The sequence below is a fragment of the Trachypithecus francoisi genome, unplaced genomic scaffold (genome assembly GCF_009764315.1).
Source record: "Trachypithecus francoisi isolate TF-2019V2 unplaced genomic scaffold, Tfra_2.0 Lachesis_group4, whole genome shotgun sequence".
Classification (NCBI taxonomy): domain Eukaryota; kingdom Metazoa; phylum Chordata; class Mammalia; order Primates; family Cercopithecidae; genus Trachypithecus; species Trachypithecus francoisi.
Genome location: NW_022681469.1, coordinates 108,145,093 through 108,285,831, shown reverse-complemented (window position 1 = coordinate 108,285,831; position 140,739 = coordinate 108,145,093). Strand labels below are relative to the sequence as shown.

Genomic DNA, 140,739 nt, shown 5'->3' with positions numbered 1-140,739 from the left:
TAACATGGTGAAACCCCGTGTCTACTACAAATACAAAAAATTAGCCGGGTGTGGTGGCGGGCGCCTGTAGTCCCAGCTACTTGGGAGGCTGAGGCAGGAGAATGGCCTGAACCTGGGAGGCAGAGCTTGCAGTGAGCCGAGATCACACCACTGCACTCCAGCCTGGGCGACAGAGCAAGACTCCGTCTCAAAAAAAAAAAAAAATTGTCATCCCTTATTGTACGGATGCAGAAACTGCGGCAGAGGCATTAAGTGACCTGCCCAAAGTTACACCGCTGACAGGACGATGAGGAGGAGTCAAACCTGGTACTAGGCATGGGAAGACTGCTTCTTTTTCGCTCTTTTAAACACCGTTAGGACGAGATGGGCGTGTGGCTCATGCCTATAGTCCCAGCACTTTGGGTAGCTGAGGCAGGCGGACTGCTTGAGGCCAGGAGTTTGAGACCAGCCTGGGCAACATAGTGAGATGTTATCTACAAATAAACAAATTAACTGGGTGTGGTGGCACGTACCTTCAGTCTCAAGTACTTGGGAATGTACTTAATGCCCCTAAACTGTATACTAAACTGCATATTAAAATGGCTAGGCCATGCGGCGTGGTTCACACTTGTAATCCTGGCTCTTCGGGAGGCTGAGGTGGGAGGATTCTCTTGAGGCTGGGAGATCCCGATTGCAGAGGAGCTGTGATTATGCCACTGCACTCTAACCTGGGCGACAGAGCTAGACCCTGTGTCTGAAAACAAACAACTATATGATGAAATATATATAAAACTTACCTTTTTAGTATTTTATTTTTTCGAGACACGGTCTCACTATGTTGCCCCGACTGGTCTTGAACTCCTAGGCTCAAGCGATCCTCTTGCCTTGGCCTCCCAAAGTACTGGGAAGACAGGCGTGAGCCACCGCGCAGGGTGTAGCCATTTTAATATGAAGTTTAGTATACAGCTCAGTGGCATCAAGTACATTCACCATGTTGTGCAACCATCACCACCGTCATCTCCAAAACGTTCTCATCCTCCCAAACTGAAGGTCCGTTCCCGATAAACACTCCCCACTCTCCTCCCCAGCCTCTGGGTACCACTTGTTTTATTTATTTATTTACTTATTTATTTATTTTTGGCAGACATGACGGTTGGCGGGGGTGGGGGTGCTATGTTGGCAAGGCTGGTCTCGAACTCCTAAGCTCAAGCGATCCCCCCGCCTCAGCCTCCCAAAGTTTTGGGATAACAAGCGTGATCCACTGGGTTATTTTCTAGGATGATTCTGACATCCCCCAACCAGTGGTTGTCCTCCACTTCGGCAAAAAACATGAGAGAAGACACAAGCACCCAATACCCGTCCCGTGAACAGCAGCCCAGCGCGAACCGCTCCGGAATGAGGCTCGCGCCCCACGCGGCGAGGACCCGCCCCCGCCCGCACGTGACCCGCGCTCTCCCGCGCGGAGGGCGGTGGCCTCGCGTGGACCGAAACACTGTGAACGCCCGGATGGGGGGAAACAGGCGGTGACGGCCGCTAGGGAAGGACTGGGGGTAAGCGATTAAAGCAACTCGCATACATTTTTGTATCGCGCTAGGCAGTCGTCCTTCTAGTCGTGTGGGCCGCCTCTGGCTCGCCCCGAATTCCTTTTCTGTTTTTTGGAGTCGTCTGTCCTTTTGCCCCGTCAGTAGGCGAGTCCAAGTGTCAGACACCGACAGGGGGGACTTTAGTAACGTAAGCTAAACGGTTTGCCTAGCGAAAGGCTGAGACGCCCTGAGCAATCGCCTGTCGAGCCTCCACTCTTCCATGATAGTAACTGTTGAGCTAGAGGACATTTTCATCACATTCTGGATACTAAAATCATTTCTGGTCCCCGCCTTAGGCGTCACAAATAGTTCAGTCCCGCCCCGCAGCGTCCGACGGGAGAGGAAAGGGGGAGGCAGCCATGTTGGACGGAACCATCCGCTGCTACACGTGGGGTGGCCAATGCGCCCATGAATTTATTGATGGACAGAAACAACCTTGTTGAATGGAATTAAGCACTTTCTTGTCACAAGAATGTCCGTTTGGTGATTTGCGGACGCGGCTTGCGGATGCGAGTCCTCTCAGGGTCGTCGTGAGGCTCCAGGGCCTGGGTACACCCCCCGCCCCGCGGCCTTGGTACGGCCTCCCCGTCGCACGCACATGGCTGAGCTGTAGCCGGCGCGGCGCGCGGTGCGGCCTGGGAGAGTCGGAAGCGCGGCGGCCGCGGACCCCTGCGAGTAGGTAGTGTCGGGCCCATGCAGGACGCGGAGAACGTGGTGGTGCCCGAGGCGGCCGAGGAGCGCGCCGAGCCCGGCCAGCAGCAGCCGGCCGCCGAGCCGCCGCCAGACGAGGGACTGCTGCGGCCCGCGGGGCCCGGCGCTCCGGAGGCGGCGGGGACAGAGGCCTCTAGTGAGGAGGTGGGGGTCGCGGAGGCCGGGCCGGAGCCGGAGGTGAGGACCGAGCCGGCGGCCGAGGTAGAGGCGGCCTCCGGCCCGTCCGAGTCGCTCTCGCCGCCGGCAGCGGAGGAGCCGCCTGGGTCGCACGCTGAGCCCCCTGTCCCGGCACAGGGCGAGGCCCCAGGAGAGCAGGCTCGGGACGAGCGCGCCGACAGCCGGGCCCAGGCGGCGTCCGAGGACGCGGGAGGAAACGAGGGCAGCGCGGCCGAGGCCGAGCCCCGGGCGCTGGAGAACGGCGACGCGGACGAGCCCTCCTTCAGCGACCCCGAGGACTTCGTGGACGACGTGAGCGAGGAAGGTGAGGGCGCCCGGGGCTGGGCTGGCGAGCGGCGGGGGAGCGTGGCTGAGGTTCCGGAGGTGGGAGATGTCCTCGGGCTGTGCCACTGGTTCGTGCAGAAGTTCCAGCGAGGGTGTCCGTGTACTCCTGGGAAGCCACCGAGGGAGGGGTTCCCGAGTGCCCTAGAGGCGTTCTGAGACCCTAGCGCCTCCCCTTTTCTTTCCTAAAAAGGGGGACAGGATGGAGCTAACTTCAGGAGCCGGGGATTTGCATGACAACCAGAAATCTGAGAGAGTGGGAGAGGGCACACGGGGTACTCTGTTTTGGCTGGGTGTGCTGTGAGTGTAGCAGCTGGGGTTACGGCAAAAACCGAAGACCCGGTGTCAAGTTTGCGGGTCTGCATGTCCAAGCTAACCAGTCACCTCCCAAGGTCTGGATCGGAGAACAAGTTGTCGCAGAGCCGGTGATTTTGTCCTCCTGCCCCGCACAATTGTCCATCTCCAGAGACATTCCTAGTGGTACAGGCAGACCCTGTCAAATTCCAGTTAGTTCTCCTTTATCCCCTCTGCTAAACCTGTAAGGCGAGTTATTTTTCCAGGTTTTAATATTGTTGATAACAGCCTGCTTTGCCTTCATCTCAACCTTGATTGGGTTTACAGGCATATTTCGGCTTCCTGCCTCAGAGAGCTCTTTTCCTAAAGTGACTTCTGATGAGAGCTGGTCTCATTTGTTTTTCTTTTGTTTTTAGCCCTCTTAAGCCTTTAAGTTGAGAAACAGATCAGCCTCTGCGGATTGGCTAAGTTAATACTGGAGTGAGAAAAATAAAAATACCCTTGCTGACGTAGCCAGATATACACCAAGACAATTTAGGGAATAACGTGGAGTTGCCAACTTATAATTGAAACGTTTTTTTAAAAGGCTATCAGAAATACAAAAATCAGCCAGGTGTGGTGGTGCACACCTGTAGTCTCCAGTACTTGGGAGGCTGAGGCACGAGAACAGCCTGAACCCAGGAGTGGAGGTTGCAGTCAGCCAAGATCCCACCACTGCACTCCAGCCTGGGTGACAGAGTGAGACCCTGTCTCAAAAAGTGAAAAATTAAAAAATAAAAAGGCTGTCAGTTACTGTGGCCATTATTATATTATACGTTTTTTTTTTCATAGAAGACATTTTAGCGTGAAAAGCAGGAAGAACACCACAAACTAATGAAGACTTTGGGAACATCTAGTCTGCACCCCTCAGTCCTGAGGAAACGTGTCCCTGAAGGTGGAGTAGGCTGCTGAGAATTCGCAGTGGGTCCGCTCTGCGTGGCTCACCAGACTCTCCTGCTCAGAACAGTGTTCTTTCTAACACTTACATTGTTGTTATAGTTTAAAATCAAAACTTTTGGTTTAATGATTATTTTGAGCCCTTGGATATTCTGCTATTTTTTAAAAAGTATTATTTGAGCCCATCGAATTCACAGATTTCTAATATGTAAGTTATTTCTGGAATTGGGAAGAGTTAGAGGATGCTAATATGACCACAAGGTTGGCCAGACTGGGTGATGACTATGGGTCCTCAGGGGGCCCACGTGGCCCTGAAGGTGCAGTGTTGGCCAGAGTGACAGGTGAGGCATCTGGTCCTGAGGACTAAGGCTCAGCAAGCAGGCTTTGTCATGGCCCGCCTGGTTGTGGTAACGCAGGTGGGTTGTGTGCATTATGAGAAGAGCTGCCCTTCAGGGTCAGTGTGCAAGATAGTATATGAGTGTGTCAGTTCTTTCCAGAAGGGCCGAGTCTTCCAAGGAGCAGACCAAAGGTGGCCCGGAGTCCCTGTCTTGCCTTCTTATTTTTTTGGTGCAGATTAGCATCTCAAACTGTAATCATCCTTTCAGTTTAATGTTTCAGCTGATCAGGATTTTAACTCTAAATGTCTTTTTTGCATTATTAGCTATTCTTTCTGTTTGCTATTTAGTGTTGAGAATTGTTCTCTTCTTTTTTTCCTGGAGACAGGTTGGGAATCTGTGAGCCACGTGTCACCGATGCTTGGGCCGAGAGTGATCAAGGCGATGTGTCTTCATGGTGTAGTTACTTCATTTGTTTCCTTCCTAGGTGTGGGCTGGTTCCCCTAGACTAGACGCTTTGAGCTTGTGGGAAGGAGTACGCAGTGTGTGTAAAAGCTAAGCTTTTTATGGCAAGCCTTATAAATTCAGATCAGGCTTGTCAGGCCATTTAATTGTATGGTAAGTGCTTTAGAAGTTACCCCGGGATTTGACTAGTTTCCATAGCAGGGTGTCCGGCACTGCAGTGACTGGCAACTGCCTTTTTCCCTTTTTTTTGAGACGGAGTCTCGTTCTGTCACCCAAGCTGGAGTGCACTGGCCAGATCTCAGCTCACTGCAAGCTCCGCCTCCCGGGTTCACGCCAGTCTCCTGCCTCAGCCTCCCGAGTAGCTGGGACTACAGGCGCCTGCCACCTCGCCCGGCTAGTTTTTTGTATTTTTTAGTAGAGACGGGGTTTCACCGTGTTAGCCAGGATGGTCTCGATCTCCTGACCTTGTGATCCGCCCGCCTCAGCCTCCCAAAGTGCTGGGATTACAGGCTTGAGCCACCACGCCTGGCCCTTTTTTTTTTTTTTTTAAATCTCTTGTTCCTCTCAATTTTAGCATCTTTGAAAATAAAATGGAGATTATTTTTTAAGGTAGCATTTTCAATATTTCCTTTTTTTTTTTTTTCTTGAGATGGAGTCTCACACTCTGTTGCCCAGGCTGGAGTACAGTGGCTCACCGCAGCCTCTGCCTCCCCAGTTCAAGCGATTTTCCTGCGTCAACCTCCCGAGTTGCTGGGATTATAGGCACCCATCACCACTCCTGGCTAATTTTGTATTTTTAGTAGGGATAGGGTTTCACCATGTTGGCCAGGCTGGTCTCGAACTCCTGGCCTCAAGTGTTTTGCCTTCCTCAGCTTCCCAAAGTGCTGGGATTAGAGGCGTGAGCCACCATGCCTGGTTAATTTTCAATATTTCTGAAAGTGGTTTTTTTTTGGTGGGTGTTTTTTTTTTTGAGACGGAGTCTTGCTCTGTCGCCCAGGCTGGAGTGAGCCACCATGCTCGGACAACTTTTGAGAATAAATAAAGCGAAGAATATTTTCTGACATCTGCACATTTAGTATGTTGAAATTATTATTATGTTTCGAGATGGAATCTCACTCTGTCGCCCAGGCTGGAGTGCAGTGGCGCAATCTTGGCTCACTGCAACCTCCATCTCCCGGGTTCAAGCAATTCTCCTGTCTCAGCCTCTCAAGTAGCTGGAATTACAGGCGCCCACCACCATGCTTGGATCTTTTTTTTTGTTTTTTTTTTTGAGACGGAGTCTCACTCTGTCGCCCAGGCTGGAGTGCAGTGGCCGGATCTCAGCTCTGCAAGCTCCGCCTCCCGGGTTTTCGCCATTCTTCTGCCTCAGCCTCCCGAGTAGCTGGGACTACAGGCGCACGCCACCGCGCCTAGCTAGTTTTTTTGTATTTTTTTAGTAGAGACGGGATTTCACTGTGTTAGCCAAGACGGTCTTGATCTCCTGACCTTGTGATCTGCCTGTCTCGGCCTCCCAAAGTGCTGGATTACAGGCTTGAGCCACCGCGCCCGGCCTTTTTTTTGTATTTTGATTAGGGACAGGGTTTCACCATGTTGGCCAGGCTGGTCTTGAACTCCTGGCCTCAGGTAATCTGCCTGCCTTGGCCTCCCAAAATGCTGGAATTACAGGTGTGAGCCACTAAGCTTGGCCCTGTCCTAAATTCTGACTGTGATGCTTTCCAAACGCCCTGCAAGGCATTTCATCACATTGAGGACAGCTTCACGTACCACTAAGAAAAAAATACTGTTACTTAAATTCTGTGGGCATGGCAGCTCCCACCTGTAGTCCTTCCTACTTGGGAGGCTGAGGCAGGAGGTTTGCTAGAGCCCAGAAGTTCGAGGCTAGCCCGGGGAGCATAACAACACCTGTCTCCTAAAAAAAAAAAAAAAAAAAAGCTGTTTCAGGAACTTGTATATTCTCCAGTCTCCTAGTTTAAGTGCAGGTCTCTGCCCTGATAGTGTTTTTCTAAAAGGCTGTTTGTGATATAATAAGAAATGTGTATTTGGGCTCTGCCCTGGTTCTTGGCACACAACGTCTAAACGCTTGGAATCTCCAAAGTGATAAGTGTCTTTTTGTTTTTTTTTTTGAGGCGGAGTCTCGCTCTGTCGCCCATACTGGAGTGCGGTGGCGCAATCTCGGCTCACTGCAAGCTCCGCCTCCCGGGTTCACGCCGTTCTTCTGCCTCAGCCTCCCGAGTAGCTGGGACTACAGGCGCCCGCCACCTCGCCCGGCTAGTTTTTTGTATTTTTAGTAGAGACGGGATTTCACCATGTTAGCCAGGATGGTCTCGATCTCCTGACCTCGTGATCCGCCCGTCTCGGCCTCCCAAAGTGCTGGGATTACAGGCTTGAGCCACTGCGCCCGGCCTCCTGTTAGTGTCTTTTTGTAGACAGGTAAGATGATTGATGGCTGGGGCTCCTTGCCAGGAAACCAACCATGTGATTAGAGGGCGAGAACTTTTAGGTCTCCCCCTGCCCTCCAGAAGGAAGAGGGCTGAAAGTTGAGTTGATCACCAGTGCTCAGTGATGTCATTAATGTACACCTATGTAATGAGATCTTCCTAGAAACCAAAAAGGACCAGGTTCCGGGGGCTCCACGTAGCGGGACAGGTGGAGGCTCCTGCAGGGTGGCGGCCTGGAGAGCACAGGGAGGCTCTGCGCTTCTCCTCCATCTGCCTCTTCGTCTGTATGCTCTGTAATGTCCGTTATAATAAGCTGGCAAGCTTAGCTTCCTGAATTCTGTAAGCTGCTGTAGCAAATTAATGGAACCCAAGAAGCGGGGGGTAGTGGGAGCTCTGCTTTGTAGTCTGTTGGTCAGAACTGGAGGTGACAGCCCACTACTTGCGATTGCCGTCTGAAATAGCCGCCAGTCTTTGGGACTGAGCCTCCAGCCTGTGGGATCTGGTGCTGATTCACGGTAGATAGTGTCTGAATTGGATTAAGTTGAGGACACCCAGATGGCAGCCCCTGGAAAACTGCTTGATGTGGGCCCCACATCTGGTGTCAGAAGTGTTGTGTTGAGTGTTGTGTGAGTAGGAAAAACACTTTGTTATTTCCTTGTCTCCTGCAGTTCAGCTGTTTATCCTTGGAGCTTTTTAACATAAGGAATATTGGGCAAGGAGTTGTTCTGGACAAAGGTGCCGGTGATGGGCTGTTTGCAGTGGAGAGAGGTGGGGAAGCTCACCCCAGGCGTGCTTCCTCTTTGTTTTTTTTTTCTTGATTCACTTGTGAATGGCCATCCAGTTCACGGCCTGAAAACATGAAAATCACTGGGAACAGGAGGTGGGAGAAGAGTTTACTACTTTCATCCCAATTCACTCGAAAGAGGTTCCTCCTTGAATAATTTCTAGTAATTTGTATTCACAACACAAATGTGCTGTAAATAGATTGAGCATTTAAATATTTACTTGTTTGCTGAAATCTTCTGTAAAAAGTCAGTTTTCACTGACATTGGGATGGGATTCTGCCTGGACGTTGCTAGAAACGTTTCAAAACCTAGGGAGCTCTGGAAGCTGTAATAATGGATATTCTTTAGATTGTCGTCTTCATTTGCATTTTGCATTGTTAAAAGCTTTTTGTTGTTATTCTCTTGTAGTCTTTGGTTATTGCCAGAACTTAATTGACCTATCTTGACTACATTTCCATCAAAGGGAGAGGGGAGCGTTCCAGTCCCCGCCGCGCTTGTGTTTAAAATCTGAACCAAGCCAGGGTTGGGATTTCTTTTGCTCATAGTGAAAGCATTTAGACGATTCATTGCCTCTTCTTGGAGACTTGTTTAGTGTGCTTAGTTAATGTATTAATATTTTTCTTGGTAAAAATGATCATTTGAAAAATCTCTCTCTGGTTCAGAATTACTGGGAGATGTCCTCAAAGACCGGCCCCAGGAAGCGGACGGAATCGATTCGGTGATTGTAGTGGACAATGTCCCTCAGGTGGGACCTGACCGACTTGAGAAGCTCAAAAATGTCATCCACAAGATCTTTTCCAAGTTTGGGAAAATCACAAATGATTTTTATCCTGAAGAGGATGGGAAGACTAAAGGGTGAGTGTTCTCCTGTTGGAGAAGTCTCATCTGTGTCTGGCACGTCGTGATGAGGGAGTGTTGCAGGAGCTCCCTGCAAACACAGCTCCTGCCTCACCCAGGCATGTAGGCCGTTCACTTCTTCAGGCCGCCCTCAACTGGAAGCTCTCCAGAGCAGTGAATGAGAAGATGATAAAGTTTAAGTTAAGGTTTTAAAGTTTTTTAAAATTACCTAGAATAGACCAGCATCGTGGCTTACGCCTTAACTCCCAACACTCTTAAAGCCTGAGGCCAGGAGTTGGAGGCTGCAGTGAGCTATGATAACGTAGCTGCACTCCAGCCTGGGTGACAGAACAAGACATCTGCCTCTAAAATAAATAAGTGAAGTAAAAACTAACTAGAATAGTTTTAGTTTCTAGAAAAATTATCAAATGCAGGTAATGCTGCTGCATTTTCTGTGTTGGGCAGTCAGTTGAGGGATGGCCTCTTGACCCTCAGTTACTCATGTTACAGTGAAACATTCTCTGAGGTCCTTTCTAGTCTTGCCTGTGATACACAATATTAGACCTTTTTTTGTTTTTTTTTTTTTGAGACAGAGTCTCACTTTATCGCCCAGGCTGGAGTGCAGGGGCCAGATCTCCGCTCACTGCAAGCTCCACCTTCCGCGTTTACGCCATTCTCCTGCCTCAGCCTCCGAGTAGCTGGGACTACAGGTGGCCACCACCACGCCCGGCTAGTTTTTTTTTTTTTTTTTTTTTTAGTAGATGTGGGGTTTCACCGTATTAACCAGGATGGTCTCGATCTCCTGACCTCGTGATCCGCCCGTCTCGGCCTCCCAAAGTGCTGGGATATAGGTTTGAGCCACCGCGCCCGGCCTTTTTTTTTTTTTTTTTTTTTTCTTTTGAGACAGAGTCTTACTCTGTCACCCAGGCTGGAGTGCAGTGGCGTGATCTCGGCTCACTGCAAGCTCCGCCTCCCGAGTTCATGCCATTCTGCCTCAGCCTCCCAAGTAGGTGGGAGTACAGGTGCCCACCACCACGCCTGGCTGATTTTTTTTGTATTTTTAGTAGAGACGAGATTTCACCGTGTTAGCCAGGATGGTCTTGATCTCCTGACCTCGTGACCCACCTGCCTCAGCCTCCCAAAGTGCTAGGATTACAGGCGTGAGCCTCCGTGCCCGGCCTAGACTTTTTAATTTTTTTATTTTTATTTATTTATTTTTTTGAGACAGAGTCTCACTCTGTCGCCCAGGCTGGAGTGCAGTGGCCGGATCTCAGCTCACTGCAAGCTCTGCCTCCCAGGTTCACGCCGTTCTCCTGGTTCAGCCTCCCGGGTAGCTGGGACTACAGGCGTCCGCCACCTCACCAGGCTAGTTTTTTATATTTTTTAGTAGAGACGGGTTTCACCGTGTTCGCCAGGATGGTCTCGATCTCCTGACCTCGTGATCCACCCGTCTTGGCCTCCCAAAGTGCTGGGATTACAGGCTTGAGCCACCGCGCCCGGCCTTTTTGTTTTTTTTTTTTCCCTGAGACAGAGTCTCACTGTGTTGCCCAGGCTGGAGGGCAGTGGCGTGATCTTGGCTCACTGCAACCTCCACTTCCCAGGTTTAAGCAGTTCTCCTGCCCCAGCCTCCAAGTAGCTGGGATTACAGGCGTGCACCACCATGCTTGGCTAATTTTTGTATTTTTAATAGAGAAGGGTTTTGCCATGTTGGCCAGGCTGGTCTCCAATTCCTGACCTCAAGTGATCTGTCCGCTTTCGCTTCCCAAAGTGCTGGGATTGCAAGTGTGAGCCATTGCACCTGGCCAAGATTTTTTTTAAAACAGCTCTGGAGATAATTGATATACAATAAATCTGCATCGTTTTGAAGTATATAATTTAATAAATTTTGATGTGTACATGAAACCATCGCCACAGTAAAAATAATGGACTTTTTGATTAACTTTTCTGTAATTTATGATAACAAAACTGGAGACTTTGGATCTTCTGGTTAGGGTTTCCCTCACTTAGGAACTCCCTGGCTGTGGATCTGTCCCCCGTGTGACTGCCTTAGGTTCGAGGCAGGAAGAGCAGCACAGATACTCCTGGCACGGAGGGCTTGTCCATTGAGAGGAGTGGGGCAGGCAGCGCGTACCTGCCTAGCCTTACAGTGCGCGCGGGTGCCAACGGCCCTCTCTCGCTCAGGTATATTTTCCTGGAGTACGCGTCCCCGGCCCACGCCGTGGATGCTGTGAAGAACGCCGACGGCTACAAGCTTGACAAGCAGCACACGTTCCGGGTCAACCTCTTCACAGATTTTGACAAGTGAGTTCAGACTTGGCCACAAGGAAGTAGACGTTGACGTGCGAGTGAGCAGCTGTGTGTGCGTGGCTTGGTGCTTCTCAGTGGGTGCTGGTGCCTGTCAGGTTGTTCATGTCCTTTCTGGTCAGGCTGCCGCAGGGCCATTTCATAGCCCTGCCCCATGCTTCTGGCCTGCAGCACCCCTCTCCGTTATGCCAGTCACAGCCCTTGGCGTGGGCAGGCCAGAGCACAGAAGGGCCATGCTGGACCCCCACGGGTGCTCTTTCTAGTCATCAGGACGTGGGGCTCAGCAGTCTCCTTTCTCCTCCAGGTATATGACCATCAGTGACGAGTGGGATATTCCAGAGAAACAGCCTTTCAAAGACCTGGTGAGTGGCCTGAAACCTGCATCTCAGCGGTTTAAAGAAATGCTGCTGTGTGTGGTGGCTCACACCTGTAATCTCAGCACTTAGGGAGGCTGAGGTGGGAGGATGGCTTAAGCCCAGGAATTCAAGACCAGCCTGGACAACAAAGTGAGACCCCCCCTCTACAAAAAGTAAATAAATAACGTAAATTAGCTGGGCCTGGCATTCACCTGTTTTCCTAACACTTGGGAGGCTCAGGTGGGAGGATCACGTGAGCTGGGAGGTTGAGGCTGCCGTGAGCTATGATTGCGCCCCTGGACTCCAGCCTGAGCAACAGAGCGAGACCCTGTCTCAAAAAAAAGAGAAGAAATGTTGGATGGTGTCTTGACTTGAGGTTAGAGTGTGACTTGGGAGTTAAGGTATGGACTGAATTTGTCATATCTTTAAGAGCAATAGTTGTGAATGAGTGTTTAATTTAAATTAATGAAATGTTATATTCCTTGTCTTTTTTTTTGTTTTTTAAGGGGAACTTACGTTACTGGCTTGAAGAGGCAGAATGCAGAGATCAGTACAGCGTGATTTTTGAGAGTGGAGACCGCACTTCCATATTCTGGAATGACGTAAAAGACCCCGTCTCAATTGAAGAAAGAGCGGTGTGTATTTGCTGCTGCCGCTAGGGGCGGGGACTCACCTCTCCCGTATTTTCTTAACAAAGTGGAACTTTGTTTCTATCAGAAAACTGGGAGAGCAGGTGATGTTATGTTTTCTTTGAGATTACTTTCTGAAAACAACTTTTATTCCTCTTCCAGCTTTAAAGTAAATCCTGAGAAGTGAACAGGCTTTGTGTATTTCAGTTAAGAGTTTGTAGAATAGGCCAGGCGAGGTGGCTCACGCCTGTAATCCCAGCACTTGGGAGGCTGAGGCGGGCGGATCACGAGGTCAGGAGATCGAGACCATCCTGGCTAACACGGTGAAACCCCGTCTCTACTAAAAATACAAAAAATTAGCCGGGTGTGATGGCGGGCGCCTGCAGTCCCAGCTGCTCTGGAGGTTGAGGCAGGAGAGTGGCGTGAACCTGGGAGGCGGAGCTTGCAGTGAGCCGAGATCGCGCCACTGTGCTCCAGCCTGGGAGACAGCGAGACTCCATCTCAGAAAAAAGAAAGAAAGAGTTTGCAGAATAGATTCATTGTAGGAGGAGTGTTTGTGTTTGCCATTTTGTTGTATTAATGTTGGCACTGCCTTTTTCTGCAGAGATGGACAGAGACATATGTGCGTTGGTCTCCTAAGGGCACCTATCTGGCTACCTTTCATCAAAGAGGCATTGCTCTATGGGGGGGAGAGAAATTCAAGCAAATTCAGAGATTCAGCCACCAAGGGGTTCAGCTCATTGACTTCTCACCTTGTGAAAGGTAAGCTGCTAGAAAAAAGGTGATCTAGCTAATCCGGCTGTTGGAGTCTTTGCTTTTCACCCCATGCCAGCCTTCTACAGGTGGTCTTTCATTTTGCAGCATTTCAAACTTAGTAGAAAAATACAGGAGTAAGGAGAACGCTAGTATGCTTTTTACTGAGATCTCACATTCGGTTGCATTTACGTCGTCATCTCCTATACAGATATTTTTTCCTGAGCCATTTGGGAGTAATTGGAAGTAACATGTCCCTTCAGCCCCGAATGTGTATTCCTAGAAATAGGATTTTGTTACCACGACCACAGTGCGGGTGCTGACTTCAGGGATTTAACATTTATTGAATACTTTAATGTATTGCCATATTCTGATTTTATTACTTGATCTAATAATGTTCTGTATAATATTTATTTTCCTGCAGTTCAGGATCTAGTCTAAGGTCACATGTTTTACAGATAAATTTTCCTGCCTCTGTCACCCAGGCTTGGCGCCACCCAGTGGCCCCATTGCAGGCTCATTGCAACCCCAGCCTCCCAGGGTCAGGCGGTCCTCCCCCCTCAGCCTCCTGAGTAGCTGGGACTACAGGCACACATCATGACATATGGCTAATTTTGTTTATTTTTTTGTAGAGATGGGGTGTCTCACTTTGTTGCACAGGGTGGTCTTGAACCCCTGGGGCCAAGTGATCCTCCTGCCTTGACCTCCCAGAGTGCTGGGATTATAGGTGTGAGCCACTGCACCTGGCTGAGCCGTGGTTTTTGATCTAGCTAATCCGGCTGTTGGAGCTCTGCTAGGGAAAGGGGCAGTTGTGGAAGGCAGTGTGAGGACGAGCTGGGACCACTCTGTTTTCGCCCTCACGGGTTGTGTCTGCCTTCCCCTCTGGTGTTGTAAGGGACCGTCTGTTACACACTTTGTGTGAACTGAGTGAGCAGGTGCAGTAGCTCCAGACAAACCAGCAGTCAGGTAAATCATGGCTGAGAGGAGCCCCCAGCCTCTGAAGTTTCCCATCAGACCTGTGCTGGCTTTCAAACTGGATGGGACTTTTTTTTTTTTTTTTTTTGAGACTGAGTTTCACTCGTTGCCCAGACTGGAGTGTAATGGCACAGTATCGGTTCACTGCAACCTCCACCTCCCGGGTTCAAGCTATTCTCCTGTCTCAGCCGCCTGAGCAGCTGGGATTACAAGTGCCTGCCACCATGCCTGGCTAATTTTTGTATTTTTAGTAGAGACAGGGTTTCACCATGTTGGCCATGGTTGGCCAAGCTTGTCTTGAACTCCTGAGCTTGGGTGATCTGCCTGCCTCTGCCCCCCAAAGTGCTGGGATTACAGGTGTGAGCCACTGCGCCCAGCCGTATTTTTTTACCTTGTTAGTCTTAATGAAACGTGAGTAAAGATAGAATTCCACACTGCACCTCCCTCTAGATCACTCAGCAGCCTTTTGTGTGGGGCTGTGAGATCTTTCTGTGCTGATCTTGGAGAAACCAGAGTGTCTGCAGTGTATTGACACCAGAATGAAGAAGCGCTGCTGCATCCCTCTTCTGCTTGGAACTCTTGGGGCCGGGCAGTGTGGGGTTAGGGGAGAGAGTTGATTCCACGAGTTCTGACCGCGTGTTCTGGCCGCACAGACAGACTGTGATCCTCTCGTGAGAGGAGGATAGCATACAGTGGGGCCCCTCTCTTCTAGGTACCTGGTGACCTTTAGCCCCCTGATGGACACGCAGGATGACCCTCAGGCCATAATCATCTGGGACATCCTTACGGGGCACAAGAAGAGAGGTTTTCACTGTGAGAGCTCAGCCCATTGGCCTATTTTTAAGTAAGTAGACCATTGTAATGAGCTCTGTAGCCTTTGTTTTTTCATTGGAATACCTTGGCACTTCTGTTTCTTCTTCTTAGGTGGAGCCACGATGGCAAATTCTTTGCCAGAATGACCCTGGATACGCTTAGCATCTATGAAACTCCTGTAAGTGGTCCCGGTGATGGAAAACGCCGCGTCCCATCCTTGCTTGTACCTGGGGTGTGGTGCTTTTCCGTATTTGTGCTAGAAGAGGAGGAGGAGGTTTCACAGATGCGTAGGAAAGTCTTGTCTCCCGTGCCTTTTTAACTAACCTTGCTTTGGGCAGAGCTCTTCAGTTACTCCTGCCCCCTTGGTGCAGCCGTGGGAGGTCCTGGATGGGCATTAATGCAGTGGGCTTCAGAACTGCAGTTCTCAGTGGCGGGTGGGTGGGTGGGTTCATTGTCATCCTCTGTGTGTGCTGCCCTTTAGGTAAACTCACATCAGACTCTGGTTTCATTTTGTAAAAAGTTAAGTGTGTTTCTGAGACACTGACATGATTTGACTCAACTTCAGCCTTCCTTTTTTTTGGGCAGTCTATGGGTCTTTTGGACAAGAAGAGTTTGAAGATCTCTGGGATAAAGTGAGTATTCTTATCAATTTGGTTTCTTCGTGTGTTCAGGCTGCTTAACACAATACCATAGGCAGGGTGGCTTACGACAGCAGCAGAGATTTCTTTCTCCCAGTTTTGGAGCTTGGGAACCCGAGGTCAGGGTGCCTGCAGACCGTCTGGTGAGGGCCCACCACCATCCTCATGCCCCTCAGTCCAGCCTTCCCTGAAGAAGGCCTCTGGGGCCTCTTCCGTAAAAGCTGTCATCTCATTCCCGAGGGCTTCACCCTCAGGACCTGCCACCCTCAAAAGGCCCCACCCCATGCCATCACCCAGGGGGTTAGAATTTCACCCTGTGAATTCGGAGGACACAGACATGGTCCATTGCAGTTGGTTTCCTTTATTTGCTGTCTCTCCTTTAGCACTCAGCTTTTTTTTGTTGTTAAAGAGACAGTCTTGCTCCGTCACCTAGGCTGGAGTGCAGTGGTATGATCTCCACTCACTGCAGCCTCCACCTCCTGGGTTCAGGTGATTCTTCTGCCTCAGCCTCCCGAGTAGCTGGGACTGCAGGTGTCCACCACCATGCCTAGCTAATTTTTGTATTTTTCGTAGAGACAGTTTCACTGTGTTGGGGTTTCACTGTGTTGGCCAAGCTGGTCTTGGAACTCCTGACCTCAAGTGATCCGCCCGCCTCAGCCTCCCAAAGTGCTAGGATTACAGGCATGAGCCACCACACCCGGCCATTTGTAAATCTTTTTTGAGATGCAGTCTTGCTTTGTTGCCCAGGCTGGAGTATAGTGGTGCGATCTCGGCCGACTGCAAGCTTCGCCTCCTAGGTTCAAACGATTCTGGTGCTTCAGCCTCCCGAGTAGCTGGAATTAACAGGCGCACCACCACCACACCTGACTAATTTTTTGTGTGTTTTAGAAGAGACGGGGTTTCACCATGTTGGCCAGGCTGGTCTCGAACTCCTGACCTCAAGTGATCCGCCTACCTGCCTCAGCCTCCCAAAGTGCAGGGATTACAGGTATGAGCCACCGCGGCCAGCCTAAGGTGAGTTTGTTCTGGATGCCAGGATGGAGGCTTGGGTCGATGGGCAAGGCTGCTCAATGCTGGGCCCACCACCCTCGAGGCACCACTTCAGTGACCCCTTTCCTGTGCCCAGAAATGAATCTTCAAGGCCAGAGCCTTGAGTCGGCTTCCTTCCATTTACCTCGTCTTTGACCTAGAAACGGGGGGAGTTTCCAGCCTTAAGGAAGAGAGGGGACTCTGCTTAGGCGAAAGGTTTTCCTGTTGCTCTTCTGTCTGAGGCAGAGTTTGGGGAGCCTTCAGCTCATTTTCACCATCACAGAATGGGCACATTTTTGTTTATCGGAAAACTTGGTACTGGTCAGTATTACAGCAGTGAACTACCAGCAATCCAAGGACACTGACGTTTCTTCTTTCATTTTTACATTCTTGGGCAAAATTATGGCTTATAAAATGAAAAGACTAGGACGCTGGTTCTCAGTAAATGCAAAATAGCACGTAGTGTGTATAGAGCTGTTTTTCATGTAGGTGAGCTCAGAAACCGTTCTTACAGCAGCGGTTCTAAGGAACCTTAGACCTTCTGTAGAGAGGTTGATACAGTGGAGGGAGTTGCCCTTTTTCTTGTTCATTCATTATACTTGATTTGCCGTTTTCCCCATTTGCACCTTAATTAATCTTCAGATGACATAATAGCCAGATCCACCAGCCTACAACTTACTTGCGTCAAAGCAGCAGTGTGCAGTGTCTTAAGAGTGGGCTGACAGAGCGCAGCTGGAGTCCCTATGAGTCTGTGCGTGATGGTGGGGTTGCTAATACTCTGTCTGCATTCATTCCCTGTCACAGTGAGCGCGGTAGTGCCCCAGGGTCCTGACGAGGACCTGTGAAGCTGCGCGGCGGGAGTGCTCAGCGTCAGTTACGACAGCATTGAGCTTCTCTATAGCAAATGAGTTGTTTTATTTTCTTCTGCTTTTCAGTTTCATCACTTGGCCTTTGCTTTAGCGTTTTATTTTCCTGTTGTGCAGAGACTTTTCTTGGTCTCCTGGTGGTAACATAATCGCTTTCTGGGTGCCTGAAGACAAAGATATTCCAGCCAGGGTAACCCTGATGCAGCTCCCTACCAGGCAAGAGATCCGCGTGAGGAACCTGTTCAACGTGGTGGATTGCAAGCTCCACTGGCAGAAGAACGGAGACTACTTGTGTGTGAAAGTAGATAGGACTCCAAAAGGCACCCAGGTATGTAGATTCCCTCGGGAACTGGCGATTCCTTATCCTGAGCTCTGAAGTGGCCACCGTATTGTTTGGAGGTTGTTAATGGATTTTGTTTTGTTTTGTTTGAGACGGAGTCTCGCTGTCACCAGGCTGTAGTGCAGTGGCGCGATTTCGGCTCACTGCAGCCTCCACCTCCTGGGCTCAAGCAATTCTCTTGCCTCAGCCTCCCAAGTAGCTAGGACTACAGGCGTCCGCCACCAGGCCCAGCTAATTTTTGTATTTTTAGTAGAGACAGGGTTTCCTCATATTGGCCAGGCTGGTCTTGAACTCCTGACCTCAGGTCCACCCACTTCGGCCACCCAGAGGGCTGGGATTACAGGCGTGAGCCATTGTGCCCAGCTGAGAATACTATTGTCTTTCTAAGCACAGAAAGTAGTATACTCAGATTTTTTTTTTTTTTTTTGGTGGTTGATCATTTAATATTTATTTTATCAAAAATATTGCCTGAGTTGGCCAAGTGTAGTGGCCCATGCCTGTAATCGCAGTATTTTGGGAGGCCGAGGTGGGCAGATCACGAGGTCAAGAGATTGAGACCATTCTGGCACACATGGTGCAACCCCGTCTCTACTAAAAGTGCAATAATTAGCTGGGCATGGTGGCGCGCGTCTGTAGTCCCAGCTACTCGGGAGGCTGAGGCAGGAGAATTGCTTGAACCCAGGGGCCAGAGGTCGCAGTGAGCTGAGAGATTGCTCCACTGCACTCCAGCCTGGCGACAGAGCCAGACTGTCTCAAAAAAAAAAAAAATTCCTGAGTTTTCCCTCTAATGTAAGTATTCCTCTTTCTTTTTTTTTTTTTTTTTTTTTTTCTTTGAGACGGAGTCTTGCTCTTTTGTCCGGGCTGGAGTGCAGTGGCCGGATCTCAGCTCACTGCAAGCTCCGCCTCCCGGGTTTTACGCCATTCTCCTGCCTCAGCCTCCCGAGTAGCTGGGACTACAGGCGCCCGCCACCTCACCCAGCTAGTTTTTCGTATTTTTTAGTAGAGACGGGGTTTCACTGTGTTAGCCAGGATGATTTCGATCTCCTGACCTCGTGATCCGCGCGTCTCGGCCTCCCAAAGTGCTGGGATTACAGGCTTGAGCCACCACACCCGGCCTCCTCTTTCTTTTGTGTTAAAAAAGTTTTAGTTGATATGTAATTCACATGCCGTAAAACACCCCTTTAGAGTGGCGAACTGGTTCAGTGGCTTTTCGTGTGTTCAGAGTTGTGCAGCCACCACTGCTCATTTCAGAAGGTTTTCATCGGCTGGGTGTGGTGGCTCCCCAGGGTGGTAGGGAAGATAGCTTGAGGCTAGGAGTTTCAGACCAGCGTGGGCAACACAGGGAGACCCCATCTCTACAAATAATTTTTTTTTTTTTTTTGAGACGGAGTCTAGCTCTCTTGCCCAGGCTGGAGTGCAGTGGCCGGATCTCAGCTCACTGCAAGCTCCGCCTCCCGGTTTCACGCCATTCTCCTGCCTCAGCCTCCCGAGTAGCTGGGACTACAGGCGCCCGCCACCTCGCCTGGCTAGTTTTTTGTATTTTTTAGTAGAGACGGGGTTTCACCGTGTTAGCCAGGATGGTCTCGATCTCCTGACCTCGTGATCCACACGTCTCGGCCTCCCAAAGTGCTGGGATTACAGGCTTGAGCCACCGCACCTGGCCTTAAATAATTTTTAAAAGATAAAAGATAAGAAATGTTTTCATCACCTTACAAAGAAACACCATGCCTATTAGCAGCTTCTCTGCCCAGCTCCTGGCATCACGAATGTCAGCGATTTCCCTATTCTGGACACACAGCTGGAATTGGATAGTATGCCGCCTTCTGTGTCTGATCTCCTTCACGTAGCTCAGTGTTCCCATGGCTGGTCCACGGTGCTGAGTCTGAACAGTAATCTCTTGTCTGGTGGACCACGTTTCTTGGCCTCCTTCCTTTGTTGATGGACATCAGGACAGTTTCCCCTTAGACTCCTGGAGTAGGGCAGGACTTCTTGAAGGTTATGGCTACAGGACACCCCACTGTCTGAAATGGTCTAACCAGCCCTATTGGTGCGCCTTTATGGCCCTCGGGATCCTGGTCCGCAGGCTGCAGTGAGGACCCTGGGACTGTTTGTGCTGAGTGTGGCGAGCAGGGCAGCTCCTGGAGGTGGGATCTGGGTCAGAGTTACTTCGTGCATGTCCAGTGGCTGCCGGTAGACGTGGTGCGGGCAGTTACCCTCCTACTGAACCGTCTTCCATCCTGAGGGCTGTTTCTTTCATCACTGCAGATGCTCGTGTGTGTGAACCAAGCGTGCACACTGAATCTTTCGTTGTGAAGTTGACTTTTGATTTAAACCTTTGTCTCATATTTTCACTGTCCAGAATGTCACCCTTTCCCCCTTTTTTTTAAACAGGGTGTTGTCACAAATTTTGAAATTTTCCGAATGAGGGAGAAACAGGTACCTGTGGATGTGGTCGAAATGAAAGGCAAGTTGTATTTTAGTCACTTTGAGGTGAATGGGACCTCTGTGCGGTTTTACTCTTGGCTTTTAACACTTCCATGCGAGGGATTGTCTGAGCAGTGGAGTCAGGACTGTGAGCCCGCACCATGAGTAGCCATTTCCAGGTCACAGAATGTGTTTAGAGCCTGGCCAATGTAGTGAGACCCTCTCTGTACAAAAAAAATTAAAAAATTAGCCAGGCGTGGTGCACAGCGGTAGTCCCAGCTGTTCCAGACACTGAAGTGGGAGGATCACTTGAGCCCAGGAGCAGGGGTTGCAGTGATCTGAGATTGCGCCCCTGCACTCCAGCCTGGGTGACAGAGCAAGACCCTGTCTAAAAAAAAGAACAAAGAGATTGAGCCTGTGTTCTGGTTTGGCTTTTTGTTTTGCCATGAAAAAGAGGAGGAAGGAAGGACAAAAATAGAGAGGTGAGAAAACGTGAAACCTGGCCACCTTTCCAGGTAGGAGAGTGGAAGTGAGGATCCCACTGTAGGTGCCACACTGGGTGCGAGGGAAGTGGCATCCACAGCTGCCCACGTCAGGCTCCTGCGGTCCCGTGTGGGCGTCCTGCCGTGGGGGTCCCGGTGTCCCGCTCAGGGAGAGAGCAGTTTCACGTAGGTCACTCCACACGAGTGGAAGCAGCTGTCTCTGAAACTCCAGGAATGTGTACCTTCCCTGCTGTTGCTTGCTCTCTGGTTCTTTTAATGAACTTTTAAACATTGGGGGATATTTCTCTGTGGTCGAGTAGTGAACATTTTAACTGATCAAGAGCATTGTGTTCTGAGTTGACCAAAAAGGGAGTGGTCTATTTTGTCGGTTTTAGAAACCATCATAGCCTTTGCCTGGGAACCAAATGGAAGTAAGTTTGCCGTGTTGCACGGAGAGGCTCCGCGGATATCTGTGTCTTTCTACCACGTCAAAAACAACGGGAAAATTGAACTCATCAGTAAGTAGCCTGGTCCCTTTCCTCTTCTAAACAGGTCAACATGGATGATGACTCAGTTTCTGCCCAGCAGTGAGCATTTGACTGGCCTAGGACCACTGTTGGGCAGGCTGGGACTCACCTGTGAGTGGGGCGTTGTGGGCTTGGCTGATGAAGTGAGCGATGGCCTGGAGGTGCTGCCTCCTTGTGGGGTGCTTCTCTGAGCCCCGTTGGGCCCTCACGTTTAAGCAAGTATTTCCAAGGCTTCCATTCTCTGCCATTGTCTGGAGTGAAGCTTTTTCCCTTCTGGCTATAGCTATTGTCCCTGTGCTCAGGGTCATTTCCTGTGGCCATGCTCCTGCCAGTCCCCAGTCTGAGTCGGGCACCTCTGACTAGGGTGTGCAGAGCTGTTGCACATGGCTGTGCCCTGCCCCCGTGCACCTGGTTCCAGGGGCGCCACACTGCACCCACCTGGGGCTCGCTCCTCACAGTGGTGCGGGGACGCTCTCCCGTCTCATGGTAGCTGCAGCCTGTGCCCTCAGCTCCTCACTTCATCGTGGGGTCTCTGCTCAGCATAGAGCCCAGTGCCCGTGGGGATTGAATGAGCCATTGCTTGTTGCTTCACAGGCATGGTGTGTGTTTGTGTGGCAGCTGGGAGGTGGTGATGGGCTGTGTTCCTCACCCACAGGACTCTGGCTGCCAGGTGCCCTCCTGCAGAGCCATGGGTTTGGCCCTGTACTTGGAAGGAGTTGGAATCTCCTGGCCACACCTTTCGCAGGATGATTCTGTGAGGAGTTTAGTTTTCACTTTGCTAGAGGTTGGCAGGGTGCGTGGAGCCCTCAGTTGGCAGTGGATCACAATTGGCTGTTTCATTAATTCCGGTTGATACAAACATACGGGCAGTTGCAGACTGTCCAGAGACTTGTGTAAGTCTTCTAGGTCATGAAACATAGACAAGCAGAGGCACCTTGTACCTTCCAAACAGGTAGTGTGGCATGCCTGTCCTGAAGTTTGGCATGGACTCTGTGGCCACCATGTGGGCTCCGTCCCATTCCCGTGGCTGTTGGGGTTTTCGTTTGTACAAGTCTGAGACCCCTGCCCCTGCTGGGGTGCACTGCCCTGCCCCGTCTCCTCCCCTTCTCCCCACATCAGCCTGCCCCACACCTCTTTTTTTGGATGTACCGCAGGCTGAGGAGAGAGAGGCCACAGGTTGTTAGCTCTGTCTGAGACGCAGGGAGCATATGCTCTGAGGGGGACTTGAGCCCAGCCCCAGCTGGCCTTCTCACCGCTCCAGCGGCTCTGCCTGGGATCCCTCCTGGAAGTAAGAGTTGGTACCTGGAAAGGTGATGACTAGTCAGTTTCAACAAGCATAGCTTATCCAAAGACGCCTTGTCGCTAGGAGAGTGGCTTTGGTCTTTCAGGGTCACTTATCTCTGACGTCTTCTCCCTGCTGGGGACCCTGCAGCAGCGAACATTTGCCATAAAGGGAATTCTTTGTCCAGCTACCTCAGGAAATAAGAGTCTTGTTTTGAAGTACCCCTGTTGTATCTTCTCTTTTTTTCCCGTTTAAAGTATGGATCATGACTCAGGGTACTTAGCGACGGACTTTGTAAAATTGTTTTCCGAGGTGGTTCAGCATTACTAGCTCTGCTCTCGGGGGCAGCTTGAGCTACAGCCAAGTCCTCCAACCTTGGCTGCCCCAGCACCGTGGAAGCCCTCGCAGCTTGTGATAGGCGCTCTCTTTCCTTTCAGAGATGTTCGACAAGCAGCAAGCAAACACCATCTTCTGGAGCCCCCAAGGGCAGTTCGTGGTGTTGGCGGGCCTGAGGAGGTAGGTGTATGTGCTCTGAGCCTGTCTGCCTTGTGAGCAGCACTCTGCCTGCTGTGGTAGAGACCCCTCAGGCGCCTGCACCCAGCTTCTTGGTAGAGGGAGTATTGTGCACTGAAAGGGTTACCCCGGTGTCAGTGGATGGGACTTTATTGAACCTTTGTGGACCCATGGCACTCCAGGACTTGGGCCAAGCCAGGACAGATTGAAATAAGGGCTCGTGCGGGGCGCGGTGGTTCACGCCTGTAATCCCAGCACTTTGGGAGGCTGAGGCAGGTGGATCACGAGGGCAGGAGATCGAGACCATCCTGGCTAACACGGTGAAACCCCATCTCTACTAAAAATACAAAAAATTAGCCAGGCTTGGTGGCGAGTGCCTGTGGTCCCAGTTACTTGAGTGGCTGAGGTGGGAGAATGGCGTGAACCCGGGAGGCAGAGCTTGCAGTGAGCTGAGATCGCGCCACTGCACTCCAGCCTGGGTGACAGAGCGAGACTCCGTCTCAAAAAAAAGAAGAAATAAGCACTCGCAGATACTTTCGTGAAGTGACCAGGCAGACCCGTCTGCGGGTTGTAGTTCTTTGTGGTTAAACAAGTGCCTTCCAGCAATCCAGTTACCACCCCCAGGGATTCAGTCCCATGTCTTCTAGCAGGAAGGGTATTCGTTACACAGCTGTGAGGCTGCCTTACCTCTGTGGTTTGTGTCATGTGCTGGTCTCAGCTGTGTTCCAGCAGTGTGTCAAAATCGTGGAGAAGCTTCCAGCTTAAAGAGTACCCTTTTGTTGCTGCTCTCCCTTGTTTCATTGTCCACGCTTGCTACTGTATTTTTGACGGCTTACTTAAGCCCCAGATAACATTTCCAGTAAAAATAATAGTGATGGCAGACGTGTGTACTACTCACCACACGCTCTGCATCTGTGACTTGGTACGTCTCACAGTGGCCACCGGAGGCTGTTGCCATGCTTGTTTCCATGTTAACGCCAAGGCTGGCTCCCTGGGGACCCCATGCCGCAGCACCTCTCAGGAGTGGGATGCCAGGAGGTATGCGTCTCCGTGAAGCCTGACGGTCCTGTCTGTCTCTGCAGTATGAATGGTGCCTTAGCGTTTGTGGACACTTCGGACTGCACAGTCATGAACATCGCAGAGCACTACATGGCTTCCGACGTCGAGTGGGATCCCACCGGACGCTACGTCGTCACCTCTGTGTCCTGGTGGAGCCATAAGGTGCAGGCCCGTGGGGCATAGCGTTGGCTTTGGATAGAAGCAGGGATTGCCGGCTGGCTGCTGACTCTGGTGCTGTCCTGGGACCTCGGGGAAGGGGCACCAAGCCTCTGTGTTTAACAGAAGCCTTGGCTGGTGTTTGTGGCAGGAGGAGGAGGTTCTGGGTTGTAGAAGAGGTGGCGCTGAGTGCAGGAGCAGCTCCTGCTCATGGTTGCAGGGCGGGTGGGGGTCTTACCCTGGGCCTGGGGACCCTTGAAAGGGAGTGAGAATGTGTCATACACAAGTGTTTTTCTGTAGAGCGGAGTCATTTCCTTTGAAGTCTGAACAAAGTTCCGTAACCGCAGACAATAAGATCTCTTTAGGGTCATTGGTTGAGTCCAGCTGCGGCGTTGCCCACAACTCTTATTCCAAAACTGCTGGTTAAGTTTGTCGAGGACTTGCAGTATTTAATGACTTGTAAAACATTGATGGAGGTATTGACAGTTGAACCAGTCCATGCAAATAGAGCCTGTGAGACCAAACTCGGGTAATTTTGTTTAATGAGATACAGAACTTTTAGGAGTATCAACTTCCCAAATATGACTACAAGTGTCTAGAGTTAGAAATCTTCACTTTGGAATCAGGATATGTTGATGGCAGCCTGTGTTCAGATACGTTGAGATGTCACTTCGGTGGGGCCCACCTCGACGCTTGAAATCACCTTAGGCCAGGCACAGTGGCCCACACCGGTCGTCCCAGCACTTTAGGAGGCAGAGGCAGAAGAATCACTTGAGCCCAGGAGTTTTGAGACGAGCCTGAGCAACAGCGAAACCCTAGCCCCATTTAAAAAAAAAAGAGAGACCTTTTAAGTTGTTGACCACTCCCCTTGAGGTATAAACAGTTAGCTCCCAAAATGCCGGGCCGCAACAAGATGTCTATGCCAAGAGCCAGTGAATGCATCCTCCTTCATGAGAGAGGCCTGCTGTGAAGATAGCGGAACCTGGCGGCGCGTAGTGATGCAGTTAGCCTGCATCCAGCACAGTTCACACCCAGCACAGTGCTCAGCACAGCTCCCACCCAGCACGGGGCTGTGTGGGCAGTGCATAGTGATGCAGTTAGCTTACATCCGGTCCCGCGTTCAGCACACCTTACATCTGGCATGGGATGCAGCGGCGCTCGGTGATGCAGTTAGCTTACATCCAGCATGGGGTTCGTGTTGCCAGCAAGAATGCTCAAGCCTGTGCTGTGATGAGCGCTGCTGCAACTGCTCTGTGCCCTGCACTCTGGGTCGATTGCTTCATTGAGGTGTCCTTCACTGACTGCCCACCTCCCCTGCTGTCAGCTCTGCACAGGCAGAGCTTTGTTTCCTTCACACGTGTCCCCGATACCCAGGACCTTGTGCAGCAAGTGACACAGTCACAGTTGTGGCTCTGCTGATCCCTCTGTGTTCTGGTGTGTCCCTGCCCTCGCCTAGGTGGACAACGCGTACTGGCTGTGGACTTTCCAGGGCCGCCTCCTGCAGAAGAACAACAAGGACCGCTTCTGCCAGCTGCTGTGGCGGCCCCGGCCTCCCACACTCCTGAGCCAGGAGCAGATCAAGGTCAGCATTCCCCCATCCCCACTGCAGGGCACTGGAGGCGATTGTGGCGTTGAAAAGTAGTCAGTTTTTTCTGTTATTGTTAGGGTGGTGAGTGGGGGATAGAAACATGACATTTGCAAGGATGCCTTGAAGAGATGCAGGAGCAGTGAGAAGTGAATGGGATAGAACAGCTCTAGGAGAGTAGCCTGAGGAGCAGTGAGAACTGAATGGGATAGAACAGCTCTAGGAGAGTAGCCTGAGGAGCAGTGAGAGCTGAAGGGAACAGAACAGCTCTAGGAGAGTAGCCTGAGGCCTTCATCTTGTTTAGGGGAGTTTTGCATGAACCCGAAGGGTAGATAAAAAGATACCAGGGCCATTAAAAAGTCCTGGTGGGAATAGAACCAGCTGGTCTGGGGTTTACATAATTGTGGTAAAATAGGCGGATGGTCTTAGGTCAGAGCGAAGAGGAGGGTTAAATCCCAGGAAGAAAGTCTCAACGGGAAAGACGGATGAAGGAGCGGGCGCAAGCACCCCTGGGAAGCTGTTCTATAAATGACCCTGGGTGTCACGTCATGTCGGCAACTCTGAAGAGTGCGTTTGTGCTCTTGCTTTGAATGTTAAATCCTGAGTGGTGGGTCTTTTGTTTCAGCAAATTAAAAAGGATCTGAAGAAATACTCGAAGATCTTTGAACAGAAGGATCGTTTGAGCCAGTCCAAAGCCTCAAAGGTGAGCCTTGTTCCCCAAAGGGAGGGCTGTGCTGGGACATCTGCCGTCACGGCAAAGCGGGCCCACATCAGGGCTGCAGGCGGCGCTGTGTGTGTGCTCAGAGTTGCTTCTGCCCGGAAGACACTGATTCTGTTTCTCCCCTAGGAGGGATGCAGTGGGGAACTGGGGCTGGCGCGGGGGCCTGGAGTTGCGACCTCACTGCTGCCTTGTGGGCGGGTGACAGTGTTGGGGGAAGAGTGAAAACGAATGGAGCGGCCATTCCTGCTTGAGCACCTCCAAATGCTGTCATCCTGGCACTGTCCACCTGGGTGTGGGCTCTTCGCGATGGGGAGGCACGTGTCTTACCAGTTCTGTGGCTTTCCCCAACCTCACGCATAGGAATTGGTGGAGAGAAGGCGCACCATGATGGAAGACTTCCGGAAGTACCGAAAAATGGCCCAGGAGCTCTATATGGAGCAGAAAAACGAGCGCCTGGAGTTGCGAGGAGGTAACGTAGAGATCCCTCAGTCACCAGGAGCTGGCCCTTCTGCCACCCACAGGCCCCGGTGCACGCGGACTCCCGGGCTCTTCCCACTGGCCTCGGTGGTGCCACCCGGCTTGTGCCCCCGTGGGTGACCTGCGCCCTTTGTCCCCTCAGGTGTGGACACTGACGAGCTGGACAGCAACGTGGACGACTGGGAAGAGGAGACCATCGAGTTCTTCGTCACGGAGGAAATCATCCCTCTCGGGAACCAGGAGTGACCTGGGAGCGCTGTGGTGAGCGTCTGCAGGGGGCGCGGCGGGGTCCCCGTTGGCTGCTCGCAGCTGCTTCTGTTACCCATCACGGAGAAAGCACCTTCTTTAAGGCAGAGGTGAAGCCCCAGCATCGTGTGCCCAGGGTTAGCTGACCCTCGTGTGAAATGTGGAGTCGGTGCCGACGTGGCCTCGACTGCTCCCTCTGACGGCATCGCAGATGATGCCTTTCAGGCCATGCTGGGTGAGGGAGAAGCCGTGGCCAGGTGCTGGGAAGTGCTAGGAAGGGGAGGGTGGCCATGCCTGGCCATTTCCTGAGGCTTGTGCTAGTGATGGCCGCGGTGTGTCCACCAGAAAGAAACGCTGGCGTGTGCAGCTGCAACTCTGGTTCTGGCAGTTCTGAGAGGAGCCTTCCAAGTCGGGGGCTGGGGAGCAGAGTGCGGGAGCTCCTGAGTCCTGGGGGCCTCTGCGCCTCACAGCACGGGCATGTGTGGGACAGAAGGCCCGTGGGATGCCTGAGGGTGGCCTGGTTGCTGTCCTCAGGGTGGGACCATGAGCGAGTAGGGGTGGCATATGGGCTCGGCTCTCTGTGGCCAGGGCAACTCCTGTTGTGGGACTTAACGTCAGCCCCAAGGCGATGTTCAGGGGGTCCCTCAGCATTTTGAGGTGCTGTTTAGGGCCGCCATGCTTGCCTGTCCAGGGGACAGACTGCACCCGCTGCTCCCGCACTGAGCTGGAGGACAGAGCATGAGCCGCAGGACAGAGCATGAGCCGCGGTTCCTCTGTTGCAGTGCAGCCATGTGTGGTGTGTGGAGCTGAGGCCGTCCTGCAGGAAGCCCGCGTGACTCCCGCCGCCTCCCCGTGCTCTCTGGCTCTGGACTGTGATCGCGCCTGGATTCTGCCATTGCGACACATTTTTGTGCCTTTCAGCCCCTGGTGTCTGCAGTGGGGTGTTTAAGGCACCCGCTTCCACTTCTTTCTTTTTTTTTTCTTCCGGAGACAGAGTCTCACTCTGTCGCCCAGGCTGGAGTGCAGTGGCCGGATCTCAGCTCACTGCAAGCTCTGCCTCCCAGGTTCACGCCATTCTCCTGCCTCAGCCTCCCGAGTAGCTGGGACTACAGCTGCCCGCCACCTCGCCCGGCTAATCTTTTGTATTTTTAATAGAGACGGGGGGTTTCACCGTGTTTGCGAGGATGGTCTCAATCTCCTGACCTCGTAATCTGCCCGCCTCGGCCTCCCAAAGTGCTGGGATTACAGGCGTGAGCCACCGCGCCCGGCCCACTTCTTTCTTGTTTGGAGTTTTCTGTCGGAACCACTGGTGTTGGCTCCGTAGACTCTTAGCAACGCCGCCGGCAGCACCTTCTGCGCCCAGTGATGTTTCCACGGTGCCTGTACACAGCTGAGCGGCGTTTCCGTTGAAGGATTTGCATCCCCATCGTGGGCAGTGCTGGACGTGTCCCGGAGACCCACCGGGAGGGCGCCGCCATGCCTCATACCCCCACCGTGCAGGTTGTGGCCGGTTTTCTCCACAGGTTGAACGTGGAAATAAAAGCAAACTTGTATGAAAAACCTGTCTTTCTTCTCTCTTTGAATGTAGTGACCTTGAACTTGGTGCCTGCCTCCCTCCCCAGTGTCAAGGGCCTGCTTGCCCAGCCAGACCTCCTCAGGGCACTGCCCTGTCCAGTCGTCACACACACTCGGCCACCCTGTGTCCAGCGATGCACTAGTCACACCACAGTCTCTTCTGTTGTGTTGTTTTCTGTGAAAGATGCTGGTCACTTTCCCTGGTGAGAACCATGTGACTTTCCCCTGGAGTTAGACATGTTGGGAAACTTGTATTGAGAATGGTCAGTTCTGCCCGTTTTTAAATTTTTAGACAGTCTCGCACTGTCGCCCAGGCTGGAGTGCGGTGGCACGATCTTGGCTCACTGCAACCTCCTCCTCCCAGGTTCAAGCGATTCTCCTGCCTCAGCCTCACACAGTGCTGGAATTGCAGGTGTGAGCCACCGTGCCCGGCCAGTTCTGCCCATTTTTATGCGGTCATCTTGAACTTGTTTCCTGTTGGGAAGGGAGCACATAAATTGGGGGAATTTCAGCCCCTCCTGTTTACAGTCTCACTTCCCAGCAGCACCTGTGACCCTGCAGTTTCGTCCACCTCTTTTCAACTCGTCAGACCTGAGGCAGCACTCAGAACTCACAGCCAAGGGATGTTTACAAACCTAAGGCAACGTTTGGAGACGGAAGGGCTGTAATTCACAGGGCAGAGGACCCAGGTGCCTGCCGCCCTGGAGGAGTGGCCTAGAGCCTCGGGTGCCACGGTCTCCTGGGTGTGAGGAGGGTGCCTTGGTGCATTTGCTTTTTTATGAGCCCTACGTGTCTCTCCTCTGCGATTCTAAAATTGTGGAATGGTTGCAATCCTGCCGTTTGTGCTGTGTCCCTCCAGTGCACATTTTATTAGTAATTTTTTTTTTTTTTTTTTTTTGAGACGGAGTCTTGCTCTTTCGTCCGGGCTGGAGTGCAGTGGCCGGATCTCAGCTCACTGCAAGCTCCGCCTCCCGGGTTTACGCCATTCTCCTGCCTCAGCCTCCGGAGTAGCTGGGACTACAGGCGCCCGCCACCTCGCCCGGCTAGTTTTTTGTATTTTTTAGTAGAGACGGGGTTCACCATGTTAGCCAGGATGGTCTCGATCTCCTGACCTCGTGATCCGCCCGTCTCGGCCTCCCAAAGTGCTGGGATTACAGGCTTGAGCCACCGCGCCTGGCCTATTAGTAATTGTTTACACTCACGCTGCTTAAACTCTAGTGTGCCAAGAAACCGTTTTTCTGATTTCATGGAAAGAAGAAAGACACACAGTTCAACCACATGACAGATTTTTTTTTTTTTTTGAGACAGAGTCTCGCTCTGTCACCTGGGCTGGAGTGCAGTGGCCGGATCTCGGCTCACTGCAAGCTCTGCTTCCCGGGTTCCCGCCATTCTCCTGCCTCAGCATCCCGAGTAGCTGGGACTACAGGCACCCGCCACCTCGCCCGGCTAGTTTTTTGTATTTTTTTAGTAGAGACGGGGTTTCACCATGTTAGCCAGGATGGTCTCGATCTCCGGACCTCGTGATCCGCCCGTCTCGGCCTCCCAAAGTGCTGAGATTATAGGCTTGAGCCACCGCACTCGGCCATATGACAGATTTTTAACACACCTTCTAAAAACATGAACTTTCCACTGTTTTAAATGTACTAGTCACTGTTGCATATAATTCATAAATAAAGGATTTCTGAAGCCCTCGTGTTGGTTTTAACTTTGCTACGGTAGATGTGGATCTCCCAGAGCCGGCCTGCTGCGGAGGGACTTCCTGGGTATCAGGGTCCCCAGGGCTGGCAGGCTCAGGACGTCAGGGTGGGTTTGGGACCCCTGCTGCAGGCACGGCCTTGGTTGTGTTTTGGGAGGCCAGGGTAGGCAAGAACGCAGGGATCCATAGCTGTGTTCCTGGCAAGTGCCTTGGTCAGACGCTGGAGCCTCATACTCGTAGAGGAATGGGATGTGGGTGTTGGAGGTGTCGCCCCATCCTTGCCGAATCCACCTGGCAGGGGTTTTTGCGGCACAGCGTTGACCCGGATGTCAAGGAAGAGGGATGTGGCCAAACATGCCCTGGCCTTGCCCAGCTGAGCTGCCAGGCAGTCGGCTTATAGGAAATGCACGGTGGCTCTTGGGAGGGCTTGAGTCACCCACTCTGGCGGGAATGGACCCCCAGGCCCTTTCAACTCCATAGTTAGAATCATGAAGTTGGACTTGCCAGGTTTGAACGGCTTGGATCTTATCTTAGCGTGATTTCTTTCCTTTTTTTTTTTTTTTTTTTGCTTTTGTTGAGACAGGGTCTTGCTTTGTTGCCCAGGCTGGAGTGCAGTGGCATGAACTCAACTCACTGCAGCCTCTGCCTTCCGGGTTCAAGGGATTCTCATGCCTTAGCCTCCTGAGTAGCTGGGACTATAGGCATGCGCCACGCCCAGCCTGGCCTTGGTGTGATCTCTTGTCAGTGCAGGAGCGGGTTTCTGTGCTTGGCACCGACCCTGGCTCTGGGCAGTGTCCTGCACTCTGGTTAGTGCAGCCTGGTGGGGTAAGGCGACCTTGGGGTGTGGGTTCACAGTTCGGTGTCCCCCCTCCCGCGCCTGGGCTTGCAGTGGAAAAGTTGAGCACAGCCTTTAGGTGTTGAATACACCTGAGAGCAAATCTGAGCACTGACTGGGAAAGGGGAGGAGACGACGTCTAGTGCATCAGAGACGTGGTCGTGGGCCGGGCATGGTGGCTCACGCCTGTAGTCCCAGCACTTAGGGAGGCCAAGGCAGGCAGATCACCTGAGGTCAGAAGTTCGAGACCAGCCTGGCCAACATGATGAAACCCTGTCTCCACTAAAAATACAAAAATGAGCTAGGCGTGGTGACAGGTGCCTATAATCCCAGCTACTCGGGAGGCTGAGGCAGGAGAATTGCTTGAGCCCAGGAAGTGGAGGTTGCAGTGAGCTGAGATCCGGCCACTGCACTCCAGCCTGGATGACAGAGCGAGATTCTGTCTCAAAATAAAATAATGGACATGGTGGTGCACGCCTGTAGTCCCAGCTACTCGGGAGGTTGAGGCAGGAGGATCACTTCAGCCCAGGAGTTCAAGGCTGTGGTGAGCCAAGATGACACCACGGCACTCCAGCCTGAGTGACAGAAAAAAAAAGAAGCATGGTCGCCGTTGGAAACGGCACTTGGAGTCCAAGTTGCTCAGGTTGCTGAGTGAAGCTTCAGCTGCTGCCATTTGTCTGCTTCAGGAGAAAAGCTCCAGGGCCATCCTGGTCTCTGTGTGAGGGGCCCTGGGGTGGGCAGCGCCTCTCCCGGGCTGAAGGTGGGAGAGGGACCCACCCTGCAAAGAAGAGGGGCAGCCCCTCCACCTGCGTCCTGGTGAGTGTCAGGCCGGCTCATGTGCACCAGGTGAGGCATGTGGAAACCCGGGATTGCCATAGTGAGGGTGGAGGGAGAGGCTGCTGTCCCTGTGTGCAGAGGTGATCCGGAGGGCCACCCTGCTCCTTGGGGCCCCAAATACCTAAGCGGTGCCAGCCCGGCTCCCCCGAGGCCCAGCTGATGTTACCTAGGCGGGGCGGGGCTGAGTGCAGGCAGGTCTCACCTCTGTTGGGATAGCAGGGAGTGCGTTCCTCTGCCCATGCCCTCCTGCCAGGCCGCAGGTCCCTCCCCGGCCCGGGACAGCCCGCTGGTGTTGAGAGAGATGGAGCCCAAGGACCAGCCACTCATGGTGAGCGCCCTCCCTCATGTCCCCGCCCCCCCACACTGTGAGTGCCCGCTGCCCGCCGCCTCCCAAGCCTGCAACCCCAGCAACCCCTCTGTTATCAGCCCAGTCTACTCTCCAACTTCCCTCCCTGGAAGCTAGCTGCCCTGCTCTTCCCCACCGCCTCCCCATCCCTGTCTTGAGCCTCCAGACACCCTCTCTACCCTAATCCCCATGCTGCTGGCATCTGGGCGTGTGGACTCCGGGCTCCCCAGCCCCCTCCCCGGGCCCAATCCAGGCTGTCTGCTGGGGGACTCAGAGCCTCTGCCAACTGGACAGCGGTGAGCTGAGCTGGTGACTTGCCCCAGTGCTGTAGCTGGGTAAGAAGAGATGCCAGTCATGACTGTCCCTCAGTCACAGCTGCTGTTTCTACCAAAAAACTGTGTCCTTTTTACAGAGGGGGAAACGGGCGTCCTGGGGCCACAGCTCCTATGCAGCTGGGGTGGGTTTGAGGCCAGGATCTGGCCCTCAGAATAGGGAGTGGGGAGGGCAAGGCCCACAGTTTCCCCTTGGGGAAGTTTCCCCTGAAGGAGCTCAGCATCTCTTCTGGAGGTGGCAGGACCGGGAGGTGAGGCCTTGGGCAGGAGGTGAGGCCTTGGGCAGGAGGTGAGGCCTTGGGCAGGCATTCCCCGCCGTGTGCCCCAGCCTCCCCAAATGCTCAGTGAGGGAAGCCACGTCTTGTTGGGGGCATGGGCAGCCTCGTGGGAGTGAAGTCAGAGCCCTCTCTGAGGGGTGCGGGACTGTGCCGCTGCCTTTGCCTCTTCACGGAGACTGAGCAGATCCCAGAGCCAGAGGGCCGGGGGCGCGGCTGGGCTGCAGGGATGGGGGCCCGAGGATGAAGAGGCCCTGTGCAGCTGCCCTGGTGACTGCCTGCAGGTGGCACTTTGAATCCGCCCACCCAGTGACACAGAACTAGAGGAGGGAGCCGCGGTCATCGCCCACAAAGTGGGGGACCAGGTGAGGCTGGGGCTCAGAGGGCTCGGTGCTGTCACAAGCTCACAGATGGCTCTGTCCCGGGGGTGCGGGTGAGACTGACACCGGGCCCACCCCACCGGGCCCAGTTTCTAGCCAGGGTTGGGGACACACAAAGTCAGGGAGAGATGAGTGCCACCAGCAGAATACAGCAGAGCCCGCGGGGTGGGCAAAGTCAGGGCAGGGGAGCGGGCTGGAGCCCCCCAGCAGGAGCATGCGGGGAGCCACAGAGCGGGGAGGGGGCTGGGAGGAGGGCAGAGGCTTCAGCAGGCCCGGCTCTGAAACTGTGTGGCTGGAAGGGGCCTGGGTGGCTGCAACTCAGCAGGGAAGGCGCCAGCATGCTGCCTGTCACGGGAATTTCTGCTGCTTCGAAGCAGGCTCAGAAGTCAAGCTGTTGTCACACGTTAGGGATGTCTGTGCCCTCAGTGGTCACTCACAAGAAGAAATGCCCAACGTGGGGTGGAACTCAGTGTCACCAAGTGGATCAGGTTTTCCTGTTCGTCATTAGAGAGGCCACTTCATAAGGAATGAGATGTGGCCCCTGGGAGTCGTGTGCACTCAGGGGCAGGTGACCCTGGGTGTGTCAGAGGGAGCTCCCCACTGAGCAGGGGGGCACCAGTCCTGGTCCCATGTCAGGAGGCTCCAGGGAATCGTTGTCTGCAAGAAGATGAAATGGACAGAAGGTCAGGTGCACAGACATCTCCAGGGGGAGTGGACTGCAGGGAGGGCAGGTGAATCAGTGCTGAGTTCACGGAAAAGCAAACCAAAGAAACCAGACAGGCATTTAAGTCTAGGGGAGACAGGCTCTGCAGGAAAGGACACGGGAGAGGGGGTTGAGACCCAAGGAATCAGCTGAGAGAGTGGGGACAAGTAGGATGGGAGAGGACAGTGGCTTCATAGGATCTTTGCAGACGTCCTGAGGCTTTACATGATACACCTGCATCATGGATAAAAAGAATGGAAGTTGGCCAGGCGTGGTGACTCACACTTGTAATCCCAGCACTTTGGGAGGCCGAGGCTGGCGAATCACCTGAGGTTGGGAGTTCGAGACCAGCCTGACCAACATGGAGAAACCCTGTCTCTACTAAGAATACAAAATTAGCCGGGTGTCGTGGTGCACGCCTGTAGTCCCAGCTACTCAGGGGAGGCTGAGGCAGGAGAATCGCTTGAACCCAGGAGGGAGAGGTTGCAGTAAGCTGAGATTGTGCCATTGCACCCCAGCCTGGACAAGAGTGAAATTCCGTCTCGAAAAAAAAAAAAGGGAATGGAACTCACAAGAAGGAACAGAGTCTTGCTCTTGTTGCCCAGGCTGGAGTGCAGTGGCGCAATCTCGGCTCACTTCAACCTCTGCCTCACGGTTCAAGTGATTCTCCTGCCTCAGCCTCTTGAGTAGCAGGGATTAACAGGCATCCACCACCACGCCCTGCTAATTTTTTGTATAAAAATTACAGAAGTACTTTTAGTACTTTTTGTACTAAAAAGTAGAGACGGGGTTTCACCGTGTTGGCCGGGCTGGTCTTGAATTCCTGACCTCAAATGATTCTCCTGCCTTGGCCTTCCCAAGTGCTGGGATTACAGGTGTGAGCCTCCGTGCCTGACAAAGCCTGCTTTCTTTTTTTTTTTGAGACAGAGTCTTGCTCAGTCACCCAGTCTGGAGTGCAGTGGCGCGATCTCGGCTCACTGCAAGCTCCTCCTCCTGGGTTCCCGCCATTCTCCTGCCTCAGCCTCCCAAGTAGCTGGGACTACAGACACCCGCTGCCACGCCTGGCTAATTTTTTTTTTTTTGCATTTTTAGTAGAGATGGGGTTTCGTCGTGTTAGCCAGGATGGTCTCGATCTCCTGACCTCGTGATCCGCCCGCCTCGGCCTCCCAAAGTGCTGGGGTTACAGGTGTGAGCCACCGCGCCCGGCCAAAGCCTGCTTTCTTAATCACCAGTGCCCTCCTGCTTCCTGTTGGATTCCTCCTGCAGCCCAGGCCTGGCCGATGGCCGGCATGCATGGTAGGGCTGTGTGGACAGGAGCTGCCCCGAGTCATCCTGTCTTTTGATTGTCTCCATCTTTGGAAGGAGAAAAGCATAAAGAAAAGGGACTTCGGCCGGGCGCGGTGGCTCAAGCCTGTAATCCCAGCACTTTGGGAGGCCGAGACGGGCGGATCACGAGGGCAGGAGATCGAGACCACCCGGCTAATACGGTGAAACCCCGTCTCTACTAAAAAATACAAAAAACTAGCCGGGCGACGAGGTGGGCGCCTGTAGTCCCAGCTACTCAGGAGGCTGAGACAGGAGAATGGCGTGAACCCGGGAGGCGGAGCTTGCAGTGAGCTGAGAGCCGGCCACTGCACTCCAGCCCGGGCGACAGAGCAAGACTCCGTTTCAAAAAAAAAAAAAAGAAAAGAAAAGGGACTTCACTTAGGTCGTGTAAAAGTGCTGGCCCCAGCCCTGCCACTGACTCCCGAGAACCAGTGGCTGGCCCTGGTCTCCTGGGATCTCAGTTTACAAAGCTGTGAGCCAAGGTGGGGTGGGGTGCTTGGTCCCACCCAGCAGTGCCTCCTTAGACCCCGTGGCTCCTCTTGGCCACTGGGGTCCCCAAGGTCCTCCCAGCCAGGAGCTCCTTGCTGGATTAACCAGCTGAGGGCGAATGTGGTTTCTAATTGTCCTGTGTCCCCCTCCCAATTCCCTGGGAAAGGCTCCTTTGAACCTGTCTGTCCCCAGGGACCTGAATACACTTTGCGTCATAATTAGGTATTTATATGAGATGGCCCTGGGGGCGACTGGGTGCTCAGAGAAACAAACAGCAGGGTTGGGGATCTTGGCTGGGTCCTATTTTATTTTGTTTTGTTTTGTTTTATTTCATTTTATTTTATTTTATTTTATGACGGAGTCTCGCTCTGTCGTCCAGGCTGGAGTGCAGTGGTGTGATCTCGGCTCACTGCAAGCTCCACCTCCTGGGTTCACGCCATTCTCCTGCCTCAGCCTCCCGAGTAGCTGGGACTACAGGCGCCCGCCACCACACCCGGCTAATTTTTTGTATTTTTAGTAGAGACGGGGTTTCACTGTGGTCTCGATCTCCTGACCTTGTGATCCGCCCGCCTCGGCCTCCCAAAGTGCTGGGATTATAGGCGTGAGCCACTGCACCCGGCCGGCTGGGTCCTTTATTTTTGAGTAAAGATCTCACTCTGTGGTCCAGGCTGGAGTGCAGGGATGCGATTCCAGCTCACTGCAGCATTGAACTGCTGGGCTCAAGCAGTCCTCCTGCCTCAGCCTCCCATGTAGCTAGGACCACAGGCATGCACCACCATGCCTGGCTAATTTATTTTTATTTTATTTTTTATTTTTTTTGAGACGGAGTCTAGCTCTGTCGCCCTTGTTGCAGCTCACTGCAAGCTCCACCTCCCAGGTTTAAGTGATTCTCCTGCCTCAGCATCCCAAGTAGCTGGGATTATAGGAGCCCGCCACCACGCCCCGCTAATTTTTTGTATTTTTAGTAGAGACAGGGTTTCACCATGTTGGCCTGGCTGGTCTCAAACTCCCGACTTCAGGTGATCCACCCACCTTGGCCTCCCAGAGTGCTGGGGTTTCAGGTGTTATTCACTGTACCCTGCTCAGTCCTTTGTTCTCCCATTTCCTGTGTGTTGGGTTCAGCCCCAGTGAGCCACAGGAGACAGGGCCAGGAGTGGAAACGCTCAGGGTCGCGCGCAGAAACCCTGAGCACAGCAGCCAGGCGCCAGCTCGGCACTTCCCATCCCCTTCCCATTCCCGCCCCGTGGGTTCATCAAAGGAAGCGAGGCTGGTGGGTGCCTGGGCTGCTGTCCTCGATCTGGTTTGACCAAGGCAGTGTTTCCCGGGTGTCAGTGTGGGTGCTGGGCTGCAGAGCCCAGCAGGCCTGGGAGAGCTTCCCGCTGTGCTTTGAGGGTGCAATAGCGGTAAACGCTGCTCCTTAGAAGCAGGTGGAGAGGGTGCTGGGTCGGGGGGTGGGTGCAGGTCCCCAACCCTACTCCTGGCTCAACCACAGAGGTCCGCAGCCCTTCCCGGACCCGGACCAAGCCCCTTGGAGGGGTCCAGGGTGGGTGCCAGGCCTGGGGCCCGTCCAGGGTACAGACCCTGCCCTATCCTGAGCAGCCTGGTCGGCTCGTTGCTCGCAGGTGGTGGTACTCATGGATCCCGGTGAGGACCCAGAGGATGTGGCGGGCACACACCGGTCCCGGGAGCGGACCTTCATCTTTGACAGGGTGTTTGACCAGCACGCATCTCAGGTCTCCACCTGCCCCTGCCATCCCTGCATCTCCCTCTGGGGCTGGAGCCCCCTGGTGAGGATATGGTGGCCAGGCAGTCTCGGCCCCATCTTCTCACAGGGACAAGGAGACTGTGCAGAAAGCCCATCCCGGGGGTGGTAGCAGGAGGCCCTTTCACAGTGCAGTGGCCACCAGGTTGAGGCTTTGCATAGGCTCGTTCTTTTTTTTTTTGAAACGGAGTCTGGCTCTGTCTCCCAGGCTGGAGGGCAGTGGCGCGATCTTGGCTCACTGCAAGCTCCGCCTCCCGGGTTCACGCCATTCTCCTGCCTCAGCCTCCCGAGTAGCTGGGACTACAGGCGCCCGCCACCACGTCCGGCTGATTTTTTGTATTTTTAGTAGAGATGGGATTTCACAGTGTTAGCCAGGATGGTCTCGATCTCCTGACCTCGTGATCTGCCCGCCTCAGCCTTCCAAAGTGCTGGAAGTGAGCCAGGCGTGAGCCACTGCGCCCAGCCGCATACGCTCTTTCATTCATGCACTCAGCCCTTCATTCCACCAAGCGGCCCTGTGTTCTGTGGGGCTAGAGTGCAGCCCCGCCTACACACCCACATCCTGGCAGGGGGGCCGACCAAATGGAGAAGCAGGCGTGTTGTGAGCACACATGGTGTCAGCCAGAGCCTGCAGAGAGGCTGGACACTAGACCCGGGGCAGGAGAGAGCCAGAGGGACAGGGATCCAGGCGGAGGCTTAATCGTGCCCATTTCACAGAAGAAGCCCCCTACAAGAAATTGCACGGTGAGGCCCGGAGCTGAGCGTTTGGACCCAGAGTCAGATCACACTCTCTCCTAGTCCTCCATGCCACCACCCTCTACTAGTGACAAACGCTGTCACCTGACCTCCACCTGGGAGGGGGGCCACAGAGGGGAGCCAGGACCCAGGGAGGGGTGGTGGAGTGAGAGGCACCCCCCACTGAGCGGGGCAGGTGGAATTTGAACCTGGCCTCCTGAACTAGGAGCGACAGACCATCACCAGGGTGAGCAGTCGGGGGATGTATGGCCCCAAGACAAAGCCCAGCAGAGGAGTTCATGCTTCCTCCAGGCCCTGCAGCCAAGTGACCTCCCTTCCCATGGTGAAGGGTAAAATCAGGGCTCCCTGTGCCCTCTGAACCCCACCTTTAACTTCTTTTCTTTCTTCCTTTTTTTTTTTTTTTTTTTGTTTTTTGAGACAGGGTCTCACTCCATCACCCAGGCTGGAGGGCAGTGGTGCTATCTCAGCTCACCGCAACCTCTGCCTCCCGGGTTCAAGCAATTCTCCTGCCTCAGCCTCCCAAGTAGCTGGGATTACAGGCACCTGCCACCATGCCTGGCTAATTTTTGTATTTTCAGTAGAGATGGGGTTTCACCACGTTGGCCAGGCTGGTCTTGAACTCCTGACCTCAAGTGATCAGCCCGCCTCGGTCTCCTAAAGTGCTGGGATTACAGGTGTCAGCCACCATGCCTGGCCCCCATCTTTAACTTCTGAGAAGCCACGGGCTCCAGGTGTGCACAGCTGTCCCCTAGTGATCAAAGATGGTTGCAGAACAGATCACTCCAAAGCCAAGTGGCTTAGAACTACCATTGATAATCGTCTTGCACAGTTCTGCTGGCTGACCAGGACCTGCTGGGCAGATTCCCACCCAGCTGCAATCTGATGTCAGGGGGCTGCAGTCTTCTGGGCCATTTGTCCATGGTGGTCCGTTCACATGCCTCTCAGTGGATGCTGGAGAGGGCTTGGAGATCCGCTGGGAGTGTTGACGTGAGAACGACAGTCTCCTCTGTGTGGCTTGAGCCTCCTGAAAGCATGGCAGCCTGCGGGCTCCAAGAGGGGCCAGGCGGAAGCCACCAGGCCTCTGGGAGGCATGGCCTTGCCTCTGCCACCCTTTGCTGGCCAAGCCAGTCCTAAGCCTGGCCAGGTTCAAGGAGAGGAGAATGAGACTCAGCTTCCTAGTGGAGAAGTGGCAAAGAAGCTGTGGCCATCATTAACCTACCACCCAGGTTCTCTCTTGTCTTCCCACTGGAGCCTGGCTGCTGAATTCACACGGATAGTTTCTCAGGAAGGATGCTGGGTGCAGGAAACGGGCCTGCTTCGAACACCTGGGCTGCCTATTGGCACCAGGAGGTTACCCCTGGATTCAGGACTCAGCATGAAGCTAGAGGATTTGCTCGCGACGGCAGCTCCAGCTGCTGTCTCAGAAAACAGCTTCTCTCACTCTCCAGATCTGAACGGTGTGGAAAGTTACAGGGACTTGATCGTTGACATTTATTAAGGCCAAGTGCAGTGGCTCACGCCTGTAGTCCCCACACATTTGGAGGCCAAAGTGGGAGGATCACCTGAGCCCAGGAGTTTGAGATCAGCCCAGATGACAGAGAGAGAACTCATCTGTACAAAACAATTTTTTTTTTTTTAATTAGCTGAGCATTGTGGCACGTGCTGCAAGTCCCAGCTACTTGGGAAGCTGAGGTGGGAGGATTACTTGAGCCCAGGAGTTCAAGACCGCAGTGAGCTGTGATTGTGCCACTGCACTCCAGCCTGGGTGACAGAGCAAGACCCTGTCTCAACACAAAACAAACACATTGTTTTTTTACTTACTTACTGAGTGGCTGCAACACACCAAGTGCTGTGTTCAGGGCCTGGCACACACTGCTTCAGAAGCCCCACGGCCACCCGATGACTCACACAGCAACAGGCCCTTGCTTCACAGATGAGGAAGCTGAGGCTTGGGAAGGCTGACACCCTACCTGAGTCTCTACAGCTAGAGGGTTGTGGACCCAGAATTTGGTCCCAACCATGTATGTCCAAAGCCAAAGCCAAGCTATGCCGGCCTCGGAGCCTGTGCAGCCCGGGCACAGAAGTGGCCTCTTCCTTCTGCAAGCTCAGTGACCAACCAGGGCTTCTGGAACATTTAAATGAGACAAAGGCTCCGGAGGGGGTGCTAGAGATGCAGAGGAAGGGACTGCTGCTTCTATCAAGTCCAGCCAAACCTACACACCCTCATGCACCAGCCCTGGAGGTGTCCTTGCTTGAATGCCCCTGTGGACAGGGAGATCACTACCTATCCTTCTAGTGCTGGGTATTGCTGCCTATGTCAACTTCTTCCAGCCTGAAACTTTCACTCCCTGGTCCTAGTTCTGTCCCAGAAAGAGGAGTCATGGTGCTCTTTCCAGACTCACAAGTCTGTTGCCACCTTGAGCCTTTTGCCACTCTCTTCTGTTCTCTTTTGAGATAGGATCTTGCTCTGTTGCCCAGGCTGGAGTACAGTTGTGCCATCACAGCTCACTACAGTCTGAACTCCCAGGCTTAAGCAATCCTCCTACCTCAGTCTCCTAAGTGCCTGGGACTACAAACCTGCACCACCATGCCGGGCTATTTTTATTAATTAATTAATCTATTCTTTGTAGAGACTTGGTCTGGCTGTGTTGCCCAGGCTAGTCTGGAACTTCTGGGCTCAAGCCATCCTCCCACCTTAGCCTCCCAAAGTGCTGGGATTCCAGGCGGGAGCTTCCGCACCTGGCCTCTTTACATTCTTTTTTTTTTTTTTTTTTTTTTTTGAGACAGAGTCTCACTCTGTTGCTAAGGCTGGAGTGCAGTGGTGCGATCTCGGCTCACTGCAACCTCTGCTTCCCAGGTTCAAGCAATTTTCCTGCCTCAGCCTCCCAAGTAGCTAGGACTAGGTGCACACCACCACATCCTGCTAATTTTTATATTGTTAGTAGAGATGGGGTTTCATCATGCTGGCCAGGCTGGTCCTGAATTCCTGACTTCAGGTGATCCACCCGCCTTGGCCTCCCATAGCGCTGGGGTTACAGGTGGGAGCCACTGAGCCGGCCTCTTTGCGTTTTTTGGTTTCTCTCAATTCTTAGAGAAGGCCTGGAAAAAAGTCACATGCGTTTAGTACCTAATGCGTGGCAGGCCCCACGGAGGAGCCATCACATACCTTCTCATTTAATCCCTTGAAACCGTCCTCCAAGGTCAGCCTCGTCTCACATCGTGAGGCTCAGCACAGCCGCGGCAGCGCGCCCAAAGTCACACCTGCAGGATGGGGACTGAACCCAGGGGCATCCGGTGCCTGCGCTGTTTTTAGCCTTCCCTCGCCTGAGTATGGCCCTGTATCTGTCTGGAGGGATTGGAACCTCTGCAGACACCACACTCCTGTTCTCTCCAAGCGGCCAGGCCCCCTGTATCTGTCTGGAGGGATTGGAACCTGTGCAGACACCACACACCTTTCTCTCCAAGCGGCCAGGTCCCCTATATCTGTCCAGAGGAACTGGAACCTGTGCAGACACCACACTCCTGTCCTCTCTGAGCGGCCAGGTCCCCTGACTGTGGCGGGGCTGTCCGTGTGACTGTGGGTCCTCTGTCTCTCCACAGGAAGAGGTGTATGGTGCTACCATCCAGCATTTGGTGGAAGGTGGATCTCTGGGTACAATGCGACACTGTTTGCCTGTGGCCCCTCAGGTACCATCAAGGGCAGTGTCCCAGGAGTAATCGGGGACTGTGACAGCAGGGTCTTGCTCTGTCGCCCGGCTGGAGCGCAGTGGCATAGTCACAGCTCACTGAAAGCCTCGACCTCCTGGGCCCAAGTGATCCTCCCACCTCAGCCTCCCAAGTAGCTGGGACTGCAGGCATGTGCCACTGTGCCCGGCTAACTTTTGTAGTTTTTGTAGAGACGAAGTCTCCTGATATTGCCCAAGCTTGTCTCGAACTCCGGGGCTCAACTGATCCTCCTGCCTCTGCCTCCCTAAGTTCTGGGATTACAGGCCCGAGCCACCATGACCAGCCTGGTACTCTCCTTCTCCTTCTCTCTCCTCCTTCTCCTTCTCCTTTTTTTTTTTGAGATGGAGTTTTGCTCTGTTGCCCAGGCTGGAGTGCAGTGGCGCAATCTCGGCTCACTGCAACCTCCGCCTCCCGGGTTCAAGCAATTCTCCTGCCTCAGCCACCGAGTAGCTGGGATTACAGGCGTGTGCCACCACGCCTGGCTAATTTTTTGTATTTTTAGTAGAGACGGGGTTTCACCCTGTTAGCCAGGATGGTCTCAATCTCCTGACCTTGTGATCTGCCCACTTCAGTCTCCCAAAGTGCTGGGATTACAGGTGTGAGCCACCGCACCTGGCCTTCTTTTTTTTTCTTTTCTTTTTTTTTTTTTTTTTTGAGACAGAGTTTTGCTCTGTCACTGAGGCTGGAGTGCAGTGGCGCCATCTCAGCTCACTGCAACCTCTGCCTTCTGGGTTCAAGCAATTCTCCTGCCTCAGCCTCCTGAGTAGCTGAGATTACAGGTGCGTGCCATCACACCTGGCTAATGTTTTGAGCTCAAGTGATCCTCCTGCCTCTGCCTCCCTAAGTTCTGGGATTACAGGCGTGAGCCACTGCGCCCAGCCTCTTTTTGCTTTTGAGACAGGGTCTCACTCTGTTGCCCAGGCTGGAGTACAGTGGCGCAGTCACAGCTCACTGTAGCCTTGACCTGCTGGGCTCAAGTGATCCTCCTGCCTCACCCTCCTGAGTAGCTGGGACTACAGGTGTGTTCCACCACACCCAGCTAATTTTTGTATCTTTTGCAGAGATGGGGTTTCACCACATTGCCCAAGCTAGTTTTGAACTCCTGGGCTCAAGTGATGCACCCGCCTCAGCCTTCTAAAGTACTGAGATTATAGATGTGAGCCACCACACCCAGCTCTTTTTTTTTTTTTTTTTTTTAGATGGAGTTTTGCTCTTCTTGCCCAGGCTGGAGTGCAATGGCTCCATCTCAGCTCACTGCAAACTCCACCTCCTGTGTTCAAGCGATTCTCCTGCCTCAGCCTTCTGAGCAGCTGGGATTACAGGCATGTGCAACCAGGCCCAGCTAATTTTTTTGTATTTAGTAGAGACCAGAGTTTCACCATCTTGGTCAGGCTGATCTTAAACTCCTGACCTCAGGTGGCCCACCTGTGCCTTAGCCTCCCAAAGTGCTGGGATTATAGGTGTGAGCCACTGCACCCAGCACTCTGTCTTTTAATGGCCAGCACTTCCAGGTGGAGCATCTCGGCCCACCTCCGGAGTCCCCCAACCCTGGCAGGTGTCTCTGCTCCTTCTCCAGGTGCGGGGAACACCCACACCATGCTGGGTGTGGACGCGGAGCCTGGTGTCTACCTGCAGACCCTCGCTGACCTCTTCCAGGCCATTGAGGAGACCCGGGACACCACAGACTATAGTGTGTCCATGTCTTACCTTGAGGTGAGCCTGCCTTGGTTGCCTTGTCTGCAAAATGGGCGTGATGGCACCAGACGAAATGCAACTGTGACATCCTCACACTGTGTGTTCCCCCCAGAGGCCGGCTACCCTCATGGAAATCCCCAGTCCCCAGAGTTGAGATTGCTCTGGAGGTTCAAAGCTTAGTGGTGTGGAAGTTCTTGGAATTATTATTTATTTATTTTTTTTGAGACGGAGTCTCGCTCTGTCGCCCAGGCTGGAGTGCAGTGGCTGGATCTCAGCTCACTGCAAGCTCCGCCTCCTGGGTTTATGCCATTCTCCTACCTCAGCCTCCCGAGTAGCTGGGACTACAGGCGCCTGCCACCTCGCCTGGCTAGTTTTTTTTTTTGTATTTTTTAGTAGAGACGGGGTTTCGCCGTGTTAGCCAGGATGGTCTCGATCTCCTGATCTCGTGATCCGCCCGTCCCAGCCTCCCAAAGTGCTGGGATTACAGGCTTGAGCCACAGAGCCCAGCCTCTTTTTTTTTTTTTTTTGAGATGGAATCTTGCTCTGTCCCCCAGGCTGGAGTGCAGTGACACAATCTCCACCCACTGCAACATCCACCTCCTGGGTTCAAGCAGCTCTCCTGCCTCAGCCTCCCAAGTAGCTGGGATTGCAGGCACCTGCCACCACGCCTGGCTAATTTTTGTATTTTAGTAGAGACAAGGGTTCACCGTGTTGGCCAGGCTGGTCTCGAACTCCTGACTTCAGGTAATCCACCTGTCTTGGCCTCCCAAAGTGCTGGAATTACAGGCATGAGCCACCACACCTGGCCAGTTCTTGTAATTTTTTTGCAACAAAGCTACTTTGCTGCCAGCCTTTCTGTTCCACCCCAGATTTATAACGAAGTGATCCGGGACCTCCTGAACCCATCCTTGGAATTTCTGGACCTCAGGGAAGATTCCAGGGGCAGCATCCAGATTGCAGGCATCACGGAGGTCTCTACCTCCAACGGCCATGAGGTGAGGGTCACAGGGGCCCACAGAAGGAGACGTGACTGAGCCACGGCAGCCACACACACATCAGAGCTCACGAGGCCCTCCTTCAGGTTCACTGAGCAGAGACAGACTTGCAGTTCCCATGTTGTTTCCAAGTGTGGATTTGATCTGGGGGGTTGGCACCCTTGGCTCTGGCTAACCGTCACTGACGGAGCCCACACTCTTCCCTCTGCCTCCAGTGGCAGGCTCGGGATCCTTTTCAACACAGCACTCCAGGGCCGGGTGTGGTGGCTAATTTTTGTCATCCTAGCACTTTGGGAGGTCAAGGTGAGCGCATCGTCTGAGCTCAAGGGTTTGAGCCACTTCACTCCAGCCTGGGCAGCATGGTGAGACCCTGTCTTTACTAAAAATACAAAAATTACCCGGGCATGGTGATGGGCACCTGTAGGCCCAGCTACTCGGGAGGCTAAGGCACGAGAATCGCTTGAACCCAGGAGGCAGAGGTCGCAGTGAACTGAGATTGTGCCACTGCACTCCAGCCTGGGTGACAGAGTGAGACTCTGTCTCAAAAAATAAAATAAAGGCCAGGTGCAGTGGCTCACACCTATAATCCCAGCACTTTGGGAGGCCAAGGCAGGTGGATCACGAGGTCAGGAGACTGAGACCATCCTGGCTAACACGGTGAAACTCTGTCTCTACTAAAAATACAAAAAATTAGCCAGACATGGTGGCAGCACCTGTAGTCCCAGCTACTCGGGAGGCTGAGGCAGGAGAATGGCGGGAACCTGGGAGGCGGAGCTTGCAGTGAGCAGAGATCGTGCCACTGCACTCCAGCCTAGGCGACAGAGCGAGACTCCATCTGAAATTAAATTAAAATAAAATATATAAAATAAAATATAAAATAAAATACAACACAGCACTCCAGGCAGTCACAACCCTCCAAGCTGGCTTATGTCTGAAACCTGTTTGCCACCCCTGATCCTAAGAATCACTCCTGTAACATGGGCATGAGACCTGCAAGCATCTCCCGGTTGACTGTCTTTCCTTCCACCTCTGCTCTCTGAGCCACGCCCAACGGCAGCGTGGGCTTCCTGAGACAGATCTGGCTGGGCATCTTGTTTGCTCACAAAACTTCAACAGCTTCCTATGGCCTCCAGAATGAGCATAGACCCAGCCCCTAATGACCATGTGCTCCAGCCATGCTGGCACCAGAATCCACAGGCCCTTCCCCTTGTCCCTCATGGGCTGGAGGTGTGGGGGAGCCTTCTGGCCTACTCTTGTTTTCTGTGTTTGTTTGTTTTTGAAATAGAATCTTGCTCTGTTGCCCAGGCTAGAGTGCAGTGGCACAATCACAGCTCATTGCAGCTTTGAACTCCTGGGCTCAAGTGATCCTCCTGCCTCAGCCTTTTTTTTTTTTTTTTTTTTTGAGATGGAGTCTCGCTTTGTCACCGAGGCTGGAGGGCAGTGGCACTATCTCTGCTCACTGCAAGCTCCACCTCCCAGGTTCACGCCATTCTCCTGCCTCAGCCTCCCGAGTAGCTGGGACTACAGGTGCCCACCACCACACCTGGGTAATTTTTTTTGTTTTTTGTTTTTAGTGGAGACAGGGTTTCACGGTGTCACTGTGTTAGCCAGGATGGTCTCCATCTCCCGACCTCGTGATCTGCCTGCCTTGGCCTCCCAAAGTGCTGGGATACAGGTGTGGGCCACCGTGCCCAGCCTTTTTTTTTTTTTTTTTTTTTGAGAGGCAGTGTTGCTCTGTTGCCCAGGCTAGAGTGCAGTGGCGCATTCTTGGCTCATTGCAACCTCTGCCTCCCGGGTTCAAGCAATTCTCCTACCTCAGCCTTCTGAGTAGCTGGAATTACAGATGCATGCCACCACGCCCGGCTAATTTTTTTGTATTTTCAGTAGAGACGGGGTTTCATCATGTTGGCCAGGATGGTCTCAATCTCTTGACCTCATGATCTACTCGCCTTGGCCTCCCACAGTGCTGGGATTACAGGTGTGAGCCTCTGTGCCCGGCCCGTCTGTTCTTTAATAACAACAACTGTATCACTTTTCTCTCCATATATACTCTATAGTCCTAGCCTGAGGATAGTACACAGTAGGTGCCCTTGTGGCTCAGTGGCATGATTTTTAAAGCTGCCTGCATGGCAAATGGGTTTCAGTCCATCGACCAACTCCAGCAAATCAATACAACTGGCTGGAGTTCTATACTGAAAAGGGTCCTGGGGCTGCTCTGGGCTCTGGAGAAGAGGTGGGTAATCCATTGGTGATGTCTGCCACGGGTAGAAGAAGGAGAGGGGGCAGTGCGAGTGTTAGTGTTAGGGATCTGCCATTTCTTTCAAGTCAACTCAATCAATCAGTTCTTTTTTTTTTTTTTTGAGATGGAGTCTGGCTCTGTCACTCAGGCTGGAGTACAATGGCGCGATCTCGGCTCACTGCAAGCTCTGCCTCCCGGGTTCACACCATTCTCCTGCCTCAGCCTCACCAGCAACTGGGACTACAGGTGCCCGCCACCACGCCCGGCTACTTTTTTTGTATTTTTAGTAGAGATAGGATTACCGTGTTAGCCAGGATGGTCTCGATCTCCTGACCTCCTGATCCACACACCTCGGCCTCCCAAAGTGCTGGGATTACAGGCGTGAGCCACCGCTCCCGGCAATCAATCAGTTCTTGCTGTATACCAGAAGTTGCTTCTATCTGACAGGGTCCTGCTGTAAGCATCCTGGCCACGGGGGCTCCACAGTTCCTTCTCTTGCCCAGGTGTTCCTCGAGGGCATATGTCGCCCCTGGCCTCCCGCCTGCCTCTGCCTCTGTCCTCAGATCATGCAGCTCCTCACCAAAGGCAACCGGCAGCACACACAGGAGCCCACGGCCACCAACAAGACATCGTCCCGTTCCCACGCCGTGCTGCAGGTCACGGTGCAACAGCGGAGCTGCAGCGCAGACCTGGCAGAGGAGGTGCATGCGGGGAAGCTCTTCATGGTGGACGTGGCAGGCTCGGCGCGGGCATCCCAGATTCCAGTCCCTCTTGGTTTGTTTGTTTGTTGAGATGTGCTCTGTCATCCAGTCTGGAATGCAGTGGTATGATCATAGCTCACTGCAGCCTCGGATTCCCTGGCTCAAGTTGTCCTCCTGCCTCAGCCTCTGGAATAGCTGGGACCACAGGCGCATGCCACCATGCCCAGCTAAGTTTTAAAAAGTTTTAGGAGATATGGAGTCTCACTATGTTACCCAGGCTGGTCTCACACTCCTGGACTCAAGTGATCCTCCTGCCTCGGCCTCCCAAACTGCTGGGGTTACAGGCATGAGCTACTGCACTTGGCTTCCAGTCCCTCTGACATGCCTCCACCCTTTTCAAATCCATGGTAATTACTCACTTTGTGTCTGTCCCCCTTGAGGCTGTGAGCAGGACCTTGTCTGTCCTCCAGCCTCATCTTCAGCACCTAGAACAGTGCCTGGCCCAGAGGCGATGCTTGCTAGTTGCTTGGTGAGTGAATGAATCCTCGACAGGTGTGGGCGAGGCAGCCCACAGAGCCAGTGTTCACGGAGGGCGTCCTGCCTGCCGGGCCCTTCCTGGACACTCGAGACAAAGATGGACAGCACCCAGACTCGCCCTCCAGGAGTGCAGAGCCCCCCAGGGAGACAGACGTGTGAGCAGAGAATGATGGCACAGGGAGGCACATGCTTTAAGATTCCGGGTGCACAGAGGCCACAGGAGCGCAGAGGAGGAACGGGGTGGAGGTGGTGGGTGTCAGGGTCATTAGGAGATTGAGGGTACAAGAAAGAATGTTCCGGTTGTGGGGAAGGTGTGTGCAGAGCTGGTGGGAGGATGGTGACATTCACCATAGTGTGAGGTGGCTGCAGGCCCAGCTCATCGCCACTGCTGGGGACCAGCGCCGACCCCCTCCCCTAAGCCCTGGCTCATCTGTCATTGGTCACACCTGTTGCAGAGGGTGGGCATTGTGCTCACTGTCTGTTGCCCCCATGGCCTGAGCATTTCTCAAGGGATGGACCCAGCCAGGGCCAGGGACAGAGAAGTGACTGGATGAAGGTGGTGTCAGGATAAAAAGGATATTATCAAGAAGTGACATTTTCAGCTGGGTGCAGTGGCTCACGCCTGTAATCCCAGCACTTTGGGAGGCTGAGGCAGGTGGATCATTTGAGATCAGGAGTTTGAGACCAGCCTGGCCAACATGGCCAAATCCCGTCTCTACTAAAAATACAAAAATCAGTGGGGTGTGGTGGCGCACACCTGTAACCCCTGATACCTGGGAGGCTGAGGCAGGAGAATCGTTTGAACCGGGAGGCAGAGGTTGCGGTAAGCCAAGATTGCACCACTGCATTCCAGCCTGGGCAACGAGAGCAAAACTCCATTTCAAAAAAAAGAAAAAAAAGAAGTGACATGTCCACGCCCCTTTAACACACCAGGCACTTAACATCCAGTCGTTGGTGCAGAACCAGATGGTGGCCCCGTGCCTGTTTCCCGACGCAGAGGCTGTGACTCGGGGCGATGTCACTCACTGTGCACAATGATATGGAGTGGCGGGAGGACCCGAGCTTTGAACCTGGGGAAGCCTGGCCCCAAACCTCGCCTCCCGCAGCTGTGATATTTATCCTCCAGTGTTCGCACAAAGCACTTTGTCTCACTGGCGTTTGAGTGACTGCTGAGTTGTTTTGCTCATTCGGTCACTTCCTGCACGGCGCCTGGCCCTTGCCCTGGTGCTGGGGCTGCTGAAACCAGCCGGGCCAGGGGTCCAGCCTCGGGCTGCTCTAAGATAGAGAGAATTAGTAGGAAACTTGAGGTGCAGTGAGCCCAGCAGATCAGGAGATGGCTGCCGTGGAAAAGATTGCCTGTTACTCACTGATCCCGAGAGGATGGGGCAGGACACACCACAGGCCACACAGGGACACACCAAGGTTGCTCAGGAGGGAGAGGAGGAGGGGGACATGGGTGAGAGCCCCAGGATAGTCAGGAGGGAGAGGAGGGGGATGTGGGAGAGAGCCCCAGGACGGTCAGGAGGGAGAGGAGAAGGGGGACATGGGGGAGAGCCCCCAGGATGGTTAGGAGGCCGAGGAGGAGGGGGATGTGGGGGAGAGCCCCAGGACGGTCAGGAGGGAGAGGAGGAGGATGTGGGGGAGAGCCCCAGGACAGTCAGGAGGCCAAGGAGGAGGGGGATGTGGGTGAGAGCCCCAGAATGGTAAGGAGGCCGAGGAGGAGGGGGACGTAGGGGAGAGCCTTCACGGTGGCTTTCGCAGGAAGGAGCAGGTGAGGCCGGGTGCACAGGCTTAGGGTTGGCTGTTTGGGTAATTTCAGCAGGTTCCAGGCCCTGGGGGCTGTCCCTGGTTATCTGGTAACTGGCCCTGGGTGACGAGGGCAGCCAGATGGTGGCCGAGTGTGAGAGCCCCACAGAGGAGGGGTGGGGGCGTGGGCTCTGGATCGGTTACTCTGTAGATGAAAGGTGTGCCCACAGGCGAGCCACCTACTGCCTCTAGGAACCAACTAGCCCTGGGAGGACCTGTCCCTCCAGGGTCGAGGCCCCAGATGTCAAAGCAGTAGTTTATAGGAAAGAAAAAGACAAAAAGACTCAGACAGGTGGGGGCGCAGTTTCCTACAGACACAGCTGAGTGTGAAGGCGGAAACAATACCTAGCCCGGGCAGGAGCGAGGAGGCCGGCCTGGCCTAGCTGGGCTTGGTTGTGTCCTCTGGAGACAAGCAGAGACTAGCCTCCTGGGGTTTGGCTCTGCAGGGGGCACCAGGCAGGGAGTCCAGACCTTGCATCCTCGTCCTGGCTCTGCTCCAAATTGCTATGTGTTTGGGAGGCTGAGGCCCCTCTCTGGGCCTTGATGTTTTAGCCATACATTCAGCGGCCCAGGTGGGCTGCGTTTGGGGGTGCTTGGCTCTCACAGACTATTTTTACATAGAAAAGCACTCACAAATGAGTTTGCTCCAGAGCACAAGGTCTCCAAGAAAGTCCCCAACCCGGCTAGGTGCAGTGGCTCAAGCCTATAATCACAGCATTTTGGAAGGCCGAAGTGGGCGGATCACTCGAGGTTAGGAGTTCGAGACCAGCCTGGCCAATAGGGTGAAATCCCATCTCTACTAAAAATACAAAAATTAGCTGCGTGTGTTGGTGGGCGACTGTAACCCCAGCTACTTCAGAAGCTGAGGCAGGAGAATTGCTTGAACCTGGGAGGTGGGGGTTGCAGTGAGCCGAGATCGCGCCACTGCACTCCAGCCTGGGCAACAGAGCGAGACTCTGTCTCAAAAAAAAAAAAGGCCCCAACACTGTGACACAGACTCGTGACCCCTGGGCTCTGGCTGGCGCTGACAGCTGTGTCCTGCCTGGTTTGGCTCCCGCTTGACAGAAGTGACAGCTGGACGCTTGCTGCTCGCTTCCCCGGCCTAGCTCCGTGCTGGCCTCTTCCACACGTTATCCTAGGGCGGCCTCACCACAGCTCTGTGACACTGGGATTATTGCCCCTTTCGCCAAATAAAGAAGCTGAGATGTAGTCTGGGAGATTCGTCTGAGATAAGTAGTTGAAGGCAATTTCAAATCACACTCCCAGTGACTCTAAAACCCACACCCTAGAAAAGAAATGCTAGTAATTTTTTTTTTTTTTTGAAACAGAGTCTCCCTCTGTCATCCAGGCTGGAGTGAAGTGGCACGATCTGGGCTCACTGCAGCCTCAACCTCCCACGCCTGGCTGATTTTAAATTTTTTTTTGTTTTGGGGAGATGGAGTTTCATTCTTGTTGCCCAGGCTGGAGTGCAATGGCACGGTCTTGGCTCACTGTGACCTCTGGCTCCTGGGTTCAAGCAATTCTCCTGCCTCGGCCTCCCTAATAGCTGGGATTACAGGCGCCCACCACCATGCCCAGCTAATTTTTGTATTTTTAGTAGAGATGGGGTTTCACCATGTTGGCCAGGTTGGTCTCGAACTCCTGACCTTGTGATCTGTCTGCCTCGGCCTCCCAGAGAACTGGGATTGCAGGCATGAGCCTCTGTGCCTGGCTAATAATTATTTTTTCTGATTTCAAATGTGATATTACAGAAAGGGAAAGTGGGCCGGGCACAGTGGCTCACACCTGTAATCCCAGCACTTTGGGAGGCCAAGGCGGGTGGGTCACCTGAGGTCAGGAGTTCGAGACCAGCCTGGCCTGGCCAACATGGTGAAACCTCGTCTCTTCTAAAAATACAAACATTTGCTGGGTTGTGGTGGCGGATGCCTGTAATCCCAGCTACTGAGGAGGCTGAGGCAGGAGCATCACTTGAACCCAGGACGTGGAGTTTGCAGTGAGCCGAGATTGCACCACTGTACTCCAGCCTGGGCGACAGAGCAAGACTCCATCTCAAAAAAAAAGGAAAAAATGATCCACTGCCACAGCAGCCGTACAAGGCGGGCATTTTCCCCAGCGCGGCTGCTTTCGGAGGCTTCCCCGCGTACGTGCATCGTCATTCATTTTGCACACAGTGCCGGGCGCAGTGGCTCACACCTGTAATCCCAGCACTTTGGGAGGCTGAGGCGGGTGGATCACTTAAGGTCAGGAGTTCATGACAAGCCTGACCAACATGGCGAAACCCCGTCTCCACTAAAAATACAAAAATTAGCCAGGCGTGGTGGCAAGTGCCTGTAATCCCAGCTACTGTGGAGGCTGAGGCAGGAGCATCATTTGAACCTGGGAGGCAGAGGTTGCAGTGAGTCAAGATCACACCACTGCATGCCAGTCTGGTGACAGAGCGAGACTCCTTCTCCAAAAAACAAAACAACAACAACAACAACAACAACAACAAAACACCATTCTGCACACAGCACCTTTGTGAACCAGGCACCTGCTGGTTTTCAGGACTCTGAGGACACAAGCCCAAGAAGCGTGGCAGGTTCTGCCCTCCTGGAGCTTTCTTTCTTTCTTTTTCTTCTTTTTTTTTTTTTTTGAGACGGAGTCTCACTCTGTCGCCCAGGCTGGAGTGCACTGGCGTGATCTCGGTCACTGCAAGCTCCGCCTCCTGGGTTCACACCATTCTCCTGCCTCAGCCTCCCGAGTAGCTGGGACTGCAGGCGCCCGCCACCACACTCCGCTAATTTTTTTGTATTTTTAGTAGAGACGGGGTTTCACCATGTTAGCCAGGATGGTCTCGATCTCCTGACCTCGTGATCCGCCCACCTCGGCCTCCCAAAGTGCTGGGATTACAGGTGTGAGCCACAGCGCCCGGCCGGCAGGTTCTGCCCTCCTGGAGCTTAATTCTGATGGGGGAGCAGGTGGAAAAATCAGTCACTGAACATATCTAAGAGTAAGTCCATCACTGAATTAAGTGATTTGAGGGAAGTAAACAGGATGATGTGATGAAGGGCAGTGACTGGGGGCTGCGGTCTCCCCTTTGGAGATGAGGTCAGTGTGCTCCCTGAGGAGGGGCCTGATGGATGAGGATGTTTCAGAGGGCTACTCCCCAGGCAAAGCACACACCCTTATTTTTATTATAAAATGGGCTGGAACGGGGCACAGGGGTTCACGCCTGTAATCCCAGCCCTTTGGGAGGCCAAGGCAAGAAGATCGCTTGAGCTCAGGAGTTCAAGACCAGCCTGGGCAACGTAGCAAGTCCCTGTCTCTACAAAAAGTAAAAAAACTAGCTGGGCGTGGTGGCACACGCCTGTAGTCCCGGCTGCTAAGGGAGCTGAGGTGGGAGGATCGTTTGAGCCCAGGAGGTTGAGGCAGCAGTGAGCCATAATCACACCACTATACTCCAGCCTGAGTGACAGAATGAGACTCTGTCAAAAAACAAACAGAATCCTGGAGCTGTTCTGCACAGACTTCCCTCTGATCTGTTTTTACTTTATTTATTGATTGATTGATTGATTTGGAGACAGAGTCTCACTCTGTCACCCAGGCTGGAGTGCAGTGGCATGATCTTGGTTCACTGCAACCTCTGATTCCTAGGTTCAAATGATTCTCCTGCCTCAGGTTCCTGAGTAGCTGAGATCATAGGTGCCCACTACTACGCCAGGCTATTTTTTTCTTTTTTTTAGACAGAGTCTTGGTCTGTTGCCCAGGCTGGAGTGCAGTGGCACGATCTCGGCTCACTGCAACCTCCGCCTCCCAGGTTCAAGTGATTCTCCTGCCTCAGCCTCTTGAGTAGCTGGGATTACAGGCATGTGCCATGATGCCCGGCTAATTTTTGTATTTTTAGTAGAGACAGCGTTTCACTATATTGGCCAGGTTGGTCTCGAACTCCTGACCTCGTGATCTGCCCGCCTCAGCCTCCCAAAGTGCTGGGATTACAGGCGCCCGCCACTGTGCCCAGCTTTTTTTTTATTTTTAGTAGAGACGGGGTTTCACCATGTTGGCCAGGCTGGTCTCGAACTCCTGACCTCAGGTGATCTGCCTGCCTCAGCCTCCAGCGATTACAGGCATGAGCCACTGCACTGGCCTATGTTTACCTCATTTAGTGATGAGTATATTCTCTTTTCTTTCTTTCTTTCTTTTTTTTTTTTTTGAGATGGAGTCTCGCTCTGTTGCCCAGGCTGTAGTGCAGTGGCGCGATCTCGGCTCACTTCAAGCTCCACCTCCCAGGTTCACGCTATTCTCCTGCCTCAGCCTCCCTAGTAGCTGGTACTAAGGCGCCCACCACCACATCCGGCTAATTTTTTTGTAGTTTTAGTAGAGATGGGGGTTTCACCGTGTTAGCCAGGGTGGTCTCGATCTGCTGACCTCGTGATCTGCCCGCCTCGGCCTCCCAAAGTGCTGGGATTCCAGGCCCCGCCGGGTATCTTTTCAACACCTGCCGAGATCTCTGCATCGTGGCTTCAGTGGCTGTAGCGTAGTGCTCCTCCCACGGAATGCTCCATCCCCAGGGGGTTCATGAGTGTAATCAGTGCCTGAGAGCCTGAGCGCCTAGGGCTGGGGTAGGGTGGGGTTATTCCACCCTCTGGGCCTCAGTCCCCTCCCTGGGATGCCGGATGGGGCTTGGTGGGTAGGAAGGACTAAGACCTCCCCTCTCAGCCTGGTCCCTCGCTGCTCAGACACAGAACCGAGGCAAGAGGATGAAGGAGGGCGTGCACATCAACCGCTCGCTGCTGGCCCTGGGCAACTGCATCAATGCGCTCAGCGAGAAGGGCGCGGTAAGTGAACTTCTGGGACAGCAAGTTCACGCGCCTGCTGAAGGTGGGTGCTGCGGGTCCCAGAGGCTGGGTGTGGACCCTGCACTTTCAGGAGATACCAGCCAGGAGAGAGGCCAGACCTGGATGAGGGCCAGAAAACACGGTAGATGCCATCTCTAGTTACTGCCTGACTCCCTTGAAAGTATGGTCCTGCTTGTGCTTGCATACCCCTAGTGACAGGGAGCTCACCACCCATCTGCAGCTGCCTCCCCATCATGGAGTGCTCTGACCTTGAGAAAACTCCCCTTTATTCTGAGTTGAATGGCGGCACCTCCATTCCATAGCAAGGTGGGGTACGATTTAACACAGGTAAAACGCTAGGCCAGGTGCAGTGGCTCACACCTGTAATCCTAACACTTTTGGAGGCCAAGGTGGGTGGATCACCTGAGGTCAGGAGTTTGAGACCAGCCTGGCCAACATGGGGAAATCCTGTCTCTACTAAAAATACAAAAAATTAGTCAGGCATGGGATTACACACCGGTAATCCCAGCTACTCGGGAGGTTGAGGAAGGGGAATCGCCTGAAACCAGGAGACAGAGGTTGCAGTGAGCTGAGATGGCGCCACTGCACTCCAGCCTGGGTGACAGAGGGAGAGTCCATCTCAAAAACAAACAACAACAACAATAAAACGGTAAATAAATGTTTCTGTAAACTTGACCCCTTGGTCCAATCTGCTTTCGTCAGAGCTGAAGTCAGACGGGGTGAGCCTGGAATGGGTCCCACTTCATCCTCACGGTCACCTCCCTGAGGGCTGAACCCTGGGTTCTGGCAGCAGCTGCCCTTTCCAGAGCTTGGAGCTGGAATCTCAGACGTCCTGGTGACAGCTGGGGCAGGGCCAGCGCCCCTGGGCAGGCGGGGCTCTGAGGCTCCTCTAACCCCTACTTGGCGGTTTCCCCCTGAACAGGATGCCCTGGGCGGGAATAGCTGCACGGTGATGATTGCCCACATCAGCCCAGCCAGCACCTGCTTTGAGGAGTCTCGGACCACACTGCTGTACGCCCACAGGGCCAAGAACATCAAGACCTGGGTAAGGCGCGGGTGTTTGGACTTCAGATTTCTAAGTGTGCAGTCAGTGGCTTTAAGTACATTCACGTCTTTGTGCAACCATTACCACCACCAATTTCTAGAACTTTCTCGTCCTCCCAAACTGAAGCACCAGGCTTTTTTTTTTTTTGAGACAGGGTCTGGCTCTGTCATCCAAGCTGGAGTGCAGTGACACCATCACAGCTCACTGCAGCCTTGACCTCCTGAGCTCAAGCCATCCTCTCGCTTCAGCCTCCCAAGCAGCTGGGACTACAGGTGTACATCACCATGCCCGGCTAATTTTTCAATTTTTTGTAGAGACAGGATCTCCCTGTGTTGCTCAGGCTGGTCTTGAACTGCTGGGCTCAAGTGATCCTCCTGTCTCAGCCTCCCAAAATGCTGGGATTACAGGTGGATGAGCCACTGTGCCTGACCTCTGCACCCAGTAAACCATAACTCCTCACACCCCTCCCCAGCCACTGGTACCCTGCATTCTACCTTCCATCTCTATGAATTTAAGGACTTGAGGTACCTCATGTACGTGGGTTTTTTGTTTGTTTGTTTGTTTTTAGATGGAGTTTCACTCTGTTGCCCAGGCTTGAGTGCAGAGGCACGATCTCGGCTCACTGCAACCCCTACCTGCCAGGTTCAAGCAATTCTCCTGCCTCAGTCCCCCGGGTAGTTGGGACTACCGGCGTGTGCCACCATGCCTGGCTACTTTCTGTATTTTTAGTGGAGACAGGGTTGCACCATGCTAGCCAGGCTGGTCTCAAACTCCTGACCTCGTGATCTGCCTGCCTCAGCCTCCCAAAGTGCTGGGATTACAGGTGTGAGCCACCGTGCCTGGCTGTAGGTGTTTTTTTTTTTTTTGAGATGGAGTCTCACTGTGTTGCCCAGGCTGGAGCACGATGGCGCGATCTCAGCTCACTGCAACCTCTGCCTCTCAGGTTCAAGTGATTCTCCTGCCTCAGCCTCCCAAGTGGCTGGGACTACAGGTGTGTGCCACCATACCCAGCTAATTTTTTTATTTTTATTTTTGTTAGTGGAGACAGGGTTTCACTATGTTGGCCAGGCTGGTCTGAAACTCCTGACCTCAAGTGGTCTGCCGCCTTGGCTTCCCAAAGTGCTGGGATTACAGGCATGAGCCACCACACCTGGCTGAGGACCTCACGTAGGCAGAATACACAGTATCTGTCCTGCTGGGACTGGCTTATTTAACTCAGCAGCATGTCCTTGAGGTCCATCCATCTTATAGCAACTCTCAGAATTCCTTTTTTTTTTTTCTTTCAGACAGAGTCTTGCTCTATTGCCCAGGCTGGAGTGCAGTGGTGCAATCATAGCTTACTGCAGCTTCAACCTCCTGGGCTCAAGTGATTTTCCTACCTGAACCTCCCGAGTAGCTGGGACCACAGGTATCAGCCACCACACCTGGCTAATTTTAAAATTTTTTGTAGAGATGGGGTCTTGCAAAAAAAAAAAAAAAAAAGAGAGAGATGGGGTCTTGCTATGTTGCCCAGGCTGGTCACAAACTCCTGAGCTCAGGTGATCCTTCTGCCTTGGCCTCTCAAAGTGCTGAGATTACAGGTGTGAGCCACCATGTCTGACCAATTCCCTTCCGTTTTCAGGCTGAATAGCATTTAGTTGAATTTTATAACAAACGCATGTTTGCATTCTTTCAAACGCATCCTTCGTGGGGCATTTCCTGCCGGGTCTGACTTTGGCTGCGTGTCCTGCCCCCGCTAGGTGAAGCGCAACCTGCTGAATGTCTCCTACCGCATCGCGCAGTACACGGAGGTCATCTCCGACCTGCGCAGGGAGATCGAGCACCTTAAATCAAAAATTGAGAAGCAAGAAAAGAAGAAGAAAAGTGAAGCCGGCATCTGGGACGTCCGAGGTAGGTAGGCCGAGCGGGGCGTGGCGCCCCCTGCAGGCGCAGCAGCACTGTCGCCCTCCCAGGGCTCCCAGGATACGTCCCTGTCCTGGTTACCCCTCCCTGTCTGAGAACCTGCTCCCAGAGAGCGCTTTGGTGGCCCTGCCCAGGCTTTAATTCCAACCTGGCCACTACCTCAATGTGTCCCTGACCCCGGGCTCTAATTCTTCCCTTGTAATTGGGGGTTGGATTCTTTTCTTTTTTTTTTCTTTAGAGACAACGTTTTGCCCTATTGCCCAGGCTGGAGTGCAGTGATGCAATCATAGCTCAGTGCAGCCTCAACCTCCTGGGTTTAAGTGATCCTCCTGCTTCAGCCTCCTGAGTAGCTGGGACTAGAGGCATGTGCCACCACATCCAGCTCACTTTTTTTTTTTTTTTTTTTTGAGACAGAGTCTCACTCTATTGCCCAGGCTGGAGTGTGGTAGCATGATTTTGGCTCACTGCAACCTCTGCCTCCTGGGTTCAAGTGATTCTCCTTCCTCGGCCTGCTGTTTAGCTGGGATTACAGGCACCTGCCACCATGCCCAGCTAATTTTTGTATTTTTAGTAGAGAAAGGGTTTCACCATGTTGGCCAGACTGGTCTGGAACTCCTGACCTCAAGTGATCCACCTGCCTCGCCCTCCCAACGTGCTGGGGTTACAGGCATGAACCACTGCACCTGACCTGAAAACTTTGTTTTAATGACTGCAGTGATTCAGTCATCTGGATGCACCATAATTTATTTTGCCAACCCCAGATTGCTCGACATTTAAGGAAAAGGCAGCTCTTGACCACTGCCCTCAAGGTCATAGGAACAGACTGGACAAACTGTGCATGTCCAGGGTGGAGCCGTCTACTGGGGCAGGCAGGGAAAACCATTGATTAGCTGCTGGGCAACTATTAGGTAGGAACTTACTGTGGGAAACAGGAATGATTTTGCTCCATGGAGCTTCCATTCAACCAGGAAAGACAGATATGAAACATTTTTCACCAAATGTTACTTAATCATAGATTGTGCCAAGCACTGTGAAGGAGAAGGCAGGGTGTCATCAGAGCAGGTGGCAGGTGGCCCAGAGCGAGGGTCTGGGAGTGTCTCACTGGGAAAGTGAGGTCTGAGCTGAGATGGTTGGTCTAGACTCAACACTATTTGGGTTCCTGAGACTCAAATCCAGGTAGCCTGACCCCAAGCCAGGCAAAGAGGGGGTTTAAATTCCTCTAAATCATCTATCCATTTATCCACAAGTCCAACCATCCATCTACCCATCCACCTATTTACACATCTACCTGCTCACCCATCCATCCATTTACCCTCTGTTCACCCATCTACCCATCCATCCATCCACCCATCCATCCTTCCACCCATCCATTCATCCAACCTCATCCATCAATCCATCCATCCATCCATCCACCCATCCATTCATCCATATCCATCCATCCATCCATCCACCCATCCATTCATCCATATCCATCCATCCATCCATCCATTTATCCATCCTCATCCATCCATCCATCCATTCATCCATTCACCCATCCCCAACCATTCATCTCCATCCATCCATCTACCCATTCATCCACTCATCCATCTATCCATCCATCATCCATCCATCCATCCATCCATCCATTCATCCATTCATCCATCCCCAACCATTCATCTCCATCCATCCATCTACCCATTCATCCACTCATCCATCTATCCATCCATCATCCATCCATCCATCCATCCATCCATCTACCATGCATCTATCCATCCATCCATCCATTCTTTCATACATCCACCCATCCCCAACCATTCATCTCCATCCATCCATCTACCCATTCATCCACTCATCCATCTATCCATCCATCATCCATCCATCCATCCATCCATCTATCCATCCATCCATCCATCTACCATGCATCTATCCATCCATCCATCCATTCTTTCATACATCCACCCATCCCCAACCATTCATCTCCATCCATCCGCCTATTCATCCACTCATCCATCTATCCATCCATCATTCATCCATCCATCCATCTACCATGCATCTATCCATTCATCCATCCATTCTTCCATCATCCACCCATTCCCAGCTATTCATCTCCATCCATCCATCTACCCATTCATCTAGTCATCCATCTATCTATCCATCATCCATCTATCCACCATGCATCTATGCATCCATCCATTTTTCCATCCATCTACCCATCCTCAACCATACATCCTCATCCATCCACCCTGTATTCATCCACCCAACCACCCATCGTCCATCCATTTTTATCCATCCATTTATTTATCCATTCATCCCCAACCATTCATACTCATCTATCCATCTACCCTCCAGCCTCCATCCGTCCATCACTATCCATTCATTCTCTCTCTCCATCCATTCACCATCCACCACCCACCCATCCATCTCCATTCACTCATCCATCCATGAGTTTCTCTGTGGGCCAGATACCATCTTGGTGGGTGGGCATGGAGTTCAACCCTGACTTATGTGGCACTGCTCCTGGTTCAGCCAGCTCCCTTCCTCCCCGCAGTTCCAATGCTGTCCCATGACACAGAGGAGGACAGCCACATACAGATGAACAAGATCTGGGCACAGCTCATTGCGGCCTTCAAGGAGCAGATGGAGATGCGACTCAGCCTGGTGGAGCTGAAGAACACCAACATCGAGCCGCACATGGACGTGTCCCGCCACCTGCTCACCATTCCAGAGTGAGTGTGCCCGCCGGCTCAGCCCCACCTGGACCCCAGCACTGTCCCTTCTAACATGGCAGGGCTGGCCTGCCAGAGCAGAGAGGCTGCTGCCGGGAGCTCCTTTTGCTGTTGTCCAGCCACCCTCTGCTGCCTGCAGGTTCCTGTTCTTCCCCTGCTCACCTGCCCCTGTGGCTACGCTGGGCCAGGTAGGAGAGGCTTCCAGATTCCTTTCGTTTCTCACACAGGCTGGAGTCCAGAGGCAGCCTGGTAGGTCAGCTAGGCCCAACCCCACTATGGGAGGGGATACTGTAGCGTAGAGGAGATGTGGGCTTGCCCCGTCCTATACCAGGGCTTTCCTCTCTTTGGACACTCACTCCCTGCTCAGACCCACTGAGCACAGAGTGGCCATGTGCAGAGACACTGGCCATGCGATTCCCATCCACACCAGGGTGCATCTGGAGGTGAAAGGGGGCTGTTAACATTACACTGGGCCGGCTAGGTGTGGTGGCTCATGCCTGTAATCCCAGCACTTTGGGAGGCCAAGGTGGGTGGATCACCTGAGGTCAGGAATTCGAGACCAGCCTGGCCAACATGGTGAAACCCCGTCTCTACTAAAAATACAAAAATTGGCCGGGCGCGGTGGCTCAAGCCTGTAATCCCAGCACTTTGGGAGGCCGAGACGGGCGGATCACAAGTTCAGGAGATCGAGACCATCCTGGCTAACACAGTGAAACCCCGTCTCTACTAAAAATATACAAAAAACTAGCTGGGCGTGGTGGCGGGCACCTGTAGTCCTAGCTACTCGGGAGGCTGAGGCAGGAGAATGGCGTAAACCCGGGAGGCGGAGCTTGCAGTGAGCTGAGATCCGGCCACTGCACTCCAGCCTGGGCGACAGAGTGAGACTCTGTCTCAAAAAAAAAAAAAAAAAAAAACAAAAATTACCCGGGCGTGGTGGTGGGCGCCTGTAATACCAGCTACTCGGGAGGCTGAGGTAGGAGAATTGCTTGAACTTGGGAGGCGGAGGTTGTAGTGAGCTGAGATCATGCCATTGCACTCTAGCCCGGATGGCAGAATGGTACTCCGTCTCAAAAACAACAACAACACAACAACAACAACAACAACAGAAACAGCAACAACAACAAAAAAACAATCACACTGGGACAATCGTGTCCTCTGGGACTGCCCTGGACAAACCAGGATCCTTGGCCACCACACTTATGGGTGACTTAAAACCTGGTGCTGGCCAGGCACAGTGGCTCATGCCTGTAATCCCAGCACTTTGGGAGGCTGAGGCGGACGGATCACTCGAGGTCAGGAGTTCAAAACCAGCGTGGCCAACATCAGTGTGGCCAACATGATGAAATGCCGCCTCTACTAAAAATACAACAAAATTAGCCGGGCATGGAGGCGTACACCTGGAATCCCAGCTACTTGGGAGGCTGAGGCAGGAGAATTGCTTGAACCCAGGAGGCGGAGGTTGCAGTGAGCTGAGATCACGCCACTGCACTCCAGCCTGGCAACAGAGCGAGACTCCGTCTCAAAAAAACAAAAACAAACAAACAAAAACACTGGACAATTGTGTCCCCTGGGACTGCCCTGGACAAACCAGGACCCATGGCCACCACACTTATGGGTGACTTAAAACCTGGTTCTGGCTGGGCATGGCGGCTCACTCCTATAATCCCAGCACTTTGGGAGGCCAAGGCAGGTGGATCACTTGAGGTCAGGAGTTCAAAACTAGCGTGGCCAACATGGTGAAACCCCGTCTCTGCTAAAAATACAAAAAAATTAGCTGGGCATGGTGGTGTGCACCTGTAATCCCAGCTACTTGGGAGGCTGAGGTGGGAGAATCGCTTGAACCCAGGAGGTGGAGATTGCAGTGAGTCAAGGTCATGCCACTGCACTTCAGCCTGGGTGACAGAACGAGACTCTATCTCAAAAAACAAAACAAAACAAAGCCTGGTGTTGTGATTTAAGCTGATTTCTTCTTCACCTTCTGCTCCCAATATTCCCCCCACTGTCTTTTTCCTATTCTTCCTGCCTTCCATTTATTTATTTGTTTGTTTATTTATTTATTTAGAGACAGAGTCTTGCTCTGCTGTCCAGGCTGGAGTGCAGTGGCGTGAGCTCGACTAACTGCAAACTCTGCCTCCCAGGTTCAAGGGATTCTCCTGCCTCAGCATCCCGAGTAGCTGGGATTACAGGTGCCTGCCACCACCACACCTGGCTAATTTTTTGTACTTTTAGTAGAGATGGGTTTCACCGGGTTAGCCAGGATGGTCTCAATCTCCTGACCTCCTGATCCGCCAGCCTCAGCCACCCAAAGTGTTGGGATTACAGGTGTGAGCCACCGCGCCTGGCTACTTTTTATTTATTTACTTATTTATTTTTGAGATGGAGTCTCGCTCTGTCACCCAGGCTGGAGTGCAGTGGCATGAGCTCGGCTCACTGCAACCTCTGCCTCCCAGGTTCAAGTGATTCTCCTGCCTCAGCCTCCCGAGTGGCTGGGATTACAGGCTCCTGCCACCATGTCCGGCTAATTTTTGTATTTTTAGTAACATGGGTTTCTCGCCATGTTGGCCTTGTGATCTACTTGCCTTGGCTTCCCAAACTGCTGGGATTACAGGCATGAGCCACCACATCAGGCCTACTTTTTATTTTTTTATTTAATTTTTTTTTTTTTTTTTTTTTTTTTTTGAGGCGGAGTCTCGCTCTGTTGCCCGGACTGGAGTGCAGTGGCCGGATCTCAGCTCACTGCAAGCTCTGCCTCCCAGGTTTACGCCATTCTCCTGCCTCAGCCTCCCGAGTAGCTGGGACTACAGGCGCCCGCCACCTCGCCCGGCTAGTTTTTGTATTTTTAGTAGAGACGGGGTTTCACTGTGTTAGCCAGGATGGTCTCGATCTCCTGACCTCGTGATCCGCCCGTCTCGGCCTCCCCAAGTGCTGGGATTACAGGCTTGAGCCACCGCGCCCGGCCTAATTTTTTTTACTTTGAGACGAAGCCTCGCTCTGTTGCCCAGGCTGGAGTGCAATGGTGCAGTCTTGGCTCACTGCAGCCTCGACTTCCCAGGTTCAAGAGACCCTCCCACCTCAGCCTCTTGTGTAGCTGGGACTACAGGAAGTGCATCACCACACCTGGCTGGTCTTGAACTCCTGACCTCAAGTGATCCACCTGCCTTGGCCTCCCAAAGTGCTAGTGTTACAGGTGTGAGCCTCCAGACCCAGCCACACACCTAGCTAATCTTTTTTGTAGAGATGTGGTCTCACTATGTTGCCCAGACTGGTCTTCAACTCCTGGCTTCAAGCAATCCTCCTGTCTTGGCTTCCCAAAATGCTGGGATTACAGGAGTGAGCCACCACGCCTGGCACATTAGAGGAATTCCAAATAAACAGAAATGCACTCACCATCTCATCCATTTCCAGCCAAATGTCTGCACTTGCTCCCTTAACCCTTCCGCCACGCAGTTTCCATGGGATCCTTGTAGTTCGGATTTGATCGGGCACCTCTTTTTATTTTTCATTTATTTTTATTTTTGAGACAGAGTCTCACTCTGTCACCCAGGCTGGAGTGCAGTGGCTCAGTCTCGGCTCACTGCAACCTCCACCTCCTGGGCTCAAATGATTTTCATGCCTCAGCCTCCCTAGTAGCTGGAACTACAGGCATGTACCACCACATCCAGGGTTTTTTTCTTTTTTTTCTTTTTTGAAACAGAGTCTTGCTCTGTTGCCCAAGCTGGAGTGCAGTGGCCGGATCTCAGCTCACTGCAAGCTCCGCCTCCCGGGTTTACGCCATTCTCCTGCCTCAGCCTCCTGAGTATCTGGGACTATAGGCACCCATCACCACGCCTGGCTAATTTTTTATATTTTTAGTAGAGATGGGGTTTCACCATGTTAGCCAGGATGGTCTCCATCTCCTGACCTCGTGATCCGCCCATCTCAGCCTCCCAAAGTGCTGAGATTACAGGTTTGAGCCACCGCGCCTGGCCCCAGCTTTTTTTTCATTGGGCACTTCTTTCACCGAGCCACGGGGCATGCAGTTAATCCTGAGAGCCCCCAGGTGCATGAGCTTTGTCACCCAAGCTTTACTGCGGAGGAAGCGAGGCTCAGAGAGGGCGCATTTACACAGGAGGCACCCACAGTCACCCAGTGGCATGAGCGGTGCTGGGGCTAGAGGCCAGGCTGGCTGCAGAGTCCTGCACTTGGTCACTCTGAGCCTGCAGCAGGTGTTTGCTGATTCTTAGGTTTCCTTCCAGCTTTGGTCACACTTAGAAAAAACAGAAGAGATCATATAGCTCTTTTTTTTTTTTTTTTTTTGAGAGGGAGTCTCGCTCAGTAGCCTAGGCTGGAGTGCAGTGGCGCGATCTCGGCTCACTGCAATCTCCGCCTCCTGGGTTCATGCCATTCTCCTGCCTCAGCCTCCTGAGTAGCTGGGACTACAGGCGCCCACCACCACGCCTGGCTAATTTTTTTGTATTTTTAGTAGAGACGGGGTTTCACCATGTTAGCCAGGATGGTCTCGATCTCCTGACCTCATGATCCGCCCACCTCGGCCTCCCAAAGTGCTGGGATTACAGGCGCTCACCCCACCATGCCAGGTTAATTTTTTGTATTTTTAGTAGAGATGGGGTTTTGCCATGTTGGCCAAGCTGGTCTTGAACTCCTGGTCTCGAGTGATCCACCCACCTCAGCCTCCCAAAGTGCTGGGATTGCAGGCATGAGCCACTGCGTCCAGCCACATAGCTCCATTTTTATGCCCATGTCTATGCATAATTCACTTGGGGCCAGGAGGGGCTGTGGAAGTGGAGGTGCCAGGAGGGGTGGTGGAAGTGGAGATGCCAGGATGCCCAGCCCCTGGCGTGGCTTGCACTCTGACCCCCTCTGTCCTGGCTGTAGCTGGGAGCAGGAGAAGACCCAGCCCCCTCACCCAAAGGGACAGGGGCGAGCTGGAGAAGGACGAGGAACCAGCGGAGGCTGATGCCGACAGCGATGAGGGTGAGGCTTTGGAGCCGCATGAGGTTTTGCTGGCCAGAGAGGAGGTCAACCTGCTGTTAGCCAAGCAGCGAACCTGCTGTTAGCTGAGCAGCGGAAGACTGTGACCCTCAAGGTGGGGGAACAGGCTGTGTGCGGTCACCGTCACGACAGTGATGACCACAGCGATAAGAATCGCTAACACTTATTAACTGCTGACCCTGTGGGCTCTGGGTGAACTTGCTTCTATTTATTTTAGAGATGGGGATCCCACTATATTGCCCAGGATTGTCTTGAACTCCTGGCCTCAAGCAATCCTCCTGTCTCAGCCTCCCAAGGTGCTGGGATTATAGGCTTGAGTGACTGTGCATAAGCTGGCTTTTTATTTTATTTTTTTGAGATGGAATTTCGCTCTTGTTGCCCAGGCTGGAGTGCAATGGCTCAATCTTGGCTGACTGTAACCTCCGACTCCTGGGTTCAAGTGATTCTCCAGCCTCAGCCCCCCGAGTAGCTGGGATTACAGATGCCCACCACCATGCCCAGCTAATTTTTGTATTTTTTAGTAGAGATGGGGTTTCACCATGTTGTCCAGGCTGGTCTCGAACTTCTGACCTCAGGTGATCCGCCTGCCTTGGCCTCCCAAAGTGCTGGGATTACAGGCGTGAGCCACCGTGCCTGGCTGGTCTGGCAATTAAAAAAAAAATTACTTGTAGAGACAGTGTCTCCCTGTGTTGCCCAGGCTGGTCTCGTACTCCTGAGCTCAAGTGATCCTCCTGCCTTGGCCTCCCAGAGTGCTGGGATTATAGGTGTGAGCACCGTGTCCGGCCACTAGGTGAACTTTAGCTCGTCCCATGCAGTAGGGCTGATCAGGACCATTTTACAGATGAGAAAACTGAGGCTGGGAGAGGTGAGGTAACTTGTCCCAAATCTGCAGGGGGCAGGAGGAACAGCGCTGGGACTTGACCTGGGTCTGACTCCAAAGCCCATGTCCCTTCATGTTGGAGATACAGTGACACTGGGGGTGGCGGGGAGCAGAGAGCAGGGCTGGAACTCGCTGACCACCGAAGTGGGTTATGAGCAGGGGTGTGGGATCCACCACACCGCCGGCCTGCCTTGCCTTCTGTGGATGATGTCTGAATGGCAGCCTCCAGCTTCCATGAGATCACTCTGGAGTAACCCCCGGAGAGCTAGGGCTTGATGCCTTGCAGCATGAGTTCTGTCTTGCCTGGCCCACCCCAGTTCTGGTCTTGGGCACATCCTAGGAGGATCAGGGACATGGCCAGAAGGAAGCCCACACCTGAGCTTCCCCTCTGGAGAAGGACGTCTCTTTACGTTTTTGTTTTCTTTTTTTTCTTCTTTTTTTTAATTGGATGGAGTCTCCCTCTGTCACCCAGACTGGAGTGTAGTGACACGATCTTGGCTCATTGCAACCTCTGCCTCCCAGGTTCAAGCGATTCTCCTGCCTCAGCCCCCTGAGGAGCTGGGATTACAGGCATCCGCCACCACACCTGGCTAATTTTTTTTGTATTTTTAGTAGAGACAGGGTTTCTCCATGTTGGCCAGACGGGTCTGGAATTCCTGACCTCAGGTGATCCACCTGCCTCGGCCTCCCAAAGTGCTGGGATTACAGGCGTGAGTCATCGCGCCTGGCCCATGCTTTTGTTTTCTGAGACGAGCTAAATGTTGATACTAGCTATTTATAGGATAACTGGTTATCTAACAGTCTCACTCAGAAAAATGACAGAATGGGCGCATGATGGAGACTTTAGGGGAAACGCTGTGGAAGCTGGAGATGGTTTCAGCTCATTGGTTAAGTGTTTGCGGGTGTATTTTTAGGCATGTGCAAAAAGTATGGATGATGTCATGTTGTTAAAAGCAGGTGGCATTTATTTCGCTGGAAAGCTGTGTAGCCAAAGCCAGAAACCTCTTAATATTGTTGCATCTGCCTTCAGCAATTTGGAGATGATGTGATTTCATTTCAAAAGACTTCTGACCTTTAAAAATTTTTTTAGGCCGGGCGCGGTGGCTCAAGCCTGTAATGCCAACACTTTGGGAGGCCGAGACGGGTGGATCACGAGGTCAGGAGATCGAGACCATCCTGGCTAACACGGTGAAACCCCGTCTCTACTAAAAAATACAAAAAACTAGCCGGGCGAGGTGGCAGGCACCTGTAGTCCCAGCTACTCGGGAGGCTGAGGCAGGAGAATGGCGTAAACCCGGGAGGCGGAGCTTGCAGTGAGCTGAGATCCGGCCACTGCACTCCAGCCCGGGTGACAAAGCGAGCCTCCGTCTCAAAAAAAAAAAAAAATTGTTTTTAGGCCAGGCATGGTGGCTCACACCTATAATTCCAGCACTTTGGGAGGCTGAGACAGGCAGATCACTTGAGGTCAGGAGTTTGAGACCAGCCTGGACAACATGGTGAAACCCTATCTTTACTAAGAATACAAAAATTAGCTGGGTTTGGTGGCACATGCCTGTAATCCCAGCTACTCGTGAGACTGAGGCAGGAGAATCGCTTGAATCCAGTAGTCAGAGGTTGCAGTGAGTCGAGATGGCGCCACTACACTCCAGCCTGGGTGACAGAGCAAGACTCCATCTCAAAAAAAAAAAAAAAAAAGTAAACAAAAAGTCTTTCCTGTAAAAAAAAAAAAAAAAAATCAAATAGTATGGAAAAATAAGAATATATATATATATATTTTTTTTTTTTTTTTGAGACAGAGTCTCACTCTGTCTCCCAGGCTAGTGTGCAGTGGCATGATCTTGGCTCCACCTGGCTAATTTGTTTGTATTTTTAGTAGAGATGGGGTTTCACCATGTTAGCCAAGATGGTCTCAGTCTCCTGACCTTGTGGTCCACCCGTCTTGGCCTCCCAAAGTGCTGGGATTACAGGCGTGAGCCACCACGCCCAGCCAAAAAATATTTTTTGTGTATCTTTTGCTCAAACCCAAAATGGACATCGACAAGACAGCATGAACTTCAGAGCCAAATATAGATACTAATAAGCAACCGGGCTTGCAAAGGATGAGTTTGCTTACTAACTAGTTAATAACTGATCAAAAACAAATCAATGGGGCTTTTTTGTTTTGTTTTTCGAGACGGTCTCACTCTCTTTCCCAGTCTGGAGTGCAGTGGCATGATCTTGGCTCACTGCAACTTCCACCTCTGGGGTTCAAGAGATTCTCCTGCCTCAGCCTCCTGAGTAGCAGGACTACAGGTACCCACCATCACACCCAGCTAATTTTTTTTATATTTTTAGTAGAGACAAGGTTTCACCATGTTGGCCAGGCTGGTCTTGAATTCCTGACCTCAGGTGATCCGTCTGCCTCTTTCGTTTCTCTCTCTCTTTCTTTCTCTCACACAGGGACTTGCTCTGTCACCCAGGCTAGAGTGCAGTACTGCAATCATACCTTACTGCAGCCTCGACCTCCTGGGCTCAAGCGATCCTCCCACCTCAGCCTCCCAAGTAGCTGGGACCACAGACACACGCCACCATCCCCAGCTAATTTTTTATTTAATTAAATTAATTAATTAATTAATTTAGTTTTTGGAGATGGAGTCTTGCTATGTCGCCCAGGCTGGAGTGCAGTGGCGCAATCTCGGCTCACTGCAAGCTCCACCTCCCGGGTTCACGACATTCTCCTGCCTCAGCCTCCTGAGTAGCTGGGACTACAGGTGCCCGACGCCAGGCCCGGCTAATTTTTGTATTTTTAGTAGAGACAGGGTTTCACCGTGTTAGCCAGGATGGTCTTGATCTCCTGACCTCGTGATCTGCCTGCCTTGGCCTCCCAAAGTGCTGGGATTACAGGCGTGAGCCACCGTGCCCGGCCTTTTTTAAAATTTTTTGTAGAGACGGCGGGGGGCGGGTCTCACCATGTTGCCCAGACTGGTCTCGAACTCCTGGGCTCAAGCAATCTGCCCGCCTCAGGCTCCCAAAATGTCAGGATTGTAGGCCTGAGCCACCGCGCCAGGCCAGCACTGGTTTTCTGTAGCAGGGGAAAGGTGGCTCTGAGACTGTGTTGTCATTTCTGTGGGAAGAAACAGCTGAGGCAGGATAAATAGGCTTAGGGTTGGCTGTTAGGGTAATTTCAGCAGGCTCCGGGGTCTGGGGGCTGTCCCTGGTTATCTGGTACCTGGCCCTGGGTGACAAGGACAGGCAGACGGTGGCAGAGTGCAAGAGCCCCACAAAGGAGGTGGCCAGGGAGCGTGCTCTGGGTTGGTTGGTTTGTAGATGAAAGGTGTGCTGGCGAGTGTGTCATTCACCATCTCTAGGAATTGGCTGTCTCTGGGAGGGGCAGTCCCTCCAAGGTCAAGGTCCCAGATATTAGAGCATCAGAAGGCAGACGGTGTTAGCAGCACATGCTCAGAGCCGATCACCTGCGTGCTTTCCTGAGCGCTATAAACGGGGGCCACAAGAAGAAGCAGACATGGCCTCATCCTCCCCAAGCCCTGGGTTTCCCCACAGGCTGGGCTGGAGCAGCGACTGGCCATGCCAAGAGGAAGACTTCACAGATGGAGAAGCTGCTGCCCAGGCGGGTCACCGGCCAGGACCAGTGGGAGGTGCTGCGGCTGCTGTGCAGGATGCACGAGCTGGAGGTGGAGAACACGGAGCTGCAGGCCGACAACCGGAAGGACTTTGTGATCCAGCGCTACCACCAGCACCGGCTGCTGTGCGAGCAGCTGATCCAGGAGCAGCGGCAGCTGATCCAGGGTAAGGCCGGGATGCTGGGCTTCCGCATCGTTTTTTCCTGGGAAGAGCAGGCTGTGCATGCAGCTAAAAAAAAAAAAAAAAAAAAAAAAGTCAGAGCCGGGCTCGGTGGCTCATGCCTGTAATCCCAGCGCTTTGGGAGGCCAAGGCAGGTGGATCACCTGAGGTCGGGAGTTCGAGACCAGCCTGATCAACGTGGTGAAACCTCATCTTGACTAAAAAAAAAAAAACAAAAAGACAAAAAAGTTAGCTGGGTGTGGTGGCGGACACCTGTAGTTCCAGCTACTCAGGAGGCTGAGACAGGAGAATTGCTTGAATCTGGGAGGCGGAGGTTGCAGTGACCCGAGATTGTACCACTGTACTCCAGCCTGGGTGACAGAGTCAGACTGTCTCAAAAAAAAAAAAAGAAAAGAAAAGAAACTTTCTGCGGAGTGCCGTTGTTTTGCCTGCACATGTGGTGGATGGGTGTGCCTGGCCCTGTCCTCTGAGCGTGTGGCAGGGTGGGTGTGTCTGGCCCTGTCCTCTGAGCGTGTGGCAGGGTGGGTGTGTCTGGCCCTGTCCTCTGAGCGTGTGGCAGGGTGGGTGTGCCTGGCCCTGTCCTCATCTTTGCTCTTGTGGCTCCTGCAGACAGTGGCCTCCCGGTGCCGGAGCTCCTGGAGAAGCAGTTCCGCCTGTACTCCCCGGAGCTGGAGATGGTGCGCTGACCCGCCTGCTGCTGCTGCACCCACTCATGTCCAGCTCCCTCCGGGTGAGTCCCACCCACCAGCCCCTGCCTTCTTGCTCCTCGGGCTCAGGCCAGGAGTCAGCGCTATCCCACCCTGCTCAGCCCTGGGCAGGACACCCCCAGGGCAGCTGCCTGGAGCCAGAGCACCGGGGCAGGGGATGAGGGGGCCTCAGGCTGGATATTCGGGCTTGGAAGAGGGAGGCAGACCTGGGTGAGCTGGGGTAGGCCTGGGCACTGCTCATATGTGTGAGTCTGAGTTGCTGTCAGTCTCCCATGACACCTGCAATCCTGGGCTGCTGCCAAAGATTCTACGTGGGAGATTGCAAGCATGAGCCACCGTGCCTGGCCTCCTCTGTCTTTCTTTCTTTTGAGACAGAGTCTTGCTCTGTCGCCCAGGCTGGAGTGCAGTGGCACGATCTCAGCTCACTGCAACCTCTGCCTCCCAGGTTTACGCCATTCTCCTGCCTCAGCCTCCCGAGTAGCTGGAACCACAGGTACCCGCCACCACATTCGGCTAATTTTTTCTGTATTTTTAGTAGAGACGGGGTTTCACCGTGTCAGCCGGGATGGTCTCGATCTCCTGACCCGTGATCCATCCGCCTCGGCCTCCCAAAGTGCTGGGATTCCAGGTGTGAGCCACCGCGCCCGGCCCTCTGTCTTTCTTGATTTGTTCATGACTTTAACACTTGAAGAGCACTGGTCAGTTACGTTGTAGAGTTTCACTGTTTGGGGTTTGGTGGTGTGATGTTTTCTCATGATTAGATTCAGATTATGCATTTTTGGCAAGAAAACCACAGAAGCAATGTTGTATATCAGAGCCTCACGGGGCTGATTTGTCTTATTGCTGTGAGGTGAACTGGGGCCTTGGTTAAGGTGGGGACTGCCAGTTTCTCCATTTCACTATTTTCCTTTTGTCACCAATGAGGATCTCGTGGGGAATACCCTGAGACTTCGCAAACATCCTGCATCTCCTCATTCTCTTGTGCGTGTAACATAACGTAATTTTATATTTATTTTTATTATTTTTATTTTATATGTATTTTATTTTATTATATTATTATTATTTTTTTTAGACGGAGTCTCGCTCTGTTGCCCAGGCTGGAGTGCAGTGGCCAGATCTCAGCTCACTGCAAGCTCCGCCTCCCGGGTTCACACCATTCTCCTGCCTCAGCCTCCTGAGTAGCTGGGACTACAGGCGCCTGCCACCACGCCCCGCTAGTTTTTTGTCTTGTTTACTAGAGACAGGGTTTCACCATGTTAACCACAAGATCTCCTGACCTCGTGATCCGCCCGTCTCGGCCTCCCAAAGTGCTGGGATTACAGGCTTGAGCCACCGCGCCTGGCCATATTTTATTTTATTTTATTTGACAAGGTCTCACTCTGGTGCCCAGGCTGGAATGCAGTGATGTGATCACAGCTCACTGCAGCCTCGACCTCCTGGGCTCAAGCAATCCTCCCATCTCAGCCCTGCAAGTAGCTGGACCCACAGGTGTGCACCACCACACCCAGCTAATTACACACAAGTTTTGTTGTAGAGAAGAGTCTCACTCCGTTGCCCAGGCTGGCCTCAAACACCTGGCCTCAAGCTATCCTCCCGCCTTGGCCTCCCAATATGCTGGGATTACTGGCGTGAGCTCTGCGCCCGGCACCATGCATGAATTTTCATCCCTGCCAGCAGGTCTCTCTGGGAACATGCGGTGTCAACCTTAGCTGGTGCTGTGTCCCCACACCCTGCTCAGCCTCACCATGAACTCCACGAGTGCATCTGCTGGGTGCACAAGTCTCTTTAGAATTCCTGCCAGTGGCCAGGCGCGGTGCCTCACGCCTGTAATCCCAGCACTTTTGGAGGCCGAGGCTGGCAGATCACCTGAGGTCAGCAGTTCCAGACCAGCCTGGCCAACATGGCAAGACCCCATCTCTACTAAAAATACAAAAATTAGCTGGGTGTGGTGGCATACACCTGTAATCCCAGCTACTCGGGAGGCTGAAGCAGGAGAATGGCATGAACCCAGGAGGCAGAGGTTGGAGTGAGCCGAGATTGTGCCACTGCACTCCAGCCTGGGTGACAAGAGCGAAACTCTGTCTCAAAAAAAAAAAAAAAAAAAAAAAAAAAAAGCTAGGCGCAGTGGCTCACTCCTGTAATCCCAGTACTTTGGGAGACCGAGGTGGGTGGATCACGAGGTCAGGAGATTGAGACCATCCTGGCTAACACGGTGAAACTCCGTCTCTACTAAAAATATAAAAAATTAGCCAGGTGTGGTGATGGGTGCCTATAGTCCCAGCTACTCAGGAGGCTGAGGCAGGAGAATGGTGTGAACCTGGAAGGTGGAGCTTGCAGTGAGCCGAGATCACGCCACTGCACTCCAGCCTGGGGGACAGAACGGGACTCCATTTAAAAAAAAATTCTTGCCAGCATTACCCTCTATAGGCCTGGACCATCTTACACGCGTATCACGATGCATCATGTCCCCACCTACTTCTCACTCCAGGGTTACATTTATCTCTGTCAGTGTGGTCAATGTGCTAAGAACTTCTTGGTGTCTAGATGCCCTGGCATAACTATCTCTCTCTTCATGATTGACTTTTTTTTTTTTTTTTTTTCTTTTGAGACAGAGCCTTGCTCTGTCACCCAGGCTGGAGTTCAGTGGTGCAATCTCAGCTTACAGCAACCTCTGCCTCCCGGGTTCAAGCAAGTTTTGTGCCTCAGCCTCCTGAGTAGCAGGGATTACAGGCATGTGCCACCACATCTAGCTAATTTTTGTATTTTTAGTAAAGACGAGGTTTTACCATGTTGGCAGGGCTGGTCTCGAACTCCTGGCCTGAAGTAATCACTGCCTTGGCCTCCCAAAGTGCTGGGATTACACTGCACCTGGCCATGATTGACTTCTAATTAGGCTGAATTCAACCACATCTTTCACTGTGAGTAGTGCATTTTTTTTTTTTTTTTTTGGCCTCGAGTGGGAACTACATGTCTCAGGTTTCCATACCCAGGCCCAACCTGATCCCCTCTCCAAACGTGGCCTGTCCTATGTGCCTGCATATACTATCTTCTTCTTTTTTAATTTTTAAAAAGTTAATTAGACCGGGCACGGTGGCTCACACCTGCAATCCCAGCACTTTGGGAAGCCGAGGCGGGTGGATCACGAGGTCAGGAGATTGAGACCATCCTGGCTAACATGGTGAAACCCCGTCTCTACTAAAAATACAACAAGTTAGCCAGGCGTGGTGCTGGGTGCCTGTGGTCCCAGCTACTCAGGAGGCTGAGGCAGGAGAATGGCATGAACCCGGGAGGCAGAGCTTGCAGCGAGCCAAGATCATGCCACTGCACTCCAGCCTGGGCGACAGAGCGAGACTCCGTCTCAAAAAAAAAAAAAAAAAAGTTAATTATGCTGGGCCCAGTGGCTCATACCTGTAATCTCAGCACTTTGGGAGGTTGAGGAGGGCAGATCATGAGGGCAGGAGATTGAGACCATCCTAGCTAACACAGTGAAACCCCGTCTCTACTAAATATACAAAAAATTAGCTGGGTGTGGTGGTGGGTGCCTGTAGTCCCAGCTACTCCGGAGACTGAGGCAGGAGAATGGCGTGAACCTGGAAGTTGGAGCTTGCAGTGAGCGGAGATCGCACCAGTGCACTCCAGCCTGGGCGAGAGAGAGTGAGACTCTGTCTCAAAAAAAAAAAAAAGTTAATTAATATACATTTTTTGAATTAAAGATGGGGTCTTGCTGTGTTGACCAGGCTGGTCTCAACCTCCTGGGCTCAAGTGATCCTCCCACCTTGGCCTCCCAAAGTGCTGGGATTACAGGTGTGTGCTACCATGCCTGGCTAATTTCTGTATTTTCAATAGAGACAAGGTTTCACCGTGTTGAGCAGTTTGGTCTCAAACTCCTGACCCCAAGTGATTTCACCCGCCTTGGCCTCCCACAGTGCTGGGATTACAGACATGAGCCACCGCGCCCGGCCTTCTTTCCTTTTTAAGGCTGAATTCTATTCCATGTATGGACTGACCACATTTTTCATTCTCTGTGGATGGACACGTGGGTTACCTCCACCTTTTGCTATTGTGAATCGTGCTGCTGTGAAAGTGGGTGTCCAAATATCTCTTCAAGACCCTGCTTCTAATTCCTTGGCATGTACCCAGAAGTAGAATTGCTGGATTATATGGTAATTCTATGTTTAACTTTTTGAGGCCCTGCAGGCTATTTTTCTTTTTTAATGAAATGGGGTCTTGCTATGTTGCCCAGGCTGGACTTGAACTCTTGGGCTCAAGGATTCTCCCACGTTGGCCTCCCAAGCAGCCAGGACTGCAGGTGCGTGCCACCATGCCTGGCTCCTGCAGGCGGTGGAAGGTGCTCTGACAACAGGTGTCCCCTTGTGTGTCATTTTCTCCAGCCCAGGACTGTGCGGATCGTCCTTGGGGAGCCTCTGGAGCAGCAGAGCCTCCTTCTGTCCCCGAGGTGGGGGCCCAAGGGACAGAGCTGACCTGCTGGCTTTCCCCCACCTCCCTACTCTGGTAGTTTCCCCCTGTCTGGTCCCAGGACGGTTCTGTTCTGAATCTATCTCCCGCACTGGAGGAGTCCAGCCGTGACCAGCCGGATGACAGGAAGGACTTGCCGTGGGGTGCCCAGTTCGAGCTGCCTCCAGTGCTCCTGGAGAGGGACAGGTAGGTGGGCTTCCTCCTGTCCCATGCAAGGGTGTCACCGAGCCTCTTTCCCATCACCCTGCTTCCCAGGCCAGGTGGCAGGGACGGGGCACTGGAGGCAGGTGTGAATCGCAAGTCCCAGGCCAGCTCAGAGCCCATTTCCTCTTTCATGAAGTGCATCGAACCGCCCCTTCCAATTGCAGGGCTGTCTGAGAATGAGAACCACGTCGTTGGAGCTGCTCGCTGCGTGGGGCAGCTCTGAGCCTGGGGAGTTTGCTGCCAGAAATGCCCTTTCCATTTTATATGTATCTTTTAAAAACTTTATTTATTTATTTATTTTTGAGGCAGAGTTTCACTCTGTCGCCCAGGCTGGAGTGTAGTGGCACGATCTCGGCTCACTGCAAGCTCCGCCTCCCGGGTTCATGCCATTCTCCTGCCTCAGCCTCCCTAGTAGCTGGGACTACAGGCGCCCACCACCATGCCCGGCTAATTTTTTGTATTTTTAGTAGAGACAGGGTTTCACCGTGTTAGCCAGGATGGTCTCGATCTCTTGACCTCGTGATCCACCTGCCTCGGCCTCCCAAAGTGCAGGGATTACAGAAGTGAGCCACCGCGCCCAGCCTAAAAACATTATTTATTTATTTATTTTTGAGATGGAGTCTCCCTCTGTCGCCCAGGCTGGAGTGCAGTGGCGCGATCTCAGCTCACTGCAATATCCACTTCCTGGGTTCAAACGATTCTCCTGCCTCAGCCTCCCGAGTAGCTGGGACCTCAGGCACATGCCACCATGCCAGCAAAGTTTTTGTAGTTTTGGTAGAGACGGAGTTTTGCCATGTTGCCCAGGCTGGTCTTGAACTCCTGGGCTCAAGTGATCCTCCTGCTTTGGTCTCCTAAAGTGCTGGGATTACAGGCATGAACCATTGCGCCCGGCAGGGTTCAGTTTTCCTACATGGCCCCAGATCTCTGTTCCGAAGCCAGCCTGGGACTCAGGTCCCTTAGGTCTGGTGGGCCCAGACCCTGACGCTCAGACCCCACTTAGAGGGGCGGGAGAAGACTTTAATAGGTTGATGTTGGCTGATGTGCTGGGTCACGCCTGTAATCCCAGCACTTTGGGAGGCCAAAGCAGGACCATGGTTTGAGGCCAGCAGTTTGAGACCAGCCTGGGCAACATGGTAAAACCCCTGTCTCTACTAACAATTTACAAATTAGCCAGGCATAGTCCCAGCGACTCAGGAGGCTGAGGTGGGAGGATCACTTGAGCCCAGCAGGTAGAGGTTGCAGTGAGCAGAGATTGCATCACTGCACTCCAGCCAGGGTGACAGAGCAAGACCCTGTCTCAAAAAAAACAAAAAAACAAAAAAAAAACTCCACGGACAAATCTTTTAAAATCTTTTTAATTTTAGGCCAGGCGAGGTGGTTCAAGCCTGTAATCCCAGCACTTTGGGAGGCCGAGACGGGTGGATCACTAGGTCAGGAGATCGAGACCATCCTGGCTAACATGGTGAAACCCCGTCTTTACTAAAAAATACAAAAAACTAGCCGGGCGAGGTGGCGGGCGCCTGTAGTGCCAGCTACTTGGGAGGCTGAGGCAGGAGAATGGCGTGAACCCGGGAGGCAGAGCTTTCAGTGAGCAGAGACCATGCCACTGTACTCCAGCCTGGGCGACAGAGCGAGAATCTGTCTCAAAAAAAAAAAAAAAAATATATATTATATATATATATACACACATACACACACACACATGCACGCACACACATATATGTATATACCATCAGGCACTTAAGTTCATCAATAATACATTTTAATGAGGCTAAACTTAAAAAAATGAGTTTCTTCCTTTTTTCCTTTTTGTTTATTTATTTTGACTGCTACATTTTCCTTTATTTCGCTTGTAAGGGAAACCAATCAACTAAGTTGTCCCAAAACTGTTAGTGTTCACCGATCAGGAAGGAAACAAGCTCAGAAGACAAACTTTTCACTTCCTCTCAAACATATATTGCAAGTATCACAAAAAATTGTAACAACACATGCAACACGGGCTGGTTTTCAACATATGGAGAGCCCAAGCAAGAAGGGTGAGTGCCGCAGATCTACAGAGGTCAGACTGGGAGCGCTGCTCCAGGAAGTCTGAAGCTATCCACGCAGCTCTTTCCTCCCACGGTCCAGGCTCATCACTTCTTCCTATTCCAAGGGGGCTCATCCACACATAGAAATCCAGGCTGCTCCATATATATTAATACTCACCCAGCTGTGTTTCACGAGGCATCTCCACAAGCCAGTCCCCGACTCAGATTCTGTACAGGAAGTTCCCGTTGCTGTCAAAGAACTCTCGGCCCCTCTGCACTACTTTGCTGCTGAAGTTACCTGTCTCCTCTGCCTCCAACTCCTCCAGCTTCTGCTCACTTGGCAACGCAGCATCGCCGGTTCTTCTGGTGCTCCCAGCATCACTGGAGAACTTCTGCAGCTCTCGCCGATGACCTAGGGGTACAGCAACAGGCACACCCTCTCCTCCAGGTCCTGGATTTCTTTATTTCTTCCCTTCCATCTCCTTGGTGTATTTGTCCTGTGAGGGTCTGACTCTATCACTTTCTTTTTTTTGAGACGGAGTCTCACTCTGTTGCCCAGGCTGGAGTGCAGTGGCCTGATCTCCGCTCACTGCAAGCTCCGCCTCCCGGGTTCATGCCATTCTCCTGCCTCAGCCTCCCGGGTAGCTGGGACTATAGGCACCCGCCATCACGCCTGGCTAATTTTTTGTATTTTTAGTAGACAAGGGGTTTCACGGTGTGTTAGCCAGGATGGTCTCGATCTCCTGACCTCGTGATCCGCCGCCTCGGCCTCCCAAAGTGCTGGGATTACAGACGTTTCACTGTGTGTTAGCCAGGATGGTCTGGATCTTCTGACCTCGTGATCCGCCTGCCTCGGCCTCCCAAAGTGCTGGGATTACAGGCGTGAGCCACTGCGCCCGGCCCACTCTATAACTTTCTTTTTTTTTTTTTTTTTTTTTTGAGGCGGAGTCTCGCTCTGTCGCCCGGACTGGAGTGCAGTGGCCAGATCTCAGCTCACTGCAAGCTCCGCCTCCCGGGTTTACGCCATTCTCCTGCCTCAGCCTCCTGAGTAGCTGGGACTACAGGCGCCCGCCACCTCGCCCGGCTCGTTTTTTTTTTTTTGTATTTTTAGTAGAGATGGGGTTTCACCGTGTTAGCCAGGATGGTCTCGATCTCCTGACCTCGTGATCCGCCCGTCTCGGCCTCCCAAAGTGCTGGGATTACAGGCTTGAGCCACCGCGCCCGGCCCACTCTATAACTTTCAAAGCTGTGCTGTGATTAGGGTCTTTGGATGAGGCTTCAAGCCCAGGCATAAGCAAAGAGGCTGATACAGAGTGGCCTGCAGGGAGCGGCTTTGACGTATTTCCAGAGCCCGGGAGCTGCTGGAGCGAGTGGGCAAGTCCAGCTTTCTTAAGGACTTTTTGATCCTGCTTCAGTGTCTGCTCCAATGTGGGTACAAACTTGCCTTTTAAAACTCTTCGGATCACATCCGTGCTGACATCAAAGCCTTCAGCCAACCTGGGAACTGGCCAGGACTCTGGAAATTCCTCATATAAATATTGGATCTGCTCCACGGCTTCCCAGGATTTTGGATGGGGCACCAGGTGCCTCCATTTGCCTCTGAATTTTCTGGAATCGGATTGCTTTTTGCTGTCGTTTCAGGGTGCCGGGGCAGAAGCCGTGCATGGAAGCAGAATGGATGTTTGAAGAGCCTCAGGTTAAATCATGGAGGGCCCAGCCCTCTTCTCTTTGATGGCAAGGGCAACCTGTCCTTGTTGCCAGCTTATAGCTGCTCTGTACACCCAGAAAGCTAACACCTAGGACTCCCCTAAGCATGCCGAACTCTCTCAACTGATGATGAAATATGTCACTAGTGAAGGGACCAGTGGTCCCAGAGGATCTGAGTACCTGACGCTGTGCCCCTGACGAGTAAGAAGGAATAACAGCGGCAGGATGCCCAGCGCCAAGGGGGCATGGCCTGGGGTGCCAGGGCACGAGGCCCTGCTTCAAGCTGAGGGCCCAGGGAGAAACTCTCCACCTCCTACAGCTCCCATTCCTCCGGCTCCCAGTCAGAATGGGGGTCTGGCTCCCAGCCGATAGGGCCTAGGCCCGCCACCCCCTGGGTCGTGAACCCACAGCGAGCGACGGCAGTGCCAACACACCCGCCCAGCAAGAGACTCAGGGTAACTGCATGTCGATGCAAACCAGCCTTCGGCAGTCTGCTACCCTTTTTTGATTTTTGATTTTTGTTTTTGAGACACAGTCTCCCTCTGTTGCCCAGGCTGGAGTGCAATCTCGGCTCACTGCAGCCTCTACCTCTCAGGTTCAAGCGATTCTCCTGCCTCAACCTCCAGAGTAGCTAGGATTACAGGCACTCACTACCACACCTGGCTAATTTTTTGTAGTTTTGGTAGAGACGGAGTTTCACCATGGTGGCCAGGCTGGTCTTCAACTCCTAACTTCAAGTGATCCACTTGCCTCAGCCTCCCAAAGTACTGAGATTACAGGCATAAGCCACAATACCTGGCCAAAAAACGAGTTTCTTTAAAGAAAAAAATTAACCCCATAATAGTCCAGGCAGTACTGGGATAAAGTAACCACCATGGGTGTGATTTGGGGTGCCTGAACTGCGGGGCACATGGCCTCCCCTGCACCTCTTAGGGGCTGAGTTTGGTTGCCAATAACAGAAAATCCCCACAACAGTGGCTTAAACAAGATAGGGCTTATTTTTCTCTCATGCAGCAACAAGTCTGAGGGTGGCGCTGCGTAATGTCCTCCCCAAGGTTGTCAGGAACCCAGGCTCCTCTGGGATTCTCTGTCTTGCCCTCTGCATTGGTCAGTGTTCTCCAGGGAAACAGAACCAATAGGCTGGACGGATGGACGGACAGATGGATAGATGGCTAGATCGACAGGTTGATAGGTGGATAGATAAATAGATGGTAGATGGGGTGGGAGATGACTTCAAGAGGTTCATGTTGGCTGGTGCGGTGGCTCATGCCTGTAATCCCAGCACTTTGGGAGGCTGAGGCAGGTGGATCACTTGAGGTCAGGAGTTCGAGGTTTGAGACCAGCCCGGCCAACATGGTGAAACCCCATCTCTACTAAAAATATAAAAATTATCTGGGCATGGTGGTGGGCGTCTGTAATCCCAGCTACTCAGGAGGCTGAGGCAGGAGAATCACTTGTACCTGGGAGGCGGAGGCTGCAGTGAACCGAGATTGTGCCACTGCACTCCAGCCTGGCCACAGAGCGAGACTCTGTCTCTACATAAATAAATAAATAAATAAATAAATAAGCATCATCTGTTGCCACTATCAAGACAACCAGGGTTCTGTTAATGAGGAAGGATGGGAGAATGGGTGTTGCGCGAGGACGCAGAAGTCTCAGCCACCCTCCTCGTGTCACGGATGGCAAAGCTGAGGCCCAGAGAGGGATCCAATATTCTAGCTCAAACAGTGCTCACAGCTTCTGAAAAATCAGGATGTGTGGCCCCCTCATGCTGCATCACCTTCCCCAGTCTCCTCCCAGGTTCCCATCCCCCGGCTCCTAGCAGAGCCAGGCAGACCACAGGACCTTTCACAAATGCCCAGGGCACTCTGCCAGCTGCCTTCAAGTTTCCCAGCCCTGCTGTGCCGATGCCTTTGCTTAGCCTGTCCCTTTCTGTCCTCTGCTCATGCCTGGAAGACCTCACAAACTCCAAATGACCGTGACCCTTTCTGTCCTGTGGGAGAAGGTCCTCTCTGTTCTGGGCCTCTGCAGGGATGTAACCTCACCCCTAAAATAGGAGCGATGGCTGGGAGTGTGGCTCACGCCTGTAATCCCAACGTCTTGGGAGGCTGACGTGGGAGGCCTTCAGTCTTTTTGTTGTTGTCGTTGTTGTTGTTTTTGAGACAGGGTCTCATTCTGTCACCTGGGCTGGAGTGCAGTAGTGCAATTATGGCTAACAGCATCCTTGACCTTCTGGGCTCAAGCAATCCTCCCACCTCAGCCTCCTGAGTGGCTGGGGCTACAGGTGTGCTACCACACCTGGCTAATTTTTTCACTTTTATTTTTGTAGAGATAAGGTCTCACTCTATCCCCAAGGCTGGAGGACAGTGGCATGATCATAGCTCACCCACTTCAGCCTCCCCAAGTAGCTGGGTCTACAGTCATGCACCACCACATCTGGCTTTTTTTTTTTTTTTTTTTGAGACAGAGTTTCACTCTTGTCAGGCTGGAGTGCAATGGCATGATCTCAGCTCACTGCAACCTCTGCCTCCTGGGTTCAAGCTATTCTCTTGCCTCAGCCTCCTGAGTAGCTGGAATTACAGGCATGCGCCACCATGCCCAGCTAATTTTTGTATTTTTAGTATAGATAGGGTTTCACCATGTTGGCCAGGTTGGTCTCGAACTCCTGACCTCAGGTGATCCACCCACCTCAGCCTCCCAAAATGCTCCTAAGGCATGAGCCACTGCACCGGCTTTTTTTTTTTTTTGGAGTCTCGCTCTATCCCCCAGACTGGAGTGCAGTGGTGCAATCTCGGCTCGCTGCAAGCTCCGCCTCCCGGGTTCATGCCATTCTCCTGCCTCAGCCTCCCTAGTAGCTGGGACTACAGGCGCCCGCCACCACGCCCAGCTGATTTTTTGTATTTTTAGTAGAGATGGGGTTTCACCGTGGTCTCGATCTCCTGACCTTGTGATCTGCCCGCCTCGGCCTCCCAAAGTGCTGGGATTACAGGCGTGAGCCACTGCGCCCGGCTTTTTTTTTTTTTTTTAAAGAAGCAGGGTCTCTCCCTGTAGTCCAGGCTGGAGTGCAGTGGTGCAATCATAGCTCACTGCAGCCTCCAACTCTTGGACTCATGGGATCCTCAACTTCAGTCTTCTGAGAAGCTGGGACGACAGGCATGCAGCAACATGTCCAGCTTTTATATATATATATAGACAAACCCGGGCAACAAAGTGAGACCCTACCTCTACACATTTTTTTTTTTTTAAATTTAAAAATATATTAGCTGGGCTAGGCACGGTGGCTCACGCCTATAATCCCAGTACTTTGGGAGGCTGGAGTCCCCACGCCATGCAGGGTGTGGAGCCAACAGCAGCTTGTACAGCTGGCAGTGGCTGAGGACAGGAACTTCAGGCTCTGGTTGGCTGCCTGAGGCCTTTTGCCTGCACCACAGTGGGCCCAGAAGAGTCAGATTTTACAGCCTCAGGGGCAACCCTCACTCCAAAGGCCGGGAGACAGTAGATTAAAAAATAGCCAGGCCAGGCGTGGTGGCTCATGCCTGTAATCCCAGCACTTTGGGAGGCTGAGGCAAGCAGATCACCTGATGTCAGGAGTTTGAGACCAGCCTGGCCAACATGGTGAAAACCCACCTCTACTAAAAATACAAAAATTAGCCAGATGTGGTGGTGGACACCTGTAATTCCAGCTACTCAGGAGGCTGAGGCATGAGAATAGCTTGAACCCAGGAGGTAGAGGTTGCAGTGAGCTGAGATCATACCACTGTACTCCAGCCTGGGCAGTAGAGCAAGACTCAGTCAAAAAACAAAACAAAACAAACAAAAAAACCCCAAAACAAACAACAAAACCCAGCCAGGAGTATTTGGAGCTCTGGCGGGACCATTCCAAGGGGGTGATCCACACAGTCTCCCATAGCTCCAGCAGTCCCCTGCTCCCTAGCCGCACCCTACACTGGCTTTTCATGGCGCCACTCCCACATGGAGCTTCCCCAGTAAACTATCTCTGAGTCTGCTTTTGGGGAGCCCAGGCTGAGACAGGAGGTCTTCGAGGAGGACCCTCTGTTCCAGGGGAGGCAGCCTGGTGCGTAAGAGCTTTACGTACATCCAAGAGGTCAAGCTGTGCGCAGAAATTTATGTGAGTTTCGCAGTCTGGGTAGAAATAGCACTTCCAGTTTTCCTTCCCCCACATGCTTAGAACTGTCTTGGACTACTGCTCAGAAATGTGGGTGGAGGATTACCCAGGTGCTGAGGCAAGAGACTGAAGGCACACACTGTTTCAGTATAATACAGAAAATAGTTAGAATAAGAATAATCATAATACAAATTAGATATAGAGATAATCAGGGACAATTATCAATCATTATTATAAACATTATTGGCCGGGTGCGGTGGCTCAAGCCTGTAATCCCAGCACTTTGGGAGGCCGAGACGGGCGGATCACGAGGTCAGGAGATCGAGACCATCCCGGCTAACACGGTGAAACCCCGTCTCTACTTAAAAAATACGAAAAACTAGCCAGGCGAGGTGGCGGGCGCCTGTAGTCCCAGATACTTAGGAGGCTGAGGCAGGGGAATGGCGTAAACCCAGGAGGCGGAGCTTGCAGTGAGCTGAGATCCGGCCACTGCACTCCAGCCTGGGTGACAGAGCGAGACTCCGTCTCAAAAAAAAAAAAAAAAAATTATTAATCATTTGCTTTTTTTTGTTTTTTTTTTTTTTGTTTTTGTTTTTGAGACGGAGTCTTGCTCTGTCGCCCAGACTGGAGGGCAGTGGTCGGATCTCAGCTCACTGCAAGCTCCGCCTCCTGGGTTTACGCCATTCCCCTGCCTCAGCCTCCCGAGTAGCTGGGACTACAGGCGCCCGCCACCTCACCCGGCTAGTTTTTTGTATTTTTTTTAGTAGAGACGGGGTTTCACCGTGTTAGCCAGGATGGTCTAGATCTCCCGACCTCGTGATCCGCCCGTCTCGGCCTCCCAAAGTGCTGGGATTACAGGCTTGAGCCACCGCACCTGGCCTAATCATTCGCTTTTAATATGACTCTTTGTTGCATTACTGATATAACCTAGGAATAACCGGTGGGTATAGGGTCAGGTGCTGAACGGATATGGTGAGAAGTGACCTAGAAGGCAAGAGGTGAGTCCTTTGACACGCCCGCATAAGGGCCGCTTGAGGGCAACTTGGTCAAGCGGTAACGCCAGTGTCTGGGAAGGCACCCTTTACTTAGCAGACCGCAAAAGCAAAAGGGAGTCTCCTTTCCTTGCAGGAGTCAAGGAACGCTCTGCTCCACCAGCTTCTTGTGGAAGGCTGGATATGATCCAGGCCAGCCCGCAGTCCTCCGGAGGCCTAGCCCCCTCCCTGTGGTGCTGTGCTTCAACGGTCACGCTCCTTGTCCACTTTCATGTTCCTCCTGTACTCCTGGTTCCTCTTTGAAGTTCATAGTAGATAGCGGTAGAAGAAATAGTGAAAGTCTTAAAGTCTTTGATCTTTTTGATACATGCAGAGAAGAAAACGCTGATGGATTCTGCCTTCCCTCTCTGCTTTGGCTACCTAAAAGGGAAGGGCCCCCTGTCCCACGATCACATGACTTGCCTGACCTTATCAATCACTTGGACAACTCACCCTCCTTACCCTGCCCCCTTATCTTGTATGCAATAAGTATCAGCGTGCCCAGACATTCGGGGCCACTACCCATCTCTGCATCTTGGTGGTAGTGGTCCCCTGGGCCCAGCTGTTTTCTCTTCAGCTCTTTGTCGTGTGTCTTTATTTCTAATGATCTCTCATCTCTGCACACGGGGAAAACACCCGCTAAGCCTCGTAGGGCTGGACCTTACACAGAAGGAAACTTATCATTAGGAAAAATCAGGAAGAATGTCCCTGTGTTTTCCCAAATGAAAAAGGAAGATGAGTCAGTAGCATATTATTATTATTACTACTTTTTGAGACCGAGTCTCACTCTGTTGCCCAGGTTGGAGTGCAGTGGCATGATCTCAGCTCACTGCAACCTCTACCTCCTGGGTTCAAGTGATTCTCCTGCCTCAGCCTTCCGAGTAGCTGGGATTACAGGTGCATGCCACTACCACTCAGCTAATTTTTGTATTTTTAGTAGAGATGGGGTTTCCATGTTGGCCAGGCTGGTCTCAAACTCCCGACCTCAAATGATCCATTCGCTTCGGCCTCCCAAAGTGCTGGGATTACAGGCATGAGCCATTGCACCCGACCTTTAATTTTAAAATTTTAAAAATTATTTATTTATTTTTAGAGACAGGGTTCCACTCTGTCACCCAGGCTGGAGTGTAGTGCCACAATTGTGGCTCACTGCAGACTCAAATCCTGGTCTCAAGTTAAGGGAGGAGATCACTACTACTCCTGCTGCCCTCCTCCCCTCCCCTTGCCTAGTTCAAAGACAGGAGAAAAGAGAGAAAGAAACAAAAGTAAGGGATAAGTAGCCAGACAACCTTGGCATCACCACCCAGTCCTAGGAGTTAAACAAAGTAATAATAATAACATCAACCCCTGGCCTAAACTACTTGTGTTATCTGTAAATTCCAGACACTGTACGAAAAAAGCATTGTAAAGCTTTTTGTTCTGTTAGCTGATGCATGAAGCCCCCAGTCACGTTTCCCACGCTTGCTCGATTTATCATGACCCTTTCACATGGACCTCTTAAAGTTGTAAGCCTTTAAAAAGGCCAAATATTTCTTTCTCGGGGAGCTCGGCTCTTAAGACGCGAGTCTGCCGATGCTCCTGGCCGAATAAAAAACCTCCTCCTTCTTTAATCTGGTGTCTGAGGAGTTTTGTCTGCGGCTCATCTTGCTACAAAGTGATATTCTCAGGCCGGGCGCGGTGGCTTACGCCTGTAATCCCAGCACTTTGGGAGGCTGAGATGGGCGGATCACGAGGTCAGGAGATCGAGACCATCCTGGCTAACACGGTGAAACCCCGTCTCTACTAAAAATACAAAAATTAGCTGGGTGCGGTGGCGGGCGCCTGTAGTCCCAGCTACATGGGAGGCTGAGGCAGGAGGATGGCGTGAACCTGGGAGGCGGAGCTTGCAGTGAGTGGAGATCGTGCCACTGCACTCCAGCCTGGGCAACAGAGCGACACTCCGTCTCAAAACAAAAAAACAAAAAAACAAAGTGATGTTCTCGCCTTGGCCTCCTGAGTAGCTGGGACTGCAGGTGTGCATCATTATGCCCAGCTACTTTTTTGATTTTTTCTTTTTTTCCTCTGGTAGAGATGAGGTCTCCCTATGTTGCATAGGCTGATCTTGAACTCTTGGCCTCAAGTGATCCTCCCATCTCAGCTTCCGGAGCAGCTGGGACTACAGGTGAGCACCACCACACCAACATTTTGACATGTTTTTTGTGTAAACAGAGTCTTGTGTTATTCAAATGATCCTCCTGCCTTGGCCTCCAGAGCACTTGAGACTAGAGGCATATACCAACACACCCAATTAAAAAACATTTTTTGGGCCGGGCGCGGTGGCTCAAGCCTGTAATCCCTGCACTTTGGGAGGCTGAGACGGGTGGATCACGAGGTCACGAGATCGAGACCATCCTGGCTAACACGGTGAAACCCCGTCTCTACTAAAAAATACAAAAAACTAGCCGGGCGAGGTGGCGGACGCCTGTAGTCCCAGCTACCCGGGAGGCTGAGGCAGGAGAATGGCGTGAACCCGGGAGGCGGAGCTTGCAGTGAGCTGAGATCCGGCCACTGCACTCCAGCCCGGGCGGCAGAGCGAGACTCCGTCTCAAAAAAAAAAAAAAAATTTTTTTTGTATAAACAGTGTCTTGGGCCCGGCACCGTGACTGATGCCTATAATCCCAGCACTTTGGGAGGCCAAGATGAGCAGATCACTTGAGGTCAGGAGTTCGAGACCAGCCTGGCCAACATAGTGAAACCCTATCTTTACTAAAGATACATAAATTAGCTGGGCGTCATGGCGCCGGCCTGTAGTCCCAGCTACTCAGGAGGCTGAGGCAGGAGAATCACTTGAACTTGGGAGGTGGAGGTTGCAATGAGCTGAGACTGGGCCACTGCACTCCAGCCTAGGTGACAGAGTGAGACTCCATCAACAACAACAACAACAACAACAACAAAAACCAGAGTCTTGTTGTGTTGCCCAGGCTGGTCTCTAACTCCTGGCCTCAAATGATCCTCCTGCCTCAGCCTCCAGAGCAGTTGGGACTATAGGCATATACCACTACACCCAATTAATTTTTTTTTTTTTTTTTTTTATTTTTATAAACAGGGTCTTTTTGTGTTGCCCAGGCTGGTCTCAAACTCCTGGGAGCACAGGTCATGCTAATTCTACTGAGGAGGCTGAAGATGTATGCCCCACGCTGTCTTCCTGATGTTTCTGTATAGATAAGGGGCCTCGTCAGTCCAAGCTGCTACAACAAACTCCCGTAGATTGGGCGGCTTAAAAGCAACAGATATTTATTTCTCCTCTAAGATCACATGGTTGGGGCCGGGCGCGGTGGCTCACACCTGTAATTCCAGCACTTTGGGAGGCCGAGGTGGGCTAATCACGAGGTCAGGAGATCGAGACCATCCTGGCTAACATGGTGAAACCCCGTCTCTACTAAAGACACAAAAAATTAGCCGGGCGTGGTGCCTGGCGCCTGTAGTCCCAGCTACTCGGGAGGCTGAGGCAGGAGAATAGCGTGAACCTGGGAGACGGCGCTTGCAGTGAGCGGAGATCGTGCCGCTGCACTCCGGCCTGGGCGACAGAGCGAGACTCTGCTCAAAAAAAAAAAAAAAAAAAAAAAAAAGAATCACAAGATTAGGATGCCAGCGTGGTCGGGCTCTCCCCTGGGTTGAAGACAGCCACCTTCTTCTTGTAACCTTACTCGGTGGAAAGAGGGGGAGGAGGAGACCGGACGCAGTGGCTCACGGCACTTTGGGAGGCCAAGGTGGACAGATCACTTGAGGTCAGGAGTTCAAGACCAGCCTGGCCAACATTGTGAAACCCCCGTCTACTAAAAATACAAAAAAAAAAAAAATTTAGACGACTGTGGTGCAGGTGCCTGTAATCCCAGCTACTCAGGAGGTGGAGGCAGGAGAATTGCTTGAACAGGGGAGGTGTAGGTTGCAGTGAGCCGAGATCTCGTCACTGCACTCCACTGGCCTGGGTGACAGCGTGAGACTCCATCTCCAGAAAAAAAAAAAAAAAAAAGAGGGGGAGGGCACTCTCTGAGGTCCTTTTTATATGAGGCCTAATCCCATGGTTGAGGGCTCCACCTTCATGACCCTTTCTCCTCCCAAACGCCCCGCCTCCGAATACCATCACCTTGGTGTGAACACATGAACTTGGGAAGGAATGACACAGACATTCTGTCGGCTGCAGTGCAAGCCTGGACCATCAGGACTTGGCTACAATTCCCAGTGCCTTCCCCACCCCACCGAGTCCCTGACGCTTGCTGGCCATACCCATGGCAGCCCTTAGCATGCGGAACCGGGAGTCTGGGCTGATCCACCAGTTCTCTGAGCGCTCCTCAAGTCAGGGCCCAGGTCCACTCCACCTTGGCTCCTCCAGGATTGGCCCATAGTCCCTCCTCTTCCCTTCCTTTGGGGGGCTCCTGTTGCCTACAGAGCAAACTGTCACCTCCGCAGCATCTGGCCTCTACTGGCCATTCTGGCTACCAGGAGGGTAGGGTAGGAGGAGGTGGAGAGGGCTTGGTAGGACTGGGGCATGGGGCAAGGTGGGAGGACTTGGCCCTTGTATGGTGGCCTCTGAGTGACACCACCATACACATCCCTTCAGCTGCCATGGTGATGACTCTGGTGCCTGTATCTCCTTTCCCCTGTATTTATTTATTTATTTTATTTATTTTTATTATTATTATTTTTGAAATGGAGTCTCACCCTGTTGCCCAGGCTGGAGTGCAATGGTGTGATGTTGGCTCACTGCAACCTCTGCTTCCCGGGTTCAAGCAATTCTCCTGCCTCAGCCTCCTGAGTAGCTGGGATTACAGGTGCCTGCTACCACGCTCAGCTAATTTTTTGTATTTGTAGTAGAAACAGGGCTTCACTATGTTGGCCAGGCTGGTCTCGAACTCCTGACCTCAGGTGATCCACCCACTTCAGCCTCCCAAAATGCTGGGATTACAGGCGTGAGACCCCAGGCCCGGCCTCCCCTGGGTTCAAGACACAAACATCCAATGGTCTCCTGATAAGTGTGATGTCCTGTGGGTGTCTCTAACTCAGCACATACAACATCAAGTTCAAAGTTTCCTCCCCCAAACCGTTCTCCTGTGTGGTCTCCTATCTCTCACATGGTACAACCATCCACTCCACTGGCTGCCCAGAAATCAGGTTATCGCCCCAGCTCCTCTCCCTTCCTCCTTCAGCTGATCCCTAAACCTGCCCTATCCATTCTAGCTGCCGTCTCCCCACTATCTATCAGCTTGGTCCTCTTCCTGTACCACTGCATAAACTTAAGTCACCGTCACCTCCATTGCGGCCACAGCAGCACCTGCAGCCCCTCTCTGGGTGCAAACCTGGTAGGTGCTAGCATCTTGCACATCTCTGATCACATGGATGGCCATGGCAGTGGGAGGGACAATTATTTCAAGCATTATGCAGAGAAGGAAATGGAAGTCCCAGGTCAGGCAGTGGCTGAGTAACGGTCTCAGCATCCAGTCCTGGGTTCCCACCACCTCCCTCTTACCTGACACTGCACGAAAGAATGCAGCGAAGAAAGACAGGGATGGGGGTGGGGAGGAGTGAGCTCACGATGAATCAGGAGGGCTCCTCAGTCCATTCTCTTGGTTGCTTTTATCTTGTCTTATCTTATCTTACACTATCTTATCTTATCTCATTGTTTTTGTGCAGGCAGGGTCTCATCTTATTACCCAGGCTGGTCTGGAACTCCTGAGTGCAAATGATCCTCCTGCCTGGGCCTTCCAAAGTGCTGGAATCACAGGTGTGAGCCACTGATTCTTGGATTTGCTTTCCTTTTATTTTTTTGAGACAGATCTCACTCTGTCGCCCAGGCTGGAGTGCAGTGGCACCATCTTGGCTCACTGCAAGCTTCACCTCCTGGGTTCAAGTGATTCTCCTGTCTCAGCCTCCCAAGTAGCTGGGATTACAGATGCCTGCCACCACACCTGGCTAATTTTTGTATTTTTAGTAGAGACAGGGTTTCATCATGTTGGCCAGGCTGGTCCTGAACTCCTGACCTCAGGTGATCCGTCCGCCTCAGCCTCCCAAAGTGTTGGGATTACAGGTGTGAGCCACTGTGCCTGGCCCCTCTTGAATTTTCATATCATCTACATGGTTAATTGAATTTTCAATTCACAGACCTTGTTTTGTTTGTTTTTCACATCCTGTTGATGATGCTTATATGGATCCCAGGGCCAGAGGTCATCAGGATCTCCCAGCAGCAGCCTGGCCAACATAGTGAGACCCCCATCTCTACAAAAAAAAAAAAAAAAAACAAAAGAAATTAGCAAGGCATGATGGTGCGCACCTGTAGTCCCAGCTACTCAGGAGGCTGAGGCAGGAGGACTGCTTAAGCCCAGGAGGCTGAGGCTGCAGTAAGCCATGATGGCACCACTGCACACTCCAGCTTGGACAACAGAGCAAGACGTTGTCTCTTAAAAAGACAAAAAAAAAAAAAAAAAAGAACCTCTCAGAACTTCATAGCTGCTACTATTAGTAGCAGCTGATGTTTCCTGGCTGATCGCTTGCCTAAGCCACAGTTACTTCTATTTTTCCTCTGCTGCAACCCTGGTTATGAAACCAGAAATAGTTGTAGCTGGTAGAGACACTGAAATACCTCAAAGTAAAATCCAGAGGCTGGGCCAGGCTGTGGTCAGTCCAGGGGAGACCACAGCCTTTGCAGAGGGGCCCAGGGTCCCTGAAGGTGGGTGGCAGCCAACGGAGCTGCTGGGGGGGTGGGAGAGGGGGATGGGCAGCCAACTTGAAGGAGCCTGGAGCCCGGAAGAGGAAGAGATGAAAACCATCACAGAGAGGTGTCTCCAGGGCCGAGCTGAGGCCCTGGCCAAGGAAGTCACAAGACTGTAGCGTGGCTCCATCTTTGGGGCCCACAATTTGGATTCAGGTCCTGGCTCTGTCACTTACACAGCTCTGTGTCTCTGGCTAGTTGGTTACCTTCTCTGGTCCCCTGCTTCCTTATCTGTAAACCAGGAGATAAGGTACAGCCACTGCAGAGTGGGTAAGCAAAAGGTATCTGCATGTTGCTGATGTAACAGGTGAAGCTGACATAAGGTAAAAGTAACCATTTTAAAGTGAACAATTCAGGAGCATTTAGTACACATTCACAATGTTGCTGAGGTAAGAGGTGAAGCTCAAGTAACACAACAGTAACCATTTTAAAATGAACAATTCAAGGGTATTTAGTGTATTCAAAATGTTGCTGATGTAACAGGTGAAACTGACATAACACAAAAGTAACCATTTTATTTATTTATTTATTTATTATTTTTGAGATAGAGTCTCACTCTGTCACCCAGGCTGGGGTGCAGTGGCATGATCTCCGCCTCCAGCCTCCACCTCTCAGGTTTTTGTTTGTTTGTCTGTTTTGAGATGGAGTCTTACTTTGTTGCCCAGGTTAAAGCGACCTCCAACTCCTGAGTTCAAGTGATTCTCCTGCCTCAGCCTCCCGAGTAGCTGGGATTACAGGTGCCCGACACCACACCCGGCTAATTTTTTGTAGTTTTAGTAAAGACGGGGTTTCATCATGTGTTGGCCAGGTTGGTCTCGAACTCCTGACCTCGTGATGTGCCCGCCTCAGCCTCCTAAAGCACTGGGATTACAGGTGTGAGCCACCAAGCTCAGCTGACCTCTCAGGTTTAAGCGATTCTCCCACCTCAGCCTCCCAAGTAGCTGGGATTGCAGGCGCCCACCACCACACCTGGCTAATTTTTGTATTTTAATTTTTAGTAGAGACAGGTTTCACCATGTTGGCCAGGCTGGTCTTGAACTCCCGACCTCGGGTGATACCCACCCGCCTTGGCCTCCTGGAAGTGCTGGGATTACAGGCGTGAGCCACCGTGCCGGCCTGGCTTTTGTTTTGAAAGTGGGAGAGGCCTGATACTATTTAAATCTAAAGATTGGCCGGGCGCGGTGGCTCAAGCCTGTAATCCCAGCACTTTGGGAGGCCGAGACGGGCAGATCACGAGGTCAGGAGATCGAGACCATCCTGGCTGACACGGTGAAACCTCATCTCTACTAAAAAAATACAAAAACTAGCCGGGCGAGGTGGCGGGCGCCTGTAGTCCCAGCTACTCGGGAGGCTGAGGCAGGAGAATGGCGTAAATCCGGGAGGCGGAGCTTGCAGTGAGCTGAGATCTGGCCACTGCCCTCCAGCTCAGGCGACAGAGCGAGACTCCGCCTCAAAAAAAAAAAAAAAAAAAAGATAAAAGGCTGGGTCATGCCTGTAATCCCAGCATTTTGGGAAGCCGAGGCAGGAAGATCGCTTGATCCCAGGAGTTGCAGACCAGCCTGGGCAACATGGCAAGATGCCATCTCTAGAAAAAAATACAAAAATTAGCCTGGTGGATGGCTAATTTTTGCCTGTAGCCCCAGCTGAGGTGGGAGAATCACTTAAGTCCAGGAGATCGAGGCTGCAGTGAGCCATGATCACGCCACTGCACTTCAGCCTGGGCGACAGAGTGAGATCCTGTCTCAAAACAAACAAACAAACAAACAAACACTAAAGGGAAGGATCCAATGGAGAGGAGACAGAGGTTAAATGTGTAAGACAGAGAAGAAAAACTGATAGAAATTTTTTTCTTTTTTGAGACAGAGTTTCGCTCTTTTTGCCTAGGCTGCAGTGCAATGGCGCGATCTCGGCTCACTGAAACCTCTGCCTCCCAGGTTCATGTGATTCTCCTGTCTCAACCTCCCAAGTAGCGGGGATTACAGGCATATACCAGCATGCCTGGCTAATTTTGTATTTTTAGTAGAGACGTGGTTTCACCATGTTGGCCAGGCTGGTCTTGAACTCCTGACCTCAAGTGATCTACCTGTTTCGGCCTCCCAAAGTGCTGGGATTACAGGCATGAGCCACCGCGCACGACCGATAGTGAGAAATTTCTAAGCTGAGACAGGCATTATAGGGAGACATTGCCAGTGGCTGTCATCTTATTTACATACATGCAATTACATATATGTATGTATACAACATAGACATATTATACATGTATAGTTATATATGTATGTGTATAATATATAAACATATATACTACATACATACACATAGTAGGTAACATGTATGCATTACACACACGTATAAACATATTATCCACTGTGAATGTGTATATAATATACACATATATTTTGTGGTGGGTGGTTGTTGCTTTTTCTCCCCACTAGAATATACGCCCCAGGAGGGCAGGGGCCTCGCCCATCTCCCTCACTTCCACATTGCCAGGGCCCGGTGGGTGGGGACTCCTTTGTGATTGGCTGCAGGGAGTGGAAGAGTGAAGAGGTGACCATGGTTGGAAGGCTGCCTCCGGAGTCCATCAGAAGGGGCGGCCTAAAAACATCATGGATTGAAAAAGTTCTGGGGGTGGATGGTGGTGATGTGAATGTGCTTAATGCCACTGAAGGGTGTGATTAAAAATGGTTAAGATGGTAAATTTTATGTTATATATATTTTACCATATTAAAAAAAAAAATCACTGGGCCTGGTGCGGTGGCTCACGCCTGTAATCCCAGAGCTTTGGGAGGCTGAGGCAGGAGGATTGATTGAGTCCAGGGGTTCAAGACCACCCTGGGCAACATAGTGAGACTCCTCGTTTCTATTAAAAATTAAAAATTAGCCGGGTGTGGTGGCATCTGCCTGTAGTTTCAGCTACTTGGGAGGCTGAGGTGGGAGGATGGCTTGAACTCAGGAGGTTGAGGCTGCAGTGAGCTGCGACTGCACCACTGCACCCCAGCCTGGGCGACACAGTGAGATCCTGTCTCTAAACAAATAAACAAACACACAAAACTACACTAATGCCAAGAACAATTACTGCAAGCTCACTATGCATTAGGCCTCTTGCTAAGCTCTTTACCCGTGTCATCTCATTTGTCTCACATACTCCCTGCAAGGCAGGGTCACTAACCTATTATATTTTACGGATTGGAGACAACCTCAGAGAGGTTAAGTCACTTGCCCAAGGTCACACAGCGAGTCTCAAGCCCCAGCCGGTGAGCATCACGATCCTTTGCCAATGAGCCGATGCTCGAGAAAGGGTCGGGTAGACAACAGGCACTGCATAAAGGTTGGTTAACGGGACCGTGTTTGCCTGCGGCGTGAAGCTCCGGGCTTGGACGGCGAGACAGCTACGCGCCCCCGAGCCGCCGCGCGCCCGCCCTGCCGGGGCGGAGTCAACGCCGCGGATTGGCTGCTGAGGAAGGGGGCGTGGCTCGTGGCGGCCGGTGGGCGGGGTCGATCTCTGGCCGTAAGTACGCGCCACATGGCACTGGCTCGCGAGGGCGGGGGCGGGCTGGCGGGGCGCAGGCGCGCTGAGGGCGGGCGCCCCTCGGCCTCCGTGGCCCCTCCGGCGGTCGCGACTTCTCGCGAGAAGACGAGCGGTGGGCGGGGCTCCGGCGAGGGGGCGGGGCCGGCGAGGGCGGCCTCTGGAGGGTCCGCTAGTCGCGGGGCGGCGGCGGCGGCTGCGGGCGCGAGGTGAGGGGTTCGAGGTGAGGGGCGCGGCGGGCGGCGGGCGGCGGGCTCGGGGCGCGGCCTCCCGGCGCGGCCTCCCTCCCTCTCGGCCTGTGCGGGGCTCCCGGGGCCCGGGCGGTGGTCCCGGGCCGAGCTGAGGGGCGCGGGTCGGCTCTCCTTAGCCCGGCCTGGCGAGCGCGTCTTGGGCCCGGGTTCGAGACCCCGCGCCGGCGCGCTGTGTGACCTTGGCCCTGCGCGCGCCCTCTCTGAGCCCCGCTCCTCACCCTCGGCCGGGGGACCCAGCCCTGGGGCCCTGATCAGCGCGTTCTGCGGCCCTTCGGGGTCTGGATGAGAAATCTGTGGTTCTGATTCAGCGACGGCAGAGGCTGCAGCGGCCCCGCCGGCCCCCAGTAGTCTTCCCTGCCCGGCATCAGCCTCTGCCGCCGGGCAGGGACAGGACCGCTTCCCGGGCGTGGAGTTCCAGGATCCCCAGACCCCGAGGGTCCCCCCCGTGCCTTCTGTCACCTGAACGGGGCTCCCCGGCCCCCCAGAACCCCTACTGTGCCTGCTGTCACCTGAACGGGGCTCCCCGGCCCGGCCGACCGCAGCCTTGGAGCCTGCAGACGCCAGCAGCACCGGCAGGTCGCTCAGGGTATCCCTTAAATGACCTCTCACTCCAGAAGCCGCAGCCCTGCCTCTCTGCGAGAGGAAACCGTGCATTTAGTCCGGGAACAGTAGGACTTAGACCTCCTCTGCGGGCTCCCGGCCACCGAGACACCGCCGGCAAAGCCTTGGCTTGGGCAGAGGCTCCGTCTGGCGGGCAGCACAACAAACCGTAGTGTTTCCAGCATTATTAAATTATTTAGTTCATAATCGAGGCTGTGGGGACTCGGAAACCCCGGGGTGAATAGGAATGTGGGTTGCAGGCACAGTGCCGGATGCAGTATATCTTCCAGGACACCAGGTCCTACTGTGCTGCTCCCGGCTGTGGGTGGCTGGGGACAGCTCAGCGGGTTCTCCTCCTACCCCCACGCGGGGACACAGGTTAGCCCCTCACCGTGAGCATCTGGGGTTGGGAGTCAGGGCTGGTGTCTGAGTGAGGACGGAGAGAAAACAGGGATAACGAGGAGATTGCTACACGAAAGTGCAACGCTTGAGATCTGAAGGAGCACCTGCCTGGAATGGCATAGAAGTTTTATTTCCCTGCAAAGGAGTTTATGGGACTTTGGGCTGATGCTTTGGGGCCAGCAGTAACTGTCTGCTGTCACTCAGCAGACTCCAGCTTTTTTATCAAACCTCCAATCGAGTGCAAGATGCCCAGCTGGGGTAGATGGCGATAATAGTGCGGGCCTTGCCCTGGGAGCTCACGGCCAGCCTGGCTGCGACAGTGTGGGGCTGGGGCTGTGGTGCAGGCGTTAACAGAATTTGGAGACATTTTCCGACGTTTTCCACAGTGGAGAGGACCTATGAATTGGGCCTTTGGAGACAAAGGGCATGCGGAGATATGGAAGTGAAAGCGATGTTTGGGGGAGATGGTGGGTCGCTGTGTTCTTGGTGAGGTGGGGTTTGAGGATTGGGTTGGAAGCTAAGACTGGAAGGCTGGGCGAGGTGGCTCGTGCCTGGAGGTACAAGACTGGAGGCACTTTGGCGAGCACTTTGGGAGGCTGAGGCGGGTGGATCACCTGAGGTCAGGAGTCCGAGACCAGCCTGGCCAACATGGTGAAACTCCCTCTCTACTAAAAATACAAAATTTAGCTGGGTGTGGTGATGCACACCTGAAGTCCCAGCTGCGTGGGAGGCTGAGTCAAGAGCATCGCTTGAACCCAGAGGCAGAAGTCGCAGTGAGCCGACATTGGACCACTGCGCTCCAGCCTGGGCAACAGAGTGAAAAAAAGACTGTAAAGATGGATTTCTGATTGTGCAGGGGCCTAAAAGCTGTGCCAGGTAGTTTAAGCTTTTATCCCTTTGGTGGTGATTTGGGTGTGATGCGATTAGATGTGTTTCAGAAAAGTGATCCTGGTGAGAATAGGAGAGGTGGGTTTTGCATCTGGGCAGTGGAGCTGAGTTGAGTAACCCTGTGGGGTGTGGGTGTGGGACAGTGAGAGAGTGGGGGCGGGCATGGAGCTGAAAGATGTTGCCAAATCCACTGGGGGGTGGTGCTTTGTGAGATGTGGTGACCTGTAGCAGCAAGGGCAGCTGGGACCTGCAGCCTGCGATGAGGAGCACTGGAGCTGGGTGGGGGAGGAAGGGCCGAACACGTGTGTTTTAGACCGGCAGAGTTGGTGGTATTAGTGGCCATCCTGGAGATGTGACCTTGTAGAGAAGAGACAGCCTGTACAAGGAGGGAATCCCCAGGAACCCCAGTGGGAAGGGATCGAGAGCTGAAGAGAGGCCCCGTTAGTTGGCTGACCTTGGGCTTGCAGTTCCTTGACTACGCACAGTCATTGAGGCTGGCGGGTGATTCTCTTCTAGAGTGGGTCTGGGGCTGAAGGAGCCATCGGTGGGAAAAGATGGGTTATTGATGATACTGAAACACATGCGGTTTGTCGTTTAAAAAAAACCTTACATCTTGAGTTTCGATTCTTGAATTGTCTTTCTCTTCAGAGAGTAGCTGTTAGTTTCATACCTACTTAGTGGGTCTGTGGCTGCCAGCAGGGCTGTAGGCCCGCAGATGTGCCTGGAGATAATTGACTCTCCAACTTATTACTTCCTGCTGTTAACCAAGGTGGTGGTTTCTGTAACTGTTTAGAAATTTTAAAGATATTTCAGAGAAGAATGGGAAACAGGTACAGTTGAGTACGGGGTAGGGGTGTGGTGCTGTACAGGGCACAGGAGGAGGAAGCGAACAGGGCCCCTTTGGCTCCCAGAACATGACCAGCTGGGGCTTTTCCCTCTGGACAGGAGGATGGATGTGTCTTTGGGGAATCTGAGTAGCCCAAGAGAAAAGACTAAAGTTAATGACATCAGGAGGTCACCAGTCAGCAGGCCCAGCTGCATCCCTTGCTAACGAATTAATAACCCCCTCCCAGTGTTCAAGGCATCAAGCTTCAAAAATCCCCATCCCTTAAATATGAGCAGATAACCAAGGGCATCTGAAGAAAACCTCTGCTACAGGAGATTGAGACCGGAATACACATTGGGAAACAAGAGAGCGTACAGGAAGGAGCCTTAGAAAGCAGGCTGTCATTAATGTCCACACGGAGGTAAGAGAAAATATCGCAAACGTGAGGCAAGAACAGGAAGCTCTAAAAAAAAGCCACCAAAAGGAGCTTTCAAAGATCCAAAAAGAGAACTCTCGTATATCTATAAAAAAAAGCAGAAATAAGAAAATCAGTTAGTGGGTGAAAGATAAAGTTGAGGAACTCCCTCAGAAAGTAGAACAGAAAAGCAAGGAGGTGGCACATGAGAGAAAAAAGAAACGGAAAGGATCAGATCAGGAAGTCGGCAGCTGAATAGTAACAGTTTCAAAGCTGAGGTGAGAGGATTGCTTGAGGCCAGGAGTTCAAGACCAGCCTGGGCAACATAGCAAGACCCCATCTCTACAACAAAATTTAAAAATTAGCCAGGTGTGGTGGTGTGCACCTGTAGTCCTAGCTACTTGGGAGGCTGAGGTGGGAGGAGCACTTGAGCCCAGGAGGTTGAGGCTGCAGTGAGCTGTGATCGTACCACTGCAGTCCAGCCTGGGTGACAGAGCAAGACCCCATCTCTACAACAAAATTTAAAAATTAGCCAGGTGTGGTGGTGTGCACCTGTAGTCCTAGCTACTTGGGAGGCTGAGGTGGGAGGAGCACTTGAGCCCAGGAGGTTGAGGCTGCAGTGAGCTGTGATCGTACCACTGCAGTCCAGCCTGGGTGACAGAGCAAGACCCCATCTCTAAAAAAATAAAATAAAATACTTTTTAAAAAGTTTCCGCAAGAAAACAATAGGGAAAACAGGATGAAATTCACAAAATAATTTCCTAAAACCCAAAGTTTCTGGGTTAAAGAGGCCCACCCAGTGACCAGCACCATGGGTAAAAATGCAGGTATCCTTCACTCTCTAGCCTCTTCACTTCCCAACTTGGATATTAAAAGACTGGGAAGGCTGGGTGTGGTAGCTCATGCCTATAATCCCAGCAATTTGGGAGGTAGGTGGATCACTGAGGTCAGGAGTTCGAGACCAGCCTGGCTAACATGTGAAACCCCATCTCTATTAAAACAAAATAAAACAAATTAGCTGGGCATGGTGGTGGGCGCCTGTAATCCCGTCTACTCAGGAGGCTGAGGCAAGAGAATCGCTTGAACCCAGGAGGCAGAGGTTGCTGTGAGCCAAGATCTCACCACAGCACTCCAGCCTGGGTGACAGAGCGAGACTCCATCTCAAAAAAATAAAAATAAAATAAAATAGGCCAGGCATGGTGGCTCATGACTGTAATCCCTGCACTTTGTGAGGCTGAAGTGGGCAGATCACTTGAGGTCAGGAGTTTGAGACCAGCCTGACCATCATGATGAAACCCCATCTCTACTAAAAATACAAAAATTAGCCAAGCAGGATGGTGGGTGCCTGTAATCCCATACTCAGGAGGCTGAGGCAGGAGAATTGCTTGAACCCAGGAGGCAGAGGTTGCAGTGAGCCCAGATCGTGCCACTGCACTCCAGCCTGGGCAATGGAATGGGACTCTGTCTCAAAAATAAAATAAAATAAAATAAAAAAAATAATAATAATAAAATAAAATAAAATAATAATAAAATAAAATAAAATAAATAAAAAAAGCCTAGGCAGCAAACTTGGATAGTGAGAGAGGCTGAGTTTCAGATAAACACTAGTGAGAGCTTTTGAGGGGAAGGATTTATTTGAAAGCATGTCTGCAGCTGTTGACCCCAGAATTTGGATAGTGAGAGTTTGGAGGCCAGGTGCTGTGGCTCACGCCTGTAATCCCAGCACTTTGGGTGGCTGAGGTGGACAGATCACTTGAGGCCAGGAGTTTGAGACCAGTCTGGCCTGTGTAGTGAAACCCCATCTCTACTGCAAATACAAAAATTAGCCAGGCGTGGTGGCGGGTGCCTGTAATCCCAGTGACTCAGGAGGCTGAGACAGGAGAATTGCTTGAAACTGGGAGGCGGAGGTTGCAGTGAGCCAAGATCATGCCATTGCACTCCAACGTGGGCAACGAGAGCGAGACTCCATCTCAAAAAAAAAAAAAAAAGATCCTTGCGTCCCACTCCAGGACATGCTGTTGTGAAATCTCAGAACAAGAGGAAAAAGTAAAAACAAATCACAAATAGGTCATCACAGGTCAAGAGGCGGAAGGTTAGAACATGTGGAAAAAGGCAGAAGAACGAACTACAATTAAAATGAAAAGAAGCGGAAGGACCTGGGCTTTTTCGAAGCAGCACTGGATGGCAGGAGACGGCAGGGCCTTGCCTGAGAAATTCTGAAGGAGGCGTTTTCAGCCTGGAAGTCCACACTCAGGCAAGGGAGTGTAGGGTAAAGACACCTTCAGACTTGCTCCCAGATTTGTCCCTCATGCTTTAAGGAGACAATTGGCAGATGTCGTCTCCCCAGATGAGGCAGTAAGTCTAGACTGAGAGAGACTGGCTGGTGGGAACAGGATTTCCTCCAGGTTAGAGGTGAATAGAACCTGCCGAAGGGAGATCCCAGCCAGGTGCCGGTGAGGAGAGCAGACGTGCCCTGACCCCAGCTCGTCGGAGACTCCTTGAAGAGATTCTTTGGGAGAAGATGAAATTAGCAGGACACCTGACGTGCTGGAACATCTGGAGAGGAGTTGAAACAGTTGGCAGAGTTGGGGCGGGATTAGTGATAAGTACTAAGCAAATGAAAACACAAGACTGTTATTAGTTCCAGGGAAAATAAACCATCGTGCAGGGGGAAAAGAAAAATAATTATGGTGTACTACAAGGCGCAGCTGTGAATAGCCTCTCCGCAATGATAATAATTTATGTAAACACTGACTGCTTCTCTAATTGAAATTATGATGCGCCTGGGCAGAGAAGGTGTGGGGAGCGCATTTTCCCCTGTTGCCTCAGGAAGTCAGTTGCTAATGCCCCAAGTTGAACAACCAAGGTTCACTCTGAAGGCAGACATTAAAAGAATTAGCTAAAAAGAATTATGGAGAGGGTAGGGTGCAGTAGTTCCCACCTGTAATCCCAGCACTTCAGGAGGCCAAGGCATGAGGATTGCTTGAGTCCAGGAGTTCGAGACCAGCCTGGGCAACATGGTGAAACCCTGTCTCTACTGAAAATACAAAAATTAGCCAGACATAGTGGCCTGTGTCTGTAGTCTCAGCGCCTTGGGAGGCTGAGGTGGGAGGATCACTTCACTTGAGCCCAGGAGGCGGAGACTGCAGTGAGCAGAGATCGAGCCATTGCACTCCACTCTAGCCTGGGTGCCAGAGCAAGACCCTGTCTAAAAAAAAAAAAAAAAGAAGAATCCTGGAGAAGGGCGGAGGTGAGAAAGGGAAGCAGAGACAGAGACTGCTGGGTTTCCTAATAAACTTCACCTCACGGAATGATTTCACTCTTTCATCCATATGTGTGTGTAGCATTGAACTGACACAAATGGGAACAGTCTCAGATGGACTTTCTGCTCTGGCGGAATGGGGGCCCTCACCTGCCTCTGTGCATCGGCCTGTTAAGAGGGAGCGTTTCCTCGCTGGTTTCCTCTTGGTTATTGTCATTGTTCTCCATATCCTGTCTCCTCGTTGTGGTCATTTATCAGAGATTCTGAGCGCTTCTTTTTTTGTTTGTTTTCTTTGAGGCAGAGTCTTGCTCTGTCACCCAGGCTGGAGTGCAGTGATATGATCTCGTTGCAGCCTCTGCTTCCTGGGTTCAAGTAATTATGATTACAGGCGTGAGCCGCCACGCCTGGCTGAGTGCTTTCTTTCATCATTTTATAAGAGGGTTTTAAAATATACCCACCGGTAGAGAGAATATATTATAGGTCATTCTTCACCTGTGCCCACCTTTCAGAAATGAGGCAATCAGAGTCCGTCACATTTGTCTGGTTTTTGTTAGAACAACACCTCTTTCTTGAGCAAGTACTGAGTGCCAAATGCTACTGTATGCCTTGAGAATATCCACTGTGAGACAGGATGAGGACCTCCGTTTTAAGGTTTCAGTACCGGAAGACAATGAGCAGATTAACCAGCCAATCTGAGCTATTTGAGGCCGGGCACGGTGGCTCATGCCTGTAATCCTGACACTTTGGGAGGTTGAGGCAGGAGGATCACTTGAGCCCAGCAGTTCAGGGATTCTGCGATTGTGCCCCTGCACTCCAGCCTGGGTGACACAGCGAGACACTACTCTAAAACTAATAAATACACGATGTGAGGTAGGGATGGGATAAATGCTGCTAGGAAGAAAACCAGGGTATGGGGCTGGGGAGTGCAGGGTAGAGGGGAGACACTACTCTAAAAATAATAAATACATGATTTCAGGTAGGGATGAGATAAATGCTGCTATGAAGAAGACCAGGGTATGGGACTGGGGAGTGCAGGGTAGAGGCCAGGACCTACTTTCTCAGGGTGGTTAGGGAAGGCCTTGCTGAGGAGGTGAGCATCGAGCAGAGATCTGAAGGAAGTGTGGGACTGCCCTGGGATTCCCTAGCTGAGGGATGGTGATGCAGAGGCCCAGCAGCAGGAGCCTGCTGGGTGTGGTGAATGAACAGCAAGGAGACTGTTGAGGCTGGAGAGGGTCGCCAAGGGGGACTGTGATAGGAGAGGAGATCAGTGGAGTCCCCGTCACGGGCCATTGGAAGGACTCGAGATAGGAAGCCACTGGACTCCCGTGATCAGAGATGATGTGATCCAACTTTTAACAGAATAACCATGGCTTTGGGGTTGAAAATGGATTCTATGGGCCTGAGAGCAGAAGCAGGGAGACCAGTTTGGAGGCTGTTGCAATAACACAGGTGAGAGCTGATGGTGATTGGGGCAGGGGTGTAGGTGGGGCAGAGGGGACTTGACAGGTTAGAGCCTGGATACCTGTTTACTTTATTTATTTATTTATTTATTTATTTTTGAGACGGAGTCTCGCTCTGTCGTCCGGGCTGGAGTGCGGTGGCCGGATCTCAGCTCACTGCAAGCTCCGCCTCCCCGGTTTACGCCATTCTCCTGCCTCAGCCTCCCGAGTAGCTGGGACTACAGGCGCCCGCCACCTCGCCCGGCTAGCTTTTTGTATTTTTTTAGTAGAGACGGGGTTTCACCGTGGTAGCCAGGATGGTCTTGATCTCCTGACCTCGTGATCCGCCCGTCTCGGCCTCCCAAAGTGCTGGGATTACAGGCTTGAGCCACCGCGCCCGGCCTACTTTATTTATTTTTAAATTTTGAGACGAGATCTCACTCTGTCACCCAGGCTGGAGGGCTGGAGTACAGTGGTGTGATCATAGTTCACTGCAGCCTTGGCCTCCTGAGCTCAAGAGATCCTCTGACCTCAGCCTCCTGAGTAGCTGGGACTACAGGTGTACACTACCATACCTGGCTAATTTTTAAATTTCTGTACAGACGGCTTCTTGCTGTGTTGCGCAATCTGATCTTGAACTCCTGGTCTCAAACAATTATCCTGCCTTGGCCACCTAAAGCGTTGGGATTACAGGTGTCAGCCACTGCACCTGGCCTGAGCCTGGATATATTTTGCGTGTAAAGCCCCAAGCAGGTTCTTATGATCATAGTGAGATTTATTATCATTTTCTTCTGAAATAATTTCTTTGAGTTGACTTAACTGTTTTTTGTTTGTTTGTTTGTTTGTTTGTTTGAGATGGCGTCTCGCTCTGTCGCCCAGTCTGGAGTACAGTGGAGCAATCTTGACTCACTGCAACCTCCACCTCCTGGGTTCAAGCAATTCTCTCTGCCTGAGTCTCTCAGGTTGCTGGGATGATAGGCACCAGCCACCACACCCACCTAGTTTTTGTATTTTGTAGAGATGGAGTTTTGCCATGTTGGCCAGGCTGGTCTCCTGACCTCAGGTGATCCACCCAGCTTGACTTCCCAAAGTGCTGGGATTACAGGAGTGAGCCACTGCGCCTGGCCAAGAATTGACTTAACTCTTAAGTCAGTTGAGTCAAATGAGTTATCATTTGTATTCTAGAGTCAAATATCATGCAACAAGTATTTGAGCCTTATGAGGAATACAGAAGGTACATGAGATATGATTCCTGTCTTCTAAGAACTTGAAACCCAGTTTGGGAATATTGGACTGGTATACGTGCGTGGATTTCCTGTCTACTTGGGAAGTGCTGACGTAGCTGATCACCTCTGTGCCCTAGGACCAGCTCTGCGGGGAAGTTACTTTACTTCAAAGGCTAAGTTTGGGCTCGATTTTCATTCAGGTTTCCTGGGATATAAATTAACATTCCATTCTCATCAATGTGACCATTTATTACATATTTTTATTTGGATATACCGTCAGATGTAGTTAACTGAACACAAATGAAGTAATTTTATAAGCAAATAAACCATAGTCCTGGAGGTACCACGTGAAAATGGGTCTTCCGATGCGGGTTTTAATGAAGCACCACTGTGTTTAAGTTCCAGGCAGCCCAGGACATGCAGAGAGCAAATATTGACACCAGTAACAGAAACTTTCCACATTTTCGTTGACTCCAGCGATGGGAACTGCAGTGAATTATTTGCCTTATATAACGTCTGTAAAGCTGGACAAGAAGTAGGTAGTTTCTGGTCTTCGTGCCAGTAGCATAAATAAATACACTTGAAACGTTCTTGGACTTCTTAATGAAGGTCATGTCACTCAGTTTAGTGCTCTAGAGCTTGGTTATTTGGACACGGAGAAGCTACTTCCTTCAGCAATAAAGGAGATAGAAATTTGACTGTCTAGTGAAACCTACCAATTCTGCATAAACATACACTGTAGAGGCCAGCAGAGCAGAGTGGCAAGGAAGGGGGCTCTCCAACAACAGTGTGAGTTCCCATGCCTGCTCTAAACACTGCTAGCTATTGTAGACTCGTGCAACCTATGAGGTTGACAGTAGGGAGGTAAGGCAAGATTGGTAAGATTGGCTGTAAACCACCAGAAGGCTATTAATGGAAGTAGAGTTTGGAGTCCTCGGGAGAGTATTATGATGCGGCTATGAGTTCGTTCATAGTTTGAGTTTGCTAGGCAAAATAGTATGGATGAAGTGAGTCCATGGGCGATTATAAGGATGATTGTGCCAGTGAAGCTTCAGGGGGTTTGAGTGAGGGAAGCTGTAATTACTAAGGCTATATGACTTACAGAGGAGTATGCGATGAGTGATTTTAGGTCTGTTTGTCATAGGCAGGCTGAGCTTGTTATAATCATGCCTCATAAGGATAGTATGAGGAATGGGTAGGCTACTATTCTGTTAATTTTTTGTCCCCATTTCATCCCAGTTCATGTGAGGATTAAACAAAGTAATATGTGCAAAGCCCTTAGAACATCACTTTTAACAACATGTTAGCTATTGGTATTGTTATTTTAAAATCAATTTGCACACAGACAGTTTTTTTTTTTTAATATTGATAACTGGCTCTTGGTAGAAAGCATGAGTAATAATAAAAATAACACACATTTGTGTAACAAATATTTGAGGGCCTGATGAAGACAGAGAGATAAGTAAGGCCAGGGGCAGAGTCTACAGAAAGTGCTTTACTGTTTTATCGAACACTTAGCTGTATTTTCTTGTTTTTATACTCTCGGTAGCTCTGGTTAGCAGAAAGGCCTAGTTTGTTCTTCTTTTGTAGATGGACTGACAGTCAGACATAGAATGACTTGGCCCAGGCCACTCAGCAGAGGCCGGACTTGGTCCCGGTATCCCTTCCCTTTTCCTCCCCGTCCCTCCATGTCTGCGCGGAACTCTGCACTGCTGTTTTCTTCTGTATTGTGGAAATGGGTGAGAGCCAGACCATTGCATTCCTATTAGAGAGAGAAGTGTTAGCCTCTGGAGATCAGCTTCATAAAACCACAAACATGTTCTTTTTAACTTTAAATCAGATGTATTGAGGTATGATTTACATGCAATAAAACATACCCATTTTAAGTATGCAGTTTGAGGAACGTGGCCAAACATATGCACCTTATACCTACCTCTGCAGTCAAACAGTAGAGCATTTCCGTTGCCCCGAGTTTCCTCGTCCTCCTTTGCAGTCTATGATTTTCATCACAATTTTGGCCTCTTTTAAGCATCATATAAATGGAACCATTGAACATGCAGTCCTCTACGTCTGGCTCCTTTTTCAGCGTGCAACCACCTGTGGCTTTCACCCATGAATCAGCCATTCACCCTTTGCACACTCACTTGTTGATGGACATTGGGGTTGTTTTCAGGTTTTAGCCTTTTTTTTTTTTTTGAGACAGTCTTGCTCTGTCGCCCAGGCTGGAGTACAATGGTGCGATCTCGGCTCACTGCAACCTCTGCCTCCTGGGTTCAAGTGATTCTTCTGCCTCAGCCTCCCAAGTAGCTGGGATCACAGGCACCTGCCACCACACCCAGCTAATTTTTGTATTTTTAGTAGAGATGGGGTTTCACTATGTTGGCCAGGCTGGTCTCAAACTTCTGACCTTAGGTGATCCACCTATCTCAACCTCCCAAAGTGCTGGGATTCCAGACGTGAGCCACCGAGCCCGGCCAGGTATCTTATTTTAATTTGCATTTCTTTGATGACCCGTGATGATGAGCACTTTCCTGTGTGCTTTCTGACTATTTGTACTTCTTTTGTGAAATGTCTGCTCAAATTTTTTGCTCATTTTTTAGTTGGGTTTATTTTCTTTTCAGTTGTAAGAGCTCTTTATGTATTCTGGATATAGGCACTTTGTTAGATTTACATATTGAGAATATTTTCTTCCAGCCTATGGTCTATCTTTTACTTTCTTTTTTTCTTTTTCTTTTTTTTTTGCCTCTCTGAGACGGAGTTTTGGTCTTGTCACCCAGGCTGGAGTGTAATGGCGTGATCTTGGCTCACTGCAACCTCCACCTCCTGGGTTCAAGCGATTCTCTTGCCTGAGCCTCCCCAGTATCTGGGTTTACAGGCACCTGCCACCACGCCCGGCTAATTTTGTAATTTTAGTGGAGACGGGGTTTCGCCATGTTGGCCAGGCTGGTCTTGAACTCCTGACCTCAGGTGATCCACCCTCCTCGGCCTCCCAAAGTGCTGGGATTACAGGTGTGAGCCACCATGCCTGGCCTTGACTCTCTTTAATGGTAAAATTTGAAGATCCTAAGTTTTAAATTTTGATGAAGTCCAGTTTACCACATTTTTCTCTCATAATTCGTGCTTTTGGTATCCCAACAAATCTTTGCCTTCTCCAAAGTCATGGAGATTTTTTCCTGTTTTCCTCTGAACGTTTTAGTTTTAGTGTTTATATGTAAGGCCGTGATCCATTGTGAGTTAATTTTTGTGTGCGGTGTGGGGTTGAGGTTCATTCTTTTTCATGCAGATATCCAGTTGTTTCAGCACCATTTGTTGAAAAGACTGTTTACTCCTTATTGAATTACTTTGCCACCTTTTGAAAATAGCCACATACATGTGGATCTCTTTCGGGACTTTATGCCGTCTCATTTATCTCTATAGACATACTTCAGAGATGTTGCAGGTTCAGTTCTGGACCACCACGATCAAGTGAGTATCACAGTAAAGCGAGTCAACAAAGTTTTTGCGTTTCCCAGTGCATATAAAAATTATGTTTGGCCGGGTGTGGTGGCTCACGCCTCACTCCCTGCACTTTGGGAGGCCAAGGAGGGTGGATCACCTGAGGTCAGGAGTTCAAGACCAGCCCTGCCAACATGATGAAACCCCATCTCTACTAAAAATACAAAAAATTAGCCAGGCATCGTGGTGGGCGCCTGTAATCCCAGCTACTCAGTAGGCTGAGGCAGGAGAATCACTTGAACCCCGGAGGCAGAGGTTTCAGTGAGCCACGATCGTGCCACTGCATCCCAACCTGGATGACAAGAACGAAACTCCACCTCAAAAAAAAAAAAAAAAGTTATATTTACACTGTACTGTAGTCTATTAAGTGTGCAATAGCATTATGTCTAAGAAACAATGTACATACCTTAATTTAAAAATACTGCTAAAAAATGCTAACAATTTTCTGAGCCTTCAGCAAGTGGCAGTCTTTTTGCTGGTGGAGGGTCCTATCTTGATGTTGATAGCTGCTGACTGATCAGGGTGGTGGTTGCTGAAGGCTGGAGTGGCTGTGGCAATTTCTTAAGACAGCAATGAAGTGTGCTGCATTTATTGACTCTTACAAAAGGTTTTCCTGTAGCACATCATGCTGTCTGATAACATTTAATCTTCTCAAACCTTGCCACTACGTTTTCATCTAAGTGTATGAAATATTCTAAATCTTTTATGGTCATCTCAGCAGAGTTCACAGCGTCTTTTCTCAGAGTAGATTCCTTCTCAAGAAACTGCTTCTTTTTGTTCCTTCGTAAGAAGCAACTCTTCATCCGTTTAGCTTTGAACATGAGATTGCAATGATTCAGCCACATCTTCAGGCTCCACTTCTAATTCTACTTGTCTTGCTGTTTCCACCACATCTGCTGTTACTTCCTGCACTGGAGGCTTGAACTCCTCAGAGTCATCCATGAGGACTGGAATCAACTTCTTCAAACTCCTATTAATGTTGCTATTTTGATCTCCTCCTGCAAATCCCGAATGTTCTTAAAGACATTAAAATGGTGAATCCTTTCCAGGTTTTCAGTTTACTTTGCCCAGATCCTGCAGAGGAATCACTGTGGATGGCAGCTTTAGCCTTACAAAATGTATTCCTTTAGTAATAAGACCTGAAAGTCAAAATTACTCCTTGATCCATGGGCTGCAGAATGGATGTTGTGTTAGCTGGCGTGGAAACAGAAACAGATCTCAGTCGATTTCTAGATGTATTTTGCCAAGGTTAAGAAAGAAACAAGTATCGTAGGATCTGTGGCCTGTGCTTTTTCCAAAGAGGGTTTGGGGAACTTCAGTATTTAAAGAGGAAGCAGTAGGCAGGAGGGGAAGAGGGGAAAACAAGCAGGTGGAGTAGGCAGTGAGGCCAGTGGTCACATTTTTGTGAGGCTTTGAGTACCATTCAGTGAATCTACATTTTACACGTGAAAAGAAGGGAGTGGGGCAGAGTCACATAGGCCTTCTTCTCCACACAGTAAATCTGCATTTTAATGCGATAAATAAGCATGTAAATTACTTTATCTGGGAAAGAAAAGAAGGTAGTTTTTTTTTTTTTTTTGCGTGACTTGGTTGCTAAGCCTAACTTTCCCTTTAGCTTGGTGAATTTGGGGTCCTGAGATTTCATTTTCCTTTTGCAATGTGTATACAAAGAGATTGATGATAAGGAATTGGCTCACACGATTACGGAGGCCGAGAAATTCAGACCCTGAAGAGCCAATGGTATAACTCCAGTCTGAGATGGAGTCCAAAGGCGGAAGACCAGTGTCCCAGCTCAAAGACAGGCAGGCAGAGACAGTTGATTTTCTTACCGCCCCCCGCTTTTTTTTTTTTTTTTGAGGCAGCGTCTCGCCCTGTTGGCCAGGCTGGAGTGCAGTGGCGTGATCTCAGCTCACTGCAACTTCTGCTTCCTGGGTTCAAGCGATTCTCCTGCCTCAGCCTCCTGAGTAGCTGAGATTACAGGCATGTGTCACCATGTCTCTTTTTTTTTTTTTTTTTTTTGTGATGGAGTCTCGCAGTATTGCCCAGGCTGGAGTACAGTGGTGTGACCTTAGCTCACTGCAACCTCCACCTCCCAGGTTCAAGCTATTCTCCTGCCTCAGCCTCCTGTGTAGCTGGGATTACAGGCATGTGCCACCAGGCTCGGCTAATTTTTGTATTTTTAGTAGAGACAGGGTTTCACTATGTTGGCCAGGCTGGTCTTGAACTCCTGACCTCAACTGATCCACCTGCCTTGGCCTCCCAAAGTGCTGGGATTATAGGCATGAGCCACGACGCCTGGCCTTATTCCACCTTTCTGTTGTACATGGGCCTTCAGTGGACCGGTTGAAGCACTCTCATACTGGAAGGGCATCTGATATCTCAGTCCACCCATTTGGATGTTACTCTCCTCCAGAAACACGCCCACAGACACACTCAGAGTATGCTTAACCAAATATCTGGGTACCCCATGGTCCAGTCCAGTTGACACATAAAATTAGCCATATATTACGTGACCTTTTTGTATGATAATGTCAGTTCTGCTGTAAAAATGTGGAAAATGCCCTTCTGGGGCGCTTAATACAGGTCTGGCCACGTGGCAGTGTCTTCCAGAGCAAGGATGGCTGTGGTCGCGTCAGGGTGACACATGGCTGAATACCGGCGAGCTAAGGCCACAGCGGTCTGCTGCCAGCTGCCTTTTCTTTCCCCAGTGTTTTGCCCACAGTTAGCAATAAGGGTGTGATTGGACCAGTGGCCTTGCGTGGGCAGCCGGCATGGGCTTGCTCCCTGGAGCTGCAGAGTCTGCCCCTGGCTTCATGCCCTGCATGTTGTGTGTGAGCAAAGAAACATTTAACAGCCCCACCCGGAGCTAAGACATAGCTCTGTCAGCCTAACCGCAGTGTTTGCCTTTAAACCTAACCTAATAATTTTCAGTGCCATTTATGAGGGCATCTGACACAGCCCCTGCGGAAAAGCACCCCCAACCCCTGCAGTTTCCTGGCGGATGATGCTTCTCGGTGAAACTTGGCTCTGTGGGTTCCCTTGCTGGAGGCAGGAGCCCGTGGTTGGTGTGCAGCAGGCGGGTTATACGTCTGTTCATCTGAGATGCCTCTGCGTGCTCTGCTTCAAATCACCGGGGGCTTTTTGTGGAAAGAGTGGGAGATTTGCGTTTGGAAATCATGTCCTATTTCTTTTTAATGAACAATTACTTTATGGGTTCAGTGTTGCCCGTGATGTGTTTTGGAAGCAGGTGGGATCATGACCACAGTGCCCAGCCCAGCAGTTCTGTCAGACTCTTCCCTGAATGCTTCTCTCGTGCCCAGAAGGTAGCAAGAGTCACGTGGGCTTCAGGCCAGAGCCGCGTCAGTCACTGGGCCAGACATTCCGGTATGTCCAAGCTGTTGTTCTGTGGTTTTGTTTTTTGAGATGCGGTCTTACCTTGTCACCCAGGCTGGAGTACGGTGGCACAATCATAGCTTACTGCAGCCTTGACTTCCTGGGTTCAAGCCATTTTCCCACTTAAGCCTCCAGAGTCACTGGGACCACAGGTGTGTGCCATCATGCCCAGCTGATTTTAAAAATTATTTGTAGAGATGAGGTCTCACTGTGTGGACCAGGTTGGTCTTGAACCCCTTGGCTCAAGCAGTCCCCCTGCCTTGGCTTCCCAAAGTGCTGGGATCACAGGCATGAACCACCATAGCTGGTTGTCCAAACCACCTTTTAAAGTTAAAGCTTGGCTGGGTGCGGTGGCTTATGCCTGTATTCCCATCACTTTGGGAGGCCAAGGCAGGTGGATCACTTGAGGCCAGGAGTTCAAGACCATCCTGGTCAACATGGTGAAACCCCATGTCTACTAAAAATACAAAAATTAGCCAAGCATGGTGGTGCACACCTGTAACCCCAGCTTCTCAGGAGGCTGAGGTGGGAGGATCACTTGAGTGGGGAGGTTGCAGTGAGCCAAGATCACACCACTGCACTCCAGTCTGAATGACAGAGTGAAACCCTGTCTCAAAAAAAAAAAAAAAAAAAAAAAATGGCTGGGCACAGTGGGTCACGCCTGCAATCCCAGCACTTTGAGAGGCCAAGGTGGGTGGATCCCCTGAGGTCAGGAGTTCAAGACCAGCCTGGCCAACACGGTGAAACCTCGTCTCTACTAAAAATACAAAAATTAGCCGCATGTGGTGTGTGAGCAAAGAAACATTTAACAGCCCCACCCGGAGCTAAGACACAGCTCTGTCAGCCTAACCGCAGTGTTAGGCTGTAATCCCAGCTTCTCTGGAGGCTGAGGCAGGAGAATCACTTGAACCCAGGAAACGGAGGTTGCAGTGAGCCGAGATCATCTCTGCACTCCAGCCTGGACGACAAGAGCAAAACTCCATCTCAAAAAAAAATTCAAAAAATACAAAAATTACCATTGTAACCATTTTTAAGCATGTAGTTTGGTGATGTTAAGCACATTCATGTCGCTCTGCAGCAATCATCACCATCCATCCCCAGAACTCTTCATCTTGCAGAACTAAAACTCTGTCCACATTGAACACAAGCTTCCCATCCCCCCTTCCCTGTCCCCACAACCACCATTCTACTTTCTGTCTCTAGGAATTTAACTGCCCTGGGAACCTCATATAAGTGGAATCTTGAAATATTGGTCCTTTTGTTTCTGGCTTATTTCACTGAGCATAATGTCTTCAGGGTTCATCCATGTTGTAGCATGTGTCAGAATTTCCTTTCTTTTGAAGGCTGAGTAATATTCCACTACATGGGTAGACCACAGTTTGCTTGTCTGTTCATCTGTTCATGAACACTTAGGTTCCTTCCACCTTTTGGCTATTGTGAATGATGCTGCTGTGGACATGGGTGTGAAGCATCTCTTCAAGACCCTGTAAGTTGGGTCCTGTGGCTCATGCCTGTCATCCCAGCACTTTGGGAGGCCAAGGTGGGAGGATCACTTGAGGCCAGGAATTCAAGACCACCCTGGGCAACATAGCAAGATGCTGTCTCTACAAAAAATTAGCTGGGCATAGTGGCAACCACCTATAGTCTCAGTGACTCAGGAGGCTGCTTGAGCCCAGGAGTTCAAGGCTGCAGTGAGGTTTGATGGCACCACTGCACCCCAGCCTGGACAACACAGTGAGACCCTGTCTCAGGAAAAGAACAGCAACCTTACTTTCAGTTATTTTGGGTATATACACAGAAGTGGAATTGCTGTATCATATGGTAATTTTATTTTGTTAATATTTTTTAAGATGGAGTCTCACTCTGTCGCCAAGGCTGGAGTGCAGTGGTACAATCTCAGCTCAATGAAACCTCCGCCTCCTGGGTTCAAGCAATTCTGCCTCAGCCTCCTTGAGTAGCTGGGATTACAGGCATGAGTCACCACACTCGGCCCCTCATATGGTAATTTGATACTATAATTCTGTGTTAATTTTTTTTTTTTTTGAGACGCGGTCTCACTCTGTTCCCCAGGCTGGAGTGCAGTAGTGCCATCACAGCTCACTGCAACCTCCACCTCCTGGGCTCAAGCGATCCTCTTGCCTCAGCCTCTTGACTAGCTGGGACTGTAAGTGCACACCACCATGTCCCGCTAATTTTTTTTTTTTTTTTTTTTTTTTGAGACGGAGTCTCGCTCTGTCGCCCGGGCTGGAGTGCAGTGACCGGATCCAGCTCACTGCAAGCTCCACCTCCCGGGTTCACGCCATTCTCCTGCCTCAGCCTCCCGAGTAGCTGGGACTACAGGCGCCCGCCACCTCGCCCAGCTAGTTTTTTGTATTTTTTACTAGAGATGGGGTTTCACCGTGTTAGCCAGGATGGTCTGGATCTCCTGACCTCGTGATCCACCCACCTCGGCCTCCCAAAGCGCTGGGATTACAGGCTTGAGCCACCGCGCCTGGCCTTTTTTTTTTTTTTTTTTACATTTTTTTGTAGAGAAGCATCTTGGTATGTTGTCCAGGCTGGGATGCAGTGGCAACATCATAGTTCACTCCAACCTCAAACTCTTGGACTCAAGCGATCCTCTCACCTCAGCCTCCTAAGTAGCTGAGACTATAGGCACACACTATCATGCCTGGCTAAGTTTTTGGGTTTTTTTTTTTTTTTTACTTTTTTTTTTCTTTTGAGATGGAGTCTCGCTCTGTTGCCCAGGCTGGAGTGCAATGGCGCGATCTTGGCTCACTGCAACCTCCACCCGCCAGGTTCAAATGATCCTTCCATCTCAGCCTGTCAAGAAGCTGGGATTACAAGTGTGCGCCACCACACCAGGCTAATTTTTTTATTTTTAGTGGAGACGGGTTTTGCTATGTTGGCCAGGCTGGTCTCAAACTCCTGACCTCAAGTGATCTGTCCACCTTGGCCACCCAAAGTGCTGGGATTACAGGCATGAGCCACTGCACCCAGCCTTTTTAAACATTTTTTATAGAGATAGGGTCTTGCTATGTTGCCCAGGCTGGTCTTAAACTCCTGGGCAGTTCTCCCTGCTCACTCTCCCAAAGTGCTGGGATTACAGGCATGAGCCACCATACCTGGCCCAAAAATACATTATTAATACATAGTTATAATCCTAAAATATTTTCCTTGTAATTAAACTGAAGTCTTATTAAATTATCAATAAAAAGTCATAGTTTTTCTTTTTTTTTTTGAGACGGAGTCTGGCTCTGTGGCCCAGGCTGGAGTGCAGTGGCGTGATCTCTGCTCACTGCAAGCTCCGCCTCCCGGGTTCACGCCATTCTCCTGCCTCAGCCTCCCGAGTAGCTGGGACTACAGGCACCCGCCACTGCGCCCAGCTAATTTTTTGTATTTTTTTAGTAGAGACGTGTTAGCCAGGATGGTCTCGATCTCCTGACCTTGTGATCCACCCGCCTTGGCCTCCCAAAGTGCAGGGATTACAGGCGTGAGCCACCGCGCCCGGCCAGTCATAGGTTTTATAAAATGATGTAGTCGCTGGCATTGGTTGTGTGTATGTAATGCTTCTTGGCTGAAAAATAAGCAGAAGTGCTTAGGCTGGCTCAGTAACACCCTTATCTAGTTCTTATTTACAGAATTCGTGGACGGCGGCACCATCCCTGGCCTCTGGCGTCTGCCTATATCAGCGATGTGACTGACCGTCCTGAAGCTTCACTCTCCTCGTTAGTCTTCATCTTAATTGGCAACTTCCCTCTCAAATTGTTTGACATGTTAACTTTTCCCCTTTGCTCCTTCCTTCCTTCCTTCCTTCCTTTCTTTTTCTTTTTCTTTTTTTTTTTTTTGACGGAATTTCGCTCTTGTTGCCCAGGATGGAGTGCAGTGGCACGATCTCGGCTCATGATCTCGGCTCACTGCAACCTCCGCCTCCCAGGTTCAAGTGATTCTCCTGCCTCAGCCTCCGGAGTAGCTGAGATTACAGGCATGTGCCACCACGCCCAGCTAATTTTGTATTTTTAGTAGAGACAGGGTTTCACCATGTTGGTCAGGCTGGTCTCAAACTCCCGACCTCAGGTGATCCACCCGCCTCAGCTTCCCAAAGTGCTGGGATTACAAGCATGAGCCACTGCGCCCGGCCTCTTTTTTTTAGATGGAGTCTTGCTCCGTCACCAGGCTGGAGTACAGTAGTGCGATCTCGGCTCACTGCAACCTCTGACTCCTGGGTTCAGGTGATTCTCCTGCCTCAGCCTCCCCCATAGCTGGGACCACAGGCGTGCGCCACCACACCCAGTTAATTTTTGTATTTTTAGTAGAGACGGGGTTTCACCATGTTGGCCAGGATGGTCTCGATCTCTTGACTTTGTGATCCACCTGCCTTGGCTTCCCAAAGTGCTAGGATTACAGGCGAGAGCCACAGTGTGCGGCCCCACTTTGCTACTTTCTTAGCCTTCAGAAAACCTTTTTTTTTTAATGTGGTTTCATTCACTGTCATCTCAAGAAACTGTTGATTGTTACACATCCTTGAGAGGGGTGGTCCTGAAAACTTGGACAGCACAGGTACTTAGGATCTAGTTTTAAAAATAGGCTACAGTGGCTCATGCCTGTCATTCCAGCACTTTGGGAGGCCGAGGCACTTGGATCACTCGAGGCCAGGAGTTTGAGACCAGCTTGGCCAACATGGAGAAAGGCCCTCTCTACTAAAAATACAAAAATTAGCCAGGCATGATGCGTGCCTGTGGTTCCAGCTATTTGGGAGGCTGAGGCCTGAGAATCCCTTGAACCTGGGAGGTAGAGGCTGTACTGAGCCAAGGTCTCACCACTGCAGTCCAGCCTGGGTGACAGAACAAGACTCTGTCTCAAAATAAAAAATAAAACACAAAAAGTAAAAACATAGGCTGTAACGTCGTGTGGTTCTAACCGTTCAGAGGGTACTGAAAGCTGGTACAGGCCTGCTTGTTCTCGTCCCACTCACACCCTGAACACACCGGGAGGGCAGGTGGGGAATGCGGCGGGGGCCATGGAGAGACAGCAGCAGGCCCTCTGACCCTCATGGTTTCGTGATTTCTGTAGCGGGTCATTGCCCTTCTCAGGTTTGACACGTGTATTAGCTGTGCGTGACGCTGATGCACTGCAGGCCGCAGGGCGGGAGGAGGCGTGATCTGCCCCTCCAGGTTGGAGTCCACTGGGTGCTGGGCTTCTCTGCCTCCATTGGCCATGCTGAACTCTGTGCGTCCAGGAAGCACTGGGTGAAGGGGGCAGTAGGCAGTGGGCGTCCTTTTCTCTGAGAATCGTGCCAGCCCCTTTCATGTGGAAGCCCACCACCCTCTGTGCACCGACCTTTTCACTATGACTTACCTCATTACTCTTGCCATTGAAAACATGAATTAAGAAGCCAGGTGCGGTGGCTCATGCCAGAAGCAGAGGCGGGTAAATCACGTGAGCCCAGGAGTTCGAGACCAGCCTGGGCAACATGGCAAGACACTGTCTCTACCCAAAATACAAAAATTAGCTGGGCATGGTGGCACACACCCATGGTCCCAGCTACTTGGGAAACTGAGGTTCCTGGGAGGTCAAGGCTGCAGTGAGCCGAGATTGCAGCACTGCTCTCCAGCCCGGGCAACAGCGCAAGACTGTATTTCAAAATTAATTGATTAATGAAGGCTGGGCACAATGGCTCACGCCTGTAATCCTGACACTTTGGAAGGCTGTGGTGGGAAGATCACCTGATCCCAGGAGGTAAAGAGCAGCCTGGGCAACATAGGGAGATCCTGTCTCTACAAAAGAATTTTAAAAATGAGCCAGGTGTAGTGGTGTGCACCCATGGCCGCAGCTTCTTGGAACAAGCCACAAAGTTGGGGCTGCAGTGAGCCATGATCATGCCACTGCACTGTGGTCTGGGCAACAGGGTGAGACCCTGACTCTAAAGAATATAAAGAAAGAACATGAATTAAGAGTCCACAGAAGTTGCAGCGGTGGATGGAGAGTGCAGCCGCATTTCAGCCTCATGAACTTTGAGGTTCATTTAATGAGAATCTGTGAAGGGCCAGGCACAGATTTTAGAGTCTAGTCCAGTGCGCGTGAGGCATATAGACTCCAAGAAGCTAATGCCGGGAGAAGTCCAGGAGGGTCCCCCAGTGCGAGACTCTCCCCCAGAAGACTCCCAGGGGCAGTCCGCCTGTTTGTGCTTGGATGTCTCCAGGAACAGAGATCTCACTATGGGTTTTGGCCACTTATTAGCATATCTGTTGGTTCACTGGGCTGACCCTGGTGTCTGAGAGTTGTCTTCTGAAGCTGCAGAGGACAAGCCTGCTCCCCCTCCTCTGTGACAGCCCTTCAAGAGTTGGAGGCACCAACAGAAATCCTCCTCGTCCTGAGCAGCCTCAGCTCCCCCAGCGCTCCCCTTCCACAAGATGCTGTGGGAAGAGAGACACTGAGAGCCGGCTAGAGCCTGCTGTAATCAGGGTGCCCCCGCGGAGGAGTGGGAAGAGAAGGCAGACCCTGCTCCAGGCCGGGCGAGGTGGCTCACGCCTGTAATCCCAGCACTTTGGGAGGCCAAGGCAGGCAGATCACCTGAGGTCAGGAGTTCAAGACCAGCCCGGCCAACATGGTGAAACCCCGTCTCTGCTAAAAATACAAAAATTAGCCGGGCGTGGTGGCAGGTGCCTGTCATCCCAGCTACTCAGGAGGCTGAGGCAGGAGAATCACTGGAACCTGGGAGGCGGAGGTTGCAGTGAGCCGAGATTGTGCCACTGCACTCCAGCCTGGACAACAAGAGCAAGACTCCATCTCAAAAAAACGAACAAAAACGAAAAAAAAGTCCAGTGAGGACTGCGCTTAGTCAGCACGTGGGTGAAGACAGGTGTGGACACAACCACAGTGCAGACAAGGGTGAGTGTCAGGAGAGAGGGGTCCAGACTGTTGGGCTCTTCCAGAAACCCCAGACTGCCAGGTCACAGCCACTGGACATGGATGCATTTTATGTTCACCTTTTACCCTCTACCCATGAACGGGGCTATGAGATGCCCCTGCTCAAACATCTAGAAAGAAAGAGACAGGATCTGGCCTCTGGCAGAGACGGGTGCCTCTGGGGATCCATGCCCTGTGGCCGCCATTGTTTCTGGATGTGGCTGAGGGCTCAGGAGTGTTGTGCGCACAGGTGGTGAATCACCTGTAAGGCCCACACACGGGGCAGGTGCAGGGGGCCCACATCTGCAGATGTGGGTGTGTTAAAATGCAAAATAGCACTGCTTTTTCCTGTTGTATCCAACTTGCAGGTCTTCTCCCATCCTATTTGATCTTTGGTTTTTTGGATGGAAAACCTACCACTTCTCCCAGTATACGTTTCCATCTCTTGTTTATCTTCAGCTTTACTTTTTGTCTTTTCAGGCTGTCATCTTCTGAATGCAGATTCTGGGGGAGTCTGCACTCTGGTGGTGGCGGCAGACGGGCCCGGGGTCAGGGGTTAGACCCTTTAGTGGAAGGGCCTGGCAGAAGGCAGGAGGCTGGAGGAAGAGACAGGCTGGGGACCATGGGGCTCACTCGATCAGTGGGGCCTCTCTGGGGACCCGTGTAGTCCAGGATGGAAGTAGGTAGATGGGCACTGTGTAGAGGGACTGGTAGTGACAAGAGCGCAGCTGGCTGTGGGGACGAATATTCAGAGGCTGGGACTCATTTCTGTAAAGGAACCAACTTCCTTAGCAAGAAGCCAAGGCAGGAAGGTGGCCCAGGGATGCCCCAGGAGAGTTTCTGGCATGGGACCTCAGGGGCTTGGTCAGAAGGGGCTTCAGAGCCAGGCTGATGTGATGGGGGCCTCTGAGCCTGACATTTACCCGGTACTGACTGCACCCTTCCATGTGCCTGCACGTGGTGAGCACAACCAGACGGAGCCCACCCTCCCCGGCTGTGTGAGCGAGAGTGGGAGTAATTAAAAATGCACACCCCAAATAAGTACACAGTTACCGATGGGATCGATGGAGACTGCATAGTCTGGGATCTGACCAGTTGGGAAAGGCTTCGCTGAGCTGGGGATGAATAGGTGTCTACTGATGACGGGGCAGGGGCAGGTAGAGAGACGTCCTCACCTTATTCATGGTCTTAGAGGTAAGGTACTCCCTTTGGCACCCTTAAATATGAGGTTAGCTGTGAGGTTGTTTTTTTTTTTTTTTTTTTTTGCACGCAGATTATTGCTAATATTAAAAAATGCGGCCGGGCGCGGTGGCTCAAGCCTGTAATCCCAGCACTTTGGGAGGCCGAGACGGGCGGATCACGAGGTCAGGAGATCGAGACCCTCCTGGCTAACACGGTGAAACCCCGTCTCTACTAAAAAATACAAAAAAAACTAGCCGGGCGAGGTGGCGGGCGCCTGTAGCCCCAGCTACTCGGGAGGCTGAGGCAGGAGAATGGCTTAAACCCGGGAGGCGGAGCTTGCAGTGAGCTGAGATCCGGCCACTGCACTCCAGCCTGGGTGGCAGAGCGAGACTCCGTCTCAAAAAAAAAGAAAAAAAAATGTAACATACATGATAGGAGAGACATACAGGCCAGGCGCGGTGGCTCACGCCCTCAATCCCAGCACTTAGGAGGCTGAGGTAGGTGAATCACTTGAGGTCAAGAGTTTAAGACCAGCCTGGTCAACATGGTGAAGCCCCGTCTCTACTAAAAATACAAAAATTAGCCAGGTGTCAGGGCGGGCACCTGTAATCCCAGCTGCTCAGGAGGCTGAGGCAGGAGAATGGCGTGAACCCGGGAGGCGGAGGTTGCAGTGAGCTGAGATCATGCCACTGCACTCCAGCCTGGGCGACAGAGCAAGACTCTGCCTTACAAAAGAAAAAAAATGAGAGAGAGAGACATACAAATGAAAAAATACTGAGTTTAAGAAAGTCTAGCACTTTGCGAGGCTGAGGTGGCCAGATTGCTTGAGCCCAGGCGTTCAAGACCAGCCAGGGTAAGACCTGGCTCTACATGGTGAGACCACAGCTCTATAAAAAATTTTAAAAACTTAGCTGGACCCAGTGGTGTGTATCTGCAGTCCCAGCTACTTGGAAGGCTGAGACAGGAGGATCACTTGAACCCAGGAGGTCAAGGCTGCATTGAGCTGTGATTGTGCCACTGTACTCCAGCTTAGGCGACAGAGCAAGGCTCTGTCTTGGAAAAAAAAAAAAAAAAAAGTTAACACATTTGAGGATGAAAAGTTCAACACAGTTTGGGCCTCCCATTCCACCCCCGCACAGAGATGACAGAAAAAGGGTAAAGCTGTAGGGTTTTTGTAGATGCCCTATCAAGTTGAGGATATCCTCCTTTTTAAGTTTGCCGAGAGTGTTTATAGTGAATGGATATGGGTTTTGTTGTTGCTTCCTGTAGGAGTTTATTTTTTAGCTTGTTAATATGATAGATTGCATGGTTGATTTTTGAATGTTGAGCCATTCTTGCACACCCTATTTGGTCATGCTATGATTCTTTTTTGTTTGTTTGGTTTTTGTTTTTTGAGACAGAGTCTCACTCTGTCATCCAGGCTGGAGTGCAGTGGCACGATCTTGGCTCACTGCAACCACCACCTCCTGGATTCCAGTGATTCTCCTGTCTCAGCCTCCCCAGTAGCTGGGACTACAGGAGCCCACCACCACGCCCAGCTAATTTTTTGTATTTTTAGTAGAGGCGGAGTTTCACTGTGTTTCCATCTCCTGACCTCGTGATCTGCCTGCCTCGGCTTCCCAAAGTGCTGGGATTAACAGGCGTGAGCCACTGTGTTATGGTTCTTTTTATATACTGCTGGATTTGGTGTATTAATATTTTGAGCATTTTTGCATCCAAGTTCATAAGTGATACTGGCCTGTAGCTTTCTCTTTTTTTTTTTTTTTTTTGAGACGGAGTCTCACTCTGTCGCCCAGGCTGGAGTGCAGTGGCGCGATCTCGGCTCACTGCAAGCTCCGCCTCCCGGGTTCAAGCGATTTTCCTGCCTCAGCCTCCCAAGTAGCTGGGATTACAGGCATCCACCACCACGCCCAGCTAATTTTTTGTATTATTTAGTAGAGACGGTATTGCAGGATGTGGCAGCAGCCCGCAATGCAACAGCGCTCTTTCTTTGTTCCCAGGCAGATCAGCAGGTTAAGAAATAACAGACACAAGATAGTGAAAGCTGGGTCCAGGGGGGTCACCACCTTCTGGTCGCACGGTGCCAACAATGCAGTGGCTATACCAGCCTTTATTATTAAGTTTAGTGAGGGCGGGGATAGGTTAGTGAGAGATTTAGGGTCATTTGATTATGAGGTGAGATGGTCACATGGGGATGAACTAATTCTTTAAGGTAACATCTGTATGCAGCAGTACAGTATACAGAGATAAGAATTTACAATATAGTGTGTGCATCAGTAATTTCTTAACAGAGCCTTAAAACAGAAACACAATCTTTTCATAGCCTATGATTAGCAAGATATTAATCAGCAGTAACAGTTGCAGCAGAAGCTGGTTACCAACAATCCATAGAAACAGGACGTGAAGCTACACAGCTGATTAGACCAGAAATTCTCAGAAGGGAGTATGACTTAACCCTAAAGAGGCCTAGAAGAGCCGTGGCAAGATGAGGGCATTTATCTTATCCATATGGACACACATCCGTTCACAGGCTCCCCTCAAGGGTCGCATTCCATTCCCAGAGCTGTGAACATCTGCTTTTCTGGGATAGGAGTCTTGGTGATGTGAAAACCTCCCTGACTGCACGTCCGTTCACAGGCTCTCTGCAGGGGGAAGCACATCACACGCTGTTGGCTCATTCTGGCAGCCCAGCCTGGCATCGTCTTTACACAATCCTGCATGCAATTGTGTATTTACAATAATCAGGAGCTTTTCATCTTTTATTCCGTAGCAATAGTTTCAGGGGTCTCCCTACAAGATGGAGTTTCGCCGTGTCGGCCAGGCTGGTCTTGAACTCCTTGACCTCAGGTGTTCCACCTGCCTCGGCCTCCCAAAGGGTTAGGATTACAAGCGTGAGCCACTGCGCCCAGCCCCCTTTTTTTGTTTTTGTTTTTTTTTTTGGTACTGGTTTTCACTGGTTTGGGTATTAGAATGATGAGTTGGACGTGTCCTCTCTTCTCCTTTCTGTAAGAGATTGTATAAAATTGATGTTGTTACTCTTTGAGTGTTTGATAGAATTCTTCAGTGAAACCGTCTGGGCCCAGAGATTTCTTTTTAAAGCGCTTTTACATTACAAATTTAGTTCCTTTAATTAGTATAGGATTATTCATTTTGGTAGTTTGTGGTTGTCAAGGAATTGGTCTGTTTCATCTAAGTTGCTAAATTTGTGGGCATAAAATTGTTTGTAGTAGTTCCTTATCCTTTCAATGGCTGCAGGATCTGTAATTTCATTCCTTATCTTGTTCTTGATAAAGATAATTCGTGGGTTTTTTTTGCTTGGTTGGTTTTTTTTTTTTTTCTTTTGAGACAGGGTCTTGGTCTTGCCAAGACCAAGGCTGGAGGGCAGTGGCATGATCTCGGCTCACTGCAGCCTTGACCTCCTTGGCTCAAGCGATCCTCCTGCCTCAGCCTCCAGAGTAGCTAGGACTACAGGTACACGCCACCATGCATGGCAGATTTTTGCATTTTTTATGGATATGGGGTTTTGCCATGTTGCTCAGGCTGGTCTTGGACTCCTGGGCTCAAGGGATCCTCTCGCCTCTGCTTCCCAAAGTGCTAGGATTACAGATGAGAGCCACCGTGCCTGGCCTCTTCTGCTTTCTAATGCTCTTGGCACCACAGTGACTGTAACATATGTTGTATTTTCATTCTCATTCTGTTCTATGTACTTTAAATTTTTCCTTTGCCATTATTTAGAAGTGTGTCATTTATTTTCCAGAAATTTGTGGATTTTCCTTTTGTCTTTTCTGTTACTGATTTCTAGTTTTATTCCTTTATAGCTAGAAAACTCTTAAAATATTTCAATTCTTTTATTTTTATTTACTCATTTTTATTTATTTTTTTGAGATGGAGTCTCGCTCAGTCACCCAGGCTGGAGTGCAGTGGTGCAATCTCGGCTCTCTGCAACCTCTGCCTCCTGGGTTCAAGTGATTCTCCTGCCTCAGTCTCCTGAGTAGCTGGGATTACAGGCACCTGCTACCATGCCCAGCTAATTTTTGCATTTTTTTTTTTTTGTAGAGATGGGGTTTCACCATGTTGGCCAGGCTAGTCTTGAACTCCTGACCTCGGGTGATCCACCCGCCTCAGCCTCCCAAAGTGCTGGGATTACAGGCATGAGCCACTGCACCCAGCCTAAATTTTGTATTTTTAGTACAGACAGGGTTTCACCATGTTGGCCAGGCTGGTCTCCAACTCCTGATCTCAAGTGATCCACCCACCGCGGCCTCCTGAAGTGCTGGGATTACAGGTGTGAGCCACCGTGCCCTGTCAAGATTTCAATTCTTTTAAATTAGTTGAGGTTTGGTCTGCCATGGTGACTGTTTTGTGGACACTTAGAAAAAACTGTGTTCTCTTGTTAGGTGAGTGTTCCACGTATGTCGGTTAGGCCCTGTTGGTTGCTGGTGTTGGATTCTTCTGTATCCTTGCTGATTTTCTGCCTAGTAGTTTTGTAGTTATCAAGAGTGAAGTGTTGAAGTCTCCAGCCATAACTGTGGATTTGTCTATTCTTTTTTTTTTTTTTTTTTTGAGACGGAGTCTCAGGCTGGAGTGCAGTGGCCGGATCTCAGCTCACTGCAAGCTCCGCCTCCCGGGTTCACGCCATTCTCCCGCCTCAGCCTCCCGAGTAGCTGGGACTACAGGCGCCCGCCACCTCGCCCGGCTAGTTTTCTTTTTGTATTTTTAGTAGGGATGGGGTTTCACCTTGTTAGCCAGGATGGTCTCGATCTCCTGACCTCGTGATCCGCCCGTCTTGGCCTCCCAAAGTGCTGGGATTACAGGCTTGAGCCACCGCACCCGGCCTGGATCTGTCTATTCTTTAGCTCTATTGATTTTTGCTATTTGTATTTTGAGGCTCTGGTTTTTTTTGTTTGTTTCTTTTTTTTTTTTTTTTTTTTGAGATGGAGTCTCGCTCTGTCACCCAGGCTAGAGTGCAGTGGCCGGATCTCGGCTCACTGCAAACTCCGCCTCCTGGGTTTATGCCATTCTCCTGCCTCAGCCTCCCAAGTAGGTGGGACTACAGGCGCCCGCCACCTCGCCTGGCTAGTTTTTTTGTATTTTTTAGTAGAGACAGGGTTTCACCATGTTAGCCAGGATGGTCTCGATCTCCTGACCTCGTGTTCCGCCCGTCTCGGCCTCCCGAAGTGCTGGCATTACAGGCTTGAGCCACCGCACCCGGCCGAGGCTCTGTTGTTTGGTGCATACACGTTTGGGATTATGATGTCTTCCTGGGGAACTGAACTGTTTGTCATTATGTAATGTCCCTTTGTCTCTAGTAGTTTCCTTCCTTCTGAAGTTTGCTTCCTCTGGTATTAAAGACAGCCACTCCTGCTTTCTTTTCATTAATGTTTGCATGATTAATGTTTTCCATTCCCAGGAGAGAGGAGGTGAGAAAGTAGAGGGCCAACTCGCACCTCCTCTAACCACCTCACGCCACGTCATGGGTGCCAGGTAGGGGTGGGGTAGAGTTGGAGTTCCCTTCCCACTGGGCCCTGACCTGGTTAGGGGAGAGGGAGTCAGAGTGTGGACTCCCCTGCCTCATACCATCTCCTTCTGCCTTGCGGGTGCCAGGTGGGGTCAAGGCTTAGCTCCCTGCTGGACCACACTGACAGTACCCTGGTGGGATGGACAGAGGCAGCACCTCTGCTTCCATGGGCAGAGGAAGTGGGATCAGCCCACATCTCAGCCCCACCAAAAACCCCTGATGCCTGGCATGGGAACAGGAATGTGCCACCTACTTTTGGGAAACCAGGGTGGTGTGGAAGGTCAGCTCTCAGCGTGGCCCTGATGAAGCTGTGGGGTGCAGTTTTTCCATTGGCATTTGACTTAAGTAAAATGGGTGTTGCCAAAACAATTTTCCTGTTGTTGGGTCACTGTGAAGTTAAGAAATGGTTACCAAGACCCCTCTTACTTATGACACCAATAGCAAATGCAGGCGTCCCTGAGACCACTGTCAGGTTTGATGATTTGCTGGAAAGATTACAGAGCTCCCTGATCGCAGTTACTCTTGTGGTTATGGTTTATTATAGGAAAAGGAGATGGGTTCGAAGATTAAAATCAACCTTGGCAGGAGAATGGTGTGAACCTGGGAGGTGGAGCTTGCAGTGAGCCGAGATCACACCACTGCACTCCAGCCTGGGCCACAGAGCAAGACTCTGTCTCAAAAAAAAAAAAAAAAAAAAAAAAAAAATCAGCTTTGGGAAGAGTTGCAGAGGGCAGAGTCCGGGGGGCTCACACCTGGAGCTGGTCTCCACTCCAGGGAGGCGTCCTCTCCTTGGGAGTTGTGAGCAGCATTACTTTCCCAGTGGTGGTGAGTGTCAGCACGTGTGGAGTACTGCCAGCCGGGAAGCACCCGAGCCTTGGCGTCCAGGGTTGTTATTGGTGCTCTGCCACATGGATGTGTAGACTCCCTGCACTGCTGACCTCAGCCTCCAGCCCCTCTGGAGGGCGAGCTGATATCACGTGGCCCAGTGCTCCTGCTCCTCTGGGCCCGAGTCCCCCACTGATGAGAAGGCAGGAGTAGGAGCCCCAGGACACCTCAGTCATTAACTAGTACGTCACTGCCTCTGCAGGTTCCCAGCAGGATGCCCCGGCTCTGCAGGAAGCTGAAGTGAGAGGCCCGGAGAGGGCCCGGCCCGCCCGGGCAGGATGACCAAGGCCCGGCTGTTCCGGCTGTGGCTGGTGCTGGGGTCGGCGTTCATGATCCTGCTGATCATCGTGTACTGGGACAGCGCGGGCGCCGCGCACTTCTACCTGCACACGTCCTTCTCCAGGCCGCACGCAGGGCCGCCGCTGCCCACGCCCGGGCCGGACAGGGACAGGGAGCTCACGGCCGACTCCGACGTCGACAAGTTTCTGGACAAGTTTCTCGGTGCCAGCGTGAAGCAGAGCGACCTTCCCAGAAAGGAGACGGAGCAGCCGCCCGCGCCGGGGAGCATGGAGGAGAGCGTGAGAGGCTACGACTGGTCCCCGCGCGATGCCCGGCGCAGCCCAGACCAGGGCCGGCAGCAGGCGGAGAGGAGGAGCGTGCTGCGGGGCTTCTGCGCCAACTCCAGCCTGGCCTTCCCCACCAAGGAGCGCGCGTTCGACGACATCCCCAACTCGGAGCTGAGCCACCTGATCGTGGATGACCGGCACGGCGCCATCTACTGCTACGTGCCCAAGGTGGCCTGCACCAACTGGAAGCGCGTGATGATTGTGCTGAGCGGGAGCCTGCTGCACCGCGGCGCGCCCTACCGCGACCCGCTGCGCATCCCCCGTGAACACGTGCACAACGCCAGCGCGCACCTGACCTTCAACAAGTTCTGGCGCCGCTACGGGAAGCTCTCCCGCCACCTCATGAAGGTCAAGCTCAAGAAGTACACCAAGTTCCTCTTCGTGCGCGACCCCTTCGTGCGCCTCATCTCCGCCTTCCGCAGCAAGTTCGAGCTGGAGAACGAGGAGTTCTACCGCAAGTTCGCCGTGCCCATGCTGCGGCTGTACGCCAACCACACCAGCCTGCCCACCTCGGCGCGCGAGGCCTTCCGCGCCGGCCTCAAGGTGTCCTTCGCCAACTTCATCCAGTACCTGCTGGACCCGCACACGGAGAAGCTGGCGCCCTTCAACGAGCACTGGCGGCAGGTGTACCGCCTCTGCCACCCGTGCCAGATCGACTACGACTTCGTGGGGAAGCTGGAGACGCTGGACGAGGACGCCGCGCAGCTGCTGCAGCTGCTCCAGGTGGACCGGCACCTCCGCTTCCCCCCGAGCTACCGGAACAGGACCGCCAGCAGCTGGGAGGAGGACTGGTTCGCCAAGATCCCCCTGGCCTGGAGACAGCAGCTGTACAAACTCTACGAGGCCGACTTTGTTCTTTTCGGCTACCCCAAGCCCGAAAACCTCCTCCGAGACTGAAAGCTACCGCAGCGCCCTGCCCCGCGTGCCCGGAACCTGCCGCAGTCGCACTCCAGTTTTTTTACGGCCTACGATTTTGCAATCTGGGCTTCTTGTTTACTCCACTGCCTCTATCCATTGAGTACTGTGTCGATATTGTTTTTTAAGATTAATATATTTCAGATATTTAATACGAAACGTGGAAGGGAATGCTGGAGTAAAATCTCCCCTCTGCCCGCCCGTCTGCTCCTGTGGTTTCTCTGTCTGAGCACGTGGGCGCCGGGAGGGGATGCTGAGGCTGCTGGAGCTGCCTCCAGGGCTCTGGCCACTCAGGAGGAGGGCGGGGCCTGCACTTGAAGTCAGGCCGCACTTGTCTATTTTTAAAACGGTAGCCGACAAATCCTTCCAGAGGGAAAGTTAAGTGTTGTACTTGAAAAGGTCAGTCTTCAGGGTTTCCTGTTTGAAATCAAGTCAGAGGTAAACCGGTCAGTTACAGAAGCAGGAGTTCTAACTCCAGCTGTTCCCATTAGTGTCTAGTTTATATTATGGCTGTTGAGGCCGGGCGGGTAACTCAGGCAGGTAATCGTAGCACTTTGAGAGGCTCAGGCAGGAAGCTCGCTTGACGTCAGGAATTTGAGACCTGGCCAACATGGTGAAATCCTGTCTCTACTAAAAATACAAAAAACAAACAAAAAAAATTAGTCAGGCGTGGTGGTATGCACCTGTAGTCCCAGCTACTCGGGAGTTCTGAGGTGGAAAGATTGCTTGAACCCAGGATGGAGAGGCTGCAGTGAGCTGAGATCGTGACACGGCACTCTAGCCTGGGTGACAGAGTGAGACTCCTTCTCAAGATAAATAAACAAATAAATATTAATGAACACATTATGGCTATTAAGGCTGGGCACGGTGGCTCATGCCTGCAATCCTGGCACTTTGGGAGGCTGAGGTGGGAAGATCAGTTGAGCCCAGAAGTTCAAACCAGCTTGGGCAACGTAGCAAGGACCTCATCTCTACAAAAAATAAAAAGGGCGTGGTGGCACACATCTGTAAACCTAGCTACTCGGGAGGCTGAGGAGGGAGGATCACTTGAGCCCAGGAGTTCAATATCAGTATGGACAACATAGCGAGACCCTGTGTCTACAAAAAATAAGAAAATTAGCCAGACATGATGGTGCACACCTGTAGTCCCAGCTACTCGGGAGGCTGAGACAGGAGAATAGCTTGAGCCCAGGAGTTCAAGGCCGCAATGACCTATGATTGTGCCGCTGCACTCCAGCCTGGGCAACAGAGCGAGACCCTGTTTCTCAATAGACAGAAGATAGATAGGGAGATTAAATCAATAAAATGGAAAGTAAACTGGCTGTTGAGGTTTACAGTTAGCAGGAGTGGAGCGGGTTGGCGTTTATCTGTAGACCATGTTGGGTGACAGTACCCAGCGTCACTGAGAAGAGGCTCCGTGTGACTGCCTCTGTGGCTTTCTGGTGGGTTTAGCTCCAGTGCCTTCACCTTCAAGGACATGACTGACCTTGAACCCTCAGGTTTGATGGGCCCCGTCTTGGTAAAAGTGTCAGAGGAGGCTCTGGAAACATCTGGCTGAAACTCCTTTGCTATTTCTGCTTCTAAGCCGTCGTTGGCGAGACGGTTGCAGTCATTTCATGGTGTCGGGCACCCTGCTTGACCTGTCTTCCTCGTGTGTGGTGTTTGTCGCCACTGCCCAGTCCCTGGTTGCTGGCCATGCTCGGCTGGGATGTCTCCCCAGTGTCCCCTGTGTGTGGTGTCCCTGTGTTTCTCAGGCTCAGCTGGGCTTGTGTAGGTCTTGGCCGTTGAGTGCCTGCCTGCCTCAGGTCTCCACTGTATTAGACACCTCCCGCCTTCCTTTCTGAAGCTTCACTTTCTTTTATTTTTGTTTTGTTTTGTTTTTGGAGACAGGGTCTTGCTCTGTCATCCAGACTGGAATACAGTGGTGCCACCACAGCTCACAGCAGCTTCAACCTCCTGGGCTCAAGTGATCTTCCCACCTCAGACTCCCAAGTAGCTGGGGTTACAGGTGACGCCCGCCCACCCCGCTCATTTTTTATTTTTAGCCGAGATGAGGTCTCACCGTGTTGCCCATGCTTGTCTCAAACTCCTGGACTCAAGTGACCCACCTGCCTCACCCTCCCACAGTGCTGGGGTTACAGGCCTGAGCCATCACACCTGGCCCCTCCAATTTTTTTACAATGATAAAATTTTTAATTTTAAACATACCATCTTAACAACTGTGAGGTGCACCATCGTGTGGCATTAAGCACATTGACACTGTCGTGCCACCATCACCACCATCATCTCCAGAGCTTTCTCATCTTCCCAAACTGAAACGCTGTCCCCATTCAGCACTCACTCCCCGCTGGTAGAAGGCAGCAGCTTCTACTCTCTGATTTCCACTGCCTGAGCTCCCTCATAGAAGTGGAGTCGCACAGTATTGGTCCTTTTGGGACTGACGTACTTCACGTCATGCAGTGTCCCCAGGTTCATCTGTGTCCTGGCAGGTGTCAGAACTAACTTCCTGTCTGAGGCCAAATAATGTCCCATTGTGTGGACAAGGCAAGCTTTGTTTATCTGTTCATCATTCGTTGGACGCTGGCTGGCTTCTGCCTTCCTGCAAAGGTGAATCGAACGCTGCTGTGAACAGGGCATCAATGAATCTGCTGAGGGCTTGTTTTCCATCTTCTGGGCATGGCCCTTGGTGTCTGCCTCTGCTGGAGCACCTCCCCAGGGTGCGTTTGTTTATAGGATGTTTAGAGAATGTCAGAACCTGCTGGGCAGTTCACTCACTAAGGGGGGCCCGCGTCCCCTCCATTTCTGCATTCCCAGTTCTCGGTGTGGTTCCTCTGAGCGTCGGTTTTCCTGAGCATCTGAGGTGTTTGCAGGGATGTGGAGGGGTTCCTGGAGAAGACACCACCCACATCCATGCACCTGCCCAGATTCCCGGGCCGTGGTTGGGGCCACTGCCCATGGGGATGACTCTAGATGGGAGAGGCAGAAAAGAGCCTGCTGGGCCGAGGGGAGGCGTCTCTGGGAAGAGAGGGAGGTGTGCACGGGGAGAACCTGCTTCCTTCGATTCTTCTCTGTTTCCCTGATGTGCAGCACCACACTGCGTGGAGACATTTGGCTCTGTTTTTTTTCTTTTTTTTTTTTTTTTTTTTTTTTGAGGCGGAGTCTTGCTCTGTCGCCCAGGCTGGAGTGCAGTGGCCAGATCTCAGCTCACTGCAAGCTCCGCCTCCCGGGTTCCCGCCATTCTCCTGCCTCAGCCTCCCAAGTAACTGGGACTACAGGCGCCCGCCACTCGCCCGGCTAGTTTTTTGTATTTTTTTTAGTAGAGACGGGGTTTCACTGTGTTCGCCAGGATGGTCTTGATCTCCTGACCTTGTGATCCGCCCGTCTCGGCCTCCCAAAGTGCTGGGATTACAGGCTTGAGCCACCGCGCCCGGCCTGTTTTTTTTCTTTTTCCACTGAAACACAGCAAATTATACATTTTATAAAAATTGGCATTGTATGACTGGAAAATTTAACTGTAAACTTAAAACTCCTTTACCCTGTTGGCCCCCATCCTCCAGCTACGTCCACACTTGGAGCACGGTCATGAGAACGACAGTTGGATGTGGAGTCATGTCACAAAGCCCTGTCTCTTGTGTGATGGCTGCACTTCGAATCAGTGGGAGGGCACCTCGCCCGTTCACAGCTAGGCAAGGCCTGGGCTGGGCGGCCTGGCTGCTCCTGGACTCGCCTCCCGGCATCCGATGCTGTGTATTTTCCATCTGCCCCAGGAATTTGACACAGGTGTGACTTGCAGTTGTATGGGTGACGCCTCCCTTCCTCTTTCCTCTTAAAGCATCTCAGGCTTCTTCATTCGCTGATACAATCCCCAGTGGATATTTAGTGGAGTTTGCTCTAGCGCTCTTGCCACTGATTTGGACTATTGGAAACATTGCAGGTTTACTTTTGGCCCCTATGTCTTGGTGGAGGGTAAGAGTTAGGATTTGAGTTTATCTTCCCGGTGAGGTCCGAGCATGTCTGTGCGCTGAGGTGGGTGATTTGGTGAAGATGGAGCTTTAACCTAGCTCTGCCACTTAGGAATCGGAATACACACACACACACACACACATATACACACACACACACGCACATACACACACATACAGACACACACACATACACATATACACACACAGACACACACACGTACACACACACAGATACACACACATACAGATACACACACACCACACACAGATACACAGACACACACACACACATACACACACACACATACACACACACAGATACACACACATACATACAGATACACACACATACACACACACATACACAGATACACACACACACAGATACACATACACACACAGATACACACAGATACACATACACACATACACACAGATATACACACACACAGATACACACATACACAGATACACACACACAGATACACATACACACACACACATACACAGATACACATACACACACATACACACACAGATACACACACACAGATACACATACACACATACACAGAGATATACACACACACAGATACACACATACACATACACATACACACACAGATACACACACAGATACACACACACACACAGATACACACACACCCCGGGATATTTTTCTGGTTTCCTGCTTCCAGAGAGTGTGGGAGTTGTATTCCGTGTTCCCTCCTGCAAATTCTCCAATGAGACCAGCTGCATTCATTGGGTCCTGGATGGCGGCGCCTCTCTATCTCCACCCTGTCTCCTGCCCTCAGGTGAGAGGCTGGCAGGGCTGCTGCAGGGGTAGAGAGTGAACGCAGGGTGGCTAAGCCCTGGTCCCTGTGAGGGGCAGCGACGTGGATGGGAGCAGCCGTCTGAGCTGGAAGCTGTGGACATTGTCCTTGTGTGGGTCCAAGCAAAGTGGGTGGCGTGTGTATTTTGTGAACATGTGGTCCGCTTCCTGGTGCAGACCAGGTCTCCCCAGAGGGACCCTCCTGAGCTGAGCTGCCCGGGGCGCCTGTCCCTGGATGTGAGCTGCCTTGGTTGTACCTTGGTGGGGGGACCTTTCCTGGATCTGTTGGTTCAGCATGATGACAGGTGTTTCCCTATGGCAGGATGCTGGAGTCACACCAACATCCCTAGAGTCTTCTCCCCAGTGTCTCTGAAAGGAAGCCCGGGTTCCTGGTGGTGCTCCCTTCCACGTGTGCTCACCCGCCTGGATGGAGGCAGCCCGGGGAGTGGCTGAGACTCTTGGCAGAGAGCTGGGGACACTCTGTTCTCATTGGCAGCCCTACCCTGAAGAATAACAGACTCCCAAATATCACACAGGCTGCAGATACCGCCCAGCCCCCGAGGTTGCCATGACCAGGCTGGGGCGATCCCGTGCCCATTATCCAGGGGTAATTTTTGCTCACTTATTTATAAGCCACACATCCTTTTCTACCCAACCAAACCTAAGAATATCAAAAGGGAAAGCTTGGCTTGCATGGACGTAATTAATCTAAAAGTGTTTAAACGTTTCTCCTGAATGTTGGAGTGACCGCTTGCATACATCTGTTGTGTTTTGGCTGTGTGCATTCCTCCTCCTGGTCAGACAGCCCATCTCTTCCGCCCTCTCCCTTAGCCAGGAGGGCTGAGCCAGGCCCTCCCCACCCAGGCCCAAGGGCAGATGCACCTGAGCCATTGCCCGCCATGGTTGATACGGGGCGGGGCTGATTTCCCAACCTGGACCCCTGAGACCCAGGGCCCTTTGCTGTGAGTCTCTGGGAAGGGGTTTTGGCAGGCGGAGGGGATGGAAGTTAACAGTGCTGTGGCCACCTGAAAAAGCCATCCCGGGACTGAGACCAACTGCTGAGGGAGGAAGGACCACGAGATGGGGGGGCCGGGACGGGGTGAGTACCTGAAGCCGGTTCCACCTGCGCTTCTCAGCTGTGCGCCTCAAGGAATTTGCACTCGCTTCAGCTAATTCGGGTTGGATTTCCAGCGTTTCACATACAGGATCTAGACTCATGCACAACTGCATTAATACATTGGTGTTTGATAAACTAGGATTGAAGGAGTTCCATCAATGAAGAGAGAAGCCGCGTGGCCTGAGGAATCAGGGCACTGTTCATCTGGACACGAGCCATTTCTTAGCATCATGAGATTTTAGAAGCATGTTCTTACTCTGCCAGGGCCCAGGGATGGGTGAGGCTCTCCTGTTGGGATACTGTTTCACCAGCAGAGATTAATTGGAGAATGTGTGATTTTTTTTTCCCCTTTGGAAATAATTTCTTCTTTTTTTTTTTGACAGGGTTTCTTTCTGTCATCCAGGCTGGAGTGCAGTGGTATGATCATAGCTCACTGCAGCCTCGACCTCCTGGGCTCAAGTGGTCCTCCCACCTCAGCCTCCCAAGTAGCTGGGACTATAGGCATGCACCACCATGCCTGGCTACTTTTTAAATTTTTGGTAGAGACGGGGTCTTTCTATGTCACCCAGGTTGTCTCAAACTCCTGAGCTCAAGCGCTCCTTCTGCCTCAGCCTCCCGAAGTGTTGGGATTACAGGCGTGAGCCACCGCACCCGGCAGGAGTAATTTCTCAGTGCAACTCTGATGGGGAGGTTAATGAGGAAAGGACACCTGGTTTGAAGTCTTCTCCGTGTCTGTCTGTGGGCGCTGCTGATCTGAGCCAAGGCACCATTCCGCAGGCATGCCTGAAATGACTCCCGTGGCTGTCATGGTGCCATCTGGAGAGCATTTGCTCACTGTAACGGTCCTGTCACACTTGTCTGATGAGGATCTGTTGGTTGACTTTGACAGTGATAAATGAACACAGCCTATCTGGGTGTTTTTGCACTTACAGTTTGGGGGTTTGAAGTGCTGGCTAGAAGCTGACGGGGTATGTGTGTGCAAGTGTGCGTGCAAATGTGAGTCTGTGCTTGTGTGCAAGAGTGTGTGTTTGGAGAATTGGATTTGAAAATTCTAGCTCAGCTCTTTGGGGTCGTGTTTGATCTGAACTCAGTGAAAGGCAGAGGGCCCCAGACTTTCCCGGGATGATGGGAGCTGGGCACCCCGGATGAGGCTCGGGTGTGAGTAGGAGCGGGGTGGGCCACTGAAGAGAAGACAGAGTGGGTCTGTAGGGCCAGCCCGAGGTACCCACAGTGGAGGGTCTGCAAGCTGATTTGGGGGGTGGCGTTTTATACCTGTAGTCACTTTCTATTTTAGATAGGATTTCACCTTCACACTTATAGAACTGCCAAGAAGAACGCCACCGCTCAGGTTTATCTGGTAGAATAAGCCGTTTGAACAAAGGTCTGGAGGTTGCACAATCCTGTGTCATTCTGGATTTGTCTTGGGGTCGGGAGTCAACGATACTTCTTGTGCCGTCATTTCTCCGGCCGTGTGAAGTTACCACCTCGTGAATGGTAATAAGTTAGTGTGTCTAAATGCACTTTGAAATCCCAGAATAAAAAAGGCCAGGCCCTGTCTTTTTTCCTTCTCTAAGCACCATCCTTGCTTAGCAGAGACACGGCTGCGCTTCTCGGGCTCTGGGGCAATGTTCTGCTTATAATGTTTCACGAGGTTCAAAGCGTGCCGGCCTCATGCTCCATGAGAGCCTTGCCCTGGGTCAGCAGGGGCGGCTGGGCTTGACTCGAGAATTCCCACAGGGCCCGAGGGAAGACCAGAGCGAGAGGGAGGCATGTGTGGAGCCCTGTGTGGCCTGTGATGTCAGGGTGGCATCCAGGCCTGCCTGGATGGGGGAGGGAGACAGCAGAGCTGCTACCTGCTCACCCCAGACCCAGGGGCTCAGGGAGGAGCGGCCTTCCAGCCTGTCTCCTGCCCCTGGCTGGAGTTCATCTTGTAGGCATATTTGGAATAGGAACCTTGCAAATGCTTTTTTCACTCGTTTAAATAATAATGATAAGAATATGGCTGTGGGGGGCGCCTTATGCCTATAATCCCACCATTTTGGGAGCCCAAGGCAGGTATTGCTTGAGCGCAGAAGTTCAAGACCAGCCTGGGCAACATAGTGGTCTCTACAAAAGCTAAAAGAAAAAGCCGTGCATGGCGGTATGCACCTGTAGTCCCGGCTACTTGGGAGGCTGAGGTGGGAGGATTGCTTGAGTCTGGGAGGTCAAGGCTGCTGTGAGGCATGATTGCACCACTGCATTCCAGCCTGGGTGATAGAGTGAGATCCTGTCTTAAAAAAAAAAAAAAAAAAAAAAAAAAAAAAAGATGTTGTATTTTATCATAGAAGGCCATCCTGTTTAGGAGAGTGGGTTTCTCATAAGAAAAAAAAAAAAAGGTTAACCTTCTAAGTCTATTTTCTTGGATGAATTGCGGTGGTGGTAACGGTTTTAATTGATGTTAATTTCAATTCTTTTAAAAGTTGTGGTTAAAATATATGCAACATAAAATGTACCCTCTTCAACATTTTTAAGTGAACAGTTCAGAGGTATTGAGCACATTCAGGTTGCCTGCCACCATTACCACCATCCATTTCCAGAATTCTCTCCATTTAGCAAAACTGAAACTCTGTCCCCGTTAAAACACTAGCTCCCCATTCCCCACTCCCCACCCAGCCCCTGGCACCAACCATTCTACTTCCTGTCTCTGGATTTGACTAGGGACCTACCGTGAGTGGATTTGTACAATATTTGTCCTGTTGTGTCTGGCTTCTTCCATGCAGCCAATGTCTTCAAGGTTCACTCATGTTGTAGTCAGAGTCACCTTCCTTTTTAAGGTTGAGCGATACCCCATTGGATGGACAGACCACATTGCATCCATTCACCCACCCACAGACACCTGGGTGGCTTCCATCTCTCGGCTCTTGTGAATAACGCTGCTGTGAATGCTGGCGTGCAGATACCTGTTCGAGTCCCTGCTTTTTTTTTTTGAGAGGGAATCTCGCTCTGTCGCCCGGGCTGGAGTGCAGTGACGCGTTCTCAGCTCACTGCAAGCTCCGCCTCCTGGATTCAGGTCATTCTTCTGCCTCAGCCTCCCCAGTAGCTGGGACTACAGGCACCCGCCACCTCGCCTGGCTAATTTTTTGCATTTTTGGTAGAGACAGGGTTTCACCGTGTTAGCCAGGATGGTCTCCATCTCCTGACCTCGTGATCCACCCACCTCAGCCTCCCAAAGTGCTGGGATTACAGGCGTGAGCCACCGCGCCCGGCCGAGTCCCTGCTTTTAATTCTCTGGGGCAGGGTCCTCAACCCCTGGGTGATGGACCGATACCGGCCTGTGGCCCCTTAGGGACTGGGCTGCACGGCAGGAGGTGAACGGCAGGTGAGCGGCAGGCAAGCAGCAGGCGAGCGAACATTCCTGCCTGAGCCCTGCCTCCCATCAGATCAGCGGTGGCATTAGATTCTCATAGGAGCAGGAATCCTACTGTGAACATTGCACACCAGGGTTCTCTATATGACAGTCTAATGCCTGATGATCTGAAGTGGAACAGGTTTTTTTTTTTTTTTTTTTTTTTCCAGTCTCGCTCTTTCACCCAAGCTGGAGTGCAGTGGCACGATCTTGGCTCACTGCAACCCCTGATTCCTGGGTTCAAATGATTCTCCTGCCTCAGACTCCCAAGTAGCTGGGATTACAGGCGCCTGCCACCATGCCCAGCTAATTTTTTTTATTTGTTTATTATTATTATTTTTTTTGAGGTGGAGTCTTGCTGTCACCCAGGCTGGAGTGCAGTGGTGCAATCTTGGCTCAGTGCAACCTCCACCTCCTGGGTTTAAGCCATTCTTGTGCCTCAGCTTCCCAAGTAGCTGGAATTATAGGCGTGCACCACCACGCCCGGCTAATTTTTGTATATTTAGTAGAGGCACGGTTTCACCATGTTGGCCAGGCTGGTCTCACTCCTGACCTCAGGTGATCCACCCGCCTGTGCCTCCCAAAGTACTGGGATCACAGGTGAAACCAGTCCCTGGTGCCAAAAAGGTTGGGGACCATGGCTCTGGAGTATATGCCTAGGAGTAGGAGTGTGGGGTCATGTGGTAATTTATCTTTAATTTTTGGAGGAATTGAATTTCAGTTCTTATTATTACCAAAAATACTTAAATTTCTTACAAATGGCGTGGGCAAGTAGCACACAGTCAGGACTCTGCAACCGAGTTTGCCTGCTTGAATCCACACATAAGCACAGGAACGAACACAGAGCTGCTTCCCTCCCGTTGGGTCTCTAGCAGACAGGCAGGTATGCTGAGGGAGACACCGTTCTCAAACTCCAGGCCAGGGTGGTTTCCGGAGGGTCCACCGGTGGGCTCATCTCTTCTCCTTCAAGTCATAGATGATGCCTTTTAAAGAAAATGACACCAGCCAGGTGTGGTGGCTCATGGCTGTAATCCCACCACTTTGGGAGGCCGAGGCAGGCAGATCACCTGAGGTCGGGAGTTCGACACCAGCCTGGCCAACATGATGAAACCCCGTCTCTATTAAAAATACAAAAATTAGCTGGGTGTGGTGGTGGGCACCTGTCATCCCAGCTACTCGTGAGGCTGAGGCACGAGAATCACTGGAGCCTGGGAGGCAGAGGTTGCAGTGAGCCAAGATGGCGCCATTGCACTCCAGCCTGGGCAACAGAGTGAGACTCTGTCTCAAAAACAAACACAAAACAAAGTGCCAACCTCTGGGCTGTCCCCTCCTGGCCTGCCTTGTTCCTGGGCTCACTGGGGTCCTTCACTCTGTGGCACTGGCCTCAGCCAGCACCAAGGCTGAAAGAGCCCATTCAGAGGCCAGAAAGAAACGGTTAGGCTCGGAAACTGTGGGCCAGGCCAAGACAGAGAGATTCTGAGGCATGGCTCTGGAATGGGTTTTTCCACCTACAGGCAGTCCAGGACGACGGCGTTGGGAGATGGCTGGGTGGAGAGTCTGCAGGAGGCTGCAAAGCAGAATCCCCCACTCCCCCCGGGCTCCTTCACAATTGGTGTGTCCTCGTAGAGCAAGCAAGTTCTGCGAACCTGATTCAATCATCTGAGGTTCTTCCCAGGAAAATTATAGTGGGAACTCTGGCTTTGATGCAGCTGCTTTTATTTCAAAGCAGTTTGCAAAAAAAGAAAAAAAAAATACTGGGGACTTAAAAACCAATCTGGATGAAACAGTTTTTGCCATTCCGATTGGTTTTCTTCCCGCATGTCTTCCTTCCAGTAGGTTTCCAGAAAATTTTGGTTTCAAAATGTTGGGGCACAGATTTGCAAAGTGGATTTCGACGTGTCGGGTTTCAAAAGGGGCCGGCTCTGAAAGTGGTCTGGGCTTCTAAAAGGTTTGATTGAAAACTGGTTTGGTTCTCAGACATTCCAGAAGCTTCTCCCGGAGTCCAGAGCCCCCCAGTGGTGCTTTGGGAAGGGGACCAGGCAGGGCGTCCTGGTGAGTGGACGCAGGGCGGGCAGAGTCACCCTTGCCCTGGGAGGTTGTGGAGGGCTTGGCACACCCTATCTCAGGCCTGGCTCTAGGTGGATGTTTTGTATCTTCAGAAATCAGCTCCTGTGGGATATTTCTCCTCCAGCCGACCCCGCCCCCCAGGACATTTGAGAAAAGGGTGCTTGTCTCTTGGTGAGAGGGCCGGGCCACGGTTCCTTCAGTTACCCTGTTCCTACGGGCCCCTTTCTTTTTCCTTTTCGAGGCGGAATCTCACTGTGTCGCCCAGGCTCACTGCAACCCACACCTCCCAGTTTCAAGTGATTCTCTTGCTTCAGCCTCCCGAATATCTGGGGTTACAGGTGTGTGCCATCACATCTGGCTAATTTTTTGTATTTTTAGTAGAGATGGGGTTTTCCCATGTTGGCCAGGCCAGTCTCAAACTCCTGACCTCGTGATCTGCCTGCCTCGGCCTCCCGAAGTGCTAGGATTATAAGCGTGAGCCACCATGCCAGGCCCCTATGGGCCCCTTTCATTCCTGCCTCAGCCTGCACGCCAGGCTCCCTGGGTACCCGTCCACAGGTGTCACCCTTTAAGGAGAAAGTGGCCTGAGGCTGGAAACAGGACTTTGTGGGGAAGGACAGTGCATGTGAGAAAAGGCGTGTTGATGGGCACGCCAGGGTTTAGTGGACGGCTCTTTGAAGTCATGGGCTGAGCCAGAAGGAACTGTCATGATGATCTGTCTCATTTCCAGATGGGGAAAGGGAGACCCAGGCTGCAGTGACCCGGAGAGGGCCCACAGTCAGCGGGAACCCAGCCCTGGCTTTGCCCAGACCTCTCAAGGGCACTTCGTGGGAGCATTGCTGGCCGTTTTGGCATCTGTCCCTGGCCTTGCCCCCGTCCGTCTCTGCACAGCCCGGGTGGGTCCAAGCCAGCCCCAGGTCTCCAGGGTCCCAGCCCAGCCTCTAGAAGAGCCAGCAGCAGGGCTGGAAAGGAGAGCACAGGCCGGGCCTCGGGGCTGCCTTAGACCCTCAGGCCGTGGACAGGGAAAAGCGGAGAGTTGGAAAAAAGGACACACAGCTGAACGCCAGCCGCAGTCTGGGGAACAGGAGCCTCGTGCGACTCTCGGAGCGCTGGCCAGATTGGCAGAGGGGAGGAGAGAGGAAAAACCCAGGCTCTGAGGAAAAACCTCTCCAGCCCAGGGCGTGGCCTGGCATTAACCCGCTGCAGCCCCAGGAAGTGGTTCCACCCCGGGCAGCCAACAGGGCGGTGCCTGAACTGTGTCTGTGAATGACAGAGCCACTGCCTGTCCCTCAGGGCTCAGAGCTGGGGTTGTGTCCAGGGAGCCCGGGGTGTGGGGTGTGCCCATGTCGGGCTTCCTGTTCCTTACCTGCCGTGAGAATGAGATGTCCAGGGACCTCCCTGCTCCAGCTGGGGCCTGTGGGGCTTTGTCTGATGTCCCGAGCACCTTGGAGATATCATTTCTAACATTTTAACCCAGGAATCCCCCACCAAGGGACAGAGCGCAAGGACATGATGGAACAGAAGAAGTTCAGGTACAAGATCGACCCCGTGGGGTGGTGAGTGCTATAGCCCGGGGCCTCACAGCCTGACTTCCCTGTAGGAAACTGGAGTGGTCCCAGTGCCCACCGCCAATGCTCTGGCTCCAGCATCCCCGCCTGGTGGATCTGTTCCACACAGCCTAGCCTGAAACATTGCCTAGCCGCTGGGTCCAGTAAGACAGAGCCTCGAGTCATTCTGCCGAGAGGATCCAGAAACAGACATTTTCTGGGGTCCTGGAGGCTTCTGGCCCACGGGGAGCCCCTGGGTCCCAGCGATCCAGCCCAGACATGCTGCGGGGTGCAGGGCCCGGTTGCAGGGCAGAGGAGAGTGGCCCCCAGGGGCCAGCAGCACGAGAGGCACACTGAGGCACACTGGCGGGCCTGGGCTGCAGAGAGCCTGAGGGTCATGGGGTAGCTGATGGAGGCAGGAAGACCCATACAGCTGCGACCACTGAGGCTGGTGCTGCGTTTTCCCAGGGAATTGAGTGTGGGCTGCCACCATCCCGGCCACTGGCTTCCTCCAAAGCCTCCTCCTCTTACATCAGCAAATCTCCTGTTCGGTGACCCCCTCAGTGACCCTCTGTCTTGCCTTCATGGTCCTCTGCATGGAGGATTTAGGGTCAGCGTGGGGGTCAGAGGTCATTTTCCATACCCCCTTGAAGGTAGCTTCTTGCTGTGGTCCCCACACTCTGACACCCTCTTGTGAAATGAACACTTTGTTGTTGTTGTTGTTGAGATGGAGTCTCGCTCTGTCACTCAGGCTGGAGTGCAATGGCACGATCTCGGCTCACTGCAACCTCCACCTCCCAGGTTCAAGTGATTCTCATGCCTTGGCCTCCCGAGTAGCTGG

General features: G+C 51.9%; 2 protein-coding genes, 1 long non-coding RNA gene and 1 pseudogene across 7 annotated transcripts; 2 read left to right on the top strand and 2 right to left on the bottom strand.

The window, feature by feature from the left end:
* The first annotated feature begins 1,625 nt into the window (after positions 1 to 1,625).
* On the top strand, positions 1,626 to 28,124 carry EIF3B (eukaryotic translation initiation factor 3 subunit B). Of its 3 annotated transcripts, XM_033193951.1 has the most exons (20): positions 1,626 to 2,450; positions 2,568 to 2,754; positions 8,687 to 8,879; positions 11,043 to 11,162; positions 11,470 to 11,527; positions 12,028 to 12,156; positions 12,755 to 12,912; positions 14,591 to 14,722; positions 14,803 to 14,869; positions 15,277 to 15,323; positions 17,342 to 17,552; positions 19,956 to 20,028; positions 20,866 to 20,988; positions 22,717 to 22,795; positions 23,875 to 24,013; positions 25,464 to 25,589; positions 26,218 to 26,295; positions 26,674 to 26,782; positions 26,933 to 27,051; positions 27,819 to 28,124. In XM_033193951.1, exons 1-19 carry the CDS (start codon positions 2,256 to 2,258, stop codon positions 27,034 to 27,036), a joined length of 2,328 nt encoding a protein of 775 aa, XP_033049842.1. In that variant the 5' UTR covers positions 1,626 to 2,255; the 3' UTR covers positions 27,037 to 27,051; positions 27,819 to 28,124. The 3 variants fall into 3 exon arrangements, with proteins under 3 accessions (XP_033049842.1, XP_033049841.1, XP_033049840.1); XM_033193950.1 differs by having other exon boundaries at positions 1,626 to 2,754; positions 27,824 to 28,124; XM_033193949.1 differs by having other exon boundaries at positions 1,627 to 2,754.
* A 49,700-nt stretch (positions 28,125 to 77,824) lies between these two features.
* Positions 77,825 to 81,136, bottom strand: LOC117072190 (annotated as a pseudogene).
* A 4,461-nt stretch (positions 81,137 to 85,597) lies between these two features.
* Positions 85,598 to 94,593, bottom strand: LOC117073101. Its single transcript, XR_004433107.1, has 3 exons — positions 94,400 to 94,593; positions 90,626 to 90,737; positions 85,598 to 85,711 (listed from the first exon to the last, which is right to left on the bottom strand). It is a non-coding gene; the product is annotated as an uncharacterized LOC117073101 (long non-coding RNA).
* A 229-nt stretch (positions 94,594 to 94,822) lies between these two features.
* CHST12 (carbohydrate sulfotransferase 12) lies at positions 94,823 to 127,186 on the top strand. 3 transcript variants are annotated; one of them, XM_033191916.1, is made up of 2 exons: positions 94,823 to 94,965; positions 125,647 to 127,186. In XM_033191916.1, the coding sequence occupies exon 2, from the start codon at positions 125,723 to 125,725 to the stop codon at positions 126,965 to 126,967; it is 1,245 nt and encodes a 414-aa protein (XP_033047807.1). In that variant the 5' UTR covers positions 94,823 to 94,965; positions 125,647 to 125,722; the 3' UTR covers positions 126,968 to 127,186. The 3 variants fall into 3 exon arrangements, with proteins under 3 accessions (XP_033047807.1, XP_033047810.1, XP_033047809.1); XM_033191919.1 differs by having other exon boundaries at positions 94,849 to 94,871; XM_033191918.1 differs by having other exon boundaries at positions 94,893 to 94,979.
* The last annotated feature ends 13,553 nt before the right edge of the window (positions 127,187 to 140,739 follow it).

Coding starts and splice junctions, on each gene's coding strand:
- CHST12 (XM_033191916.1), top strand. CDS start 125,723: ATGACCAAGGCCCGGCTGTTCCGGCTGTGGCTGGTGCTGGGGTCGGCG.
- EIF3B (XM_033193950.1), top strand. CDS start 2,256: ATGCAGGACGCGGAGAACGTGGTGGTGCCCGAGGCGGCCGAGGAGCGC. Junction 2,755..8,686: donor GGACGACGTGAGCGAGGAAG/GTGAGGGCGCCC, acceptor TCTCTGGTTCAG/AATTACTGGGAGATGTCCTC. Junction 26,296..26,673: donor GCCAGTCCAAAGCCTCAAAG/GTGAGCCTTGTT, acceptor CCTCACGCATAG/GAATTGGTGGAGAGAAGGCG.